This window comes from Callospermophilus lateralis, chromosome 11, assembly GCF_048772815.1.
Source record: "Callospermophilus lateralis isolate mCalLat2 chromosome 11, mCalLat2.hap1, whole genome shotgun sequence".
Classification (NCBI taxonomy): domain Eukaryota; kingdom Metazoa; phylum Chordata; class Mammalia; order Rodentia; family Sciuridae; genus Callospermophilus; species Callospermophilus lateralis.
The window spans coordinates 17,391,262-17,513,157 of NC_135315.1; the positions used below are offsets into that span (position 1 = coordinate 17,391,262).

Sequence of the window (121,896 nt, forward strand, 5' to 3'; positions counted from 1 at the left end):
CTGTGGGGCCCAAAGGAAATAAGAAATGGGCATAAAAGTACTTTGAGAGCTTGGCATAGTGGTACATGCCTGTAATTTCAGCTACTTGGGAGGCTAAGGCATGAGGATGGCAAATTCAAGGCAAGCCCTGGCAATTAGCATGACCCTGTCTCAAAAAAAAAAAAAAAAAAAAAATTAGGTGTGAGGGGCAGGGGATGTAGTTCAATGGTAGAGTGCTTGCCTGGCATGCCAGGAGCCCTGTGTTCAATCCCCAGCACTACAAAAATAAATAAAACAAGTCTTTGAGAAATTTAAAAACTTCTATCTAACCTCTGATAGCTTCCAGCTATCTATAGTACCAAAATCTACAAATGAAAATCTAAGCCTTACATTTGTGTTCCCTGTGATCTAGCTCTGAACTTCCTTCTAATACTATTGTTGCTCCAAGCCCCATGAGCCCAGCCACAGGAGGCCCAAATTCTTTCCTCATATGCCTTTACTCAAGTTATTCCTTCACTCTTAAATGCCCTCCCTTTCATCTCTACCAAGGCAATACAAGAAACAGTGGTTAGTATATGCAAGACACTGTTGATTCTTGAAGGCCTATTCATATGGCAATTAGTCTATGATCCATGAACTTTTCTTGCTCTTCCCCATGGAAATGGTACTCCAATCAATAGTAGCATATATTCTACTTGATAATTGATCTGGAGTGTATGTCTAGCCCTCTAAATGGACTTATGAGAGGTATGAGGCAGTTGAGGACTGCTGCTTTGTGTTCTTATCCCCAATATCTGTGCATGGTACATAGTAGATGCTCAGTGAATACAAGTGGAGACGCTAATGTTAAGCAAATAAACTACAAGGGTGGACAGTCTCTTGGGACACCAAACTGGGAGGGATCCAGGATAAGGGAGAACAGAAACATCAACTTGTCAAAGGAAGAGGAACATCTCCTCCTTTGGGAGGATCTGCAGATAAAGCCTGGGAGGATGAAAACGCTATGGGTCTACGTGGAAAGACAGAAATGTACAAGCCCATCCAAGTCTCAACTCCAATGCCAACCTCTTCAAGTCTCCTGAATCTCCCACCGAACACAACCCTAGCTCATCCAATTTTCTTGGGCTTTCTCCGGATTTGCTACCTTTTTGAATGTTTATTCGTATACATATCTTATCTCCTTTGCTAGACGGCGACCTCTCTGAGGGCCGGAGGAACTCGGGTTTTCCCCGTTACCACCCATGACACCAGATAATGCGGGTTCCATTCAATGCGGGTTTATTGGTTGGATAAATGGGAAGGGGAGGAGGGAGATGGGCTTGCGACTGAGCGGACAAATTCAATACAGGGGAAGAATGAGCCAGAGAACCCGGTGAAGATCCGCAATCGCAGGGTCAGAGAAGACAAGCCGAAAACCGCAGTCAAGAGCCGCGTCTGCAGCCTTGCTTTGAGGACCTCACTCCAGGACCTCACTCCGCGGCTGTCCTTTCCAAAACCTGACTCAATCCTGCAGCTGGACCTCGGCAAAAACCTTCACCCCCTCGGCCCCGACGTGAGGCCGAGCCTCTAGCTACATGTGTTCTTTCCTCCCTTGCGGTTGTTTCTCGTTCTCCTCCATCCCCCATCTCAGTCAGTAAGGCGCGATCAAGGGCGCCCTAACCAGAGGGGAGAGGCGGGGTGGGTCCTGCGACCGGAAACAGGAAGCCGGAAGCCGGAAGGGAAGTTTTGAGGACGTGTTCTGAGGAAGCCAGAGCCCGGACCGGCAGGGCCGGCGACATGGAGCCACTGTACCAACAAACGCACAAGTGAGGGCAGCGTCGGGGAGCGGGCGGAGTCTAGGCCAGGCGAGGCCGGCCCCTGGGGCTGGGGTCTCGGGCGGACACCCGTGTACAGGCCGAGCCCTTCCGCCGGGAACGCTCGGAAGTTCTCAACCCCTGGCGGGATGCCAGCTCAGTCTGGGGCTCCGGAGACATTGGGCCGAAGGGCCTCTGGGGTCTGCAAGCTGTGACTGCCTGTCGAGTGGACTGGGCGAAGGGGTAGTAGCACTTGCAGGTCGTAGTACTTCCTCCAGCACCTGGCAACTCTGTGCTTCGGGTTGGTAGAGTTCGGGGGAGAACGGAGCAGACGCGGCTCCTCGCCCCTAGGAGTTCACTAAACCGTGGTGAAGGCGAAGAGTCAGGGGAATAATGAAAAGTTACTTTTATTCTGATTTTGATATCTGCCAAAGATTGTTTTTTAATTCAAAGAAATTACCATACAAGTAGCATTCACAGTGTTTGTCAGTCATATCTGATTACAGCTTACCTTTAAGAAATATAATTGACTTAGTTTCTCATAACTAAAATTCCTCGGTGTGTCCTTGAGTCATATTGCCCTGCGTTGTTGGAAGTAGTTGAGTATGGTGATGTGGAACCATACCTATCCTATTTTTAAAAAAATATTTTTAGTTTTCTTTTGTAAATATACATAACAAAATTTCCCATGTTAACTCTTTTTAAGCGTAAGATTCTGTGGTATTAAGTACAGAATTACACCACTACTATACATTTCCAGAACTTTTTCACCAACCTAAACAGAAACTCAGTACCTACTAAGTAGTAACTCCCTATTCCTCCTATCCAGAGCCTCAAGTAAATTTGATCCTATTTTCTGAAGTGAAATCATACAATTTCTCTCTCTCTCTCTCTCTCTCTCTCTCTCTCTGGAGGGCCTGGCTTACTTCTGGTGGCATGTTTTTCAAGGTTCAATATTGTAGCATGTATCAGAATTTCATTCCTTTTTGTGACTGAATAATATTTCATTATATGTTAGGGATGGCATTTTGTTGTCTGTTTATCCATTGATGGACACTCCACCTTTGGCTATTGAGAATGATGCTATTATTTGTGTTAAAGTATCTATTTTCGTCCATTTTCAATTTTTTGAGATGTATACCTATATCTATCCTATTTTAAGAACTTTCAGATTTATGCTATCATTTTGATGTAGTGGAAACACTTAAAATCACACTTGCTAGGCCTGGAAATGAAGTAAAATTCATTAAGGAGAATTCACAACAAGCTTTAAGCATTAGGAATAAGAGGATGATGATTCTCTTACTCTTCATGCTTTGTGTGTGCTCGCTCACTCGCTCTCTCTTTCTCTCTTTTAGTGTACTGGGAATTAAACTCAGGGGTATTCTTTTTTAATATATATTTTTATTTGTTATACATGACAGTGCATTTTGACACATCATATATGAATGTAATATGACTTCTCATTTGTCTGGTTGTACATTACGTAGAGTTACACAGTTTATGTAATCATGTATGCACATAGGGTAATAATGTCTGATTCATTCTACTATCTTTCTGACGCCCATGCCCCCTTCCCTCCCCTCACTCTTCTCTGTCTAGTCCAAAATATCTCTATCTTTACCCTCCCCCCATTATGAATTAGCATCTGCATATCAGAGAAAACATCCAGCCTTTGGTTTTTTGAGATTGGCTTATTTCACTTAGCATAATATTCTTCAGTTCCAACCATTTACCAGCAAGTGCCATAATTTCATTCTTCTTTAAGAGAATTCTTATCACTGAGCCATCAATCCTTTTTATTTTTTATTTTGTGACAAGTGCTAAGTTGCCCAGGCTCCTCAGCTTCCAAGTAGCTGAGATTACAGGAGTGCACCACTGCGCCTGGCTAGCCCTTTATTTTCCAAGCTTATGGGTTTCTTGCACTTTACTTTGGCAATGAAATGTTTGATTTGGGTGGAGGAAAATACAGAAACTACTTTGTAATGACAGAATTTGCATTTGCCCTGGGGAACCTTATTCTTAAATAAAAATTGTAGGAAGGAACTTTAAAAAATTACCCTGTGAGTCATTTAGAAAAGGAATAAAACAGCTGGGCTGAGTGGCAGCACATGCCTATGATCCCAGCAACTGTCGGGGCTGAGGCAGGAGGATTGCAAATTCTAGGCCAGGCAGTGGCAAAGTTCCCCTTGGCTGAATCTCCAGCACCAAAAAAAAAAAAAAAAAACAAGAATGAAACAAAATTATGTTTGTGTTACTAAGAAAGGGCAGATCTTTTACAGTAGCAAGTTTCAGTGGGTTTTACAGTGCTTTAAAGTTAATAATATGCTAGTTGCTGAATTGACACAATAGTAACAACATTAATTTTTCTGGAACTTTGAACCCCATTTGTGATTTATCTCTTGTCATGTGCATAAAAGTACATTTGAATTAAATCAGCACTTTATCTTGAAAACTGAACTACCTGAACAATGAATGAATGAAAAAAAGAGATTAAAAAACAATAAATATTGTACACTTAAATAATATTTTATAAAGGCTAACTTTATATAGGGCTAGTGGCCGGGTTTTTGAGATTCCAGTGGTTGTAATAGTGCCCATGTTTGGCCCCTGTGTAGTTCAGATCATCCTCCTGTAGGTCTGAGGCACGAGAATCTCTGATCAAATAAGTTTTCAAAGTGATTTTTTAAAAAAATCTTTATTTTAGACATTGATGGACCTTTATTTTATTCATTTATTTTAATACAGTGCTGAGAATGGAACCCAGTGCCTCACGCATATAGGCAAGTGCTCTACCACTGAGTCACAATCCCAGCCCCTTCAAAGTGATTTTGAGGAGCACCTGGGTTTAAGAATTTTTACATATCTCAAAAGCATTTTTTTTTTCTTTTCAATTTTGCATTCTCATGATGTAAAGACAGTAGAAGGAGTTGTGGAATTAAAAATGACTAGGTGGTTTCCATTACTTTAAGTAAAATAAAATAAAAACTTACGCAAGGCTCTGTATGTTGTATAGCATTTTCATATTGCATTGGGTTCTATAATCCTTTGGATAATCATTACTATTAGTATTCCTACTTTATAGTTGAGACTGAGACACCTAGAAATTAAATGACTTGTGTCCCTGAGCTTGTACATAGTGAAACTAGACCTTTAACCCAGATCTTTTAACTCCCGAACCCTGTTTCCTACTGGTATTGGTGGGAGGCAGCATGCTTGCAAAGTGGCTCTGTGTGGTGGATCGTTTTGTGGAAGACTGGTTTCATTTAAAACCCTTCCTACATCCTTTGAAACCTTTTTATGTTTTATGTTTTTAAGCAGCAACAGTGCCCCTTGCTTACTTTCTTCTAGGTCTTTGCTTGGTTATTATTATCACCCAAGCCTATTGTGGACCCCATGTTAAACAGGGCTAAAACTTCTTTTTTCTCATATCTACCCTCTCAGGTCATATTTATGTGTCATCTATTCTTTATCAGCTATGCATGTATTATCTGAATTCCAAGTTTAGTTTAAAACAGATTTTCCACTTATCATATTTTAGTTCCCACCATGCCTGTCGGACTTGTGTTATTATTTTGTTGTTGTTGTTTTGCATTTATTTCTTAGCATGGAATGAATCTAGAGATTGAAATCATGTAGGCTGTATCTTCTCTAATTCATTCAAAGCAATTAGAAACTAAATGGGAGAAGTAGTTTTTTTTTGCAAATTTTTAAAGTTTATCCTTTTAGCTTACAAAACCAAAGTTAGTAAAAGTATGTCCTGCTGTCTTATACAATCTAAGACATGAAAGGGATTGGCACAATTTTCCACTCCAACTCTGACTTTGGTCTAAAAGACCTTTGTAAGACAGTCCATATAATCTATGTTTAAATATGAAATGACCCACCATGTAATCCCGGTGACTCAGGATGCTAAGGCAGGAGAATTGCAAGTTCAAAGCTAGCAACTCATGAGACCTGTCTCAAGATAAAAATAAAAGGGGCTGGGGGATATGGTTCATTGGTTCATTGCCTCCATGAAGTGATCTCTCCTTGCCTTTTTTTTTTTTGGTACCAGGAATTGAACTCAGGGGGACTTGACCATTGAGGCAAATCCCCAGCCCTATTTTGTATTTTTTATTTAGAGACATAGACAGTGTCTCACTGAGTTGCTTAGCACCTCACTGTTGCTGAGGCTGGCTTTGTGATCCTCCTGCCTCAGCCTCCTAAGCCACTGGGGTTACAGGGGTGCATCACCACGCTCGGCTCTCTTTTCTTGAAGAGAGTTCATAAGTGTTCTGTGTCTTGTTTTTTTTCCTATCAAACTGAAATGTGTTGTCTTGAAAACATGGGCCTTTTGGTTCTGGGTCTCCCTGAAGAAGCAGCAACAGGGAGCAAGCCCATTTCTCCCCTCTTGTGTCAATATTTGAAGAACACCATCTACCCCATTTTAGTGAGTTTTTCTTTCTTTTCCCAGAGACTTGGTATCATGAGCTCTTTGGACCATCCTTTGACTTCTGAACTCTGGTCATCCTCCTCATTGTCTATTGGGGAAAACCTTTAACAGATGACTCCCAGAATTGAATGCTAGTCTATATTTGTTCACTTAAAAAAAAAAATTAAAGGCAAAGTATTTTTTTTCTTTGACACATTTTCATTATACTGTTTAAGCCTAAATGAAAATGTTAGTATTTTTCTTGTCATAGAACATTCTATATGTGAACTTCATGATCATAAGTTGATTTAAAAAAAAAAAATGAACAAAAAACCGAAGGCAGGGGCTGGGTTTGTGGCTCAGTGGTAGAGTGCTCACCTAGCATGCCCGAGGCACTGAGTTCAATCCTCAGCACCACATAAAAATGAAATAAAGATATTGTGTCCACCTAAAACAAACAAACAAACAAACAAAAAAACTCTAAGGCAGCCCATGATGAACACTAGAAATCTTCCCTTGTATCCCTTGTTCCCTTGTGTGTCATTGTTTGGCCTGTTGTGAATCCCTCAATCTGTAGTATCATCAAGAAATATGTATCATAAGATATTAGAAACTACCATTTCCTCTTAAAATCAACACAAATTTGCTGTAGCCTTCTCAATGTATCATTCCTTTCTCACTGTAGACATATCTGTGGTTTCATTTCCTAATTGCCCATGGACCGTTGTGCATGGTCTGTTTAATGTGTGAATGAATGAATGATCCTCATTAACCATTGACTTGACATTTGAAAAAAAACTTCTATTTATGAAATATTTCAAACAAAGATAGAGAATAACAAAACTCATATGTCAGGACTCATTAATACCTGTGTTTTGCTGACAATATATGTCTAGCCTCATTCCACCTAGGGATTCTACAGGGAAATGTCAATTGTGTTGCCTTTTGTCTTACCTATATGGGTTTGAGTTTTTTCATGTGTCAGGTTTTTCTTGCAAATTCAATTCTGATGTATATTTTTATAGAATAATTATTGCTTGATTCTAAAATATGTTTTCAAATGCTGTTATTTGTACTTGAGTTTGTCTTAAATCCATTTTCCTTTTTTTAATGGAGTTTAGAAAAAATAAGCCTAATCATTTTGTTTGGGGAAAAAAAAAAGGTGCTTTACATTATTGATTTAGAGACAAAAGTTAAAATTAAAAGCTCCACACCTGTTCTTGTTCCTCAGCCCTAAAGATAGCCACCCTCTTATCCATTGTTTTATTCTTCTTCCTATATTTGTATCCACAAGCAATATAGATTACTGTTTGATGTGTTTTTTAGTTTAATTTTAATTTTTTTAAAAAGATACTGATGTATTAGAGTTTAATATTGTCTTTTCTTAAAGACTTATTGTCTGTGTTAATATGCATAGGTCTCTTTTATTTAAACTGCTTGTATAATTTAATTAAACTGCCGAATTACTAATTTCCTTTTTGATGAACACTTGGATTGTAATTTTTTTTGCTATAAAAGTTTACAGTCTTTTATCTGAAATCCTTAGGAACAAACCACTTTGGAATTCAAGTGTGTTGCAGCTTTTAGGAAAGAAATGTGGTACATGTACCCTATATCATGTAACATCCTAAACATCAGGGCACCACAGGATACATGAAAAACTGTTGTAAAATTTCACACTTTGTGGAATAAACAAAGACCATAGATTCATGTCTGATCATTTTTCACCACTGAATTAATTTGCTACAGACTTAAAATTATGAATTTGAGAACATTTTGAATTTTAGAATTATTCATGTTGCAAATGCCTCCTCATTGTATGCCAGATCTCTCTGGCATCAGACATATTGCTAGAGGTAGAATGTGAAGTCATAGAGTAGATGTCTACTGATTCTACTAGATGTTGTCAGAAAGCCATGAAAGTGTTCTACCAGTTCATAATCCTACCAGCCATGTATGAGAGTTCTAGTTCCCCACATCCATGTCAGTAGTATGTTCTCACACTTTAAACTACTTGTCAGTCTGAGGGGAGCATTGTTTTTGACATGTTTTCCTGAGTTACTAGTAATGTCTAGCATCTCTTCATAGAGTTATTGGCCATATGGCTTTCCTTTTCTTTCATTTACCCTTTGTCTATTAAAAAATTTCTTTGTTTGGCTTTTCCTGTTGATTTGGAGCAATTCTTTATATATTCTGGACATTGATCCTTTGTTATCTACTGCAGCTACCTTCCAGTCTGCTATATTTTAATTTTTTGGGGGGGGTACTAAAGAGTGACTGGGGTGCCACTGAGCCACATCCCTAGTCCTTTTTGTCCTTCTTATTTTTTTAAATTTTGAAACAGGGTCTCACTAAGTTGTTAGGGTCTCGTTAAATTGCTGAAGCTGGCCTTGAACATATTATCTTCCTCTTGCCTTAGCCTCCTGAGCCACTGGGATTATAGGTGTGCACCCTCATGCCTGGCCTTTAAATTGTTCTTTGTGGTGCTTTTGGTATAAAGAAGTTGTTTCATTTTAATGTCAAAATTTCCAGTCTTCTCCTTTGAGGTGATTTTTGGGTTTTGTCAAAAATAATAAAAATCCTTCTTTAACCTGAGGCATTTATGTATGCCTGTATTTTCTTCAGAAAGTTTGAAAGCCTTGCTTTTTATATTTAGGTGTTAAGCCACCTTGAGTTTTTGTGTGTTTCATAAAGTGTCTTTTTTTCTGTATAGATAATAAATTGAGTTTTCAGCATGTATTGTAGTCCATTATTTTTCAACTGATTTATGTCACCAACTTCCCAAATACGTGGGACCATTTCCTCTTAGGGCAAGGTTAGGGTTTGTCTATCTTTGTCCATATGACCCTGCACTGCTACCATATTTTAATTATTATGGCTCTGTAATAAGTCTCTTTGGGTGAGTACCAGGGATTGAACTCAGGGGCACTTGACCACTGAGCCACATCTCCAGCCCTAGTTTGTATTTTATTTAGAGACAGGGTCTCACTGAGTTGCGTAACGCCTTGCCTTTGAACTCATGATCCTCTTGCCTCAGAGCCCCGAGGATTACAGGTGTGCACCATGGCGCCCGGCTATAATAGGTCTTAATAACAGGAGTGATAGGTTGTCCCTCCACATGTCTTCAGAGTCATCTTGGCTGGTTTTTGCTCCCGTCCCAGTTTTTTGTATTTTTATGTTGCTGTTCCTGCTGATAATGCTGTCAACTTTCTGATTTGCTTTATTAAGGCACCCTTGAAAATTTACCTGCCTACATCCAGGCCTTCAGTAAAGTCCTAATTCTCCTCTCTTCCTTAGCCGTTCTCTTAGTTACCCTGATCCAGATGTTCCACATGGTGATTCCTGAGTTACTAGTAGTGTCTAGCATCTCTATTCATAGAGTTATTGGCCATATGGCTTTCCTTTTCTTTCATTTACCCTTTGTCTATTAAAAAAATTTCTTTGGCTTTTCCTGTTGATTTGGAGCAATTCTTTATATATTCTGGACATTGGTCCTTTGTTATCTACTGCAGCTATCTTCTAGTCTGCTGTCTTTTAATATTTTTTTGGGGGGGTACTAAAGAGTGACTGGGGTGCCACTGAGCCACATCCCTAGTCCTTTTTGTCCTTTTTATTTTTTTAAATTTTGATCCAGATGTTCCACATGGCAATTCCACATGGTCAAACTGCATTTCTGTATCAGCCTCCATACCTCCACATCCCTCATTCCAAAATATCCTGGACTTACCTTACTGAAGCAGCTGTCTGGTTGCAGACTCTAGTAATGATTTCTAGTTGCAGTCTTGCCTAGGAACACTCTGGAAGTTCTTAGACAGGTGGCCTAGCTTCTGGTGTCCTGAGTTATATTTAGAAGCCACAAGGAGGCCCCAGAAAAACTGGAGGCAGGCTTAAACCAAAGTTGAGCTCCTGGCTGACTGTCATTGGTAAATTTCGGGTAACAGTCAATTGTTCTCACCATGAAGGAAGATTAATGACCTTTTCCTTCAGGCCTGGGGATGAGGTCCTTTTCACTTGGGCTTCAATATGAAGAGACTGTAAGCTCCAGGAGGTGGCTATGGGGGCTAGCATAAGTAATATTTCAGGGACTGATGATGGGGGACTACTAAGAAGTGTTCTGAGGGTGACCTTGGCCAAGTTCTGAAAAGCCTCCAGAATGCTCTGGTGCCTGGTATTTGGGATCCTGTTGCATTTCCAAATCAGATGGCAGTCTCTTCCTATTGCCAGGGAAGGATGTTTACCAAACAGGAGATCCTGTCTTTCAGGCCTTCCTCTGCATAGTTTCCTCATCCTCCTCTCCGACCAACTCCTTCAAGTAGGCCACCCTGCTAGTGACCCACACAGCATGCCTTGTGTGCATTTTGGCATATCATTTTCTTAATATCTTCCTTCACTAAATCATGTCTTTCTTTAAAGTGCTACTCTGAACTCTTTCATTCACAAAAGTTCCCATCTTACACTTTCTCAGCCTCAGCCCTTCTATTTGCTTTTGCTTTACACCACTGTGCAAAGCTCCTCAACTTTCTGTTTGTTTACATTTATGTGTGTTGGTTTTCTTGTAAATCTTCTCAGAGCTTTTTCATGTCTATCTGGCCTGTCATTCCTAATTACAGTGTTTCTCAAGGACAGGGATTCTATCTCTCTTGCCCTTTGACTCTTGTTAGTACACACCAGCGCTCAGCACATTAGGTCATAGAGCAGATAGTGGGATTGGTTGGATCTCTGAGTTTATCACTTGCTGTGTGACCTCGAACAAGTTACATAACCTTTCTGGTTTCAGTCATCTTATTTATAAAATGAGGACAATGATAGTACTTTCTTCACAGGGTTATTGACTTAGCAGTGTGTCTTGGATACAGTATGCACTTACTAAATGCTGCCTATCAGTATTATTAATATTAGTGTTTGGCTATTAGAAACATGTGGCCCAAAACATCACATATAAATTTTTCAGTTCAACAGTGCTGTCAGTTTAAATCAGTTACGTGTTGGCATCAGAAAAATTGTCTTTCCTCACTGAAGTGCTGTTGATTATTCTTGTCTCACTCATTTCCTCCCTCTTCCTTTGATAGGCAGGTCCACGAGATCCAGTCTCACATGGGACGCCTGGAGACGGCAGACAAGCAGTCTCTGCACTGTGAGTAATTAACTACGGAGACCAGAGTCCTTTCTCTGATGACACGGTGCTAATGGGCTGGGTTTCCTGACTGCGTTCTGCCTCAGGGCTTAATGATTCAGTGTGGAATGAATTTTGTTGTTAGGGTAGACAAAAAAACCCTATGGCAAAGTCACTGATTTCCTTGATTGTGCCCTTTGGAATCCCACAAGTCTTATCCCCCATTACCCCTCCACTCAACCTGACATGGCCCTATGGGAATGGAAGTTCTTTCCCCCCATCTGTCTTAATCTAATTACCTAGTCCTTAGAGGAATGCACTCCTTAAAAATTCAGAGATGTTTAACTGGGATTGGCCATTTCTTCTAAGCTGAGAACTCTGGCTTTTTAGGAGGATTATTCAGAAACGAATAGCAATATTAATTAGTTTAGTTCCCACACTGTGGTTTCCTTTGAGAAACTTACTGGGTTTTGTTATTTGGCTTTATTCTGTTCCAAGAAAGGGCCCCTTTTCTGGGTCAACATGCAAACACTTCTGCAGAAGCTCCTGTCACCTCACTGCCTGGCTCTTGCCATGCCATTTCTAGGTCTCTGTCCACAGCTCGGAGCACCTTTTCTCTTGGCTCTGTGCCCCACAGCATCGTAATTTCAACCGTTCGTGTTTGCTGCATTCGCAAAGACCTAGGAAGGGGCAGTCAGTGCCCCTGCTGACGCTTCTTGGTGGGGCAAGGAGCCTGTATTTTTTGTGTGTGTGTGCATAGTTTGGTTTCTGTCCACTAGACTTTGTTTGCCTTCCCAGCAATCTCATTGTTACATGATTAGAAATGGAAAAGAGGTCATTTTGACTGTCTTTATCAAAAGGGATAAGGAAAATAACTCTATTTTTCATATCTTTTTACCTCTGGATTCTTTCCTAGGCCTTTCCTGTTGATATTTGATCTATTTTGGGGGCTTTGGTATAGCTCAGCCCACCCATTCTTACAGAAAACCTTAAGGGAACTCTTCTCCTTATGTTTCCATACTAATCTTCTCTTTCCTTTGTGCCTTTTTTTAACTTTATTACTGTAAAATTGGCATTCTTTTTATAGGTATTTTTTATATCTGAGACCTAACTCAAAGGAAAAGAAACCTACATAAGAAAACTTAGCTTAAAATATTTATTTGAACAACCTTTTAATGTTTTATTTTCTAAAAGTATATCTCTATAGATGTACCTTTAGCTTTTAAAAAATTGTCGTTGTTATGGCATTAATAGGTGTGTGTGTGTGTGTGTGTGTGTTTGAAACAATGCTTTTAGCATATCTTGGATTTTCTTCTATTATTCATTTGTGTAAACATTCTTCTCCTTTTGAAATACATAATTAGTTTATTGGATATGGGGAAAATATGTTTGGTTTATCATTGTAATTTAAGTTCACTATCTTTTCCAGCATTTTTCTTTTTTTCTCTTTTGTGCAGTAGTAGAAAATGAAATCCAAGCAAGCATAGACCAGATATTCAGCCATCTAGAACGTCTGGAGATTTTGTCCAGCAAGGAACCCCCTAACAAAAGACAGAATGCCAAACTGTAAGTGCTGACCTCTGACACTGCCCTTATCCCCAGGCTACCAGGGAAGGCCTTCCTTCCAGGGAGGTGGTAGAATATTCTGAAAATACATGAACATGTTGAAAACTAAGTGCAAAGATAAATTCCCCTAATAGGCACAGTTCTTGAGTGTTATCCCTTCATAATCAAAGCCTGTGAGGTCTCTTGTAAGGTCTCTTGAAATATAGTACCTCCTTGGTGGTGTTTTGGAATTTTGCCTCCAGTTCTGTTTTCTGACCAGACCTCTAACCACTTGAAGCCTGATATTGTCAGGGAGTTTGGCTCTGCTCTTTGATTCCCACTGGGTTCTTGTTTGAAATGAAATCATGCTCTTACTTCAATCAGTCTTGTTTATAATAAAATACTGATCTAAGGTTTGATACTCCACCATAAAATTAAAATGAAACCACCCTCAACGCCTTCACCCAGCCCCTGCTTGCTCCTAAAACTTTTATGAAACTTCATTGATGCTTTGCCTCAAGGATGCCCTTGGGCTTCTTCCAGGAGAGCGATATAAGGTCAGGAAGGGGTCATCAAACCTGCTTCCTGTCACCTGTTCCCTATCATGCATCCAGAATCAGAAACCAGCAGGTGAATCTTGTGTATGAGCACCCACTTTAACCTCAAGCCTCTTCTTTACTTTCAACATCATTGATTCACATCACATTTCAGGGGGTGGTGTAGGGAAAAGTAAGGAAATGTCCTCTGTCCTGAATACAAGGCCTGACTGCCTCAAATTGTGCTGCACTGGGTTCCTAGAATTTAATCTCTCTCTTCATTGATTCCAGTCGAGTTGACCAGTTAAAGTATGATGTCCAGCACCTGCAGACTGCTCTCAGAAACTTCCAGCACCGACGCTATGCCAGGGAGCAGCAGGAGAGACAGCGAGAGGAGCTTCTGTCTCGTACCTTCACCACTAATGTAAGCCAGGCTCTGAGGGGGTCGGCAGGTGCTCAACAGATTGTTGGGACTGAGCTCAGGTCGCTGAGCTTTATCTTTGTAGGAGGACATCTAAAACAGACTGACATGGAGGAGACCAACTGGAAATGACAGGGGACTTTGTGTATTGCCACTGATACTAAATCTAGACTGGAATTTCTTTTTTTCCAATCAGAAACCTGAAGAGGAAGCAGTTAAATTGAGGGATGGGCAGAGGTGAAAATTACCTGGTTCAGCTGTCCAGTGCACAGAGGTGAAAGTTCACATGGTCGAAATGTTTTTGTCATCAGATAGAGACAGATGATTAGAACTTAGGCCACTGGTAGAAAAGGCAGCATTTCAAAGCTGCCTCCAGGCAGTTGCTGTTATGCTGTGTATGTGTGTGGTTCCAGTGTCAGATGCATTAAAATGTTTTTGCCTGTAGTTGGAACAGCAATTTAGAGGAATTTGTTAACAGATGTTTAGTGTTGGATGGACTGCTTGGCTTGAGTCTGAAAATGGCCTGATGGTTTGCATATTTCATTTCTTAGACACCGTTGTCCCTGTCCTTTAGTCTTGATTGGATCAGTCCCTGCACATGTTTGCAGAACATACTGGCCTTTTCTGTGACCTGCATAACATGTTTCAACAAATGAGTTGGGTCTGGGGTTTTTATATTTTGTTCCTTATTAGAGGGGTTTATTTTCTAGAGAGGTGTCAGCTTCCTAAGCCTGTTACTGGAATCCACATCATTTCCCGCTTTGCAGATGTTAAAACTCTTACTGCTCCATCCATGCATTGCAGGAAATTTCCTTCAGTGCGTCAGAATGTGCCTCCACAGGTGTTATTTCTCCAGGATAAGCAGTCAGGTCAGGTCAGAATGACCAACAGTTCAAAAACGTAATGCTCTACAAAGGCACACTAAATGTTGTTGTGTGGGCTTTTGATAGTTATGGTATTGCATCAGGCATATTTTAGGCTAGGGATATCTCTCAGGATTATTTTGTTACTTACCAGCCTGATGTGACTGTGCATACAGTAGGCCCTTAGTAAACATTGACTTGCCAAAGGAAACTTCTTCTTGGTCACATTGCCACCTGGAGCTATAATACATGTGCCTGGGAGATAATGACCTATCAGTGATACTTTTCTGGTAGGAAGGTAAGAAAGATTTGCACATAAAAGGCATTCAATAAATTCTTATCAAATAAATGAAGAGAAGTCTGTCATTGATTTTTTTTTTTTTTGGTGGGGGCAGTACTGGGGATTGAACCCAAGTGCACTTTACCACTGAACTATGTCCGCAGCCCTTTGTTTCTTTCTTATTTATTTGTTTATTTTGAGATAGTCTCAGTAAGTTGCTGAGGCTGACCTCAAACTTGCAATCCTCCTGCCTCAGCGTCTTGACCTGCTGGGATTATAGGTATGTGCCACTGCACCCAGCTTATTGAAATTTTTTTCCAAACACTGGAGTCCTTTGACCCAGAGCATTAGCTCTGTGTAGAACATTAAGGTGCTGAGAGCTAACTGTGAGAAAACTAATAAAATGATTCCTTTCAGCTCCTCCTCCTGGAGGAGTTACTGAAAATTTGCATGTGAGAGATGGTTCTGAACTTGTGGAGCAGAGGAAAGAAGGCTTAATCTCTGTACCATCAGGAACTGAGGTGTAGATGGTCAAAACAGCATTGCTTGGCAGGAGTTTGGGCAAGTCAGAAGTTGGGAAGGAGAAGAGAACATTGTCACATGGTGATGACTTGCTTCTGTACACAGTCCACTTTTAGGGTGAAATGAAAGCCGTGAGGATTGATCATGGTCTCTCTTCTGTGTATGTGGTTGAGAGAGAGCAGGCCTTGCATTTAGTACCAGGATTCCTGTCATACTGGCTTCTTACCAGCTGTATGATCTTGGATGAGTTATTCTTCTTTCTACAGTTTGTTTCTTCATCTGTGAAATGAGGATAATAATGCACAGAATGAGGATAGAGTGAGTTTACAGTAATGAGTCTGTATAGTAAGAAAGCTCTTGATCAGTACAGGTTGAGCATCCTTAATCTGAAAATCCAAAATCTGAAATGCTGCAAAACCTAAAGAAGCATTTTGGATTAGGACCACTCACCTGGTACAATACTCAACCTGTATTCTCCCCCCGCCCCCTCTCCACTTTTTAGCATTTTCCTTGCCTACTTTTGAGTGTATTCCCATCCTGAACACCATTAGCCTTCAATAAAAAGCATAGGCTCTTTGATTCTTAGTCTCAATCTAATTGGAGGGATAAGCTATAGATAAAATAGCTGAAGAATAAAAGCAAACATTTAATGCTGCATTAAGGGGAAGCCAAGTCAGGGACTTTTGGAACACCTTTCTTAATAGTCAGAGAAAGCTTTTATAAGAAATGTAATGAGATCTTGAAGGAATAGGTTTTCCTAAGAAATGATACAGAGGCAGAAATCAGCAATAATTGGGTAACAGAAGAGTGACAGTTCTGAGGAAACGAGCTTGTTCTTCTTTGTAAACGGAGGCCTCCCACACTTTGCTTTTTCTACCCCATTGGGTTCTCTGATTCTTGCATCATTCCCTCTGGCTGTTCTGGCTTGGTCTTGGCTGCAAGGCAGAACACTCAGAAGCAGTGGGACCCCTGGAGCTGACTAGCAAGCATAGTTAATCAAGTGCCTGCGTTTCTTTCACAGGACTCTGCCACCACCATACCAATGGATGAATCACTGCAGTTTAACTCCTCCCTCCACAACATTCACCACGGCATGGATGACCTCATTGGAGGCGGGCACAGTATTCTGGAGGGACTGAGGGCCCAGAGACTGACCTTGAAGGTGGGGTCCCTCCTGGAGAACAGGGAGAAGGCCTTTTGTTTTGGCCTCATTCAACAGTTTGAAACTGTTTACATTTTGATTATGTGTCCCCAAATTGTGATATCTTAACAGCAAGGGTTTTCCTTGAGTTTTCGATTCTTCCTGTTGGAGTTTGATTTCTATAAGCATCAGAGTAACCAAATTTCTGAACCATAAAGTGGCCTCTCTTGGTATCCAGGTCTTTCCCCATCTATTGAACCTACATGGAATTGACTGCTACAACAGGGGGACCAGTAATAGGCTGAGAAGATATGATATAGAATCTGCTCTGCTCAAATGAAGACGAAGCTGCACCCTAGCTGGCTTTCCCTTAGGATCTCAACTGTGCACTGTCTTACTGCAGTCCTGAATTCCCATGGGTGGGTCTTTGGGTTGCCTAAAACTGCAGTAGATAGCTTCACAGTAGATCACTTCTAAGCTTCTAGAGCACATAGTGAGGATTCTCAGTGACTCTTCATTCTCATTAGCTGTAGGGATTCCTAGAAGCCCTGTCCTGTTGGCATTAAGATTCTGACCCCCTGGGAGTGTTTACATGACACAGACTCTCTGTCATGCCCTTTTCCTGTGTCAGCCCTGATGGCTGATGGGGTGTGGGCTTTGCCTGTTATCAGGGTGTGGCCCCTGTAATAAAGAACTCCCATCCACTGAGCTGTGAGAAACTGTCGCTCAAAAGTGTGAGCTTTATCTTAGTTTTTGTTGGACCCCATGGAGCCTGTCAGCTCTGCAGGACTCTACATTTCTGAACAGCCCCCTCCATCCTTACCAGGGAGAGGGTCAGGTGAGCCAGAGACATTCCTCCCCACCCCTGTAGCTGACAGTTGCAGCAATTTCAGTACTAATTTAACCAGGTACTTGTTGGTGAGCCTATTCTTTCTATAAAGAACTGCTGCTCTCTTTTCCATACCTCAGCTGAAGAGTAGAGCCCTTTTAGGACAAGACTCCATGTCACACTAATGGAAGAGCCAGTGGGGGGTAGAGCTTTATTATTAAAGCAAAGGTTAGCTTCCTTGAAGTCTTGTGGCACTGAGGAGCCCACCCACCTTCTGCCACCTGCAGTGATGAAGTGCTGGGGAGCCTGTCTAGGCGTTGGGGGTTGCACCTCAAAGTTTCTAGCTCACTTTGCTCTGCACACCTAGTCTGTACCTGTCTTTTGCCTCTTGATTCCTTCCACCTGCCTCTGTCAGGGACTTTTCTGCCTAAATCATTTGAAAGCAACGCTGGAAAGGACATGAAGGAACTGGGCTGAAGCACCCTAATGATTAAGGCCAGTTCATGTTTGAAAATACTTATTTTTTTTGAAAGGTACAGTTACTTTTAGGTAATTTTAGAAATTTGATTCTTGAACCTCACACAAGAAATTTGATTCTTGAACCTCACACAAGTCTGCACTTCAGCACTCAGCAGGCTCTTCAGCAAGAAGCTCGTTTTCACTGTCACCTTTCATGTCTTCTCTAGTAGCAAACAAGTTTAACCTGAGTCTGTGCGCATTCTCCATCTGTATTTTTTTTGTTTTTTAAATATTTTGCAGTGCTGGGGATGGAATCCTGGGCCTTAAACACTAGGTAGGTGCTCTGCCCTGAGCCTCACCCCAGCCCTGGAGATCTCTTCACAAGGCTGGTTAATCCTTGTGTGGGCAGAATGTCGGCTCTGAATTTCTGTCAATGATGCCTCCTGTTCCTCTTTCTTCCTTGGCCTTTTCTCTTAGTCTCTTATGAATGTGTGTTCATTTAAGAAAGTAGATGGCGCAAGCCTGTAATTCCAACAGCTCAAGAGGCTGAGGCAGGAGGATCACAAGTTCAAAGCCAGCCTCAGCAACTTAGTGAGGCCCTAAGCAACTTAGCGAGATCCTGTCTCAGTATAAAAAAGGGTTGGTGACGTGGCTTAGTGATTGAGCACCCCAGGGTTTAATCCCTGGTACTAAAAAAAAAAAGTGGGAGCCACAATGGCACATATCTGTAATCTCATCTGCTAGTACTAGAGTCTGAGACAGGAGAATTGTTAGTTCAAGGCAACCCTCTGCAACTTAGACCTTCCTTGTCTTGAAAAATAAAAAGGACTAGGGATGTAGCACAGTGGTAGAGCACTCCTAGGTTTGATCCCTAGTACCAGGAAGGGAAAAAAGAAAGAATGGATGTGGGTAAGTCGTATTCATCTGTCCGAGTATAATGAGTGACTTGTGAATATAAGTAACCTAGGAGAAATATTTTTAAAAAATATTTTTAAAACAAATTCATAAATGTTCTTAAAAATTAGAAAGCAGAAAGAAAGGTAGGCTGGATGGTTTGGGCTGTTGATTTAGGAATAAAATATCCTTTTGTTTTGGTGGTAACATTTATATAAGGGGCTTTTGGTCTTTGTGTTGGTGTCTGCTGCATTTCCATCTTTTCCCACTTCATACCCCTCATAAATGTGGACTTTGACCCACACATTATACTCAGTAGAATCCCTGAAGATTCTGCTCTACACAGTGGGCAGATTAGTATCAAGGATTATTGGAGGTAGGGAGCCAAGGGAGAGTTTTTCTCTAAAATATATATTGGTCTCTAAAATATATATTGAGTTTTAAATTTAAAAATACTTATATTTAAATTTGAAAATACTTATATTTTTTGAAAGGTATAATAGTTATTGAAGTGTAGTTTATATTGTGAGGCATACAGAGCTTATTTGTATAGTTCAGTGCATTTTGACAAAAGCATCATGCTTGTACTCCTATCAGGTTACAGACTGTTTTTATCACCCCTGAAAGATCCCTTTGCCCCTCCTAGTCAAACTATCCCAGGCAACCACCATTCTGATTTATTTCACCTGTAATTAGTTTTGCCTGTTACTGAATTCATGTAACCATTCATACTACTATTTTATGTGTGCTACCCTCCTCTGATATTTTTGAGGTTGGTTCATGTAGTTACATGTTTGGTTATGGGTGGCAACTAGATACCTTTTATTGCTGAACAGTATTCCACTGTGCAGATAAGATGTGATTTGTGTATCCATCCTGTGGGTGATGGGTACTTGAATTGTTTCCAGTTTTGAGATATATATATACATACACATACATACATACATACATATATGTGTGTGTGTGTATGTGTGTTAGGGAGAGATACATATAAATGACAATTTGTTATGTAGTCAGTTGTCTCATCACCATTTGTGATATAGACGTTTCTTTCCCTTTATGTTGCTTTGGTACCTGGATTAAAAATCATTTGACCTGGGCAACCCCTATAGGGCCCCCTCTTGCCCCTGTGCAAATTCAGTTTTTATTCATACTTAATGAATTCTACTCCTTTCACTCTGGTAAAAACAAAAACAATTGACTATAGGAGAGTGAGTCTATTTTGGTGGACTTTTTTTATAGAGCATGACCAAGAAAACCCATTGGTAAAGCCCCAGCACGTGATAACCATCACCCACCATTGGCACAGTGAGTCAGTCTTTGTTTTTTTTCTCTTCTTGTCTGCTGCAGGGGACTCAGAAAAAGATCCTTGATATTGCCAACATGCTGGGCTTATCTAACACAGTGATGCGACTCATTGAGAAGAGGGCTTTCCAGGACAAGTACTTCATGATCGGCGGGATGCTGCTCACCTGTGTAGTCATGTTCCTCGTGGTGCAGTACCTGACTTGAGCCAGCCACACCCAGTGGCTGGACATTGTTCCCACTGCGAGACTGTGTGAATGTGAGTGTGTGCACGTAAGAGAGAGAAGGGCCTAGAGGCCACCTTTTGAAATGTATGCCTGACTTAACTGTGAAGACCACTTAGGAGTAATTGTGATCAAACTGCTCTTTTTTCTGTGACATCTTGCGGAGCTAGTGCCACCAAGATGCGTGGTATGTAGAAAGTGAAAGAAGTTCTGATTCTCTCACCCTCACTCTCACTGGGGAAGGGAAGGGATGGCTTTGTCCACATGACTGTGTGCACCTGGAGAAGGCTTCTGCAGTGAGCCTCATGCACAGGACTGTTCACACTGTTCACACCTTGTCATCAGCAGCCTTTGAGGCTCCTGATGAATAGGCTGGAGCATGAGCAGAAAGGAGAGGGAAGAGGCCTTTTCCTGCACCGGTTGCAGTGGATCAGTTTACACACTCTTGCTCCTGCCACCCTCCCCCAGCAATTGACATGTAGATGACTAACTGCTAACACTCATCATCCTTTCCTGGAAGCAGCTACCTAGGAGAAGCAGAGACATTAAAGGTATTGCTGATAAGGGTAAGCTTTTCCACACTATGGTTGCTGGGCGTTTGTCCTTCCTGAAGGAAGGCCAGTGTTCCTGGGAGTGTTCAGTCTGGAGACTGAAGACTCGAGTCACCAATTTTTTTTTTCAAGTATTAGAATGGGTAGCTCTCTTAAAACTCAGAGACTGCAGCTTGGCACGTATGCCCAGGCTTTGATGGGCCTTTGCGTCTTAAGAAGGTGGCAATGAGCAAAGGTTAGTTATTTGTCAGTTACAGTCTCATCTCTAGTTCTAACATCTCTTAATTCTTTGGCTCTCTTCTCTTCCTTGAAATACATTAGTACCTGCCTAGCCAGGGTAGGTCACCCTGGAGATGTCTCTGATTATATGTTCTTGTGAGACTTTCCAGGAACCAGAAACTTTCCCTTCTTCCCAGCTCTGGATTAAGGCTATAACAATACCTGGAGTATTGTGGAATTCATTATAAAGCCAGTCTGTCTTGAAATCTATCTAATGTGATAAATTTCTGAAAGTACCAGAAAGACCTGGTGAGTGTAGTTGTTCATCTGTCAGAGAACAACTGTCCTACCAACCCTAGGCTTAGCCTCATGGCGAGGCAACATAACACTCAGAATTCCCGGAACTAGAAACCTGGTCAGTATTAACTCCACCCTTGATCATTCTACTTACACTTTGTCTTTGTTCCTTGTAGCTTGAACTGTCTTGTGCCTCTTTTCCCTCCTACGGTCTCTTCCCTCCCTTACTCACCTGTTTCAGTAGCAATACTGGTCTCTTCAGGCATATGTATTTGTGGCGTAACTCCCCCTTTGGTGAATTTTCTTAATTGTCACAGATTTTTAACATGAATTTTCTGGGTACTAATTTCAGACTTCTGATCAGAAGAGACATCCATTACCCCTCCCTACCCCTCTGGGCTAAACAGGGACCCTAGATTTCCAGGAAGGAGGAATCTGTGACCCCTTCTGAAAAGGATTAACAGCCCTGCAGAGCAAAAACAGTGACCTGAAGCAGGGGCAGTGGGGCTGCAGCATCTTCAACCTGCCTTTGGGAGGCATTTTGAAATCTTCACCATGCTCAGCACAGAGCTCTTGAGGGTCCATAAAATGGATTATTAGGCTGAAGAGACCTGTCTTGTCTCCTGAGCACCTGAGGATTCTGCCAGACAGTACACTTTTGGAGGAAGGTGTGCAAGTCGCAACTGAGCCATTTGGACTTGAACTCTGGGAGACAGACACCTCCAAACCCCAGCCCTGTTGGCTGGTAGGGCATCTTTTTGTAGTGAATACCAGTTCCACACCTGCCTTTATAGTGATTCCTGGCCTTGATAAACCTTCATGCCTCACCTTTGCAGCAGGTTCTCCCTACTTGGGAATAAAAGTTGTGGAGGTGGTGTGTGAGTCTTTACTGCCTGGGACTGGGAATGGTGTTCTGTGTCTGGTGATTCGGGGGCACTGAGAGGGCTATTGTCACAGAACTACCATCCTTCCCATTTCGTGTCCAGTGCCCTACTGGGCAAGAAGTGCTTGGCCTGAGTGCAGGAAAGGGTCCCAGTCTACGGGACCCTAGACTCCTCCCTAGTTTAGGGGAGGAGCGCCCTCTAGTGGGGTCAGGGTGAATTCTTAGGTGGAGCTAGCTAGAAACTCCAAAAGGCGGCCTTAGCCACCTGGTGCAGCAGTTGGGCTGCCTGCTGGGGTTTGCAGCAGGTGAATTGCCAGGAGGAACTTTGAATACCCTTATTACATGGATGTTTATTCCAGGTCTGGCCACTTTAAGAAAAGCCAGATTCAAGATCAAATTAATACAGTAGTCCTGGTTTTATAGAAAATTTCATGCTGGGTTTTTCACTAAACCACTTTCCCTGTTGAATGTAAGTGGATTTGATTTGCAAGTTTGAATTTCCACTCTGTTTTGAAACATCAGCTGAATAAAGTTGAGATTTATTTTATTTAGAAAATCATACTTTGTAAAATAATTTGACATTGTTATCATAACCTTTTTTATGGTTCCAGGACAGTTTCTTAAACACTGTTCCATGGCCTAGGACTGGGCTGGCTGGCTTAGAAGCAGTTGGGGAACTTTTTTTAAAAAAGTACAGATTCCTGGGGCCTATTCCAGACCTGAATTAGAACATTTTTTAAGTCTCTGAGGTCATTCTTACATGTGTATTTTGGAACCACTGTCTCGCAGGAGGCTTTTGTCTTAATCAAAGGTGATAGCATTTGAAAGTGTAAACTCAGAATACATGTGTGAAGGAGCTGTGGGGTGGAGCTCGGTGGTAGTGCACCTGACTAGCATGAGTGAGGCCCTGGGTTTGATTCCCAGCACCGAAGAATACATGTGTGAAGAGCAAGACCCATCAGGTCCAAGAATAAAGTTATTTATAGCCTTCTTTATTCCAGAAGAGAGTTGAAACAGGAAATAACTCAGGCTGGGGATGTAGCTTAGTGGAGTAATCCCCAGGACTGCTGGGGCAAATGTTGAACAAGAATACGGAAAAAAACAGTGAAAAAAAAATGAGGATCACAAGTCAAATCAGTGGAATGTCAGTACAGAGAAAACCTCAAATGCATGTTGAAAATCCTTCAGATGCACTGGGGAATCCTTCTTGGGACTCAGCTTTGGCAGAACAGCACAATCCTTTACTGACTGGTGGGATGGGGGTGTCACCTGTTCTCAGAGAAAACCCGGAGCCTTACTGCTATTGGCTTCCACTGAATTCCACATAGTCCCTAGTGGAAGTCAGGCAAAGTTTTTCCCCCTGCCTCCCCATTAATTTTCACAAACTCTAAGGTACGTCCTGCTACCCCTATGTGCAAGCAAGAGGGCTAAATTTTAGTGACTTTCTGAGGGCCATGCAGAGTGGTGACTCCTTGTCTGGTTGTCCCACATCTCCCAAGATCATCAGCTTGCCTGCCACACTTCTTGGAGACGCTCAGCTGGGGTGTAGGAATCAACCACAAATGTGTGGGAACTGAGGTGGCCTGCTGACACTACGTGCAGGTCAAGCATTTGTTGCAGACCATTGAGACTTCACATAGCAAATTCTTTGTTCTAGAACATTTTCCCAGTGGAAGGGGAAAGCGATTTGGGGGAACTTCTGAAGTGGGGGGTGAAAGCTGTACCTGCACTTTGCCACCAGAAGGTGGCATAGCCCTTCTAATGGCTGGTCTCTCGGAGTCCTTGGGTACTTTTGACACCGACAGATTTGGATCCAACTTTTCTTGCTGAGCAGTGGCTTTGGGCTACTCTTGGAGCTCTCAAGAGTACAGCCAAAAATGGCCTCCAAAACCCCAGTGAGGTTTCATTTCCAGAACTACTTTTTCAGTCCTTCCTTGGTTTGTGGACACTGCAAATGTGGGAAACGTTTCTCAGGGTGTGGTGGTCATTCCTTCCTACCTTTCTGTGTCCTTTCATTTTGTGTGGTGCATGGGAAAAGAAGGAAATGGACCTCTGCAACACTTGCTCCCCACCTCATCCCTGTGTCCCTCTACCATGTGGCTGTACATTGGGTTCCCCTCAGGAACTTTTAGAAATATCCATGTGAGGGCATTTTACCTTGACCCCTTCTGATTAACTGACCTAGAGTGGAGCCTGGGCATTGTGTGCTGCCCAAGTGATTGTAATGTGCAGGTATGACCTAGAGCAGAAAAGAACTTCAACCCAACACCAGGCCATCCCTGTGAGTTTCCCTCTGTCGACACTGGTGTGGTAGCTTTTTGTCATTGTGACCAAAATACTGACAGGAAAAACTTGGAGGAGGAAAGATTAATTTTGGCTCATGGTTTCAGGGGATTCAGTCTGTGATCTGCCAGCTCCGGTGTTTTCAGCCTGAGGTGAAGCAGAACATCATGGCAGAGGGCATGGTGGAGGAAAGCTACTCAGTTTCCGGTACCCAGGAAGCAGAAGATAAGCTTTTCCAGGGCACGGATCCTACTTCCCAGTGGTCCATCCAGCTATCAATGGGATAATTCACTGAGGAAGTCAGAGCCCTCAAGATCCAGTTATTGTGTGAAGGTCCCACCTCTGAACCTTGCTTCGTGGGGCACTAAGGTTTCAACACATGAGCTTTGTGTGTGTGGTGTGTGTGTGTGTGGGGGGGGGTCAGATCCAAAAGATAATGATGGGGAATCACTGTCTAAGGCTAGCTGGAGGGGAGAATGGAGACCTAATTCTCTCAGCTGGTTTGGGGAGAAGCCAAATCTATCTTGGCCTATGGGTGCCCCTCATTTTCTAAGGCCGCTCTGTCTAAAGCAAAGCACCACAGTGTGACAGGCCAGCCCTTCTCTGCCCTCCAGGGAACCTCCCAGCCTTCCCCACCATATCCTGCCTTGCTCCATGCTCCCCGATTGCTTGATCTTGGAACATGTCATGCTTTTCTGCATAGCTGCATCTTTGCACAAGATGTTTCCTTTGTCACATGTCAAGGACACTCCACAACCCCATGTCACCTCCACGAAATCCCTCCCCCAACCTCTAGCCTTGCCATCTCCTGGAGAATGATAGTTGTTTCTCCCGCAGGGACCCTTGTGTATCCCCTACTTTGTGCACATAGTAGGTGGTCAGGAACAAGGGGTAAATGGCCTTTGGGAGGGTGCTTGAGTCCAGCCTTTGTGGGTAACAGAAATGGATGCGAAGGTCCAGTGAAGTTGTTGTAATCGGACTCAGAGGAAGCCAGATAATTCAATGCCCCTCGTGTTCAAAGACTCAACAACAGCAATGGCTAAAGTAAAAGGGGGAGACCCCAGGAGGGAAAGTCAACCAGGATTGGAGAGAGGCAGGAGAGAGACCATCTTGTCTGAGATCTAAAGTGGAAAGGCCTGAATCCTGGGAACCCCTCAGTCTGGAGTAAACAGGATGGCTGGATCATGCTAGGTAAGTATCATAACTAATAAGTCATGATTAATGCAGGGTGTCCAGAGGGAGGGGACTGGCCTCAGAAGCTAACTCCTAACTCAGTCATTCCTTTGGTGTGATCTCACAGCCCCTCCTTACAGGCACCTGTGACATGAGGCTCCTCCTGGAGAGCTGGTGGAGGCTGAGCAGGCCCTAGAGGGAAGTCCTCCAACCTTGAAAGAGGGCCATAGCACTAGGCAGGGTGTTTGCCTTTGTGTGTTCAGTGCTTCCGTGCCCTGCTCCCAGAGCTCTGCATGCCCAGCACTGTGTGACTGCTCCCTGCAAACCTACCCTCTGCAGTCTGCAGTGAGCACAGAGTGAGGCAGCACTGCAAGCCCCAAACCCAGAAGACAGAGCCTGACTCTGAGTCCCAGCCCTACCAGCTGCAGCCATGTGGCACACATCCCTCTCAGTCTCAGCTTCCTCCTCTTAGAATGGAGCAACCTGTCCCACATCCCTTTCCAGGGAGGGCCTGGATCAAATGACCTAGTGTTTGCAGCAGACTCCAGAGGTCTGAAGAGGTGATTCTCAGCTATGGCTGCTTCCTGGCATTACCTAGAGTTAAAAAAATTGACTTGTGGTCTCACCCCAAGAGACGCTGGGCTACTTGGTCTGGGACCTGGGCTTCAAGACTTTTTTTTTTTTTTTTTTTAACTTTCCAAGGAATCTCTTGCTCTAAATGCCTTCTAGGTGTGAGGGACTATTTTTCCTGTCCAGCTGGAGAGTTGATCCCTGTTCATAGGAAACAAAGTAATGTGCTCCATCTCCACAGTTGAGGGACAATGGCTCAGAGCAACTGTCATGGTAGGGACATTGACTAGGAAGGGCTTTTCCAGTGACAGGCGCTGGCTGTGTTCAAAGGAAAGGAAGAGTGGGAGAAGCTGAGAAGAAGGGGTGAGGTGGAGAAGAAGGTCTTGTCAGCCTCTAGCTGCTGAAGGCGGTGAGAGAGGGCTTATGCCATCTGCCCATCATCTCCATGGCTCGCAGCTTCCTGGAACTAGCTCAGAGCCCATGGAAGAAATTGTTGCTGCTCAGAGGCCCAAGAAACCTGAAATGGAGCTAAATTTTTGGAGTGTGATAACTCATCAGAGTTATAAGCCTGAGTTATGCAGAAGGAAATAAATTTCTCTCCTTGTTCTCTTTTCTGATCAGGGCAATGGGTGCCACTTGGACAAAGCCCACCCACTGGCTCTGCTTATCTCCTGGCACCTTTCTGCACCCTCTGCTAAGAATTTCCTGTGCTCAGGCTATGTTCAGGGACTCAGGCAAGGGGTCAGGGAAGGGAGACTTCTGTGGGAGGGCAGAGTAATCACCACTCACCAGGGACCTCTGCAGATTATTGGGAATATCAAGATAAAATGCTGGAAATGAAGCCCTGGTTGTTCCCAGGTGCTGTCCAAATTCCTGTTGCTATATGCATGGAGTGAGTGTCAATTCAGTGTCCATGGTGATTCCTTCCAGGAAACCATTTCTTTCTTCCCGCTTGTAGCAGAAGGCAGCCTCTTTTACCTCAGCCTGGGGATCCTGGGAGGTCCTTCACGGGCAGCCCCAGGAGCTGAATTCCAGAATGGGAGCTGTAGCCATCTCCTTGGATGAAAAGATACTTTGGAATAAATATGTTAAGTTTACCCATTTGGAGGGAACTCCACTTGATTAATGATGGGGGAGGCCTGGAATATTCACTTAAGGAAAAAGTTTCTGGTTCACAGCTTTTTTTTTTTTTTTTAATTGTAGGTGGACACAATACCTTTATTTTATCCATTTATTTTTATGTGGTTCTGAGGATTGAACTCTACCTCATACATGCTAGGCAAGCGCTATACCATTGAGCTACAACCCCAATTACAAGCAATTGGGGCAGCAATTAGGTGCCAGGCAAGTGGGATAGATACTGGAGGTTTTTGTTCAGAGGGAAGAAACTCATCCAGGGTGGCAAGAGTGAGGCTTCCTGGAGGGGAGGCTGGAGCAGGCTAGAGGGCAGAATGGACCCATGTTCCTGGGGATTTTGGGGAAGGGAACTGGATTGAGGAGAGGAGTGGGAGCTCAGTTCTTGGTAGGCTGGGTTTGGGATGAACTGTGCAGAGTAGGGAGTATTAGAGGGGAGTTGTAGAAGTGGGAGAAGGAAGGCTGGGAAGCCCTGGGGTGAATGCAGTGGAGGAATCCTTAGGTACCATCCTAGAACCAGAAGGGAAGAATCCTGACTCATGCCCTGCATTCCTTGGCCCCAGGAGAGCAGCCTCTTCTTTAGTGTAAACTTGCAAGAAAGAGGATGGACTGGGGTTCTACCAGTCTCCCCCAGGAGCACTCATTGACCTAGACTCTCCCCTTCCAGACTGGTGAAGTCCCGCTGGTCAGAGGCATGAGGGGGCAGAGGCTGGCACTGCAGGGTAAGCTGAGAACTCCCCGCAGTTCACTTTCATGATGTTGACATGCTGGTGAGACCTAGTGAAGAAGCTGTCAATCTTCTTCAAGCTCTGCTCTCCTGGGAAGACCTGACTACCAAGGACCTTGGACATCATCTTTTGCAATACAGCATAATATTGAGTGGTGGGATGGTGTTTGAAATGGGGAGGGCTGATAATGGCTTAGAATCCTGGAGTTACCACTTGTTAGCAGCTCAACCTTGGGCTTCATCACCCAAACCTCAGTGTCCTGCCTATATAACGGGGGATAATAATAACTATTTAATAATGCTGTTTCACGTGTCTGTATTTGAGTCAATGGGAGTGATTTTTGTAAGAGGGAAGAAGAGCTTAAATGATCTTAGTGTGACAATCAGCTCTGCTCCTTCTGTTCATGGAAACTTGAGCAAGTTACATCATATCTTACCTTCTGGGGATCCACAATGACCAGGTCACAAGGTGGCTAGGCCAAGCACTATAAAGTGATTGCAGCACAGCTTGGGACATGAAAGGTATGGTAACTGAAGTTTGATGGTTGTTGTTAATTAGCATTGCATAAGACCTGGGTCTGATCCTTCTTATTCAGCTGGTATGATTTTTAGTCAAGGATCTGATATCCCCAAAGATTCTTTGTACTCAAAGAAAGTATTGCAAGTGTCTGTCAGTTAGGTTTTATTTGTTAAGAGCTTTAAGAATGTTGTTGACATGATATTGACTTGCATTGCAAGCTCACTTTACTACTTACTAGTATTCACCTGCTCTCTTTTTCTCTCAGCCTCAGTGTCCTTGTGTATGAAATGGGCATGCTCATAATGGCCTACTTGGCTGAACTGTTGTGAAGGCAAAAACAATCAAATCTATAAACCAATGAGGATGCTCTGGGCTGCAAGTATCAGAAATCCCAATTCCAACACTTTGGCATTAAGAATTTGTGGAACTGGAGCAGCTTGTAGGGTTGCTTGATTCAAGACTGAGTGATGTCATTAAAGGAGGCCTGGGGCCCACCTAGCTTCCCTGCAAGCAGTGGAATTATGGAGAGAAGGCATGAGAAAGATGACAATGGTGATTTAGGGGCTGGACTGGAATTGTCATCTCACAAATTTCATTTGTCCTTTCATTTTAGGAATGCCATTGAGCATGCACTAGGTAACAATCAAAGGGTTGGACCTTGAGGTACAAATATGATTCAACAAGACCCCATCCACATTAGTGACCTATTGTTGTGTGACAAATCACCCTCTCACACTGACACTTCAAACAACAATAGAGGAGCAGGATTTGGGCTATGATAATGCATCTCTGTTCTTTGACTTCTGGGTCCTCAGCTAGAAGATTCTGAGGCTGTTAGAGGAGAATCATCTTAAGGTTATGTCCAGTACTTGATATCTCTGAGCCCTGGAATACCTGCACATGCGTGGCTTCTCCACGTGGCCAGGGCTTCCTTACAGCACAGTGGTTGTATCCCAAGGGAAGAACCAGATGGGATTTATATCCTTTTTTTTTTTTTTTTTTTTTAATGATCAAGCCTTAGAAGTTACAGGGTGCATTCTGCCATATCCCTTGGCAGTTACAAGCTTCCAGCCACCTTTTTCTCAGTGGGAAGTAGAAGAGCAGGTACGATGGGCTGAACACATAGGTACAGCTGTCTTTGGGCAGCTTAATCTGGCACACTCCCCCAAAGAATCAACACTTCTGCCTGGGAACATGTACATAATCAGCCCAGAATAATAACATACACAAACTCCATCATCATAGGTACAAGGTGCTTTCGGGAGTGGGACTCAGGCTGAAGCTTGGGGCTGAATCTCAGATGAATCGGACTTGACCAGAGTTGCTAAGGGCTAAGCAGGGGGACTATCTGAGCAGAGGGAAATCACTGGAAAGTGCTGGAGGATTCTGTGGTAGGAGCTCCAGCCAGGGCCAGACGTGAGGTGCCTGAGAGTGAGCTCATTACTTTCTGTCCTCCTTTATTTCCAATCCTTCTGCACACAGAAGGCACTTAATAAATATTGATTGAAACTGGAGTGAGCAGCAAGTGTTGAAGCCACATCCCAGAGGGATGCAGGGTGGCCTCCTGAAGGGGGCATGGGATAAAGACAAGCCAGAAATCACTTTCTTATTGTGGGGACTTGAGTCTTTTTTTCTTAGTTTTCTAATATTTTTCAATGCTTCTGAGAGTCCACAGGCGCTGGTGGCAGCCCCTGAGTCATGTCTCTTTCTTTTCCCTGGCCCCCAGCAGGATTCTTGAGTCCTCACCCCTCCCTCTTGGCCCTCAGCCCATGCTCTCTTCTGCCTCTTGTAGGGTGGGGAGGAGGCTGCTGGCTGAGGAGAGCAACAGGGCCGGAACAGCAAGGAGGGGAAAGAAAAGAGGAGGAGCTGAGAGGGCAGAGTGAATGGAATCATTGAGTGCGTGCTGGGCGCCAGAGTCAAGCCCATACTGAAAATTACTTTTCCCCTCATGCTTGTCCCAGGGAAAGAGCCAATTCAAATAGTACCTATTGGAAATGGAAGAGTAATGGCAACAGGCAGCTTCTTGCACCCATCTCTGGGAGCAACTGGGGACCTCTGTGTGTTTCAGGAACCTCCATGTATGAGCATAGACATCCTGAGCTTGGGGGGCCAGATGTCCCCAAGCAGGATGGGGGCTGCCCCAGCATCTTGCATACTAAGTGGTACAGCCTGAGATGGGCCTGGACTGGTCTCTGAAGGACTCTGTGCTCTGATGGGTTCAGTGGGCTGAGCCATGGTGCTAACGAGATCAAATGGTCCAGTTCCAAATCCAAAAACAGAAAAGCAACAGGACTTGAAGCAATCTTAGGGACCACTAAGCCTGACTTTTCAGGGAAGGTGACTTGCCAAGGGCCATACAGCTAGTTGAGGATGACAGATCTGGAATCAGAGTGGAGGTCTCCTATGCCCAACCTGGTGCTCCTGCTGCTTTACTCTGCTGCCAGGGATATTCTTGCCTTAGGACGTTACACCATCCCAGCCCAAGTCTGTGTCCCCAGCCCAGCGGTAGTCCTACAACCTGATACTGTATCATATTCCTGCCCACACACAGCTAACTCAGGGTGATAGGAGCCACCTGAAAACCAAGGTTTTCCTGGTTTGAGTGCATCACCCCAGATCCCTCAGATATTGACATAAACTGACAGTCACACTGCCAGGTTGTGATGTCCCTAGGAGGAGGCAGACAGAGGTGGACAGAGCCCACACACTGGCTGGAACAAAGGGTTCCTGAGGTGCCTGCTGGCGGCTCACAGTGAAGCCAGGTGGTGGGTGGCATTCTCCCCACAGTTATCCATTAGGCCGTGTCTCATCCACCCATAGTCAGTTTCCATGACAACAGCAAGCTCCTTACCCATCGAGTTCATCCTTATAGATTCCCACCCCAGCTGCCTGAGCCCAGGCTCCTCTCCCAGCTGCTGCATCAGCCCATCGGCTCTGGATTGTAGGTTTAGCAGTGAACTGTCAAGCTGCCAGATAGAGCCTCCCGGGAAGTGCCTGGTAACTGACTAGCCCTTGAAAACAACCACATAATCACTTCTTAATTGGATTAGAAGTGACTCTCTGCTCCCCTTTTGGAGCTCCCTCCCTCCTCTCCTCAGAGCTCAGCATTGGAGAGCCCCTTTCCTTTCTGCCCAACCTCCCAGGCCAAGAAAATGCTACAGGGCTGCTGCTCCAAAGCCAATTACTGATCCCAGGGAAGTCTCTAGTCTGGGGGGACCTGGGGACCCACGGGGAGGAAAAATAGCCCCGTGTGGGAACACTGTCTCTCAGCCATCCCTGCTCCTGGATCTGCCTGCTACTTTTCCCTCTGGGCTTTGGCCTCCCTGTCCCTCCTCTCTAGACACCACCTCCTTCACAGCCCAGCTCCAAATTCACTCCCACCAGGAAGTCTTCCTTTCTGAACATTCTTCTCTGCATCTTCTCGGAGTGGCTATATTTGGTTCCTGCAACACAACTTGGTATATGTTGCGTCAGAGAAGGGGGAGATCCCTAAAGCTATTTATTTTCTGAAGCTAATTTTTTTGGGGTATGTTTTCTTTCTTTGCAGGAAAATTCTTGTAGTGAACATATGTTGTTTATCTGCCCAACATCCCCTCTTTGGACTACAAACCCTTCTGCTGGTGACATTATATAATGTCTCTTTCTCATGGAAAACTTATTCCATGGGATTTAGGTGGGGCTGCCTCCTCCAACAGGGGTAAGTACCTAAAGCAGGCCCGGCCAGAGGACTGGCCAATTTGTAGGCCATGGTGGTTGGTTCCTGGATGACCCCATGACCATGCAGAGCCAATCAGAATCTTCCCTGATATTCCTGTACACTCTGCTAGTTCCCTGACCAATATCCATCCTGCCTCCCCACCCCCAGTCCTGATTCTCATGAACAAAGACAGTTGGAGATATTTGCCTTTCCACACTGTCTTACAGCTAGGGGTTGTCATGGCACTTGGTTCTGGTCAATAAGACATGGGAGGAAGTTGCTGGGAGAGATGATGGGAAACGGTTTCAAAAGGAACAGACGCAGCTGGCAGGGCTGCTTTTGACCGAATTCTGACTAATCACTACCTCTAAAATCAAGACATCTTAACGTGGAGGCTGTTATTCCAGCCATATGGAGAGGAAAGCCCACCAAGAGACAGAGCCAGTGAAGCAGAGAAGAGAGATGACAGTATCAGTAAAGTACCTGCAACTTTAGAACATCCCAGTTTGGGGAGTTGATAAATCCTTTTCCAACTAAGTAGGTTTGTATTGGATTTCTGTCTCTTATTGTGAAATATTCTTGAAACTGCTCTGTTTCTATTCTCTGCTAAGCTGTCCTAAGCTGTCCCACATGAGACGCTGCATGCAAAGGTGATACACCATAAATATTAATGCAAATGATTTGGAACTCCCCAAATTCTTATTTCAATAAGACTCAGATAAAAGCTTGAAAAGACTTGATATCCAAATTAGAATCAATTAGAAATAAACTTATTAATTCTCAATGTAGGTCTCAGGCTAAGAACACCTCTGAAGCAAATGCCTGGCCTGGAATCCCTTCTTTTCACCCTCTCAAGGAAGCCTTCCAAACCAGGCATCAATACCATCATCCTGGCTACCTTTGTGATCACTCTTTTTTTTTTTTTTTTTAACAGTAGATCAAATTATACTTGGCTTTATGCGTCATTTGAGCATACCAGTGTGTGTTTCATCTCTCCTACCCTGCCTCCAATTCCCATCAGATGACTAATGACCTCTCTAGAACAGGGGCTGTGTCTCTACCACCAGACTAGGAATTCCCTGAAGGTGGAGGTTCTAACTCCCCAATAGGACTTCGGATTCAGATGCTACCTTTCCCCACATCAGACTACGAACTGAACAATCTAGAATCATCTCCCCATGCCTCATGGAGCCTCATTGGCAATATAAGAAAATATGGAGTCTGAACTACTACTCTGGAGAGATGGAGAATGGGAAGGAGGGTTCATTTTAACCTTCAGGGGAAAACTGATCAAGGGCCCATAAGCTTAGTCCAGGATCACAATCTGTTATTTTAGAAGCTCTTGAAATAGTCTAACTTGGAACCTGCCTCCTCCAGAGTAGCAACATAAACAGAAACCCTCTCATATGGCCAGAATTCTGCCCTACAAACTCGTTTTTCTTGTTCTTGGTTACTGTCCTTTGACTAATGAATCCCTTTATTGGGAAGCTTGTTAAATTTGAATAGACACACATGGAGGGGGCGGCCAGCCATGTGTTCACTGTAGCACGGCTCCCTTGGCTGGGAGAAGCCTGCATAGCTGACAGGCCAGTGGGAGAGGATGCCACCATTCTGCCCTCCTCAACACTCTGCCCTGGCTGTGGGTCTCCTGCCCCTGTTCAAAAATTAAAACCTTTTTAACAACAGCTACACCTTGAGCACTCATAGAGAAATGATGCTAATGTAGGGTTTTGAAGAAGGGGACGTATCCCCAAAACAGTCAAGGAAAGCCCCATAAGAAGGATGAAATAGACTGTGTGGAGGCAGCAGGTGTGAGGAGGCCAGGCTGCCCACCCAGAGCAGAGTTGGGGTCACAGAGTGCACAGAACAAAGGTGAGGCTGGTTTGCTTGTGGGAGAAGAGGGAACTGATGGAAGGCTTTGAAAGCAGGTTTAATCTGTATTTGGTGGAAAAATCAATGGGGAGACGGGCCAGATCTTGGTCAGGAGGGAGACAAGATAAAAATAGTGCTAATGATCCAGACATCTGCACGTGGGAGGATGAGCACCCAGGGAGAAGGAGGCGAGGCACTCACCCAGGATGCTGCGACAGGGATCAGCGTGCACGGTATGATTTTGCAAGTGGGAGGAATTGGTATTGATTGAGCAACTCCTCAACTCTAGACAAGGCTCTGTCTCTTAAAGAAAGGCGGCTGGAGCTCTGGCTTAGAAATCCCACCCCAAGAAGCTGAGGCTCCAGGAGTTCAGCTGCTGCTTTGGGATCCGTTGCTGCCAAATGTCATCACATATAACCCTTGGTGAGCAGGGTCCTCAGCTGTCCAGGACTTTCTTTCCATTGGCAGTGACCAACCAGGGGGCCTTGGAGCAGAAGAGAGTGGGGAGCAGGCTGCCGAGAGGCTTTGTCTCAGGTTAGCCAAGTTGAAAGACAAGGAAGAGAAGTGGAGAATCTTTAGTCTCCACATTTTCTGGGCATACAGATCCCAGACCAAATAAGGAGAAAGATGGGATGCAATTGCACAATAACTCAAGACAGGGTCTCCATAGCAACAATTACCCAAAAATCCACTCCCGACAGTCGCAACAGCAGGAGCTAGCAAAGAAGACTGGGGGTGGGAGACATGCGTGGGGGCTCAGAGAATGGCTTCCTTTTATTCTTGAACTGAAGGAAGTGCTGATGGCAGGAACCAAGGCGTCCCAGAGCCTTCTAAGCCAAGAGCCTTCAGCAGCAGAATCTGAAGAGAGCCTTAAAGATGAGCGACTCAAGGCCTGGGCACGGGACACTGGCATTGTGCTCTCAGGCATGTGATCAGGGATCATCAGGGAATCATCCCTCCCACAACCCACCTTGTGGAAAAGACTTCTCCATGGTCTCCAGAGGGTTTGGGGCAGGCTGGGCATGGACCTAGCTTCCAGAGAAGTCAAAGATTTGGGGGCAGTTTGAGTCAGCCTGAAGTCAGGGCACAGCCAAGAAATGGCTCAAACACGACATGGGATAGGAGACTTGAGTTCCAGCATACTCTTCCCCACCCCCCAAACTTGCTGTAGAACTCCTGTTTCCCCACCACACAATGTATAATCTAAGTCCAAGAACTGTCACCCGGTGGAGTGAACAGTATGAGATGGGAAATGCTGTTGGCAAAGTCAAGTCCAACACAAGGACAAGAGTTGTCCCTGTGGCCTTGCAGAGAAGCCTGAGAAAGTAAGCCACACCCAAGACTCTCCTCAACAGGTAGGGACATTCCCTAGGTTGACGGAGAGCCATCGGAAGGAATGCATTGGGGACCTAGAGTGCCAGAGAGGTATCAGAGAGGGGTGTGGGTGGGTGAGGGTAACTTAGCAGCGTAAGTGTCTTCTGTTCCTCCCAGCAGACAGATGGAGGGCTGGCAGAGTAAGCTTGAAGCAGGCAGGGAAATGTGTAACTTCCAGTTTTTATTTTATTTTTTTTAAAGAAGTTTGACTTAAAAAGGAAAAAGCATTTTGGAGAAACCTAAATCCAACCTGCCCCACCCCCTACACACACTTTTCCATTTTTTTCCTTGTCTGGTACTTAGGAGTCTCTGGCTATTTTTCAGCTTCTGGAGTTCAGGTTAATGTCTCTAGGGAAAAAAGCAAATTTTTTTTTCATCTTAATTTTAGGGATGAAGAAAGAAAAGGCAGTTTGACTTTATCTTTAGAACAGAAAAAAAGGCTCTGCTAGGTCTCACCTACACTTGAGAAGCCCAGGTTTTTGGAAGAAAGCAACTCTCAAGAGCTTATGAATATTATGAGTGTTCTAGTCATGTGATTGTCCCCCACTGCATGAGGCAGAGGACACCCAAGACTACCTACCAACTCCCCTAGAGAGCGACACCCTTATTCTGAGTTATGGTGGAAGGCATTAAGCTAGAGCATATCTTGAGTTATTTTTGCTGTTCCAGGGTCTCTCCTTTGCTCTCCCTTCCTCCACCCCAAAATGTATCCCCCCTTTGGATTTTTTTCTCCCTTACCATAGAGAGTCCTCTCATTCCTAAAGGTCCTCAGTGGTCATTCTTTCCACCATTAGAGCTGAATTTCTTTCCCTTCCTACTGGACTGAGCAGGAAAAAACAGATCAAGAAAAAGGCTACCTGAGGAAGGCTGCCTGAACCATCGGGCAGGACCTTCCAGGATGCTCCAGGTCTGGTCCTCAACACTAGAGTCAGCTGGACTAGGACACTTGAACGTGACTCTCAGGACTGACTCCTGCTGACCAAACTAAGTGATGAGCATCCAGAATGCCACTTCCTAAACCATGCACATACCAAAAGATTTGTACCCAAAAAACATACCCAAAGAACTCTCGAGGCTCAATAGCAAGAAAACAAGCAACCCAACTGTGTGTGTGTGTATGTGTGTGTGTGTGTGTGTGTGTGTGTGTGTGTATACCGGGAATTGAACTCAGGGGCACTCAACCGCTAAGCCACATCCCCAGCCCTGTTTTGTATTTTATTTAGAGACAGGGTATCACTGAGTTGCTTAGCGCCTCACTTTTGCTGAAGCTGAATTTGAACTCGATCCTCCTACCTCAGCCTCCTGAACCACTGGGATTACAGGCATGTGCCACCATACCTGGCGCAACCCGACTTTAAAAATGAGCAAAAGGCACTTCACCAAAGAAAATATAAAGATAGAAAATAAAAGCACAAGAAGATGTTCAACATCATCATTCATTAGGGAAAAAGCATCTTCAGCCCACAACGAGACACCACTACACATATACTAGAAAGTCACACATATAAGACAAACAAACATAATACAAAACACTGACAATAGCTGGGCCCAGTGGCACATGCCTGTAATCCCAGCGGCTCAGGAGACTGAGACAGGAGGATTGCAAATTCAAAGCCAGCTTCAGCAACTCAGTGAGGTCCTAAACAACCTAGCGAAACCCTGTCTCAATATAAAAAATAAAAAGGACTGGGGATGTGACTCAGTGGTTAAGTGCCTCTGGGTTTAATCCCCAGTACAAAAACAAAAACAAAACACCAACAATACCAAGTGCTGATGAGGATGCAAAGCAAGCAGAACATTCAGACCTTGCTGGTGGGAGTGCGAAATGGAACAGCCACTAGAGAAAACAGTTTAGCAATTTCTTACACAGTAGGCACATACTTCCTGTATGACCCAGCAATCTCATTTCTAGGTATTTACCCAAGAGAAATGGAAACTTCTGTTCACGCATATATTAAGAGAAACATGCATGAATATTTATGTGGCTTTATTCATAGTCACGAAACACTGAATACACCCAAATATCCTCGAACTAGAGATAGATAAAAATGAAAATTTAAATTTAAAAACCTGCGATACAGCTGGGTGAGGTGGCATACACCTGTAATACCAGAACTTGGGAGGCTGAGGCATGAGGATCACTTAAGTCCAGGAGTTTTGAGACTAGCCTGGGAAATATAACAAGATCCCCCAAACAAAACAAAACATCCATTCAATGGAATACTATTCCTCAGCAATACAAAGGAACTACTGATAAATGAAATGACATTGGATGTGTTAAGCTAAGTCAAGGTGACATTGTATGATTCCATTTATTTGACATTTAGGAAAAGAAATATCATAGAGACAGAGAACAGATCAGTGGTCATCAGGGGTCAAGGGAAAGAGGGAAGGTGTGATCCCAAAGTGGCAGCAGGAGGGTGTCTTTGAAGGTAGAACTGTTCTGTGTCTTGATTGTGTTAGTGATCTCCCAACCCTAAGCATTTGTCAAAACTCATAGTATTGTACACCCAAAAAGAGAATTTTCCTATAAATTTAAAATAAAAATGAAAAAACACAACAAACATATGCCACTTTAGAGGCAGTTTAAAAAAAACAAAGTGGAAATGAAAACATTAGACAGTGTTAGACTGGTAGATTGGGGAGGTCATCAGAATTTAAACATTTACAATCCTGATTTTGTCCAGGATGAAGGAAGAGATATTGATAAATTTTATACTTTTTTTTTTTGTATCAAGGATGCTCTTTAAAATGGAAGGTTAACTGCTAGAAAAAAACAGATATAAAATGCTTAGCTTCTAAACCAATAGAAGCCATAAGATGAAGAAGAAAATAAGCAAATAAGCCTAGCAAGGTGGCACAAGCCTGTAATCTCAGCAATTTGGGAGGCTGACGCAGTAGGATCGAAAGTTTGGGACCAGCCTCGGTAACTTAGTAAGGCCCTGTTTCAAAATAGAAATAAAAAATAAAAAAGGGGGTTTGGGATGTTAGCACAGTGGTAGAGTACCCCTAGGTTTAATCCCCAGTCTCTCTGTCTCTCTCTGTCTCTCTCTTTCTCACACACACATACATACACACACACACACACACACGTGGTTAAAAAGACACTAAACAAGATAGTGGAAATGAATCCAAATATACTTTTGATCACAATAATGAAATAGATGAAACACACCAATAAAAAGACTATTTTTTAAAAAAATTCAGCTATTTGCTATATGCCAAAATAGAATGACCTGAGAAACTTACAAGGAGAATTGATTGAAGACAACAGACACAAAGAAAATATTAACACAAATAAAATTAGCATAGAAATATTACTATCCAAAAATATGCAGTCTTTATTTAATACCTCTTTTTTGCAGAGCCCTGTTATGGGCCTGTGAGGGTGATATGGAACAATCATGACTCTTATCCTAAGGGACTACAGTTAGAGTGGTAACTACATGATGCTAAAATATTTAGTCAACAAATATTTGTTTGATAACTGTGCAAGCCAGCAAAAGATGGTTTCTAAAAGAGCAAAAAGGAGTGGCTCCTACCTGGAATTCCAACAATAGAAATATTTATTAACCCTTGTAGTAGTTGGTTTTTTTATGAAGCATGCCTTCCTGTATTCATGCCCCCATATAGTTTCCTGCTTTGAATCTGGGCTGGACTGGTGACTCATTTAATAAATAGGATTTGGCAGAAGAGAAATTCCAATTCTGGGCCAATTATGAAGGCCAAGAAACTTCTGCTTTTGCAAATTGGTGAATAAATCTGCCATGTATTAAGTACAATTATATACTCCTGGGGATGTCATGGGACTACAAAGAGAGGAAAGGTATCTGATCTAGCCATCCCAACTGAGTTCAGCCTTCCAGCAATCCTTGCCAAAGTGCCAGCCTTGGACATTGTACCAGTTGACCCCCAGGCAGTGGCAACTCCAGTGACATCACATGCAGCAGAACTGCCTGCCAAGCCCAGTCAAACCTGCAGAATCATGAGAGATAATAAAACGGTTTTCATTTTAAATGGGAAAGTTTGGAAGGTGTTTGTTATGCAGCTATACAGAATAAAAACAATCATTTTTAATGTCTGTTAGACACTGTGCTTGCTATTTTTTTCCATTAATGCTTGGTTATTTCATGCTTTCAACTTAGAGATATGTGTAACTAACTCCCACCTTACCAATGGGGGAACTGAGACTTGGAAAGATGGTCACACAACTACTAAGGAATAGAAGCAGGGTTTGAATCAAGAGCTTCTTGACCGTGTTCTACACACATACAACCACTGCATTATGTGGCCAGGTGAGGGTGTCAAGGGGTGAAAGAATATTTCAGAGCAAATCACATTGCCTGTGTCCCTCCTACCATGACTTCCCTTTACAGTTTCCCCTGTTTCTTTTTTTTTAATACTTTTATTTTATTTATTTAATTTTTCATGTGGTGTTGATGATGGAACCCAGTGCCTCATACATGCCAGGCAAGTGCTCTGCCACTGAGCTATAGCCCCAGCCCCTCCCTTCTTTCTTTTTTTCATCCTATGCTACTAAGGAGGGAAGTGAATTCTGGAAACATGATCAGATTAGTAGGTGGATGACATAGTTGGGGATTTTATTATAGTTTTAACACATTTAACAACAAGCACTAATTACTCTCAGTGTTTGGTAGTCGTTTGAGAACATGTAAATGCTACATCTGCTCACTGCCTCTTTTTCCTTCCAGACAAAAGAACACATGTTCCTGACAAGGTGTTCTTGTTTCCACCTGAAGTCACCTGAGCTTCGAGATAGATGGGGGAAGAGCTGAATTTTTAGGGCACTCTTCTCCCCCATGGCCCAGGAAAGTCTTCAGGACTTTTCTGGATGCATCAGGTGTTAGAGATCATCTATTCCCCACCTAATTTTCACAGATGAGAAAACAAAGAACCACAGAGAGGTATGGTTTCATCAAAAAACCCAGACAGTTTTGATCAGTCATGTTAGGACATATCTTTAGAAGTCTCCTCTAGTCCTCTCTGAACTCCAAGGCCTGTGGATTCTCCTCTCCAGTCTAAAATAGGTTCCTGGGATTTGGCTTAGAGTGCTGAGAACAACCTGGATTTGTCAAGAGCAGAACGTGGCAGAGGGGCTCAACCTTTGGACATTCAGCACCATGGACAGCCCAACAATCATACTACAGAGGCAGTGGGAGGTAGGAGGCTGGTTGCCCAGTAAATCAGAGTATTGGAATAATCCCAGAGACCATCTAGTCCTGCCTCCTCAGTTTTCATGAGAGGAAGCCCAGGGAAAGAGACACATCTTGGGCAAGGTCACACAGCAAGTAGTGGAGAGCCAAAGATGGGAACTGGGAACCTACACCTTAGTGGCACAGAGCTTGAGTCAAGTTCTCCAGAATCAAAATCTCCTCTTCTTGGAAATGACAAGGAAGAAAATAGAAGACAAGAAAACAAGAGAAATAAAAGAAACTGAAAGAGCACCCGGCCCTGATGGGAAGGTCTGTGATTTGACCTCTAATTGCCAATTCTTGACAGGATCTTCCTACTTCTCCAAGGTGATGTGGCCTTTCAGCTACAATTTAGTTACCGTGGCAACCTTATTCCAGGTTTCATCTCCATGGCAATTCATTAGAGTTTTTCACCCTCTGGTATGTGCACACGTGGCTGTCCATATGTACATCCCCAAAATTTAATATAAAATCATGTTTTTGAAGTGAAGTATCTCATTATCTAGGTCTGTACCCAGGAGCATAACAAGGCGCATTCTAGAATGGACAGGGCCCAGGGCATGGAAAAAGGTTCTGCATTGTTATTGCAAACCTCTCCTAATTATTACAGCTCAGCGCATTGTAAGCTTACCATGGGCACAAATAATTTCTCCCTTCCCATGATCTCCCTAGCTCCCTGTTCCATGGCAAAGGCTCTGTGTTGACTGTGCCAGTGAGAGGTGCCAGGGCAAAGAGACAGAAAGCTGGTCCTTCAGACTACAACCTCAGCCCCACCCCAGGGGTGCCCCTCCTGCTTCTCTTATCCACTACATCCCAGTTTGGGGCACCCTTGGAGCTGGCAGGCTAGGTAGCAAGGATGTCGATAAAGAAGGTAGCCACTGTTCGAATATTGGTTCCACCACCTCCCGTCACGGGCTTCAATTTCCTCTATTTCAAGTAAGCAAGCTACTTGGGGACTCCCCTGACCCCAACAAGCCCCATCCCGCAGGAGGGCCACAGCTGCTTTCCTGTGCCAGAGATGCTGTCAGAAGTGTCAGCTTCCCCTGCTTTGGGCTATTACCAGGCTCTGTCCTGATGAAGAGAAGCTTAGTTTGGCAGTTGTTGATGGCAAACAATTCCATTCTATGAAAAGGAGAGTAAATAATGCCTTAAAATGGAATTGTTTATGGGACAAAAAATAGTTAAAGAGACTTGGTGGCAAATGATTGCAAAAGAGAAAGGTGGGCCCTATTCTATGAGGTCTTCCAGGTTTGACCTAAGAAATTGAGCTTGTGGGCATGAGGCCTGGCCTCCTTTCCCAATATAAGAAAGATATTTGTTACCTTTCCTAACCCTTTCACATGCTCACTTGGCCAGCTCTTTCTCTAACCCCACCCTGCCCCAAGCACCCTAGTGATTGCACATGGCAGAAGCAGACACATGGGGAACAGATTCTAGGCTGCCATTGTCTGGCTGTAACTGACCTCTCTGAGCTTCCATGGTCTCATCTAAGAACCCCAATATACAGGGTTGCTGTGAGAATTAAATAACGAGCAGCTGTAAAGTGCTGGTCTCAAGGTGAAAGTCAGTAAATACTGGTTGCTCCCCACCTTGCCCCCTCTTCATCTCCCATCACTTCTGTTAAATGGTTACAGCTTCCATCCTGGAGCATGAAGATGCTTTCTGCAAAAATGATCCCAAGACCACAGGGGGAGAGAAGCTGGGACACGAGGACTCCTGTTACCATCAGTCATAAGCTAAGCTTTTTCATCAGAGTTCATCTGTAAGGCAGGAGCACGTGCTGGAGCCGTTCCACTCACCTGGAGAGAGGCTCAGAGACCTGGAGACAATATAATGCCCAATAATAGGGGATCAGTTAGTTAAAGTATGATATGTGCACAAAAGAAAAGTGTACATCCCTTAAAATGATGGTGTATGTGGCTCTTAGTTTCTGACATGAAACTTCATCACCATTTATTATCAAGTGAAAAAATAATCTCACAATATATGTTCAAAACAGAACATATACTATAACATTTTTTGGAGAAAAATAATCTCAATTTTAACTCTTATCAATCCCTAAACATATGAAAAGATAAATGCCAAAGGATTCATGGCGATTCTTCCTCAATTGAAAGATGGTGGCTTTTTGCCTGTTTTTCTTTCTTTGTTACTATAAGGATTAATAATTTTAAAAGCAAAACTACTCTGAGGATGACCTCTGTGGTTTTTGCAGTCTCTTCTAAGCTGGCATTCAATGACCTGGCACATCATGGCTCTCTTTCATGATGGATTAGGGACTCTGTGATGGAGCATCTCACATTTCTCTGGCCTAACGAACTACATCCTTTTCTGACCTTGAAACTCACATGGATAGAGACAGAAATGCATCTATCCTTTAAAACATTTTTTCCACTTAATTCATTGCATTATCAAAAGCTTTTATCAAGCTTTTATAAAAACTGTTCTTTTTCTGCTGCCCGGTTAGGTTTCAGGGGTGGGGGACTCTCAGCAGCCACAGCCATGCACCCTCTGTGTGAACTTGGCTTGGACAAGCCAGTGGGAAAGTAAGCAGCATAGTGATGTAAGCCCTCTATCGTTCCCATTCCAGAGCACATCTTGCTGGTGGGGTACATCAGACCCTAGAAGTACACCCCTGACTCAGACGATGTGACATGGAAGGCTTAAACTGGTCTCTGAGATGGATGGAACCAGCTACCCTCAACCCAGCGCTAGTGCCTGGGGCTTTAGCAGCTGCAGGCTGGGATTAGTTTCTTGCTCACCCCACACAATACCCAGCCCACAACAGAACCGAAGTTGACACTGGATAAACTTGGGCAATTCCATTAAACTGTAACTGCTTCCTCTTCTATAAACAGGAAACTAGGAGAATATCTGCTCCTCTTATTAACTCCCTAACCTCAGGCAAACTTTTTGGGCCTCAGTTTCCTTATCTATAAAATGGAAGTAGTAATACAACTCTCCTCATGGGATGGGAGCTCTGTTTGGCATATTGGGTATTCAACACATTATTTCCACTCTGCTTATTAAAGTGCTTTAAAACTACAAAATGCCTTGCAAATGTGAATTACTCTTTTTCTATCCAGGGATCTCATTTCAGGGAACCAACTCTATTTTATTGGCTGAGAGTTTGTGTAATACACAAAACTAACAATAATCATAATTATCTTTAGTGGGTATCTATGAAATGCCAGGCCCTATGCCTATTTTACACATCTATCATGGGAGCTATAGACCTTATTGCTCCCATTTCATAGATGAGGAAACTGAGGCACAGAGAGGTTGAGCTTTTTCCAAACCATGGAGCTAGGAGGTAGAACAGCCAGGATTTCACAGACAAAAGTCCAAGGCTTCTCTCCTGAATCCAGGACCCTCTGAAATTTGGCCCCTGCATCCTGGGCAGGCCTCTTAGGAAGGGCTTTGTTACCTAAAGATTGAGAGTGGGAGGGGGGATTCTTGAGATGAGGCCCCCTCCTCCATTCTTCACAGCACCCAAGTCTCAGGATTCTGATCCAGTGTGGCCCTTCTCTGAAGCTGTGTGCCTTTTGTTTTCCTCTCTTTCATAACTCAGTGTTCCCACCCCTGCCTGAGGTTCAGGTAGGCAGCTCAGCACATGCCGCAGGCCTTTAGGGCTCCGGGAAAACAAAAAAAGACTACATGTGTGATCCCTCACTCTCCACCCCTCTCTAGGACCTTGCTCCTTCTTGAGGTATGAGCACTGCCCTTGTGTGCCTGCACGCATGAGCACACACCCATGCACATGTCCTCTAGTGGACATCACATGATGGGGGGCGTCAAACACACATGGTACTGTCCAGATGTCTTCACTGTGTTTTTAAATTTTTCCTGTATAGGAAATTTAACTCTTGAATCACCCCGACTCCTGCCTCCGTCCCCAACCACATTTACTAGAAGACCATTTTATGAGAGGAAAGATCTGGTAGTGTTCATTCTAACATGTCAGGCAGAAAAGAGAAGCCCTTATTCCTCATGAAATCATTTTCCAGTCTTTGGGGCTATACATGACTGCCTGAAGCTGTCTGAGTGGCGTTCTGCAGGTCAGGTCACTGGGTGGCCAGGCTCCAGGCACCTGTACTACTTGGAGCCAGGTGTTCCAGTTGCCTAAATCATCAAGGGTTGCACCCTCCATCAGGTTGGCTACCTGCGAGTCACACCAAATCATCATAGAACATTCTTTTAGCTGGAGGATTTGTCTCAGATACTTAACAAGGAGTGTTTGGCCCTGGCCTCACTGGCCTGCCCTGGCCCACTGAAAAAACCTAGTAAGCCCGAGATTGGGGCAACAGGACAAAGGGGAAAGAAATGCTCCACAATATTGATAATTCTGATGGCAGGAGCCAGAAAAATTCCAGGTCCTTTAGTCAATGACTGTCTATGCTTTTGTTGAGATACTTCCCCTACCACCTCCTCCCTTAAGAGGAGACAGGAGAAGGTTCCCTATGCTTCTTGTCCCAAAGCCAGTGAAGGCGTCAGCCATCTTCTTTCTCATTCTTCATTTCCATTCCTGGCAAAAGAGGAGTGCGGAAGAAATCCATCAGAGCCTTCCCTGCCCAAATCTCCCCAAGTACAGGGGTTCTGAGTGGGGCCAGCACTGGGCCAAGGGGATATGCAGAGGCCCCAAAGTCCCTCTAGTCTCCCCAATTTCAGCTGCCGCACCCCAGACCAAACACTTGCAGATCACAGAACTATCTGTCCCCTCCTCTTGACCAGTGAACACCAAGGTTCTTGCTGCTTAATACAGATCTTAGAGAAGCTAGCATCTCCAGGAGGCACTGGGTTTTGGGGTCAGCTAGGGCATCTCATAATGGGTGGTTCTAATTCCTCCAAAGAGGACTGCAGTTGGAGGCCATTTTCTCATTTTAAATATGATGGGTCCCCTTCCCCCTCCCGGAAGCAACAAGGAGTCTTCTTCGAGGGCAACTCATCAACCCTCCATAAGGGTGTAGGCAAAACAAGACCTTAGATGGGGATTTGGGTCTTACTAAAATCTTAAGTAGCTCTAGTTTCCCCACTCTCTCACCCGCGCAAGTGAATTCTACTTTTTCATTCTCCTAATATCCTGTTTTCCTCTTTTTGGACTCAGTTCACTGATCCCCTCCCCACATCCAGTCTCACGGAAGAGACTCAGATTTCCAAAGATTCAATTAATCGCACCAACTGTCAGGCCGCCCAAAAGGACCCGCCTCCGCTGTCATTGTAGAAAACAGTTCCTTTATCCTTTCGTGGCTTGGTCTCCGGTGTGGAGCCCTGTATCTGCTCGCACCGCACCCCAGGAAGCCCTCAAAGGAGCTATATTTTTTTCTGGAAGGGCTTAAAGGGCTCCCCACTAGGGTACATGCCTCCCTCCACCCCGCACATTCCAACCCCCAACACACACACCCACAGGCGCCGGTGGGAAGTCGCAGGATGTACGACGGCTGGGGTTTTATTACAAAAATTTCTTTTCAAATGCAAAATCAGACCAACAAGCTCGGAGTCTCCCATTCTTCAACCTCTCTCCTGCGCCGCCCGTGTCCTGTCCCCCATTAACACGCACAAAACTCCCACGCAAGCGACCTCAGCCCCACAATGCATCCCACACTCAAGTCCACCCAGCCCCGAACTTCTTTAAAAAAAAAAAAAAAAAAAAAGTCTGTTAAGAAACCTTGTCCCCCCGCTGAAGCGCACAGGACCGTGCAGGGCGTGGAAGTCCCTTTCCGCGCCGCCGCCGCGAGTCCCGCGGTGTCCAGGCACTGGTGCCCGGGGGCATGTCGCTGTCCCGGCGCTGCCGCGGCGGCCGAGCGGAGAGGGGGACGGGGGTCCGGGTCTCCCTTTTCGCAGCAGCTCTGTCGAAGGCGGCAGGCGTGGTGCTCAATACAGCCCCAGGATGGCGGCGCCCACGTCCTTGGAGGGCCGGCGCTCTTGCACCAGAAAGTTGATCATGCTCTCGGACTTGATGAGCAGGTTGCAGCCCAGGAAGAAAACGCCGAAGACCACGGTGAGCGACAGCACGCATACCACGGCGATCTGCGCCACGCGCGACACCCACAGGCTGCGTTCGTCTGGAGCCAGTCCCGCCGGGACCCCGTCGCTGGCGGCCAGCGGCGCGCCCCCGGAGCAGCAGTCTAGCCACGTGCCCAGCCCGTGACTGCGGTTCCCCAGGGCCGCCCCGGCGCCGCTGCCCACTCCGCCCACCTCATCCAAGCTGGTGTGGTTCAGGAAAGTCGCGTTCATCGCGGCGCTGCGCCCGGGGTCTTGGCGCGCGGTCCGGGGTGCACCGGGAGGCTGGCTCTGTTCGCGCTCTCCGGGACGCTCTGGCGCGGGGTGGGGGAGGAAGAGGGCTGCCCACGCGATGGCACCCTCTCGGGCCGCCTACCGCTGGGCACCGGGCAGGAAGCGGCACAGGGAGGGAGCAACAGGCGGCGCGGGAGCGGGAGCCGGAGAACCGAGAGCGTAGCGGTGGTCGGTGGAGCTCCCAGCGGCCCGGCCGCCCCTCCCCTCCAACGGCCCCGCCCCGCCCCGCCCCGCCGGGCGTCTAGAGGGCGGGAATCCAGGCGAGGGCTCAGCCTCCGGAGTCCCGCCGCTGCCGGGGGCTGGGGTCCCGCGGCAGTCCCCAGTCCTAGGGCCAGCGAAGGTTGACCGCCTCTGGGCTAGAATATCTCCCCAAGGTGCTTATTCCAGGATTTGGTGCTCTTAGCGGTCAAGTTCTTCTGGAGTCTGCCCTAAATCTCGTCTTATCTTTTTCTTTAAACCGGGGTAGGCCTCCGGCAGTTCCGCATCGCCTCTGCGGGAACCTCCCAGCTTTTCCCGGACTGAAGGCTGAAGGAGAGTTGCATCGAGGAGTGTACCCTGCCTCCTTTCCTACATCTCCCCTACCCTGCCCCATTTAATTTTTTTAATTAAAAATAAGCTACTGGAGTTTTTCCTTTTACAAAAACGTAGTCATTGTAGACCGGTCATAAAGCATGGATGAGCAAAATGAAAAAAAAATCTAAAACCTTATAATCTTACCATCCAACGAGGGTCGACGTCACCTTGGTACAAACTCTTCAGGCCTTTTCTATTGTGCGGGTCAGTATACATATATTCGAAGGGTGGCGGGGTACAGTATTGGTGCACACTGTTTGGTGCAGCAGGTATCTGGCCTTTTGGCCAGTTGGATTTTTTTCTTAGAGAAATGCTGGGCTATATCCTTTGCCCATCTCACTGCTGAGAACAGATCCTGACCTTTATGTACCCTGAAGTCTGGCTCCCTGTTGCAAAGAAATGGAGCAGGGAAGGGTGACTAGGATATGGTAAGGGGACAACCTACTCCAGTGATGAGGAGCTGAACGTGATGGCTGGTCTTTGTTTTATTAAGTACCTACTATATGGTCAGTACACTAAATACATTACCTCGCTGGATATTTGAACCAGTGTTTGAGTTTCAGCTGGACTGTTCCCTTGACATGAGGAATCAGGGGCTAAGGTTGTTTAGTTGACTTACCCAGGACTACGTAGCCAGGTAAACCTCAGCTCTCTCCTGTTCCAAAGCTACACTCTTAATTATTGCTGTTCCCCTTTCTTCCATTGTCCCTGAACTGATTTCTCTAGATGCCTGGTGATCGGGGGAAGGGAGAGGTGTTGTCTTTGACCTGGAGCAGGAAGGGAGAGAGAACTTGGGTTTATGAGAGTAAATGAAGACTAGCCACAGAGAACAAGCCGAGGCAATTTAATCAGAGCTTGCTGAGAGTCTCTTGTAAGAGTCAGCCACTGTCACTTGTGTTTTGCAGAGACTCAAAGGCTGGTGGGTAAGTGGGAAGCTTTATAATAGAAAAAAAGAGACAGCTTCAGGCATGCCCTGGTTGGGGCCTGTTGGCATGGGGAAGCTGTAGGGGGGCTCCCTAGAAGAGGGGCATCCATGACATTGGTTAGGGGAACATCCTTGCTTTCTCCAATTTATGCTAATTTTGGAATTAGGGACAAAATTAGGCAAGCTGTCCACGATTGACCAAGTTCCAGCCATTTGGGACTAGTTGCTAGGGTAGCTGTTTAGCTTCCCGGGCTTTTATTGCAGGTTCCTGGTCCATGCTCTGTTTTCACATGTGGTCCGGTCACTGTTTGTAGATTTGGTGTCTCAGGCTTCTCCACATCAGGAGTGGGCACCCTGCCTGAATTGAACCCAGCCACCTGTTCCCTGTCCAGTGCTCCCTCTTTCTACTGCTCCCTTCTGCCGTTTCTGGAACCACCGGTCCCAACAGGTGTGGTTGCAGTTTGATGTATATTAACTCTTCACTCTTACAATTTCCCTGAAAGGCAAGTGTGTGTTAGTTGTTGATTGCTTCGGCTCAGATTTCCCCAAACCAAGCAAACGTTTACCCTCGCTCATAGTTTCTGGGGCCAGGAAGCTGAAAACAGTTTAGTTGGGGGCTCTGGCTCAGGATCCCTCATGGGGCTGTGGTCAAGGTGTTGACCAGGTCCATAGTCATCTGAAGGCTTGGCTGGTGATGAGGATGGGTTTTTGAGATCACTCCCTTGCTGGGTGTTGGCAGTAGGCCTCTGTGACTAGTTGGCCATTGGCAGAGGGAAACCTAGGTCCTTGTCATTGTACTTCTTCATGGTGTTACTTCAGTGTCCCCATCACATGGCAGCTGCCTTGCCTCAGAAACACTCTTTTCACTTTCCTTCTCTTCCTTCTCCTCCTCCTCTTCCTTCTTCTCCTTCCTCCCCTCCCCCTCCTTCTTTCTCCTTCTCCTTCTTCTTCTTCTCTAGTACTGGGGATTGAATTCAGGCGTACTCTATCACTGACCCACATCCTAAGCCCTTCCTTTACTTTGTATTTTAATATAGGGTCTCACTAATTTGCCAAGACTGGCCTTGAACTTGCTATCCTTTTTCCTCAGCAACATCCCCCACCTCCGTATCACTTTTTTAAAACTTTATTTTATTTATTTATTTTAATGTGGTGCTGAGAATAGAACCCAGGGCCTCACACGTGCTAGGCAAGGGCTCTACTGCTCAGCTACAACCCCTGCCCTCCCCGACCCCAGGTCACTCTTGAAGAATGTGCTCGAATGTGAGGAAAGGAGAGGGACGGAACAGTAAGGCTGCAGAATGAAATATGTTAGCTGTAGTTGTTATTTAATCTTTATAGAAAGCCTTGTAAAAAGAAATCCTCAGTCCCATTGGACAGTCAAGAAAAATGGAGACTCAGAAAGGAAAAAAATCTTGCCCGAAGTCACAGAGAACCAGTAAAGGGCCCAGCCAGGATTTAAACCATCAGATATCTTACAAGCAAGCCCAAACTCTTCAGTGCTTGGTGTGTGGGGGTGGGTATGTGGGGGGAGTACTTCATGGTTAGGGAAATACTAGAAGCCCCTGAGGCCAGGGGTGGGGGGTCTCAGGAACCCAATGAAACGTCTGATAACTGGGTTGCCTCTCCTTCTCTAGAGACAAGAAAGCAGGTGCCTCTGGGCTCAGCTGCCACCCACACGGGACTATTTTTACCCTCTACCTTAGTGACAGTCTGCGTCCCCAGGCTCTGGAAGGGCCATCTGGGCAGTCTGACTCCCCAGGAGGGCCTGCCACCCAGAGGCTGTATGCCCTGCTGTCTCTGCAGCTGTTTCTAAATGAACCTTTAGCCCTGTGGCATGGCTGGGCCATCAGGGTCAACATGACATCTCCCTGTCCCAGAACCAGAGGTTGGTAAAACCTCCCTAATTAGTACCAATGGCTGGATGGACCTATGGAAACTAAAATGTCCACATCCACAGCTTTAAAAAGAAATACTCTTTGTGAGTGTGTGGTATTGGAGATTGAACTCAGGACTTCACACATGCTAGGTAAATTCTCTACCTCTGAACTACATACATCCCCAACCCACCTTACTTTTTAAAAAATTTGAAACAGAGTCTTGCAAAGTTACCAAGGCTGACCTTGAACTTGTCATCCTCCTGCCTCGGCCCCTGAATAGCTGGGGTTACCGGTGTGTGCCACTGCACCTGGTTCATTCACAGATATTTGAAATTTTGTTCACATTTTAAACAAGGTTAATAAAGTGCTGTTTTCATGAGCTCTTTTAATGACGAGGTAAGAATGATTTTACTTGCGTATTCCACAGTAACTCCCTCCACTCATTAGAAAAATGTAAATGGACATTCATCTTATGACAGTGTGCGGCAGGGATGCCCCAGAGCCCTTGAACAGAATTTATTTTGTGAAGTGGTTTCCAACAACCCCCCTCGGTTCCTGTTTACACTGCTCATTTTTGGCAAGCTCTTCCTGGAACAGGCAAAGGTTGCCTTCTGCCCAGTTCCTGTCTAAATGGTCTCACGTTTCACATTGGCAGAGGGGGAGTTAATGACATTTTACTGCATCTGGTTACAGAATTAAAATAAACACAAGTTGCCCTGTTCAGCCTTTGCCCCCAGTGAGATTGCCACTGCAGCTTGGCCAGGCTTTGTGTATGGGGAGTGAGTGGAAGGCAGAAGGAGGCCCCCAGGCTATTTGGGCCCTTTGACCTTATCCAAATTGGCAGGAGAAATGCCTGTGAGGGGATCTCTTCAGGAGTGGAAAGGGGACAATGCAGGTTAAGTACCACAGAGTGGGGAGCAGAGACAAGTATCACAGGTATAGTGGGACTTCATACCCCAACCTCCTGCCACCTGTCTGATATGTGTTTTAGAGGATATTTGGATTTCAGTGAGCTGGGATCTATTTCTTCCTCTACCCCTAGTTGGCTGTATGATCTTGGACAGGTCAACCGTCCATTAATCAAGGGAACTTGATCAGAAAATCTTCAGTAAGACATAATTTCCCAAAACAGATCAATGGGCCAAAAGGGCCATAGTCTGCCTTCCCCAACTCCATGCACAGGAAACCATGAGGCAGAGTTCTCTCCTGGTCTGTCCCCAAAGTTCTATGTGGGTCTCATTACCCCAAATGAGGAGGTTGACCACTCTCTGCGCTCCCCAAGCTGTGCTTCTTGGATCAGAAGTTCTGTGAGGCCCACAATGGAGGAGATACTGGCCTAGATAGGTTTCTTTACTGCAGGACCCCTCAGGGTGTTTAGTATGTGGGTATGTCTCATGAAGTCCCTATGGGAGATACAGGATGATACAGGAGATGCTTGGGCTTTGATGATGGAATTTTTTCTTTCCCTAACACCAACTGATATTTAGTGCCACTATTCACCACTCAGCTCAATTTGGGAAATCCCCTATAGTCTCCCTTAAGCCTCAGTTTCCTTCCCTGTAGAATAGGTACCTGCCTCCTAGACGTGGTGGAAAGGTTAAATCAGGTAAAGTCTGGAAACAGGCCTGGAGCAGCGCCTGGCACAGAGTAAGTGCTCAATAAATGCTGGTAGCGCTTATTTATAACACGATCCTTTCCTTTCCAGCTCTGACATTCTGGGCTTCCAACTGCAGTGTGTAATTAAACTCCAGAGCATCTGGCTTCCCAAGTTGAAAGAACAAGCTTGGAGGAATGAAAAAGGAAGAGAAGGATCCTTCTGGGTTGCCCATTTGTGCATCAGCCTCATTGCCAGCCATCACACCAGGGGGATGCAGCAAGATGCAGCCCCTGACAGCAGGGCTCAGGCCAGAAGGTGCTTCCCAGCAGGGTTCAGACACTGTGGGGAGTATTTGAGACTATGGAGGGGTGAGAGGTCAAGTCAGTACTGCTTTATGGTTACTGTGATTTGGATATGGTCTGAGTGTCCCTAAAGGTCCACGTTTTAAAGGTTTGATCTCAGTGTGGTGGTGCTGGGAGGTGTTTGAACCTTTAAGAGGTGGGGCCTAGTGGGGGTCCTTGGGCTAGTGAGGGCTTACCCTCAGAAGGTATTAACAGTTCCGTGAGTTGGTGGCAGTCCACTTAATCTTGTATATTAAACCTCCAACACTAGGAGCTAAATAAATTTATTTACTTATAAGTTAACCTGCCTCACGTATTTCATTATAGTAACACAAAGCTGCCTGATACAATGGTCAAACAATAGAACCTGTCCTGGACAAGTGATCCCAGCCACTTTCAAGTACATGTGACAGATTGGGGGGCAGTGCCAGGGAGAACTAAATTGGAAAAGGTGAAATCGAACACTGTGTTATGTGAGAAGCAAGACAGTACAGCTCACATATTGTGTGATACTATTTATAAAAAATATCTAGAATAGGTAAATTATATTCAAAGAGACAGAATGCAGATTGGTAGATGCCAGGGGTTGGGGAGAGAGGTACATGCAGCATACCTCTTCATAGGACATTTCCTTTTGGAGGGATGAGGTGTTTTGGAACTAGCTGAAAGTAGTGGTTGTACAACACTGTGAATATACTAGTTGCCATTAACTTATTCACTTTAAAATAGTTAATTTTATGTTATATGAACTTTTGAGGCTGTAGCACAGTAGGTTGCAAGCTCAGCTTGCACACTGAAACTACCTGGGGAGTTTTAAAATCCCAAAACCCAACCCCACCCTTGATTAATTAAACTTGACTCTGGGAACAATATTTTTAAAGTTTCCCTGGGAGGATCTAATGTAGAGTCACTGTGGTAGATAAATATTCAATGACATAGAAAGATGTCTGCTATATACTACTATAAAGTGAAGAAAAGCAATTATCTAAGTGTGTACTATATCACTTCTTGTGGTAAATTTCTCATCCATGTCATACACAGACTCACACATACGAATAATAAATGCAGAAGCAATGACAGTGGTCAGTTTTGTCAGCTGAGACTATGAGAAATTTGGAATTTATTTCTTTTTGCTTATCTGTATATTCTATTCTTTTTTTTTTTTTTTTTTTTGGTACTGGGAGTTGAATCCAGTGGTGCTTAACCACTGAGCCACATCTCCAGCCCTTTTTTATGTTTTGAGACAGGCTCTAAGTTACTTAGGGCCTCTCTGAGTTGCTGAGGCTGGCCTCCAATTTGTGATCCTCCTGTTTTAGCCTCCGAAGCCACTGGGGTTACAGGCATATCCCTTGCAGTGCTATCCTATTATTTATATTTTTGTAATTTTGAGATGGGGTCTCATGGTATTGCTCTAGCTGGTCCAGCCTCAAGCGATCCTCCCGTTTCAGGCTCCCGAGTAGCTGAGACTCCAGGTGGGTGCCACTGTGCTCATCTTAAATTATTTTATAGCAAAGGGAAAAAGGCAGCTGTCACCAGCCACTTTACTGCCTCCTGGGAAAAGACTATCTTGTCCCTGACTCATCATCCTAGGGATGCTTTCCACAGCGTCAAGTAGCTATTGGCCTCTGAGTCTGTGCCTGTCCTTGACAATGAAGCAGACCAACCCTGCTGACACTTCTTCCTGAGCTGATGCTGTGCTTAGTTAGCTACAGAATGCGCGCTGGGGCTGCAGGAGCGGGTTCTGTGAACAGCTGTGCCCCTGGCTAGGCAGCAGCTCCTCCCTTGCTGCATTTGTTGGGAGTCCCATGGCCTCATCCTGCCCAAGTCCAAGCCCCAGGACCTAGGACAGCAGGGATGGAGAGAGCGGCAGCTTCCCCTGTTGACCTCTGCCTTGAATCATATTTGGAGTCCCTGGAGGTATGTTCTCTTGTGCTTCAGTGTCAGACTCTTGATTTGGGGGTAGGTTCATGGTTGTGTGAAATGAAAACATTTCCCATCCACCCAACTTGCAGTCAAGTGTGGCCATGTGACTCAGTTCCAGCCAATAAAATGTAAATAGAGTAGTTTGTATAATTCTGGAAATTGCCCTAGAGCAAGAAGAGTGCTCTTCTCCTTCTGCGACTCCTTCTTCGACCTGGAATATGTCACAGCAAGGCTGAGTTCCAGCAGCCACATTATACCGTGGAATAGAATCATGTCTGTGCATGGCCGAGCAACAAGATAGGGTGGCTAATGTTCTCTCTGTTGTTTCCTTTGGTAGCCTGTTGGCTCGAGATTGACTCTCTTGGGCTGAAGAAAGAAATGAGCATTAGCCTGTTTCAGTCAGTGATAACTGGGATTTTCCATTCCTTTCAACCCAGCTCAATTCTAACTGACACACAGGGCTTCTGACTTGATCCTTGGACCTGAGTTCCTGCAGTGGTCACCTGCCCAGTGTGAGGCTAAGGGACCTGGCTTCCTCCATTCCGACACTAGGGTCTGAGCCTGCCCCAGCTCAGTGTAGACCCTGCCACCTTCTGGTGTCCTTCACCCCGCCGCCCGTCACCTTGCAGGACTTTGTGTTATCGGGCTTGCCCCTTGCCAGGGTGGAGCACAGGCCTGGCTCTGGTTCCTGGAGTCCCTGCCCTTCCTACTCATCCCTATACCCTTGGCTCCTGTCCTGGCTCTGACAGGTTGGCTGATCTTTGGACATCCAGGACAGGGATCATGCCTGTGGTGTCTTCCCTAGCTCGTGGTGTGGGAGCAGCCTGTTCCTGACGTCCAGAAACATTGAGATCATCATTAATTACTCATTCCAACATGTATTCATCAAGTGTCTATTGTAGTCATTGGGGACACATGGGAAATAAGAGCGGGATGAATGGCAGGCCTAGTGCAGAACTTCCAGCACAAGCTGTAGAACAAGAGTGTCAGGCACAGCCACCAAATATGGGAACTGTTCACGGGGAATTGGGGGGAGTTTCCTTTAAGGATGTGCCCATGATCCTTTTGTGATGTCACCAAAGGAAGCCACTAGCCACGTGCCTTCTGGAGAACACACCTATCCTGAACAAGTGTTGCCAAAATTAAAATCTTTATCTGATCAGGCCTCTAGATGAACTAACAATTGCCAAGAAATGCAAAAGAGAGAAATATGTGAAGCCACACGTTTGCAATCCTCAAAATCCAGATGGCAGATAATCAACAGGATACGTGATGTGGCTACTTCAATAATACATTGTAGGTGGCACTTACCTGTAATCCCAGCATCTCCAGAGGCTAAGGCAGGAGGATCCTCATCAATGGCAAGGTACTTAGCAGCTTAGTGAGACCCTGTCTCTAAATAAAATGCAAAATAGGGCTGGGGATATGGCTCAGTGATTGAGTGCTCCTGAATTGAATCCCCAGTACCCCAAAATAACTAAATAAATAACACAATTTAAGGAAAAAGAGAAAGATGAAAGAGAAATTTGTGGATTAAAAGAGTTTTAAGGTGCATCAACCAATTGTAATGTGTGCTTCTTATTTGGATCTTCATTTAATCAATCTGTAAAAAAAAAAAAATGCTCTTTGGCAAAAAAAAAAACAAACAAACAAACCACTGACCGAATATGTGATAAAGTTGCCCACGGTGGGGGCCTTTGCCAACTCCCTTCCTTGCCCAGGCCTTGGTCTTCCCATCTATGGAAGGAAGAAAGGGTCTGTGAGGATGTCTTTTCATTCTGGTCTCCTTTTTACTTTGTCTTCCCACTTGAGCCCAGGAGCCTTAATTTGGTGGCTAGTGGGAATAAAATGTGTCCCAATCAGTGTCTAGTGGGAATAAAATGGCCCAGAGAGGGCTTGGTGGGCACCAGCCCAGGGCCCTTGGCTTTGGCAGAATCCAGACTAGGAGGGGACACTTTCCTGGGGCACTTGGCCTGGAGCATCAAACTGCATGATCTCAGGGGGACTGTTCCAAAGTTGAGGAAGGAAGGGAGAGAATCGGCTGGAGGACTCACCCACCCATGGACTATGGGCCAGTTAACAGCTCACCAGGATGCTCAAATTTGTTCTGATACCCAAGGGCTTCCAGTGCATTCCCTGGGCCTGCATCCTAGCCTGGTCTGGTCTTATTAGGTTAAGCTGCTTTTCACAAATTCCTGTGAGCACAAATGAACAATATCACTACATAGCTGCATGTCACCTGTCCCTTAACTCCTTGTTGCTGGCCTTGGCCCACCTGCCCTTCAATTATTATCACTGTTAAAGTATCAACCTTAGCATGGAACCTCACACGTTGTAAATGCTCAACACAAACAGGGGCGAGCAGGTGGAAAGGGGAACCTTCTTCCTGGACCATCACAGGTTCTTAACCTTCTCTTGAAGCATTACAGACTTTATTTTCAGAAGGCTAAACTAGAACATCCACCATCTGCGACCAACACCAACCAGTTTAACACATGAACCAAAGAACTGAGAAGGACCATTCCATTTAAGTGTGTACTATATTGTAGTAGCTAAGCTGACAAATCAGTGTTAAACCTGGATTCAAATTCTCCTGAAGCCTCCTACTAGCTCTGTTTGAGTGAGTTACTTAACCTCCGTGCAGCTTATTTGACAAGAGCACTGTGAAGGTAAAATGACTCCCTGTGTCCAGCACTGGTGTTCAGTGTTAGCAAGTGTTTTCATTGGAAGGCTTCCATTGCCGATCTGCCATCATCTCCCCTGCCCCCACTAAATTTTCTCTCCTTTCTCCTTCTCTTCTAAAAATGAATTTTAGGTTGCAGCATCTGACCCTGGAAATTGCCCTGCTTCACAATCGTGGGTTTCAGGTCAACTGAGGAGTCTTGCCAAAGGCACCTGGAGAACCACAACCCCCTGGTGCCATCTCCAACTGCTCCCTGCTGGCCCTGTGGGTAACAGACCCAGGACTATGACGGCTACCCCACTGGAGCACAGGGAGGTCTCCTGGTGCTGAGGGATCAATATGGTGGAATCAGGACCAAAGAGACGATAGTTCAAATTCCAGCTCTACTAAGAGTAAAGGGGGTGTTTAACATCCACCTCCAAAGTTAGGGAGCCCAGAGGAACGAATTTTAAAATTTGAAGCCCTGCAGCCCCCGCTTCCTGTACAAGGACCACTTCTGCCCTCTAGTAGTCTCTCAGTGAATTGCACAGCAGATAGGGCAGGGGGAGGAGCTTGTTCCCACTTGTCAATCTACCTGATGCTGGGTTCTCAACCCTGCCCAACCCTTAACTTCCTTTTCACAAGATTCATTTTGTGTAACAATACTAATTTTTAAATATTTTAAGTACCTTTTCTGAGGTGTTGATATACAGTAAACTGCATAACTTACAGAGTACAATTTGATAACTTTGGACATATAGACATGCCTGGAATTATTGTCAAAATCAAGATAGTGAACATATCCATTTCTTCCCAAGTTTCCTTTTGCTCCTTGATGACCCCCTCCTTTCCCTTCCTACTTCCCCAATTCCCAAGTACCTACAGCTCTGCTCTCTGTCATTATAGATCAGTTTACACATTCTAGTTTTGTTCCAATGGAATCATATAGATTGTGTTAGCTTTTTTTGACAAGAACAAGTACCTGAGACTTGAATGAAGTATCATTTTCTAATAGTGCTGAGATTATCATTTCTGCATGTTTTTGTGCTCCTATTCATGATTCTGGAGGTACTAAAAAAATTAGTATAGTTTTGCCTCAGTTGTAAATGTAAGCTGAGGAAAACTTTGTAACATTAAATAAAGTACACATTATTCTTCTTTTTCCCTTTCCCTTTTTGGTACTGAGGATTGAACCCAGAGGTGCTTTCCCACTGAGCTCATCACCAGCTTTTTTCATTTTTTGAGATAGGGTCTCACTAAGTTGCTGAGGCTGGTCCCGAACTCATGATCCTCTTGCCTCAGCCTCCCGAGTTGCTGGGATTATAGGCATGCCCGCTGTGCCCAGCTTATGGAATAGTTTTAATATTGGTGAATTATGTATATCTTCATTTTATTGTTTATCCCAACACAGTCAGCTCATAAAAGAGCACTCAGACATGTGCAATAAAAACTAAATCCATGCTGGGGGGTATAGCTCAGTGGCAGAGTACTTTCCTAGCACATGTGAAGCACTAGATTTGATCCTCAGCACTGCATAAAAATAAATAAAATGAAGTTATTAAAAAAACCTAAATCCAGTCATCTGACATTTTGCTAACTATGTCATTTGCAAACACGGCTTGATACACAATTACAATTTGTATCCTTTTAAAGATCCCTTCAGAATCCATCAGGGTATGAATACCAAATATATTTTATTTATTGGTCCCTTAGTTTGATGTATAACTTGTAAATATTTAGACACATGGCCTGGAGCCTGTATTTGTCCTTTCACCCCAGGCTGCACATCCAGAATTGATCTTTGTGTCCCAGCTTGGATTTTCCACTTCTCTGAATGTATAGGACTCCACCCAGGGCTCATGTATGTCATAGATGCTGGGCCTTGGGGTGGGGTGGGGCCCTCTGGTCCCTCTTCAAGTGCTGACATCATCACCCCCAAGATTTTAAGCTGCAGAGAGGCCTGAAAGCAGGTAGCCTGGGCCCTATGACTTGTCCCTCTTGATAGGGGATCTATTTTTACAAGGATAAATTTATCTGGGTCATCTGAGGCACCTACAGAATTCTGACCATAAACAGTACCTCATAAAATGATACCTATCTTCCCTAGAGTTCTGCCTCCGCCTTGCTTCCCCTGACTTCTTACCCCAGGATGAAGGGGCTGCTGCCCTGCTGAGAAGGGAAGTGAGTGTTACAGTCTAGGGGTGCTGAGTCCGTTGTCTCCACTCAGCAAAGAACTGAAGAACAGGACACAGAGATAGCAAGCGAGCATCAGGTTTATTGCAAAAGTGACCATAAGGGACTTCTCCAGAGAAGGGGTCCTGGAACTAGGAGTCTGGTGGGGAAGTTTTGGCCTATTCTTTTTATGGTCTCTGGAATTTCCTCCTTTCCATATCCCTTCCATGTTCATACTCTCCTCACTATTACTGATTGGTGCCGTCTCTGTCCATGCATTTATTTATTTATTTATTTATTTTTTGGATCCCCCCGCTTAGGGACACAAGTACAGAAATATCTGTCTGCTTGGGTCCCCAGCTTGTGTCCACAAGCAGTTAGTCGACCAGGAAGTTTTTGTTTTATTTATTTATTTTTGGTACTGGGGATTGAACCAGGGTGCTTAACCACTGAGCCACATCCCCAGCCCTTTTTTATATTTTATTTAAAGACAGTGTCTCCCCGAGATGCTAAGTGCCTCACTAATCTGCTGAGGTCCTTTTGCCTTTTGCCCCAGGCTGCACAACAGAAGTGATCTTTTTGGCTTTGAACTCGCCATCCTCCTACCTGAGCCTCCCGAGTTGCTGGGATCACAGGCATTCGGGAAGTTGACCTCATTAGAAGACCCTCTCCATGCTCTTTTGTTTTGGCCCTGACCCTGACTTCCTCACTCACCATCTTGCCCTGGCTGCCTTTGCCCTTCCCCCTATGGGGGGCACTAGGAAGATGGCCACTGAGAAGCCCATGTTACTCTACATAAATCCTAACATTCTGTCTCTGAGGCTGAGTGGTCATTAGTGACAAAACTCTCAGCTTTTCTTTTCTTTTCTTTTCTTTTTGCTACAGTTGGAGGAAAATTCTTAGACTTCCTTGGTAACTAATGACACTGAGAGATGTTGTGACCTTCATGGAGAGGTGATATATTGTTAGTTCACCATCTCATAGATGGTTAACCTGATAACCGGCTGTAATAGGCAGGTCTCCTTTGGTGGCATGTGACAGAAACCCAATTCAAACTTGTTTATGAAAAAAAAGAGAGATATTTATTGAATATTAGAGATATTTATTGAATCTCAGAGCTGCAGAAAAGGAAGGGTGTGTTTGAATTCTAGAAAGGTTGAACTCCGAGTCTGGCCCAGATGCTACTGTCTCTTCATGGAGGCTTAGCCTCCAATGTAGGCCGTATCCACAGGAATTAAAACTACCAGCCTCTATTCCTGCACCCTAAGGCTTCCTTTGAGAAGCTGAGCTGCACGTAGTTTCAATTCAAAATATGTGGATTCACAGACCATTTTTTTCACCTCAAGGAGGCAGGATCCTATGATTGGCAGCTCCCACCAAAAACACCTGTGGGGAAAGGGGTCCCCCCCCCCCCCCCCCCGTGTGATCCTATTCCCAGAAAGGATGGGAGGCAGAAGGATGGAGCCCTGTGTGGCCCAGCAGGCTCCCACACATTTGTCACCTCTCCTCCCAGGCCCATCTGCCATTTCCGCCTGAAGTTTGGTCAGTTTGCGTGTCTCGAACCAGCGTATTTCCAGGGGAATTATGATGTCACAGAACCTGAGTTCCAGAAGGCTGGAGTTGCCAGCGCTCCTGACTTCTTTAGAACAAGGAGGGGCATTAGCCAGGTGGGGCTCGAGTGTGCTTGGTGAGGAAGAGGTTCCTGCTCCAAACTGTCTTGTTCTCTAGATTTCACAGAAAGCCCTGGGCAGAGACTGGGACCTGAGGTCAGAGAGGGGCTGGAAAGAGGTAAGCTTCAGAAGGGGTGGGCCTAGAACTCGGGTTCCCGCCCACCCCCTAGGGCCACTGTCTTCCCTGAGAGAACCCAGAGGGGACTTCATGGGCAGACCTGGAGCCCCCTTCTTCCCAGGCTCAAAGAGTGGGGTCTCTGAGGGAAGCCTCTGAGTCAGGGTGGGGAGGGTTGCAAGGGACATTCTTAAACTTAGCGATGATTTGTTATTTGCCTGAAATTCTAATGTAACTGGACATTGTGAAATTTTATTGGCTAAATCTGGCAACTCTGGGGTGAGGGCTGTGAGAGAAGTAAAAGAATTGTCTCCAGGCTCGGGCTAATCCGGTTCATCATCAAGCTTCCTGCCTCTCAAACTCAGCACCTGCTGATAATTCTTGTTCAAACCAATCTACCATGGCTACAAAATGTTAACGGGTACAGGGCTTCATTTTGGGTTGATAAAGATGTCCTGAAATTGATTGTGATAATATATGTCTGGAAATATACTAAAAACTATTGAATTGTATACTTTAGATAAATTATCTATTGAATTGTACACTTTCAATAAATTATCCATTGTGCCTTATAGCACAATGAAGCTGATATAAAAACACTGTTTAAGGTTTGGCCAGCCGATGGCCCTTTGAGCTAGCCCTTAAGTCTATCTGACATGCCTGAATCCATATTTTGAGCACTTCCTTACTTGTTCAGTTCAAGACATTCCAGAATTATCTCATACCCTTTCCTGCTCTAGCTTAGGAATTGCCATACTCCTAGGAATCCTGGGCTCAATTAAGTGTATTACCAAAGTCACACAGCAACCCAGCCTTTGAAAGCAGGTGGTGTGAATCCAAAGCCCTTTCACCAGTGTGAGCCTGGTTATTTGAACAACCATATCACTCTGACTTGTTTTGGAGTGGAAACAAAAGAGTTGAACCTTCAACCAGCCCACCCCACATAAGGCAGAGTATGTGTCTAAGGGTGAGGGGTGGGGGAGGAACTCACCATCCAGTGTCCTAACTCTTTTCTTTTTATGAACCTAATATCTTTATTTATTTTTTAATGTGCTGCTGAGAATTGAACCCAGTGCCTCACACATGCTAGGCAAGCGCTCTACCACTGAGCCACCACCCCAGCCCCAGTGTTCTACCTAACTCTTATTCTGAAAGGACATGCTCAAATAGACATGCACAAATGCCAGTGAAGCATAGTTTTCATCAATCTCCCTCCTGGCCGCAGGACCCAAATGTGGTTGGTACCTGAGTGTCCAGTACAGGACGACCTACAAAGGAAATCAGATTGGCCTTGGTTTTTAACTGTCAAAGCTGAGAAATGGGTACATGGAGGATTATTAGAGTCTCTTTTTGTAAATCTTTAAATTAAAATATATTTATAAAACAATAGATGAAAAGAAAGAGACTGGGAATAGTTAGAGAGTGAGCAAGGAAATTTATTCTCTCCAGATTCTCCAGGTTCTAAAGTGAAAACCGGCAAGAAGTCTGTGAGAAAAGACCTGTAGGCCCTACTGGGCACACTTTCCCCTCTGAGGATGACCAGGGTGCTGCGCATCACTGTGGCCTGCTGCCTCCTTGTCATAAATCAGGCCACTCACATGCATCGCTGTGAGTTGGCCAGGGTGCTGTACAAGAATGAATTGGATGGATATGAGGGTTACTCCTTGAATGACTGTAAGTGCCATGCTTTTTAGCCATCTTTCTTTCTCTCCCGTTCTTCTTTTCAAAGCCAGGAAGCTTTTCCCAGCATTTCACATTCATGCAAAAATTATTAATTGAACACTTATTATATATCAAGAACTGTTTCAGAGTCTAGGGATACAAACAAATCCGCTTCCCTACACACACACACACACAGTATTACATCTGGTAGTGATAAATGCATGAAGAAGAATAAAGCAGTAGGGTGTGTGACAGGTGACAGTGACTGTTCTGGATGGAGAACTTAAGGAAAGACTCTCTGAGGAAGTGACATTGAGCAGTGCTTAATGAAATGGAAAATCTGATCAACCAAATGCCAGAGGAAGAAAATTCCAGACACAGGAAATGGCTGGTGCAAAGGTTTCATGTCCCTGTGTGGCAGGGACATCTCCCTTTTGGTCTGGAATTTGTGCAACTGTCTTGCAACACTTTATCTTTTTTACATTGCTTTGTGTTTTTTTAGGTACATATTATCATTCTTATACTAAAATTTCCTTGAAAGCAACATCTATAGTTGACCCAGTTAATTTCCCTTGTTAGGCTTTGCATATTTCCTGACACACAGTAGATACTCAAGAAATCAGAAAGCATGGGTGGATGGTAGGGAAATGAATGGCTAGTTATTTTGATGGGTGGCTGGAGGGACCAAAGAATAAGATGAGATGTCCATGATCATTTCCAGCCCTCCAGTTCCATCTAGCCTCTCAGATCTTGTTCCTTTCCTCCGAATCCTTGTCTTCCTTTCTATGCCATCTCTCTCCCACTCAGCTAGGTCCTCCCTAAATCCTGATTCTCTTCTCCCCATCCTAAGGGATTTGCCTGGCTTTTGTGGAAAGCAAGTTCAACGTCTCAAAGATAAATGAAAATGCAGATGGCAGCACTGACTATGGCATCTTCCAGATCAACAGCCACTACTGGTGCAACAATTATCAGAGTCACTCAGAAAACTATTGCCATGTGGACTGTGAAGGTTTGGCCTGGGTCCCAGGGTGGGGAGGGATGAGAGAGGAGACCAGGCTGTACTCACAGGACTTCTCTTCCCACCCACAGCCTGGGCACGTCCTTAGAGAGTTCTAAGATTCAGGGAATCCCTTTACTGAGCAGAGGTTTGGTTTACTGACCTTGTTACCCATCCAGTCAAAGGATTCTACAGATCCTGAAGCAGCCAAAGTTGGTTGTACTTTACATGCTTACTTCATTCTATCCAAATTTCCATGCCAGTTTTCCATTCAAAACTGTTTGATTCCCACTTTACAAATGAGGAAGCTGAGGACCAAAGGGACAACTGAACCTGAGGTGATGGGATGCTTATTATCCCATCGACTTGTGAAGCTGAGGCAGGAGGATGGCTTGAGCTCAGGAGTTTGAGGCCAGCCTGGGGTGACATAGTGAGACATCATCTCTGAAAGAAGAATGACATTGAATGCAACTTGTGGCTTGAAGGCTCAAGTCTAACCCTTCAGTAGTATGCAGGGATACCAGTCTGACCGAAGGCCAAGTGTAAACTCCTCACCTCAGAGGTGGTCCAGGAGACGTGACAAGGCCCAGGACTCTGCCCCTTACCTCCTCCTTGTTACTCTAATATTTCTGGAATCTTCACCTAAAGAAATATTAGGTTCTAAGAAATAAGAGTTTCCCTCATTAGGCAGGATTTTACCTTGATTCTGGGCTGCCTCTTTTGGTATTTCTTTTCCCTGGAAACCCTGAAAACTTTGGGGGAACCACCATCTACCCTGACTAGGAAGAATGGTAGTGGACAGGCCCAAATAGTGGCCCTCCTGCTTCTCCTGCCCACAGCACCAGCTACGCCCAATCTCTAGTAGTCATTATAAGAGCGTCTAAAAGAACCCTGGGAGGGAGTTCTAATCTGGATGAGTTCAAGCCCAGGTGGCAGATCCTGTACAAGGAAGGCCAGAATCTGCCTCCATCTTTGTGATTGTCTTCTGTACTCTTAACAAATGTTCTCTTTCCCCCTGACAGATCTGCTGGAACCGGACCTTATCTCGAGCATCAACTGTGCAAAAAAGATTATATCTGGACAAAGGGGGATGAGGAACTGGTGAGGAGAGAATAATGGGCAGGACCCCAAGAAGGAGGAGTGGCAGAGAAAGAGGCCATGGGAGAGGCTCCTGGGGGTACTTTCTTGTAGAAGTCTAGAAAAATGTGGGATAGTGATCTGGCTTGGAAATCTGAGAAGACTTGGGTTTGGTCCATTCTCTGATATTATACTAAACAAAACTATTTTGATTGCAGTAACAGAAAACAACTTGAGCTAGCTGAGGGAAATTTATTCTGATAGGAGAAGGTGTCTCACTGAGCCCACTGAAAAGGGTGCAAGCTAGACCTCAGAAAGAGAATGCAATTAGGACTGGAAACTGCCAGAAGCTTTCCATGGCAGGTTTCTGTGTCTGTTGGTGTGTTCACTTCACTAATCTCTATGTAGACCTGCTTCCTCTGCCCCCATCCACAAGCCTATCAAAGTTCCAAGTTTATGAGCTGAAGTCATAAGCAATTAGAAGGAGTGGCTAGGCTCAGTCCTAGTCCAAGTTCTACGACAGAGAATCTGATTGGTTCAGTTTGGACCATGGATGTTCTTCCTTGGTCCAATCAGCTATAGGCATAGGAAGATTTAAACAATACAAACATAGCTGCCAACAGGTAGGAGATGCTCAGTTGGGTAGACATCCTCAAAGCTTCCAGCTCCTCAATGGTAGACGTTCACTAACCTTTTGTGTGCTTCAAACTGGGCATGTAAATGGTTGCCCCTGAAAGGTTTCCGAGTTCCTTACAGACTCAAACACCTTAAAAAATGAGACAATGATGAGTATCCGGGCTGATCCTTTCTGAAAGAGTCAGTTGTTGCACGAGGGATTTTCTTTTCTTTTTTCCTTCCTTTTCAAGTAATTCTTAGTCTTGTAAAACAGTACTGTCCATTTTTGGAGGGAGATGAGGATTTGAAAATATAGAAGCATTCTGAATGAGGAAAGAGGGAAAGGACAAGAGAGGAGGGAAATTCAAAGGAAGAATTAAAGAAGCCTGGAAAACAAGCTAGAGAGCAAGTAATGAAGGGAATTCTTGCTGTTGCTCTGCAGGGAGACTCACCAGGAACTGGGACAGGTGAATGGAGAAGCTGCTTCTAAGTGGGAAGCAGGACCTATGTATTTTTTTTCTCCACAGGTTAGAATGGAGGTTGCACTGTGCAGGCCGGCCTCTCTCCCACTGGATGACAGGATGCCACCTGAGATGAGACAGGGTGCAGGCACTCTGTGGAGTCATTCCAGAATTCCTGACCTTATTCTGGGATTCTTCACTTCTTCCTCTTTTCTCCACTTTATTTTCTTCCCTTTCCACTCACAAATAAAATGAAGAAACCCAGGGATAAATGATTTTCTTAGACTTCCTCCGTGCATCCACCCAGGCCCAGTATCCTTGCTCCTGACTTTGATTTGCAAACCAAAAGGACGACTTCTAGGGTTTTTAAAATGTACTAAGGTTTTCCCTGGGCAAGAAATATGTTAGTTTATTTATATTCACACACACACACACACACACACACACACACACACACACACACATTTGGGTTCTTACTACAGTAGGAGTGTACCAGATTCTGGAAGAAGGAAGACATAACTATTGTCCTTCGGGTGTTCATAATTGAGGCAGAGAAGAAGAAATATCCACAAACTTACAATGGACAATGGAGTGGGTAATACAATCTACAATTATTGGTTTAAAAGAGTACCAAGATTTGTGTAATTCCCCCAAGACAACTATTTTTGAAGTAAAAGAGGAAGCTTAGAGGTAGGTAATGGGTGGGCTAAGGCTGTGGTATTTGAGGTGGAAAAAGTAGTGGTGGACCACAGAAATAGTGCCAGCTACTAATGATTTTTGGTTGCTTTGGCAGAATGAGTTAGAATCTAGATGATTAAAGAAAAAAGTTTTTCTGGATAGGATCCAATTTTCTTGGAGAGGGGGTTGACATGGAGTAGAGCCTATTTAGGGACAAGGCAAAGACACAGAAGAATGTCCTGCACATAGGCACCATCAGTAGTGTCGGACCAAACTGGAGTGTTATAGGGTCCTAAAGCCTCTACCTCTGATCCCTAACTGCATCAGATATAAGACAAAAGAGTTGATTATTCAATGGTTTCCAGACCAGAAAAATGTTAAAAAAAAAAACTAAAATAAAGTTTTCAATTTTTAATGTTAATGCTTAAGTATTAAAATAACTGTCTTCTCTATTTCAGCATCTCTTAAATATTTTTAACATCAAAATTGTAGGGAGGTCATACATGTAGGAAAATGAAATATACTTTATTACAAAATTTCAGAATGACATGTTTTCCTTTTCTGATTTTACTGATGATAGGTGAAAACATCATAGACCAGCACAGATCTGAGAAGTGTTATTTAGAAACCACAGGAGACCTGTTCTATAGAGTCTTATCTGGTAGCATAACTGCAGCCAAGATATCTTCCCTTTCCCTATCTCCACTTTATGAATACTGTTCTTATTCCCAAGAAATAGAAACTTTGCCCAAGATAAAACCTACCAGCCTGGAGACATGCTGGTCTCTCCCTGTTCTCTCATTGAGAGGAGACAACTTACTGGCCCTTGAGATGGGGACATACTGGTTTCCCTGTTCTCTCCTTGAGAAGATAAAGGGACATGCTGGTTTTCCTGTCACCCCTCTGATAGGAAAACTGCCTGTCTCTGTTCCCAAGAAATAAATTTGCCTTCCATAAGATAAGGGGATGCTTAGTATGTCAGTCAAAATTAAACCCTCCCCTAATGTGCAGCCATGATTCTAGCCTATAAAAGGTGAGATTCAAAGGGTGCTTGCTGCTCTCCCTTGCTTGCTGCTGCTGTCCCTCTCTCTAGGCTCCTGACAATAAACTCCCTTCTTATCCCAGGTGTGTGTGAGATTAATCCCGTGCCACTTTTCTTTTACTATCCAGCTCTGACACTGTAGGATTAAAAAGTGCTTTAGGAGCCAAGCATGGTGGCACACGCTTGTAATCCCAGTGGCTCAGGAGGCTGAGGCAGGAGAATTGTAAGTTCAAAGCCAGCCTCAGCAAAAGCAAGGCTCTAAGCAACTCAGTAAGACCCTGTCTCTAAATAAAATACAAAATAGGACTGGGGATGTAGCTCAGTGGTTGAGTGCCCCTGAATTAAATCCCTGGTACCCAAAAATGAAAAAAATTGCCTTAGGACCAAATTTCTATTACTACAACATGTAGCCAATTTTGACACCTAGAACACCACTTGTCAGGCACAATATGTTCCAGTGTTGGTGCCCTATTTAGACCCACTCTGATTCCAAATTTATTTTTCCTTCTTACTCTGTTACCCAGTTTCTCACATCATTTTAATATCTACAAGTGTACATATGCCTCCAGAATCACCAGGGCAACCTGGGAATTTAAGAATTTCACACTAGACTATTAACAGGTTAGTCAGCTTTACTTTGACTTGCGTATTTAAAACTCCCCAAAATATTCCTAAAGGATCACATTTCTAGAGGTCATTTCTCACAAGCTCAGTTGGTAGTGCTAACTATCTAGTGAGGTAAGACCACAACCCAGATTAAAACCCTAGGATACAACTTGTTTTTTGATTTTGGCCACCTGACTAGAAGGCATTACTCATCCTTGAGCGCCCTACATTTTTGTTTCCCCAGGTTTCCTTGACTAAGGTAACATTAGTCAACCCTGAAGAGTTGTTTTGAACCCAAGTTCTTTTGTTTTAAAGAACAAGTACAGGACAAACTCAGGTTAACAAACACATTAAACGATCCCACTATGGGAATAAGAAATTAAAATCGTGAACCTTCAACCGAATCAGAATAAGAGAACAATAAAGACTTTCCAATGAAAGTTTAGTTCCTCATCAAAATAGTACAAAAAATCCCTAGACAGAGCCCCTCATCACGTTAGCCAGACCCTGTCTCAAAAAGGGCTGAGGATGTGGCTCAGTTGTTAAGCCGATCTGGGTTCGATCCCTGGTACAAAAAAAAAAAAAAAAAAAATCCATCAGTACCCTCTTTAGGACCCTTCCCATGCTGTGGGAGAGCTTTCCTTGCTTGCTTCTAGTAAATTTACTACTGAATTCCCACCCTCTGTCCTCTGCGTACTTTAGGTGCATGAGACAAGAACCTTTCAGCATTCACACAACTCTGTGTTCCAATAAGTACCTTAGTCTGCTCCACAAGTAACGATGAAACTAGCTGCTATAAAGATGTCCTATAACTGATCTTGTAAGCCCATTCTTAGAGATCTACCCCAAAAATACACTCGAATAGGCTGGGGATGTAGCTCATGATAAAGAGTCTGCTTACTCTGCGAAAGGCTACTTGGTTTCGAACACCAGCATCTCAAAAACAAACAAAAAAAATTTATATATATACTTGAAGAGAAGCACTAAAGTCTTCGAAGGGCATCGGGAACGTGTGGCTGGAATCAAGTATTGATCACTGAGACCGCCCGCGCTGGAAGAGGCTGGGGAGCGGACGACTAGGGTCCCGCCCACATCCGGCCACGCCCCCTGCACGCGCCCCCTTTTTAAAATATCGCGGGCATGCCTTGCGCAGGCGCAGAACTGTTTGAGCCTAAGCTGCGCAGGCGCGGTGACAGTAGGATGGCGGAGTTGGTTGCTTTCACGGTTCCCACTGAGAGTGACAAAACCCTGTTGGTGTGGGAGCTGAGCTCTGGACCCACGGCCGAGGCCTTGCATGTGAGATGGGGCAGGGTAGAGGGAGGAATGGAGCAAGCCGTTCACCCGCTGACTGGGAGCTTCAGCCCCTCACCCGCCTCGGAGCCCTGCTGAGGTGCTGTTAGCTCTAGACGGGACTCCAGCCGCCCATTAACCCCAGCAGATTTTACCGCGACCCAGAGAAGTACCTCTTAACAACCATTACCTGTTGCCTTGTATTGCTTCTCAAATAAATGTTGCCTCGTTGGTGAAGGGTGAAGTGTTTTGAGTTGCACAGGTCGTGTAGAAGGGCTTGGAGCACCGGGAGGGGGGCGGGGGAACACGCAGTTTTGTTTTCGGGGCGTGAGAGTTGATGCACTTAACTTGGCGTGGGGGCCACCCCACAGTATTCTCTGTTCACAGTATTCTCCCGATTTGGCCTTCTATATTCTGTCCGGGTCTTCCCAAACGCTGCAGTGGCCCGCCCTGGTTTCTATGCCGTCATTAAGTTTTATTCAGCAAGGGATGCTAAAAAAGCCCAGGTAGCATGCGACAGGAAACTGCTTTTTCAGAAATCTCCATTGAGGGTGAGTTCAAATGTGGAATTCCTAGCTCCAGCAGAATGAAGTGTAGAATTCAATAATAGGGTAGCATTTTTGCAGCATTCTGATCTTTTAGTTCCAGGTTTTGGTTTTGTTTCTGTTTTTTGTTTGTTTTTAGATGAAGAAACTCAAATTCAGGACGGTTAAGTGACTTGCTTAAGATTCATGACAATAACCATGCAAGCTGGAGGTCAAACGCAAACTTACTGTTATAAAATCTCATGTCATTTTATGTGGCCCAGTATGAAACTTTTCCATCAGAGAAGTTCTGCTTATATTTACTTTTGGGTGGATTTAAAATGTGTGAGCTTGACAAACTATTGTCAGTTGTAACATAAAGGGGATGCGTTTTCATCATAACTTTCAAACTACTCATCAGAACTCACTTCATTTCCCAGAAGATGGACAAAACTTTCTTTAGTGCATTGTAGAAACCTTATTCCATGTTAGTGTGTCAACCAATTTTGCTTTTCTAGAGTCTCAGGTCAATATCTCATTATACATCAATCCAACCACCTTTCCTTTTTCTGGGACTATTTCAGTTCCTGATTGGCTACATGATCTGGCTGCTTGCTACTAACCTTACTGCCTATTCTTGTTCATATTGCTTGTTGATTTAAACTTGATTGAGTCTGAGAAACTCCACTCAGTAGGAACTTTTGGTATCCTTCCTTCACTTCTGTACCCTATTCAACACCCTCTTCAATCCTGAAATTACTTCCTGTGATTGAAATGATCACCTGTCAGACTTTTAAATTTGACGGCTGTGATCTTGTCCTTAAATACCTGCTTCTAACTTGTGACCATGTTTCATAACTACTCAGTACAGATGGTACTGGAAAGATTATGAAACAGTTACTTGGTATAATTTTGTGAATAATGAGTTTTACTGTTCTTTGGACATTGAGACCATCTCATAAGCTTTGGAGAATTTCACAATGTAAAGCCCATCACTGATGGAATGGTGAAAGAAGTGTTCAATAAGTCAATGTATAGTTGGCAGAAGGCATTCATATTAGATTTATTTATTTACTTAACACAAAGCCTTAGCTCCACCCCCACCCCATTGTTATCTAGTTTAATAACAAATGTTCATTAGTGTTTTGGCAAGTAAACATAGGTCCTATTTTTTTTTTTTTGCCTTTTATAAATACAGAAAAGAGAATAATGTTTTAAAATAAAATCAAGGAAAGGCTTAACGCCATCAAGAGTGGTTTTTCTCAAGTGGCATGAAGGAAAATGATTGCCAGCAAGAACCGTGGCAAGGTTATCCAAGATGTCAGTAGTGTGTTCTATCCAGGAGCTTAGAGCCCTTCAAAGCTTCCTGGTTCAAAAAAAAAGCTCCCTTCAGAGCTTTTCCTGTTCAGAAAAGTACCACTCTGACTCTAAATAGAGGCCAGCCTCCCCTGCAGCACTGAAATATAAAAATTAGCCTTCATTTGTCCTTCCCAAAAGGCAGCTTCAGTTGAAGAAAGAAATTTTATTTTCTTAACTTACTAATTCTTTCATTCAGTCAGTCAGCAGACCAACACTTTTCTATTAAATGCCAATAACTGTTTGGTTTTGGGAATGAGAAAAGAATCAGATCTTGGTCCCTTTGGTACTTAAGGAACTTGTAAACTAGTGATACAATATGCATAAACAAATCAATAAAGAATGATACTTTCAGGCTAGGGTTGTAGTGGCAGAGTGGGAGAATGCTTGCCTAGCATGTGTGAGGCACTGGGTTCTATCCTTAGCACCACATAAAAAATAATAAATGAATAAATAAAAAATAAAATAATTTAAAAAGAATAATACTTTCACTTTAATTGTATTGTTAAAATTCTATGAATATATTCATATTCTGTACTCTTTTCAAAAATGAAATAGACATTCAAGAAATGTGAGAATCTAAGAAATGCAATGTAAGAAATCCACAGTTACATATAAAAAATTTAGAGAGCTAACACTTAGGAGGTATTTACATTCTCGGAGAAGATTGTTAATGCAGCTGAACCATTAATCATTTTAGTGGCCTGTAACATTCATAGAGATATGTGTAGTCTCACCTCTAATATGGGTTTGTAACTTGGTGAGTGCAGTTCATCTAAACTGCTTTTTAAGTCATATTCTCAAGCAGGAGCTACATGATGGGTAGACAAATAATTTATTTTTCCATATTTTTATTGGTGCAAAATAAAATTGCTTTGCTCTCTCACAATTCTATAATTTTTCTGCAGGACTCCCTTAGTTGATTTCATTATCATTTATCACCACCAGAGGTCAGAGGAACCTTCCAATTAATCAGGGGTCCTGAAAATGATGAAGCAAAGTACTGTGGCTTAGAAATAATAAAATAACATTTGTTTAGGGCTTATTAGGAATGCAATACTTAAAATGTTTCTTCTACCCCATTTAATCTTTTTTTAACTCTTTTTTTTAATATTTATTTTTTGAGGTATAGATGGACACAACACAATGCCTTTATTTTTATGTGGTGCTGAGAATCAAACCTGGGTCCTGCCCATGCTAGGCGAGCACTCTGTTGCTGAGCCACAATCCCAGCCCTTTTTTTAAACTCTTTTTTCAGTTGTAGACGGACATTTTATTTATTTGTTTGTTTGTTTTTGTTTGTTTATTTGTATGTGGTGCTGAGGATCAAACCCAGTGCCTCACACATGCTATGCAAGTGCTCTATCACTGAGTCACAGTTCCAACCCCTCTTTCTATCCCATTTAATTTTAACAATCACTCTATGAATTCAGTATCAATGAATGTCAGGTGTATCCAAGATAAAATCTCTGGCAGGTTATGATATTTGTGCATCTCTTTTATGACTTTAGGTTCGTCTTGGCACCAGACATAAGGTAGTTCAACATCAAGCCTTTGCCCTACACAGTTCACAATGCCAAAAACTGGCAAATTACTACTTTGGTTTCAATGGATGGTCAAAAAGGATCATTAAGGTAAACTCTATAGACTTTCTTTGAGTACACTCTTCTTTCAACATTATAATCCTAGACTCTAAAAGAAGGATTGAACTGTAATGTAGAGGGAGATGTGAGAGGCTACCTACCACTGAAGGTGAGTGGATATATTTGAATCGGCCCACAACCTAGAATTAATAATAATTTCCAGGCATGGTGGTGCACACCTGTAATCCCAGCAGCTCAGGAAGCTGAGGCAGAAGGATTGCAAGTTCAAAGCTAGTCTCAGACACTAAGCAATTCGGCAAGACCCTGTCTCAAAATAAAAAATCAAATGCATTGGGGATGTAGCTTAGTAACTAAGTGCCCCGGTTCAATCCCTAGTACCAGATAAATAAATAATAATGATAATCACCTTAATCATCTGAATGGTGTTGTCTGTAGTTTTCTCCAGTGTCTGTGTATTGTGTAATAAAAAATGCTTTCCTATATCTAGTAATTTAGATCCAAATCTTAACCTGATTTTGAAGCTGTGGGATATCTCAGTCTGTCATTATTGGAGTTTAGTTTTATTTCTGTATGTTAAAATGGGGAGGGAGCGGGGCTTAGCATGTACCTCAGTGGTAGAGCACTTGCCTAGCATGTGTGAGGCCCAGCGTTGGAAAAAAAGAAAAGTAAAAAATCCTAGAAAGGCATTTTAATTCAAATCCTAATAGCTTCAGGAGCTTTCTGACCTGGAAGAAAGGGAAAATGATGCTCTGGAGTCACCACTGGAGAAGCGAAGCCTGAAGTTCTTCTGTGCTTTAGAGGTGGTGTTGCCATCCTGTGCATGCAGGAGTCCGGGAGTAGGCATTGTGGAGGAACCTTTGGATCGGCTGGAGGAAGGTCTGTTCTCAGTTGGGGAAGGGAAAGAGAAGGGTCTCTCTTCTTTCTAAAGCTCACTTTTTAGCTACCCATCAAGTCCTTCACTTGCTAAGCTACTAAAAATCCTAGGAAGAATTTTTGTGCCTTACAATACAGTTTTTCACCTTGGGCAATACCTAACAGAACCTTAAAATTAAAAATTTGAGACCGACCTCCTGCCAAGAAGCTTAGGAAGAGGAAGGAGATAATGTTTCTCCAGTTTTGAGTTGAGAACTTGCTTTATGCTAAAATAGTTCTTCAACTGTAGATTTCTTGTAGTCTTCACTTAGCTAAATCTAGGTAAGATTTTCATACACTTATATAAATATTCAGTCCTTTGACTACTCATGAAGGGTCTTGAGCAGAAAAAGAATCAAAGATACCTAGAAAGGATACTGCAGTTTATAACTGAGTTTTTCTAGAATCTATGACACTCAGGCTTAGGATTTTAACTCAGAGGCAAGGCTGTTAGTGGAGCTGAGTAGGCTGCTGTGGCTGAGCACAGGTAGGAACCAGGCCCTGCATTTCCACCAAATCTTTCTCAGGGTGTAATTCCAGTCCTGATGCATTGGAGGCTAGGGTCTTTAGGAGTGTAACTTCCAGTTGTCCATTTAAAATCTGAGTGATGTGAGACTTATGTCAACTTCCTGGCGTGGATATCCCCTCTAGCACATCAAGAACTTCCATATTAGATTGGGGCAGTGAAAATGGACCCTATCAGGATGCACCTACAACAGCCATTCAACAAAACCCATGTGGTATGCTGTTTTTAATTGCAAGGATAATGATCTCAGAATTGTGGATGTATTTTTTTTTTATATTTTTTTAGTTGTAGATGGACACAATATCTTTATTGTATTGTTTATTTTTATGTGGTACCAGGGATTGAACTCAGTGCCTCACAACTCTCTACCACCGTGCCTAGCTTGTATCTTAGATTTTTAAAGTAATTTAGGTTTTATAGTCAGAAATATTATAAATATAATATATAATATATAATATTTATATAATATAAATATTAGGTATTTAATATCTCTAAATTGCAATCTCATTGTAAAATAAGGCTAGTAATTCTGCCTACTTAATGGGGGATATTGTAAGAATAAATGAGATTATAAATATCATTCATACACATATTTTAAATCCATTTGTTTTGGTTGGATTTAGGACCATTATCATTCCTTATGAAAAGAAAGAAGGCCCAGAAGCTTGCTGTTCAGAAGGCTTTATCAGATGCATTCCAGAAACTGTTCATTGTAGTTTTAGGTAAGACTTCTTTGTCTGTGAAGTACTTCAGTTTCAATGAGCAAATAAACTCATTTTGAAAGTTAATTGGATGAAAATGTGGATATCTAAAACCTTCCATATAATGCTTTCATTCACTAAATTCTTTCATAGCAATGGTCTCAAATTTGTCCTGTGATATTTGTGAGAAAAATGACTGCAAATATTATTGTCCCCAGTTTATGAATGTAGAACAACTTGCCTAAGCTCATGCAGAAAGTATTTGATCCAAGTCTTCCTTCTCAATTGCTTGCCTGTCATACAGAATAGTGATTATAAGTTTTGGACACCTGGGTTTGAGTCCTAACTTAGGTTTTTTGTTTTGTTTTTGTTTTATTTGGTGGGGGGATACCAGGAATTGAACCCAGGGGCACTCGGCCACTGAGCCACATCCCCAATTCTTTTTGTATTTTATTTAGAGACAGTATCTCACTGAGTTGCTTAGGGCCTTACAAAGTTGCTGAGGCTGGCTTTGGACTTGAGATCCTCCTGCCTCAGCCTCCCTAGCTGCTGGGATTACAGGTGTATACCACCGTGTCTAGCTTGTATCTTAGATTTTTAAAGTAATTTAGGTTTTATAGTCAGACAGATTTTAGGTATTTAATATCTCTAATCTCATTATTGTAAAATAGGGCTAGTAATTCTGCCTACCTAATGGGGGATATTGTAAGAATAAATGAGATTATAAATGTAAAAAGTTCAGAACTATGCTTACATGATAAGCAAACATAATATGTTCACTATCATTGTTATCATTTTCTTTCTGAGTAAACAGATAAATAAACTCTGCTAAATTAAGAATTCAGTTCAGTTTTTACTTATGGCATTGACATATTGGGTAAATATGACTCTTAATAATTAGCTGCTTTCATGTGAGCCTTCAAAGAAGCAGGTTTTGAATGACATCACACTCCCACTTGAGTTCTCCTGTGATGTGAATGTTACAGGCCACATTCAAAAAAATTGTGATGATTAGCAGAATTTCCAAACACAACTGCTCTCCTAGTTCATGGGCTTACAAGCTTAGAAACTGAGAAATCCTAATTAAGTTATCAGATACCCTTATTTGCTTGTAAGAGGTAGCCCTGATTGATCTCAGCCTTCCAATCTGGGCAGCCCTTCCAGGTTCATGAGCTAGAATTTCCAACGGTCAACTCTTGAGTAATAATCTTGAAGAACTAAGGAACTAAGCTTATATGAACTCAAAACTCTTTAGATCAAAAGCTTTATGCTTTGAAGGAAAACTGTATTGTCTATAAGGTAAGTAGACCAGTTTCTGCCAATAAAAGGTGCTAGTACTTTCTCCAAAAATTTGCTCATTGTTTCTGGTGGAATTTTGGTTCTCAGGGAGTAGGAAATTGCTCCTTCTTCTAATATGAAGTGTCTTCTAGGCCAGGGATCTACACTTGGGTTTGAACTTACTTTGACCTCTTCCTTATGCTTACTGAACCATTTGTACATTTTTGTTTACAAATATTTCCTATGTCATTATTTCTTAGTTCCTATCTCTAAGATCACAGCATTCTTTTAACCAAACATTGTTGATACTTCATTATGTATTTTTAAACAAATAGTTATGTTAAGATTGATGCGTAGGTGAGGACATTTCTAAGAAATGCTCTTATTTTCTTTCAGAAATCAAAGGCATGTCTCATTAGGGTGCTACCATGATGTGCAATAAGTTTTAGAATAAGAAAAAGTCTGAATTAATTCTTGTTAACTTTATTTCAGAGAGTGGTAAAATAGCTGTGGTATACAGACCCAGTGAAGAGATCAGAGTTGCCAGAAGTGAAGAACTACATGATATAATTCAAGTATGTGAAGATGAAAGCTCAGGGGTTCCATAGTCAGTGTAGCCATGATTGAAAACAACCAGTGGGCTGGGTGCCTGTAATCCCAGCAGCTTGGGAGGCTGAGGCAGGAGGATCACGATTTCAAAACCAGCCTCAGCAACTTAGCAAGGCCTTAAGCAACTCAGCAAGACCCTGTCTCAAAAGAAAAGAATTAAAAAAAAAAAAAAAAAGGGCTAGCTCAGTGGTAGACCACTTTCCTAGCATGTGTGAGGCACTGGGTTTGTTTCTCAGCACCACATATAAGTAAATAAAATAAAGATTCATTGACAGCTAAAAATATTTTTTTTAAAAAAAGGGCTGGGAATATGGCTCAGTGGTTGAGCGTCCTGGTACCATAAAGAAAAGAAAAGAAACCAGTGTTATTGAAAGACTTCAGCATTTCATCATGTATCATTCTTAGAAAAATGAAACTCTAAAACTGCTTTTGATTGTAGGGGATTTATGGACTTCCTGACCCATTGTTTGAAGTTTAGAGAGTAGAATTGAGACCTCTCAAGGGACTACTGTAGTTATAGACTCAAAAGAAGAGCTAGGCTCCCTTTCCAGAGTTAGAGAAAGTGGCCTGCTTGTCTTTTTAGATTTTCCCTCAAGTAGGATCACAGAGATTTGGCAACAGAGTAACTACAGCCTTAGGTTTGATTGTGTTGTAGCTTTGAGAACTATTATGCCTCTAAAATGTGGTGTGTTACCTAAATCTCAACATCTCCCTATACTCAAGTAGAATATTTTGCTGAAGAACTTTTCTGTAAATCAATTATATGAAAGCCCTTAACTAGGGAGTAAGTTGCCAAAGTAATTTCTAGATTAGGCATTATTTACTAGGTATAAGATATTTGGGGGAGGCACAAAAATATGTTTTATGCAGGGGGCGGGGGGATTAATTTGGAGATTTTCAATCATATGACTCTCTTCAAAAATGTGGGGTGTTTTATCTTGAAAAGGCAGAGGAAGTGGGTTGCATTCTGAAACAGTATTTTAAGTTATTTCCATGTAAAAATTTTAGTTCAATTTAAATAAAACCAGTTAAGGAAACTTTAAGAAATCTCACTTCCTGTGAAATGTGAAAGGAAGTAAGTCCACACTGACTGTAGAAATCCCATTATAAGAGCAGATTCACCCCTTAAGGAGGTGACTTTGAAAAGCATTACTATGTGCTCAGCCATATGCAAGACACTGGGAATAAGAAGATGACACATCTTTATGCACTAGGGTTGTGTCAGGTAATAAGTAATAAAATAGATTACTATAAGGGCTCTGAAAAAAAAGTCATTTGGGTTCTAGTCTTAGTATTGTTTGAAGAAAACTATTTAAGTTGCAGGCTTTAACATCCTGCCTTCTCTAGATATGTGCACAAGAGTCACCTCTAAAAAAGTGGTGTTGTCACGCCTACGTGAGCCAAGGTGGGAAGGAGATGTTTTCCCATGCCAGTGTAAAGGGCTGTCCACACTGATTCACATCCCCTTTCTCAGACTGAATTGCCCACTGCCTAAAACCCCTCCTACAGAAATTTCGGAATCATCACTGATTTCAATGGTAGCCCCAGCCTATCAGAATGAATTAATTATCAAACATGAAATAGGATATAGAGAGTTTAGAGCAAATGGCAACATTTTGGAATAAATAACCTTAATGTGCCTGTTAACCTAACTGGCCCTCGTTTTACAGGTCACTTGCTTCTCTTGGAAGCAGTATAGCCAAGGGGAGGAAGAATATCTCTCGGATTTCAGCCTGGAAGAGGAAGAATTCAGGCCGCCAGAACTGGACTAGCACTACTGAATATCCCCCAGAGGCTCAGCCCTGTGACTTCCTTGGGAATCTCTGCTGCCCCCCACCCAATAGACTGCTAGAGTCCCGGGGCCACCCACATCTAGGGCCCAGATCCTGCTTCGATGTAGGGGAGGGGGCCTGTGGGAGTCGATTGTGGCCCCTGCTGGGGGAAGGGAAGCTTGGGTTGGTTGATTGTGGGAAAAGGCTCCCCGTCTGAGCGAGCCTAATAAAGATTGAGTCTAATAAAGGTTGCGTAAACAAAGGTGTCGTAAATAAAGGGCGGGGCGGGGCCACGCGGTTGCCCAGGCGCGCGAGTCAAGGGGCTGCCATAACGGTTAGGCTCCCACAGGCGCGGCCCGGCGCCCCATTGGCCTGGGTCGCTGCGCCCCGGAGCCTCCGCATGTCATGTCCCTGCTGCGCCTCTGGGCACCACGGCTTCTCCTCACGTGGCAACCATTGTGGCTGCTGGTCCAGGCAGCTCAGCCTCTGGAGTCGACCCAGGACCCTCTCCAGCTGACCTCTGAGCACCCAGGGCCTATCAAGCCCTGGTCTCTGCACTCCTCTGAACTCCCACCCTTATCGCCCCATGCGCTTACACCCCCGGCAGACCCGGGAGGCTTTGATGACCTGGGGTCCTCTGCTCGCTCCCAGATGTTGGACTCACCACAGAAGTTAACTGACAGTTTGCTTCCATTCTTGGGCAGGGATTCACCTGGAGAGCCGCCCCCAGAGGTAGATCAGTTTGCTGTTCCACGTCAGGATCTGCATCAAGACAAACTAATTCGGCAAGAGAGGCTCCCAGAATTGGTTCCAATGCTAGATGGGGATCAGAATCAGGTCCTAGCTCTACCTTCTCGACTCAAAAGTAAGATTCATACTGTCAATCTAGATCAGTCTACAGATCACCAGTCATTTGAAGTACTTGTTCCACCTCTAGATAGTCAGAGTTCAAAAGCAGCAAAGTTTATTGTTTCACCACTGAATCTGAAGAAGGATGTAGCTCAGCATCCGAGATTTGCTAAAGTTGTTGGTGGAACTCCAAAGCAATTTGCAAAACTTCAGCTTCAAAAAAACTTGCAGGATGATTATGTATATCCAAGTACAGATGTAGCTTATTCTGGCAACCTATCTCCGGAATCCCAGGAGAACTCAGATGAGTCTCCAGAAACTCCTGACCAGGTTGAACCTTCTCTGGAGGCCCAAGAGACTCCTGAGGAGCTCCAGTCCTCTTCGTCCCAGCAAGAAGTTCCTGAGGACCAGGAGGCTCTAGGAGGTGAAGCATCAATGCATCATAAACTTTCATCTCTAAGAAGTGACACTCAGCCAGTTGTCACAAGTAAACCTGCAGATCTGGTTACCGTAACTCCGCAGGCAGATAAAGAGATTCACCTTCCTTCAGGCCAGGAGCAGGCCCCAACCCAGCCTTCAGAGGGTCTTGAAGTAGTAGAACCTTCATCAACCCAACAAGAGGCTCCAGCTCAGACTTCAGAGCTCTCTGAACCCTCTTTAGCTGAGCAAGAGACTCCAGTTCAAGCTCCCAAGACCCCTATGGAGAATATAGCTGAAACTCTACCAACTCTACCTGTAGTTCCATCTCTAGGTCAGGATCAAGTTCATTATTATAACTTGCCCGGTGTTACAGGTAGGCCTGCAGACGTGGAAATTACCATAACTTCGGAACCTACCAAGGAGGCCGAATCTTCTCTAGCCCAGCAGGAGGCCCCAGTTCAGTCAGAGGCCTCTGTTCAGGAGGCCCCAGTTCAGCCAGAGGCCCCAGTTCAGGAAGCCCCAGTTCAGGAAGCCCCAGTTCAGGAAGCCCCAGTTCAGGAGGCCCCAGTTCAGGAGGCCCCAGTTCAGGAGGCCCCAGTTCAGGAGGCCCCAGTTCAGCCTCCAGAGTATGCTGAGGAGGTAGAACCTTCTCTAACCCAGCAAGAGACCCCAGCTCAGCCTCCGGGCCCTCCTGTGGAGACTGAACCTTCTCTCAGTGAGCAAGAGACCCCAACTCAGCCTTCTGAGTCTCCTGGGGAGGACCAGTCTTCTGAAAGCCAGCTGGAAGTACCAGTGCAACCTCTAGACTTGCCCAGTGTGACCGGTAAACCCGCAGATGTACTAATTACTATAACACCTGAACCCACTACAGAGGTGGGAACTTCTGTAATCAATGGTGAGGCTATAGTTCCTCCCTCAATGCCAACTAATGAGTTAGGACCTTCTGCATCCCAGCCTGAAGCCCCAACTGTGCCTCCAGAGCTCCCTAACGATGTAGGTCAACCTCCAGAAGGTGAGGATGTGACAGGTTCTTCTCTAGGTTCTGATCAAGCTGAGTCTCCTACTCCAGAATTGAATAATGAGGTTGAAACTTCAGCGCAACAGGAGACCCTAGATGAGTCCTCAGTGTCCCCTGAGCAGTTGGAACCTCAGCCAAGCCCCCCTCTAGAGGAGGAACAACCTCCAATTGATCAAGAGGTCCCCAATCAGCTTGAAGAGCTGCCTGAGGAATCTTTATCAAGTCAGCAGGAGAGCTCATCTCTGCCCTCAACACCCCCCGTGAGTGTTGAACTTCCACCAGTCCAGGAAACACTCCCAACTAAACCTCCAGAATCCACATTTGTCCCAACTATTGCTTCATTCAGTGATTCCATGTCATTTTCACCTCAAGATCTAGAAGTAATGTTCAAAAGTGGGTCTTCATATTTGCCTAAAACCACAGTTCAACATGTGGCTCTGATAGTTACTGTACCTTCAGAAGCCACTAAAGAAGTTGAGCCAGTTTCCACCCAGCAAGTTACATTTTATCCAACCCAGTCTAATGCCCCTTCCCAGTCTCCAGGATTCCCTGAAAACTTTGGATTTTCTTCAGCCCAACAAGCAACCACATCTCAGATGGAAACTTCAACTCAGGTCCTAAGTCAGAATCAAGCTCCAGATTTAACATCACCCAGTGTTACATTTCAACCTTTGGACCTGGAACTCACCTCAACTCCAAAACCCACTAAACATTCTACAGCTAAAAAGAAGCCTGTAGCTCTTTCATCGTTCCCTATGGCTATTGGAACGTTCCATATATCTCTTCCAACGGTCCCTGTAATTGTTTTTCCAACCATGAAGGAAACTTCAACTTTGCTTCCAATGTATCAAGAAGGAATAATTCCAACACAAGAAACTTCAACTCAGCCACAGGTCCTAACTGAGAATCAAGTTCATTTTTCAGCAGTACCCAGCTTTACATTTAAACCTGTGGAAGTGGAACTCCCCATAACTCCAGAGCCCAATGTGGTGGTTGAACATCCTACAGCTTTTCCTCTACAGCCCCACCACGTGGAAATCCCCATAACTCCAGAGCATAATGTGGTGGTTGAACATCCTACAGCTTTTCCTCTACAGCCCCACCACGTGGAAATCCCCATAACTCCAGAGCCCAATGTGGTGGTTGAACATCCTACAGCTTTTCCTCTACAGCCCCACCACGTGGAAATCCCCATAACTCCAGAGCCCAATGTGGTGATTGAACATCCTACAGCTTTTCCTCTACAGCCCCACCACGTGGAAATCCCCATAACTCCAGAGTCTAATGTGGTGGTTGAACATCCTACAGCTTTTCCTCTACAGCCCCACTACGTGGAAATCCCCATAACTCCAGAGCCCAATGCGGGGGTTGAACCACCTACAGCTCCTCCAAAGCCCCACTATGTGGAACTCCCCATAACTCCAGAGCCCAGTGTGGTGGTTGAACATCCTACAGCTCCTCCAAAGCCCCAGGACGTGGAACTCACCATAACTCCAGAGCCCAATGTGGGGGTTGAACAACCTACAGCTTTTCCTCCAAAGCCCCAGGATGTGGAACTCACCATAACTCCAGAGCCCAATGTGGGGGTTGAACAACCTACAGCTTTTCCTCCAAAGCTCCACGACGTGGAACTCACCATAACTCCAGAGCCCAATGTGGGGGTTGAACATCCTACAGCTCTTCCTCCAAAGCCCCACGACGTGGAACTCACTATAACTCCAGAGCCCAGTGTGGGGGTTGAACAACCTACAGCTTTACCTCCAAAGCCCCAGGATGTGGAACTCACTATAACTCCAGAGCCCAATGTGGGGGTTGAACAACCTACAGCTTTTCCTCCAAAGCTCCAGGACGTGGAACTCACCATAACTCCAGAGCCCAATGTGGGGGTTGAACAACCTACAGCTTTTCCTCCAAAGCTCCAGGACGTGGAACTCACCATAACTCCAGAGCCCAATGTCAAGGTTGAACATCCTACAACTCCTCCAAAGCCCCACTACGTGGAAATCACCATAACTCCAGAGCCCAATGTGGGAGTTGAACAACCTACAGCTTTTCCTCCAAAGCCCCATCACGTGGAACTCCCTATAACTCCAGAGCCCAATGTAGGGGTTGAAAATCCTACAGCTCCTCCAAAGCCCCACGATGTGGAAATCACCATAACTCCAGAGCCCAATGTGGGGGTTGAAAATCCTACAGCTTTTCCTCCAAAGCCCCACTACGTGGAACTCCCCATAACTCCAGAGCCCAATGTGGGGGTCGAACATCCTACAGCTCCTCCAAAGCCCCACGATGTGGAAATCACCATAACTCCAGAGCCCAATGTGGGGGTTGAAAATCCTACAGCTTTTCCTCCAAAGCCCCACTACGTGGAACTCCCCATAACTCCAGAGCCCAATGTGGGGGTCGAACATCCTACAGCTCCTCCAAAGCCCCACGATGTGGAAATCACCATAACGCCAGAGCCCAATGTGGGGGTTGAACATCCTACAGCTTTTCCTCCAAAGCCCCACTACGTGGAATTCACCGTAACTCCAAAGCCCAATGTGGGCGTTGTACATCCTACAACTTTTCCTCCAAAGCCCCACGATGTGGAAATCACCATAACTCCAGAGCCCAATGTCAAGGTTGAACATCCTACAGCTTTTCCTCCAAAGCCCCACGACGTGGAAATCACCATAACTCCAGAGCCCAATGTGGGAGTTAAACATTCAACAGCTTTTCCTCTAAATCCCCATGAGGTAACACTTCTACGTCCTCACCAGGGGACTACAAATCCTCCTCCAAAACCCCCGGAGACAACATTTCCACAGCTAGATCTGGAAACTACAAATCTTCCTCCAGAGCCCCCTGATGTGACATTTCCACATCCATACCAAGAGACTACAAATCCTCAAATCAACCACGAGGAAACTTCGGTCATGCCTCAATCTTTTGAAGTGGAAATTACCATAACTTCAAAACCCAACATTGATGTTGCCTCTTCTCAAACCTTGCCGGGGAAACCAATTCAGCTTCCAGAGCCGTATAAAGAGATTATAGCGAAACCTCCTGTATATTATGAGATTACACTTCCAACAATAAGTACAACTCCAGTGTCGGAGTCATCTAGTGTTGGAGTTCAAACTCCAGACGTGACAATTACCCTGACTGCACTACCCAGTGTGGCAACTGAAAGTTCTACAACTCCTACAACTCTTTCAACAACCGAAACAACTTCACAGCAAACAAATATGACTGAATTCACAATTCCACAAGTGGAGCCAGACCAAACCACAACTCATTTCCCCGAAATTTATGCCACAGAAAAGGAAGAAAATGTCACCAAGAACACTAATATATGTGAGCTCTGTACCTGCCAAGATGAGACACTGTTGTGTGTTGGTCTCGCCCCAATGCAGAAACTCCACCGAGTGCCTGTGCTAGAGCCCTACAGCTACAATGGCACCTTCACAGTCTTGTAAGAATCACCTTTCCTCATTTGTGCTCTGCATTCTGCCTACCCTTTTCCTCAAGGGTCTCCTGGGCCTTTCTCATCTCCCCAGCCCACATTGATTGACTTTTTGCTTTTAGTTTTTGCTTGACAACTTCTCCATATCCTCTTTTTCCTTCTTACTATTGTGCCCTTTCTCCAGTCTTTCACTTGTGATCATCCTTTATTTTCTTACCCATTTTTATTTAGCCCTATCATATCATTGCTTAAGCTTTACCATTTTGCTCCATCTGCTTTACAACTCATCTCATTAATGATGATACAACCAAGTGGTTAAGAGTAGATTCTAGAATAAGACTTTGAACCCAGATCTTTCATTTATTAGCGTTGTGACCTTGGGCAAAAAAGCTCTATGTCTCAGTTTCCTTATTTGGAAAAATGGGGATTATGATAGTTACCAATTCATAGGATTGTTGTGAAATTTAGATGAGAGAGTACATGTAATACTCATGTCAGTGCCTATCATATATGAATACTAGCTGTTAATATTATTATTCAGTCCCTCAGTTATGTCCAGAATTCATCTTAGCCTTGGCTTTCATATAACATTTGTGCCCAACTGAGGGCTAAGTACTATGGGAGCCACAGAAATATGACATTGTTTACAGAACACAAAAATGATAAGTGGGAAGAAGACTAAAAATGGAGATGATATATAATTAAGTACTAAAAGAGGATGCAGACCACCACAGGTGCTGTAATTCTTCAGAATCTTTCATTACTGAAGTATGGATGTTGGGAAAGCTGTACAGATAGGCTCAAATGTTACCTGGTGCTTGAAAGTGGCTATAATTGTTAAAGAAAAAAACGGGAAGTATATCTACACAAAGGAATGGCTGCAAGAATGACCAGGATTTGGTAGACTAGTAGGCCTACAAAGTATTGGGTTAGAATCAATGAAAGGTAATATGAAAAATCCTAAATATCAACTATAGATGTTTGAAAGTTACACACTGAGTAATGAAGAGCCACTGAAAGTTTTCAAGCAAGAGATAAAAATAACTAAAACAGGAAGATAATTTTATAATCCATTTTTAGAGTGATCTAGAAGAGAAAGCTTAATTCAATGGGGCCACCTAGAAAACTTTAGCAAAATCTATGAGTAAAGCAAGAAGGAGCTTAATAAGAGTGGTTGTGATGGAGTAGAAAGAAAATCCTGGGAGCGCAAGGGGGAGTGGGGGAAGGAGGAGGGAATGGGAATTGGAAAAACAATAGAATGAATCAGATATAACATTCCTATGTTCATATATGAATACACAACTAGTGTAACTCCACGTCATGTACAACCACAAGAATGGGAAGTTATACTCCATGTGTGTATGATATGTCAAATACATTCTACTGCCATAACTAAAAAGGACAAATAAAAGAACAAAAAAATCAAATTCCATCAATTTATTCTGTTTGACAACAAATAAAAATGCCAGGTTTTAAAAGTAAGATATTAAAAATATTTTAGGGTATGACTTTAGTCTGTTAAAAGGAAAAAAAATCCTGGGAGCTTTAGAAGAAGAACAAATGCTTTAATGATTGACTAAAAGAGTTAGGGGATGAGGTGTACAGAAAAGAGAAAAATAAAATATAGCTCCACGAGTTTTGTCCTGGATAAAAAATGAGAATGCTGGTGATGTAGCAGGTGGAAAACACCACCAGGAAGGAAAGCCAGTTGGAGAGAAATGAGTTCACTCTTAGCCATTTCTTAGTGGGGAACATAAAGCCCTCAGAAGGCTTCTGGTTGAGTGGAAATGTCCACTAGGCCTTTGTCCACTAGATGAGCAGGCTTATCCTCCAACCTCAAACGCCAAGAAAAAGTCTATGTAAAGATGTATAAACAGAAAAGTTATTGCTAAGGGATAAGGACAGAGTTTAAAAAAAAAAAAGTTGAAGGTATCTGCAGAGTTGAAACTGAACATAATTTAACAGCTTCTTTAAATTATTAAAGATTGTACATAATTATTAAATGTATTTATGTCATTCATAGATACATTCTCACATTTTTTTAAAAAGTCAACAGAAGTATATTGGATCAAAGTGAAAATTATATTATTATACATAATTATACATAATTATTAAATGTATCTATGTCATTCATAGATACATTGTCACATTTTTTTTAAAAAAGTCAACAGAAGTATATTGGATCAAAGTGAAAATCTATACCTCTATCCTTTTTCACCCCTTGTCCATGCCCTACCATCCATAAGATGACCCCCTGTTTTACATATTGGTGTGTGTGTGTCTTTCTGCTTTCTCTTCTATGCATAATTTTCCCTGATGAAGTTTAAAAAAGAAAAAAACACTGTGATTCATGCTTGTTTTCTATGCAACATGTTCAAGAGATCTTTCCACATCAGCACATTAGTTCCCGTGATTTCTAATTGTCCTTATCCTCCTAATACCTGGAGATATTTCAACAGAGGGCACTTAGGCAAAGCTTTGGTGTCACTTGCAATGTGTTTCTTAATATTTGTTAATATGGTAAATTCTTGCCCATTTTTCTGTTGAAATTTGACAGATAGGAAGTTAAACTTCTGCTTTATCATTTGTGCCAGTGGCTCGCATTATTATCTTATTGTGAAACCGGGAAGCTGATAATTCTGAAAATTAGAAAGCTGGGTTTTTGTTTCGTTTGTTTTTTCTATATTTGAATGTTCTCCATGAGTTTTCCATGATTGTTTTACTTTTTCTGTTCATTTTTTTCCCTACTTATTCAAAAGTATAAACTGTTTCTTCACAGGAATTTCCAAGGAAACGTTATTTCTTACATTGAAGAAAACATATGGAAATCTTACCGTTGGGCTGAGAAACTGTGAGTATATTCTCTCCAAACATGAATACAAAAAAAAAAAAATGCATTGTAAGATCCTCCTTAGTCTAGAATGTTGAGGTCAATACTGTTAGAAAAAGGTTTTCCCCTCCATATATCAATTCAGCCTGTATTGAGTGAAATTTGGTGGTTATTTTAAAAATTAAATTTCATGGGGACAGGGTTTGTAGCTTAGTAGTAAGTAGAGTAATTGCCTAGCATGAAGGAGGACCTGGATTCCATCCCCAGGACCACAGCAAAAAAATAAATAAAAATTCAATTTCGTGGACCCTCTTTGAAGTAAGTAAAAAACAATTTAAATTTATTTTCTATTTTGTAAGTAATACATAATTACATTCTTAATGAGTAAATATGAAATAACAGGTATAGTGAGACCATCCCTGTGCTCTAACCCTCCACCCCTGAGGAAACCACTACTCTGAGTTTGGTATATATACCCTTCTGGATCTTTCCCCATGCATTTGCCTACACACATATTTACATATAGCAAAATAGGTTTGTTGCATGGTTTTATTATCTTTTTTTTACATAAATGGTAACATTCATGCAACTTGACTCTTTCACTTCATCATATGTCAGGTTTCTTTTTAGTACACAGAACCTACCCTATTCATTTGAACTCATGCATAATATTCCATAGTATGAACGTATCATGATTTATTTAAAAATAATTCCCTTACTGATGGATGTTTAGAGTGTATATGGTTTTCCTATTTACATGCATAATGTCAATAAACATACTTCTTTGTGAACATGGGCATATAATTCTATAGAATAGAAATGAGATTTTGGGGGGTGAAGACTATTGTAGATATGAAATTTTAGTTACCCGCAAAAAGGCTATGCCACCTTATACTCCTGGCAAGAGAATATGACAACATTTATTTTCTCATACTTTTTTACCACTGGATATTCTCCATCTTTGTGCTGAATTTTGGTCCAGAAATAACCTTTTCATCTTTCAGAATTCTCAGTGAAAATTCCCTGACTGAATTACACAAAGATTCCTTTGAAGGCCTGCTATCCCTCCAGTATTTGTAAGTTAGTTAATCATATTTATCTGTGAGTTATGGGTTATCTAATGAATAAGGGGTTCATATTAGATAATCTATAAAATCTCTTCCAGCAATTAAATTCTGTGATTGTGTAAGTTTGTATAGATTTTAACCCATCTCCAGCATTAAATACCTCCTAAGCATTTTTAGTTTTAAAAATTATATAGACAAGATACGGATGGGAAAAAAAACTCCACTTACAGTGGGAAAGTGGTAATAAGATCAGAGCAATTACTAACACTCATATGAACCTTGTTTTATAAGTGTTTACATGTATTTATATCTAGTTTACAGCCCATGGATCAAAACCAATCCACAGTCAATTTTCATACAGCTCATTAACTAAGAATTATTTTTACATTTTTAAAATGCTGTAAAATAAATAGGAAAGAATATGTAGCAGAGACTGTATGTGGCCTGCAAAATCTAAAATATTTACTATCTGGCCTTTGCAAATAAGGTTTTAAAAAGTTGGATTAGTAGAACAGCGGGAATTAAAGTTAACCTCAGTTTGGTGCCTACAGGAGAGAGAAAAAATAGGCCACCTATATTCATTTGAATGCCATTAATTAGAATGTTTTAACAATTAAACTGAATTAAATTAATGCTTAAAGACTAAATAACTAGCCAGCATGATGGCCAGCATGATGGCGCACACCTGTAATCCCAGTGGCTCAGGAGAATGAGACAGGAGGATTGCAAGTTCAAAGCCAATGTCATCAAGGGCAAGGTGTTAAGCAACTCAGTGAGACCTTGTCTCTAAATAAAATACAAAATAGGGCTGGGAGTGTGGCTTAGTGGTTGAGTGCCCCTGAGTTCAATCCCTGGAACAACAAAAAAAGACTAAATAACTAAGTAAGTAAATTACATAATAATATTTTCAAGACTACTAAGCTACTGAAGAACATACCAGTATTAAGGATTTCAATGCAGGAATTGACATACCTTCATTAAAAATAGATATTTGCCAAACACAGAAGTATAAAGAAGGTCAAGTATCATATTTTTTCTCTCATGTGGACACTAGAGAGGAAAAAAGAAAAGAAAGATGGGGGTGAGGCTCATGAAAATCAAAAGGAGATCAATAGAAAAAAGGAAAGGAACCAAGGGGTGAGAAGAAGGGAGAGAAGGGGGAAGTGCTGGGGAATGATATTGGCCAAATATTGTTACATTGTGTGCATGTATGAATATGTAGCAACAAATCCCAGCATTATGTACAACTATAACACACCAATAAAAAATGTGAAAAAGCTGGGCATGGTGGTACATGCCTGTAATTCCAGCAGTTCAGGAGCCCAAGGCAGGAGGATTGCAAGTTCAAGGCCAGCCTCAACAATTTAGCAAGGCTCTAATCAACTTAGTGAGACCCAATCTCAAAATAAAAAATTAAAAGGGCTGGGGATATGGCTCAGTTTTAAATTGTCCCTGGGTTCAATCTCAGTATTCCCCTCCAGAAAATAGATATTTGAAATGATGGTTAAATGGTGTAGCTTGAAACGTTTACACTAAGTAAGCAGATCAGAAATGCCTATAACTTTTCATTAATCACAAAATTAAAATCTCTCTATTACTATTGTCAAGGAGGGAACACTTACATAGTATTTTTATCTGGTTAAAGATAATTTAGGTTCTTTGCTGTGATAGCTTGATTTTTATCCTTTGTCTGTGGTATCTAGATATGTGTGGGTCATTAACCCTATTAAGCTAACTAATGATGTTTTTAGTAAATATATTCTTTTTTCAGATGTAGAAGGCTTAAACGAAGTGAGTATAAAGAGCTTCACATGATATTAAAAGTAGTCCTTTGAATTATCAAACCTCCTAGGCCCTCAGGGACAACTGCTTTTGTATTGGTGGTTTTAGTCACTTCTGCCTTAAACGTTTGGTTACAAACGTGGTTTGGAGAAAACAAATGAGATAACTGCTTAATGGAGTAGACTTTTCATTATTTCTATATGTAAGACTTTGTTAGCTAATTATTTCATATTAACATATATATTTGCATTTATTTAAAAAAAAACACTAACCAATAAAAAAGAGCTCAAAAGAATATGCCAAACACTATTCCCTAGTATTGGAAGGACAAAGATGAGTAAGACAGGTTCCTCTTCTTTAGGAACTTAGGGGCTCACAGAGGAGACAAGGCTAAGCTCAAACCATAATGCAGCAAGTACCCAGTGGATGACAAAGTGCTAAAGAGGTGCAGCAGAAGGGCCAGCTGTGAAGTCACAAATTGCATTCCTTTTTAACTAGTCATTTTTGTCCCCCTCCTCACTCCCTAGATATTCATTTATTTTACAAATATTTTAGTTTCTCAAATACTTGTGTCAGTTTTAAACCTGGAGGGCAACACAGATGAGCAAGACCCAGTCCAGGCTTTCAAAGAGTTTGTATCAGAAGAAATGGGATACAAAAACAATTGAATTGAAAACAAATGGATATGGGCACTAAGAGGTATAAATTGTGTCTACAGCACAAAAGAGGAGAAAAGATTTCCAATTGGTTTAAGGAAAATGTTCCTACAGCAGTGCTGTTTCAACAGGACCTCAAAGGGCCTCACTGGGAATCATCAGATAGGGAAAATATGCAAAGCTTACAAAGGGAGAGTGGGAGAAAGGCAAAACACAGAAAGGTGTTTGAGGAGTGCCATGGGCACCTGTAGGGCACAAGAGGGAGAATGGAACCCAACCTTCTAGGACTTTGAGTACCAAGCAAAGGAGCCGTGGTGGGGAACCATCTGCAGTGCTCTAAAACAACCTTGAGTCTCAGATTTCACCTGGAGGACTTTGTAGAACTTGGTTCTGGATACCACCCTCATAGTTACTGATTCAGTCATTCCGGAGTAGGGCTGAGAATTTTGCATTCTTCAAAAGTTCCCAGGTAATACTGGTCTTTAAGAACCAATTCTAGACAGCCTAACTGGTGACTGAGTTCGGGATTGACTAGAAAGGGAGAGCCTAGAGTTGGAGACACCAGTCAAGACAGTTCTACCCATCCAGGTGAAAAGTGAGGAACAAGCTGAAATCTGTGGAAGTAAGAGAGTCAACCCTAATCAGAATGGGTGTTTTCAGGTAAAAATCCAGTTCCATGTTGTTTTTCATTGTCCCAGCACTATACAACCGAAGCAGTTACTTCATGGAGTATTAAGGTAATATGAAACCAAAATGAGTTTCCATTAGTATGATAGAAAGTACAACACTGAATTAGTTCAAAGTCATGTATTAATTAGAGGAGTAACTGTCTTTCAAATGATTTGAAAGGTATCTTTTTCTTCTAGTATTAAACTGGGTTAGAAAAATAGAATAAAGGACTAGGGGTATAGCTCAGTGTTAAAGTGCTTGCTTAGCATGCACAAGGCCCTGGGTTCAATCCCCTGTACCACACACACACACACACACACACATGCATGTGTGAAAGAAAAACCAAATTAAGCCAGGAACATGAGAATATTCCCTTTAATTTTAAAAATTACATGCAGAAATTAATACTTGTAGCTCATAATCTTGAACTTGATAAAACTGTAAAAGGTCACATAATAATTATCCTACTGTCAGGAAAGACTATCTCAAAACCTGTCAAGATATGAAGTTCTATATTTTACTTATGAAAGTGAGACTCAAGAGAAGAGTGGGCAGGGTTAAAAACTCTAAAAAATTCAAATATAAGTCCAAAGGTTTAGATTTTAAACAAAAACTAGGTATTCAATATTATCAATTCTGGATTCTATTTACTCATACTAATTAGATAGCTAATATCTAATCAAGGCAATATTTTCCTTTTACTTTTCCTAGAGATTTATCCTGCAATAAAATACAATCTATCGAAAGACGTACATTTGAACCACTACCTTTTTTGCAATTTATGTAAGTTACAAGTATAACTTGATGATATTTGAAATTTTATAAACCCCCTTGCTATTCATTTGAAATTATGATTAAAAATTTATTAGTAAAAAGTTACTAAAGTTATATAGCAAATCTTTTTAGTATCTAGCAAAGATAAGTATGAGAATTATTATACATGGATTGAAATGAGTCATTACAGAACAGTGGTTCAATTAGTGTGATTTTACACCCAGGTGACATTTTGGCATCTAGTGGCCAGACACCAGGGATGCTGCTAAACATCTACAATATACAGGACAAAACTCCACAACAAGAATTTTCCAGCCCAAAATGTCAATAGCATTGAAGTTGTGAAGCCCTGTTTTAGAGAAGTAAATATCACAAGTATTTTTTGAGCATTCACTGTTTTATAGCTAAGGCTCTGCATGTATAAACGCAGAAATATAAGTCATAAGTCAGGATCTTCCACAGCAAGATTGCTTTAGTGTGTGGAAAAAGTATTGAGGTTACATTTCATCATATATAAATTAGAATCACTGCCAAATGATAAATGTTCTGAATATCTTTTTTCTTCTCCTTCTTCTTTGGCTTTCTTTTTTGTAGAAACCTTGGTTGCAATTTACTCACAGAACTGGGCTTTGGAACATTTCAGGCATGGCATGGACTGCAGTTTTTACACAAGTTGTAAGTGAAATAGAAGATACACGCATGTACAAAAAAAAAAAAAACCCAAAACTATGTGTTAAAAACGTTATACAGTTATTGGTTAGCTTGATGTAAGCCCTGTCTTATTCTGAGAAGTATGTCTTAAGATCCATTCATTCTTTTCAAATGAGGAAACTAAGGTACAGAGAAGCCAAGAGACTTGTAATTTATATAGGACATGCTCTGCTTTCCCTAGCACTGATCTCTGGCATAGATAATAGAAAGCATCATGCAAGCAACACCCAAATTAGCATTGCCATGGTAGTCTCAGTGATGATGCTCTGACATGTGAATTGTCCTTGAATTTCATTTTTGAGTTTAACTCTGATTCCATCTCACATTTGGAGTCCCTAACTGCTTAAATATATGCAACAGGGCTACAAAGAATGAAGTTTAGCATAAAGCCCTCCAGGGAGCACAGATATAGGTGCTTTCTCAATGGAAAGCAGAAACAAATTCGTTCAGGTCTCCCCAATCACCCAGAGCATTATTTTTCTAAAAATACCTGCCTCTGAAGTCATGAATTGTATGTAGGCAGTAAGAATCTTTGAGGTGTGAGAAAGATGATGTTTATGATATAGTGTAAAAAACATTTGTAAAGAAAATACATTGCTCTGACCTAATTACATATACTTTCTTTCCTGACTACCCTCAACGAGAAGTATGGGTTTTATTTCCTTTCAGCTCAAAAGGGAATTTTGTTTTTACTTATTTATTTGATTTGTTTTGTTTTTCGGTGCTGGGGATGGAACCCAGGGCCTTGGGCATTCTAGCCAAGCACTCTGGCACTGAGCAACATATACCCCTAACCCCTGAATGGGATTTAAGACTCAAGGTGAAAGTTCTCCCCTCAACTCAATTTTAGAAAAAATTGTTCACCTGTCTCGTGGATCAGAAATCCAGGTTCACATGGTTCATTTTGGGTTCCATGAATGGATGGTTATGGTATGCCTGGAGCTGGATTAACTTTTCCTTCAGATGCTCATTTATTGCAGCCACCTCCTCCCCCTCATCAATTTGCTGAAGCCTAACTTGGGGAAAGAATATGGAGAGTCTACTTTTCAAACAAAGCAGGGATGGGTGGTGGGTCAGAAAAGACTCATAATGGAGGAGGCACCAACTTATCTCTAGTTTCTGTGTTCATCTGAACAGAAAAAGGCATTTGCTTCATGATGAGAACTCAGAGCCAACTGGCAATGGACATTAACACTCATATCATGCAATGCGAATGGAGCTCTGCCTCTCAGACCAATTCATAGTTGCTTTCACAGATTGGCACATTGAGCCAGACAAGGTGCACAGCTGTGGTCCCAGCCGTTTGGGAGGCTAAGACAGGAGTTCAAGGCCAATCTGGGCAACATAGTAAGACCTGTCTCTTAAAGAAGAAAAGAGCTGGGCACAGTGACACACACCTATAATCCCAGCAGCTAGGAGGCTGAGGCAGGTGGATTATGCATTTAAAGCCAGCCTCAGCAAGTTAGCAAAGTCCCTAAGTAACTCAGTGAGACCTTGTCTCTAAATAAAATACAAAAAAGAGCTGGGGGGTATGGCTCAGTGGTTAAGTGCCCCTGAGTTCAATCCCCAGTACCAAAAAGAGAGAGAGGGAAAAAAAAAAAGATTGGCGCAATGGTCACGATCCACCAAGTGTGTATTGGGAGCTGAGCACTTTTGTTTTGGGCAAAATTTTTCTAATAGATAAAGCCATTTTGCTTCAGGAAACACTTGCCATAGTGAGAGATAAGCTCTTAAATTTCTTTCCAAAGGCAACTTGCCAAGCGAAGATGCCGGTAATTTTATGATCAATATGAATGTACTGGGGTGTTTATAAATTAAAATACCAATTTTCCCTGAACTATAAAAGTTTGTACAGAGGTCTCAGCTGATGTAGATATATCATGAATTGAATGGAACCTAAGCTCTGGGTCTCCTCCCTTGTACAGGTCTCTTCTAAGGTTCTGATTGGGGCCCTCGCAATTTCTTTTTCTTTTTCTTTTTCCTTTCTTTTTTTTTTTTTGTTGGCACTGGGGATTGAACTCAGGGGCCCTCAACTACTGAGCCACATCCCCACCCCTATTTTGTATTTTATTTAGAGACAGGGTCTCACTGAGTTGTGTAGTGCCTCTCCATTGCCAAGGCTGGCTTTGAACTCGCGATCTTCCTCCTTCAGCCTCTCAAGCCTCTGAGATTACAGGCGTGTGACACCACACCCGGCCCTCCCAATTTCTATATACATAAATTTTGCATGTTTTTATCAGAGGTCATTTCCCAAATTAGATAAGTTTCAGGCCCCACAAAGTCTGGATTCACCTCTGGGTTCCATGTAATACAACCTGGTAAATCTCTCGAATAAGGCCTTTCTATTATTGACAAACATTGATGCAACAACTTAGCAGTATGTTAGACTATTTTGAACCTGAAAAAAGATGTGCCAAGAGCTTATTAGTAAAGTACCACTGTTTAAATGGTAGTAATAATCATATCTCTTCCAGATGAAATCAGAAATGAAACATATTATATGGAAAACTAGTACTGGTTGATAATCCTAAATGTTAAGTATACTTTTTTCCCCCTGACTTTAAAGTGCTTCTCCTTCATTCACCTACACAGGTCCAGACTGATGGCTTATTTTTTAAAAATTCTTTTAGTTACTTCATTGGTTCTAACAATACAAGCTCCATGAGTTTAGAAACTGAAGGACTCTACAAGGTAGAAAGGCAGGCTCTATTCAGATAGAGCACATTCACATGCTGACTTGTCTATGACACATCAATATTGTGCCAAGAACATAAGCACAAAGAACGAATAAGAGGGAAATCCAAGATTTATCCCTGTTTTTTTTATTCCACAACTGAGAATATCCATGAGGTAGGTGTGTCCACACTATAAAGGCAAATTGAGCTACAGTCCCAGAAACGCCCTATTGCTCCCCCATAGTCCACTAGCACCAGTTTCCTATGGACAGCTGTAGAGACACAAAAGTTTGCATGCTTCAGGGTACGGTCATCACTTTTTGGTTTGTACTGGAATCCTGGCAGCTTCTTTCAGATTCAGAAAGGCATAAACATTAAAGATGAAAAAAGAGCTCAGTTCTGTCCTTTGGGGTGAGTTAGATTGGTTTAATTTGTAATGGTTCAAAAGTTTTGAGAGTCTCATATCCAGTAACTATTATACCTTTCTTCTCCCAGTTGCATCTTATTCTTCCCACCTGAGGACACAGGCATCTTCTCTTCTCTCCTCTTGGAACCTTAGTAATTCTTCCTCTGCCCATTACATTTATTTAATGCCCAATTTACTATTTGTTTATTATGTTCCAGGCACTATATTAAGTATTTATGCAAATGAGATGACATACCGAAAAGCCTTAGAATAGTGCTTGGCACATGATAAATATTCAAAACATGTTATCTTATTTTCCCAAGAACTCTTGCAATGTTGATATTATTATTCCATATTTTTCAGATGAAAAAGTTGAAATTCAGAAATCTTGCCTAGGTTCACACTGTTAGTGGCAAAATCACAAACTTTACAAATAATTTTCCATGCAGCATTTGTTTCCTTGTAATAGGAGCTGGCTGATATTGTGCATTGTATCTTGAAATTGGCTTCTAACTTGCATAGGACTTTTGGAGCAGAGAGCTCTGTTTCCCTTTGAGAATTCTGCACTTCTAGAGCTATGGCCATACCATCTCTGGGCATCCCCAGGGTTCCTGTTCATTGGCCAGTGCATATTTGACATCATCACAGCCTTCTCTGGGCCCAGCCCATCCTAGATGCCTTAACATGTTCTTTCATTTAATCCTCAGACTGCCTGGTATGAGGAAAATGCTACTAATAAGGCTTACAGATGTTTGTGACTCAAGTCACTTCAGTAGAAAGTGACAGAGTCAGAATTCAAACCCAGGTCTGCCTGATTCCAGGGTCCTTGCTGCTTCTTCTGTTCCTCACTGCCAGGGAGTCTTCTTCAAGGCTCTTCTCAGCACTTTCAGATACAGGCTTGCCATTTCAGATTCCTTTAGACTTTGCCTTTAGAAAGGACTGACATGGTGCAGTCGGAGGTCTTGTATTGAGGAGCTTCATGTGGGGAGTCATTTTCTTATGGCTCATGGACCTATGTAGATGAATAAAGGAAAGGGGTTACTCCATCCCCAAGTACTTCAAACATGCTGGAACAGGGTGAGGGCTACTCTGCTTATTTCTTTGACTACCTTCCTCAAAGGAACCATTTTCCCTGCCTGCCTTGTGATTCTAGCATAGATAGATAGTGTTGGAGTTTGTCCTATTTTAAGTTTGTTTTGACTGCCTGCTTTGGACATATTTTCAGCTAAAGCTGTTAGGATTTCAGTACATTCAGGACAGTGATGACGCTTCAGTCCTCAATTCTTCTCTGTCTCCTCAGTTAATAGAAAGGAAACGTAGCCCATCTGTCTGGACCTGTATAGAAGAATTTGGAGAAAAAAAAAATAACAGGTAAGAAATGTTCCCTTATTTTGTGAGCTTACCTTTATTCTGTCCCATTGTTCCTACAGCAAAAGGCTTGAGCAAACATATTTGAGTTTTCCTTTTCCAATAAGGTATATTTTTAAAATCACTTAAAACTGTACTTCTCAAGCTGGGCATAGTGATGCACATCTGTAATCCCAGTTACTTGAGAGGAGCCTACAGCAGGAGAGTCGAAAGTTCAAGGTCAGCCTTAGCAGCTTAGTGAGACCTTATCTCAAAATAAAATAAAAAGGGCTAGAAGCCGAGTGCACAGGGGTTCATGCCTGTAATCCCAATAGCCCAGGAGGCTGAGGCAGGAGGATTGCAAATTCAAAGCCAGCCTCAACAATTTAGTGAGGCTGTAAGCAACTGAGCAAGATCCTGTCTCAAAAATTAAAAGAGCTGGATGTGTAGTTTAATGATTAAGCACCCCTGGGTTCAATTCCTGGTTCAAAAAAAAAAAAAAAAAAGTGGTGGCAGGGACAGGCTGGAGATGTGGCTTTAGTGGTAGAACACTCCTGGGTTGAATCCCAGTAACACAAAACAAACATACAAACAGGCAATGCATCTCAAACTTTGCCTCTGAGACAGTCTTTAAGGCAAAAAAAAAAAAAAAAAAAAAAAAAAAAAAATTAGCCACTGGTACTCCCACAAAGGTATCAAAAAGGCAATGGATGAGGAGTCAGTGCACCTTAGTTTATCTATAAAATCAGGGAATTGAGGGAGAAATGGAAATGATCTCTAGTGAAGTGTCCACTCTGAATCTACAAATGTTCATATGTTTGGTTCATGAAAAAGAGTCACTGCAGCATGTTCCAGCTTCCCCCTCACTCTCTCCATTGCACAGGCACAACCTTAATGAAGAAAATGATGCTCTAATACAGGAGGGAAAAATAGGATAATCTAGATTGTGGCTTCATGTTTTAATTTCACTAGGGACAAATGCAAAGACCCCAGTGTCAGTTGTAGAAGGGCTGCCTGTTGAGAGAAAATGCTGAGATGAAGGGCACAAAGCCATGTGTGAACTGCTAAAAAAGAGAGAAGCACTGAAGAACTGAGATCATTTTAAAGGAAAGATAATAACAAACTTTGCTACATTCTTCTGGCTACATATTGCTTTACAGTCATTCTTAAAGGCTAGTGGAAAGGGAGCAGGAGGAGATAGAGGTGTAGGAGCTTACTTTTACAGAACACACCAGCCACCTTACAGGTTTTAATGCCCCCACTCATGGCAGAGAATGTTTAAAGCCCAAGTTTGGGAACAAACCTGTGTCATTCAAATTTTTTTGTCTTCATAACATCACAACTAGTGTTATAAATTGGGCAAGTTAATGAGGCTGAAAAATATCTGGAAAAATGCACTAGGCAAGAACAAGCTATGTGGCTGCTGGCTTCACCAATTAGTCACTTTGACCTTAGTCATGGAAGAGTATGAAATGTCACTCCTCTTTATTCCATCTACTGACATGATTAGGCTTATAGCAGTTGGTGTTCTATACATTAAAATATGGTTCTTTTCCCTCCTCTTGCTTACTACAGTCTGTGTTCTTACATTTAACTGTACAGAAAGAGGGAGCAGAATAAGCCGACCCCATGTACATTTCAACCCAGGCCCTGTGCCTGCTCTGTCTTGTGAATGGGGAAACATGGAAATAAGAAATTGATATAACATACATACCACAAAAAAGCAATATTACAAAGCACAATTCAGGATATTCAGTGCATTCATAAGGTTGTGCAACAATCACCATTATCTACCTGAACGTTTCCATCACTCCAAAAGGAAACATGGTTCCAGTTAGCTATCACTTTCTCTTTCTTTCTCCCCACAGTCCCTGGCATTCACTACTTTCTGTCCTTCTGGATTTGCCTGTACTGGACATTTCACATAGACAAGTTATATTGTAATGGCCTTTTATATCTGGCTTTCACATGGTTTATTGTTTCCTAGGTTCACCCTTGTAACAGTTATCAGTACTTTCTACAGCTTAATAATATCCCATTGTATAGATGTACCATTATATCAATTCATCTAAACATTAATTAATGGATATTTGGGATGTTTCTACTTTGAGGCTATTATGAATAATGCCAGTTTTTGTGTAGACACATGTTTTTAATTCTAGGGTGCATACCTAGGAAGGGAAGTGGTGGGTCATGTGGTAATTATAATTTACTTTTTTGAGGAATTCCCAGACCGTTTTCCACAGTGGCTTCACCATTTTACATTCCCAGCTAAAAAGTATGAGGGTTCAAGTTTCTCTGTATTTTTGTCAACACTTGTTATTATCTGTCTTATTTTTATTTAAAGCCTTAGATTAAGGAACAATGCTTAACCAGTCTTTCTCTTCATAACATTATGAGTATAAAGTAGTATCTTGTGGTTTTAATTTGCATTTTCCTAATGACTTGAGAAACTGAACATTCTCTTCATGAGCATGTTGGCCTTTACATATCTTATTTGAAGAAATGTTTATTCATGACTTTCCCCATTTTAAAATTGAGATGTCTTTTTTTTTCTGAGTTATAGGAGTTATTTATAATTTTGGGTATTCTGTGTATTATCAGCTGTATGATCTATAAATATTTTATCCCCTTCTATAAATTGTCATTTCACCTTCTTAATAGTGTCCTTCAAAGCATAAAAGTTTTAAATTTTGATACAATCTAATTTACCTAATTTTTCCATTGGTTATTTATACTTTTGGTGTCATATCTGAGAAACTTTTACCTAAAACAAGGTCGTGAGCATTTACTCCTATATTTTATCCTAAGAGTTTTTTTTTTGTTGTTGTTGTTTTGGGGTACTGGGGATTGAGCTCAGGGGCACTCAACCACTAAACCACCCCCCAGCCCTATTTTGAATTTTTTTTTAGAGACAGGGTCTCACTGAATTGCTTAGCACCTTGCTATTACCGAGGCTGGCTTAGAACTCATGATCCTCCTGCTTCAGCCTCCTGAGCCATTGGGATTACAGGGTGCACCACCGCACCCAGCTGGGCTATTTTTCAAAGCTATTACTGAGCTAGAGAGTGAGGAATGGAAGAACAACACCAATCTCACTGTTCTTATAGAAATTCAGCTGTTTTTCTGGAATAAATGCTTCTTAGTTTGCTGTAAGCCTTTGATTAAATTTCCAGAACACTGGAAAAAGTGATTTTGACCATTTTGCCATTTTGTTGTTGTTGTTGCCTTTGTGGAGGGATGTATTTTCAGATATCCTTACTCCACCAATTTTCACTGATGTCACCTATAAAAAGGTTTTAAATCTCTACAGTCTCAGTTCTGTGGGCTAATTATTTAATCATGGAAAATAATTAGGGAAAAGAAGTAAAAGTATAATTCTCATAGACTTTTCTAGATGAGTAGATGAAGTTTGGCATTTCTGAATTTAATTCTCTCAAAGCTAAGGTTAAAGTAACATCTGTCTTCTGTCTTAAACCCCCCCCCCCTTTTTTTTTTCTTTATATGGGCTTTGGGGTCAGAAATGAGTTCAAATTCCAGCTTTGCTTCTTACTAGTTTGGTGGCCCTAGGACAAGTTATATAACCTCTCTGTGCCTCAGTTTCTTCATTTGTAAAATGGGGTCATGATAACATTTACCACATAAGCTTATTATGAGGATTAAATATGAAATGCTGATCATAGATGCCTGGCAGCCTAATAGATGTTAGCCACAATAATTATTCTTAAAAACTATAAGTAAATAGCAGAAAGATCAGTAGAGTAGAAGGGAGAGAACAGGGGGAAGGAGAAGAGGGGGAACAGGGAGTACTAGGGATCGAATTAGAGCAAATTATATTACATGCTTTTATAATTATGTTAAAATGAATCCTAAAATGTTATGAATAATTATAAAGAAACAACTAAAGAAATGTTCTAGCCAGGTTCAGTAAGACATTCCTATAAACTCCAGTAGCTCAGGAGTCTGAGGCAGGAGGATCACAAGTTCAAAGCCAGTCTTAGCAACTTAGTGAGGCTGTATCTCAAAACATAAAAAGGGCTAGAGATATGGCTCAGTGGTTAAGTTCCCCTGGGTACTATTTCTGGTGACCCCCCAAAAAAGTGTTCTGTAGGAATACACTAATGATTCTTGAGTAGAATTAAGCTAAAGTCAGATTTTCTTTTTCTTTTTTCCTATTTCTTTTGTCTTTTTGTTTTCTGTTTGCTTGCTTTAATGAATTGAAGAAATATCTTTTAGTATTTTAAAGTAAACTTTTGCATAAAAAATAAATTTACACTGGGAGGCTAAGGCAAGAGGACTGCAAGTTTGAGGCAAGCTTCAGCAGTTTCAAGGCCAGCCTGGGCAACTTATCAAGACCCTGTCTCAAAATAAAAAATAAGAGCTGGGTATATAGCTCACTAGTAGAGTACCCCTAGTACAATCCTGCATACAAAAAAAAAAAAAAAAAGTTTATTTCTGGTGTTGTGGCACATTCCTATAGTCCCAGCTACTCCAGAGGCTATGGCAGGAGAATCACTTGAGCCCAGGAGTTCAAGGCCACCCTGAGCAACATAGTGAGATCCCATCTCAAAAAGAGAATTTATTCATTTTATTTACATGTAAACATAATGTTATTTATTTATTCAACAAACATTTATTAACACCTAGAAAATTTGAGGCACTATACCCCGCACAGGAATGACAATGATAGTAACATGAGATCCCTGCCCTCTCCCTGCCAGGAGACTGACAAGTTAGCAGGTGATTACATGCTATGGGCAAAGGCTCTGAAGTGATAGAAAAATACCAGTGACAGTAGGTTCTGGGAGCATGACTCCTACCAGTTCCATTGCTTAGCTTTAATCCCCTTTCCATTGACTTCCAAGCCAAGGAATTGGTTCTATATTTTTTCTTAACTAAGTGAATTAGGCCATGAAATGTTTTAAATTTCTAAAAATGAAAGACAAACACCTTGAGCTATGGAAGGCACTAAAAATACTGTTTCCTATAGGGCAAGGGCTTCCCTACTAGTATAGTTACTTCTAGGGTTTTTGACCTGAAATTTCTTTGCCATATTTTTTTCTTTGTGTTCACTTTTTTCCCCTCCTTTTTTCTTTTTCTTTCTCTTTTCCACTTTATCTTCTAGAGAGCTGGATAATTCCCAAATAAAAAAGTGCCTTATGAAATTCTAAGGGTGATTTATATATAAAGACAAAATATTTTTTAAACATATAAGTTTTTTATAAAAAGTAGTCTCATGCATGTTGAAAATATAATTTTAATTCCATTGCATGTTTCAGAATTCTCAGTCGTAATCCTCTGACAACTGTTGAAGATTCATATCTTTTTAAATTGCCAGCATTAAAATATCTGTAAGTATTACAACAATTTTAAACTCAAGATATGATTTCTGCTCTTCTTGTTTACTTCATCAAAGGGTTAAGTATTTTGTATTAATACTAAAAAGTCATAATTTTAATTTTAATTAGTTACTGGAGAAAAATGTTATGGTAAAGAAGAGTTAAGGAAGGATATATCATGGGGCAAGACAGCCATCAGAAGAAGGCAGCCATATTAAAGAACACTTACAGATATGGAACATGTAAACACATGTAAGAATATATTATTTATCCCAGAAAGCAAAGAGGAATACGTGTATATTATTTTTAAAAAAGAAAAAAAGAGGGGCTTGGGTTGTAGCTCAGTGGTAGAGCGCTTGCCTTGCGTGTGTGAGGCACTGGGTTCGATCCTTGACACAACATAAAAATATATAAATTAAGATATTGTGTCCATCTACATCTAAAAAAAGAAAGAAATGATGCAATATGAAAATAAGAAGTAAGATGATGGTTTAAAAAAGATGTAAGTTCTATTTTTCAATGCCAAGATCATTATTTGATGGTGCAAATAGTAAACTTACGTATCTTCAATAAGAGCTTTATAGAATTATCTTCTATGCGAAATAAACTCTTAAGGCAGCTTGTTTTATGAGAAGCCAAAATAGAAGTTATCACATGTCCTTGAAATATTTTTTCAAGTATAGAATATTTACTGGGGTTCATCATGAATATCTTGGCTTTCTCTTTCAGAGACATGGGAACAACTCAAGTATCACTTTCGACAATTGAGAATATCCTCCTGATGACTCTTGAATTGGAAAAACTGTAAGTTATTTTTTTTCTTAGATTTATTTTACTTGATTTTTTTTTAGGTCTCTTTTCATATCTTGAATTTAAAATTATTTTAATACATTATTTTCTTAACTTTATTGAGGTATAATTTTCATGTAATAAAATTCACACTATAAGCGTACAGTTTGATGTATAATAATGTAGTTACCACCACCTGATGATATAGAACATTTGTCATCCCCAAAATAGCCCCTTACATTGCTTTGCATTCATCCACTCCTCCCACCACCAGCCCCTACAAACCACCAAATCTTTTATCTTTCCCTATAGTTTAAAATTTTCCAGAATGTCTTATAAATAAAATCATCTAGTAGTAGATTTTTAGCTTCTTTCACTTAGCATAATTCTTAGCATATCTACTATCAGAATAGAAGAGTTGCGGTTTCTTCATGTCTTCATGTAATCCTTGTTTCAAGTTATTCCTTGTTTCAAGGAATAATATTTTTTTAGCCTTTCTACTAGTAGAAATGTAGTGATATCTCATTGTGGTTTTAATTTGCATTTCTTTAATAGCTGATGATATTTAATATCTATTTTATGCACATTTCTTCTCTTTATGCTTTTATATGTTCAAAGTGTCCAGATTTGGCCAATGTGATGTCTATTGTTGTTTAACCACACAATGTGAGTTAAACTAAGCTATTTTTTATGCCCAGAATAATGTCTACCATTTACCACTCTCAAACGGAATTGAGATATGGACTCCAGTAGTTGGAGACTTATTCACATCCTTCTTAGAATTCTATCTTTCTGTGCACTCCTAACCCAGAGCAAGATTTTAAGTTGAAAGGAGATGCTTTTTACTGTCACCCAATTCTAATTTCTTTTTTATTTAGGCCTTCCATACCCACTGCCATGCTTTCCTTTCTGGTGGGCATCTCCCTCCTCCTTCCTATATATTTACAGTATTCAAGAGCCACATGCCAGGCACCATGGTACATGCCTATAATCCTGTCTGCTCAGGAGGCTGAGGCAGGAGGATCATGAGTTCAAAGCCAGCCTCAGCAACTTAGCAAGGCCCTAAGCAATTTAGTAAGACCCTGTCTCAAAAAATAAAAAGGGCTGGGAACACGGCTCAGTGGTTAAGCACTTTTGGATCCAATCCCTTGGTACAAAAATAATAATTAAAAAAGCAGTTTACCATTGCTTTCTATCCAACTTGTCCAGGCTATATGTATCAAGAACTCCTTTCTACACTGTCCTGTGGTAGCCTTGGACTGTTCTTCTACTACTCAAGTAACTCCTTTTCCATTAACTTAATCCTCTGTGTTTCTATTTATAGGATCTTACCTAGCCATTTGGCCTGTTGCCTCTGCCAGTTTAAAAATAATATTGAAGTTGTCTGCAAGACAGTGAAGCTTCGATGTGACAGTGCATGTCGGACAAACAATACACGTTGCCGTGAGTCTGAATTGCCTGATGAGAAATGTTTTAATTTTTATTTGTTTTGTTATTCAACTTTTAACTGGTGAACATAGATTTTTCAAACTAATGATGAAACTGCCTTATTTTTATTTGTCTAGAATTCAACTCCCTAAATTTCTGGATTGCTCTCTTGCTCAAAGTGAGGTTTTCAGCTATAATTTAATAATATAGCTATTCCATATGCCTAAGGATGAAGAGAAAGGAATAGAAGGGAGAAGTGATAATATTAATGGCCACACATGGTGTCCTGTGCTTTCTGCTTGGTACTTTGTCTTCCAGTGATAACTTATTCATATAGTACAATGCAGTTAGTAAGCTGTTTTTTTTTTATACACTAGGTCTCAAGTGTCCTCTGCCTTATAGGGCAGGCATCAATCTATTTTGTTCTGTTTTTGCAACTTTATAAAAAAGAATAAATATTTTATTTGAAGTCTAGGGGTTTCTGATTCTATAATAAGAAATTGCACCTAGACCATCCAACTCTGAACTTCTCTTAATCTCAAACTTTTCTATCCTCAGGTAATTCATGTGCTTTCAAATGTTTTTCTGTGTATTAGGTTTATTAGCACTAATTTCATGACTTTCAAAATGTGGTTGCTTTCATATCCAAATAGCTCAAATATAGGTCTCTACCAGTGATCTTGGGCAAATTATAACTAATAGCACTTTGCTACTTACATGCATATAACTTATTTTTCAAAATGATTTTTCACCAGTTACATTATTTCCTTTTTCCCCAGAGGTGAGCAGAACAAGTATTTTTCATCTCCATTTACAGATAAGGAAAACAAGATGGGAGGTGTCAAGTGCTATAGCCTTGAAACCAGGTCTTCTGTACCCAATTCTAACCCACATTCCTCTTTTGTCTCCAACCTTACCTCCCCCTTGACTCTCACCACACAAAAAATACTTTTAGTTCTCCTGGGAAAGAAACCAGCTATTGCTGGGTATGGTGGACTGCAATCCCAGTGGCTTGGGAGGCTGAGGCAGGAGGATTGTAAATTCAAAGCCAGCCTCAGTAACTTAGTGAGGCCCTAAGCACTTTTGTGAGACCATGTCTCAAAAAAAAAAAAAAAAAAAAAAAAAAAAGACCTGGGGGTGTGGCTCAATGGTTAAGTACCCCTGGGTTCAAATCCCAGGTACCAAAAAAAAAAAAAGAAAGAAAAATCCAGCTACACAATGGTACACTTGACCTCATGTAGCTAGAAGCTTTGGATGATTCCCAGAGCTAGAATTGCTAGTTTTCACATCTAATATGAAAACAGGGAAGGCTTCTGACAAAAATAGCTTTTCCATTACTGTACTTTAGAACCTCAAGTATTGTTTATCCAGAAAATGCTGTTATTCTGTAGATTTATTGCACATTCAGCATAGGCATAGAACCAGGCAAATTAAAAAATCTTTTAACGCACATCCCAGATCTCTGCCTTAATTTAGGGAAAGAACCAGTATGGATATAGTGGGGTGTTTTTATTTTGTTTTGTTTTGTTTTTTCTGTGTAGAGGCATCTGTAATGGAGCCTAAGATGTATGGGGAACAGGGGCCAGGTGAAGGAACTGGGTGAGTAGGTGGAAAGGACATGTTCAGATGAGGGAGGATGTGTTAACAGAAAGAGCAGAGCCTGTGCTTTAGCATCTTGGTTCTTATTCTCCTTGGAAGAATGTCCTTTGTCATGATCATCTGTGATGGTGGCAGGAACATGACACACTGAAGAGGTGGATAGAGGAAGCCTTGTGCCCCCTCTGTATCTGAGCAGGGACAGCATGGGGTATGTAAATGTAAGGAGACACAGCTGATCTGTAGAGAATCTCTCAGAGCCCATGAATATTTCTCTTCTAGTCTTGGGCCTTTATTGAGTATTGGGCAATTGCTGTCCTAAACAGAGTTCTTATACACAGTATGGAATATTCTGAGTTAAGTAGCACTTTGTCAAAAAAGATGTCTTCTTTTTCTTTGTGTTGTTGCCATTTCATAGGTTTAATTATGAAATTATTTTTCTTTCTTCTAAATGACACTTAAATGTTTGGCTGGAATGTATGGCTGTGGACTGACAAAAAGCTGTCCATCAGTCTTCTGTTATCAAAAGTAGTCTCTTCTTTTTTGACAGTTCAAGACGCATCTGTAGGGAATGCAGAAGGATCATTCATGAAGGTGTTACAGGCCCGGAAGAAGAACACTAGCACTGAGCTTTCTATTGAGCCTGAAAAGCCAGCTTCAGATAAAAATGGTGTCACCTTTTCGGGATTCTTAAATGAACAGCTAGACTTCAATGATGAAAGTGATGTTATAGGTGCATTAAATTACATATTGCCATATTTCTCAGAGGGAAATCTAGAAGACGTAGAGTCAACATTATTACCATTCATTAAACTGCTTTTTTCAAACGTACAAGATGGAGGTAATGCCATGGAATATTTGAAGAACAATACAAAGAACTCCTCTCTTTCAAATGCATCCAACAATTCAACTTATAAAAACAAACTAAAGAAGCTTTATTTTCTGGAAAATTTGTTAGATGCAGAAATTCAGGAAAAAATTGATGAGGTGAAAAAAAAAGAAAAAACTGCCATGCTTATGCAATCTAGGCTTTTAGGTCCCAAATTTAAACGCCAAATCTTTCAAAAGAAATTGGAAACTGCCCAACCACAGGAAAACAGCCTAGCAGAGATTGAGAGTATAGAGAAAAGGCTGCAGAGAGTGAACAGAGTCCTCAAGGGGCCGAAGGGCATACGGAAAAGACACTTCAATGAAATGAGAAAACAGAGTATGGGAAGGAAACAGAGTGCCCGGGCACTTTCGGAGAATGTTGCCCAAGAAGGCAGGCTCAGGAGACCAATCCCAAGGGAACTAGAGCAGCTTCACAAAGTGCGGAGGCCCAGGAAGTTAGTGGGAAACTCCCTCCTGGACGCTTCATTTACAAATGAACATAAGGCAGCAGTCTCTTCTTTTTTGAAACAATACTCCTTGGGCAAATCTCCCACCTCCGCCATTTCAAAATTACAGCCTGAGATTAGAAACAAAACAAAAGACTTAACCTACACCCTTTTTGTTTTAGAAGATGCAAATGCTCGAGTTAAAAGCATGAAGGCTGATAAACCAGTCATACGTTCCAAAAAAACTCACAGCTTTCATAAAACTTACCCTCTTGCAGCCCACAGAATACCCAAGGCCAAAGTGAGTCAAAAGTTCAGAAAGGATAATTTGCACAATAGACTGATGCTTGCAAAGAAGCCCCCATTCTCTGCAATAAGAAGCCTCATAAATTCCCCCCCACGAGGGGCCTTTTCATCTTTAGGAGACCTGAATTCTCAGGAGAATCCTTTCTCAAGATTATATGCTCTTTCAGAACCTATAGAAAGTGTTCCTGCAGAAAACAATACTGCAAAAATTCCTTCTGAAGGAACTATTTTTGAAGCAAACATTACTGTGTTGGATGAACCCACCTCTGAAAATGCAACCTATGAAAACGCTGCTGCAGAGGCTGTAGATTCTGCTGTGACTCCTTTCAACATAATGCCAACTGTTCAACAAACCAATGAGACACAATGGGAATACCTCAACGCGAACACTGACTCACAACCCAAGCCTGAAGACTTATCCTACCCATTGACGGCATCCCCAGGTGATCAGTTTGAAATTCAGCTAAACCAGCAACTTCGGTCCCTCATCCCCAACAATGACGTGAGAAGGCTCATTTCTCATGTTATTCGGACTTTGAAATTGGACTGCTCTGAGCCCTATGTGCAACTGGCCTGTGCCAAGCTCATCTCCAGAACAGGCCTCCTGATGAAGCTTCTCAGTGAGCAGCAAGAAATCAAGGTGTCCAAGGCCGAATGGGATACGGACCAGTGGAAAACTGAGAACTATATCAATGAGAGCACAGAAGCCCAGGGTGATAACAAAGAGCATGAGGAGACAAGTGAGGTGAGGGCAACTATTGAACAAGAAGCCCAGACTTTTTCATCATTTAGGGTATACAATTGAAGCATTCAAGCGGGAAGACCAGGGGCTTCTAGTCCACATCTTGTCTTGGCCACATAACTTTGCCCAAGACAGTGATCCCCATTTTGTTCCATTAGAGAATAAAGTGGACTTAACACACAAGATAAACAAATAATAGGAAAAAAAAATGTGTGATAATAAGATGTAACATATTAAATTTGGTGTGTTCTTTAAGAAACTGCAAGCTATTCACCTGGAAGAATAGAAATTTTGAATAGTTAACTTTCATCCTTTCCAGTCTCTTTTTTACTTAATAAAAATTATTCTTTTTCTTTCTTTTAGCTCACAAAAGGAGTCCCAGGATATGGTTATAACAACAAACTCATCTTGGCAATATCTGTGACTGTAGTGGTGATGATTTTGATTATAATTTTCTGTCTGATTGAGGTAAGGACAACAGTCAATTCAGGTTTCCAGAATACATCTTATCATTGTAATAGATTTAGAACGTATACCCTGAAAATCAAAGCTCCTTCCCCACCTACTACTTGACATTTCTCTTCAGTCACTAATACTGAGTTATGTTTTGTTCTTTTATTGAAAAATATATTCTAGGGATTTTTATTTATTTTTTTTTATTTTACTTTTTGGTACCAGGGATTGAACCCAGGGGTGTTTGAACATTGAGCCACATCTCCAGCCCTTTTTTGTATTTTACTTAAGAGACAGGGTTTCCTGAGTTGCTTAGTACCTCGATAAATTGATGAGGCTGGCTTTGAACTCGCAATCCTTTTGCCTCAGCCTCCCAAGCAGCTGGGATTATAAGTGTGCTTCACAGTGCCCAGCCCCAGAGACTTTTAAAGGAACTTCATTTCCAGGGAATCTTTGAGAAATTGAAACCAAGAGAACAAGCTATAATTTCTTAAGAAATTAAGACTAATATGACCAGAGATGTCATCGTAGCAAAATTTGTCCAACCCAAAACCATGTCCACAATTTGTTACTCTCATTTTTGTAAAGTTTTGATGTACTCTCATTCTACCACTGATTTCTTTCCTTGTTACTGAAATGATAAGAGATGATTTCACTTTCAAGCAGCAGTCATTACCCTGGGGTAAAAGGAGAGGGCTAAAAGATAAAAGTGCTATATGTAGACTCAGTGGATCCACACAGCTTCCTCCTCCTCCAGTGTGTGAGGTACTGTCTAAGTAGGTATTCAGTTAAAGCACTGCAGCTAAATTCTCATCAGGCTACTCCAGAGCAGGTCCTATTGATAATAGTATATTCCTGGCTGTGGCTTCTGTTTACCTTCTGTTTGCTTACATGATGGTTTATTACTTTTCTCAATAGGCAGGTTTAGAATATTAAGAGTCATTTAATAAGCTGACAATCTTGATTCTACCCTCCCAATTCAACCACCCAACTTAGCTAGTTTGCCTTTTCTACTGTAATAGCAGTCCTCCATTCCAGCCAGAGCAGCCTCTCCATATACCCGTCACACCACGCTCATTCCTTGCCTATCTAAAATTCCCTTGCTTTGCCATGTCTGTGGAAGTTTTATGAATCTGTCAAAAACCAACTCAAGTTCATCTTTCTTCACAAACCTTCTCTGAATACCCCTGTTCTCCTGGACCTATGCCAACTATGAGATTTGTCTCCATTTCTTGAGGTGATTGTGAAGCTTTGTCCCTCCCCTCAGAATTTAAATTTTTGGCAAACAATTTTTTAAAAGATGGCTATAGGAGAGAGAAACACCAACATCTCTGTTCCATTAATGGAGTGGAACAGAGATATGTAAGGATCAGATGGCTCAGACTTGAATAGAAACCTGACTGAGTATATTACATATCTATAGAAAAATAGGTCCAGGCCAGGAGTGATGGCACACACCTATACTGCCAGTGACTTAGGAGTCTGAAGCAGGGAGATAGCAAATTTGAGGCCAGTCTGGGCAACTTAGCAAGACCCTTTCTCAAAATAAAAAAATGAAAGGGCTGAGTAGCTAGAGTAGTCTGGGTTCAATCCCCAGTACCAAAAAAGAAAAGAAAAATATGTCTACAGGAGAGCTGGTCAGTAAAAGCACAGAAAAGACAAGAAAGAAACTGGTTTGAGGGCTGGGGTTGTGGCTCAGTGGTAGCGTCCTCGCCTAACATGCATGAGGCACTGGGTTCGAACCTCAGCACCACATAAAAATAAAGACAATAAAGTCCATCAACAATAAAAAATATTAAAAAAAAAAAGAAAGAAACTGGTTTGAGTAGTGCCCATCCTAACATTTTGCGAGAGTAGCAATGGATCCCTGGGCAGGTGTGGAGTCAGTTTCACTGGCCGGACAACCCCTGGCCAGGAGAGGAGATGAATGAATGTATCTACCTTAGCCCTTTTGTTCTAATTCTATTCTCACCAAGTAGCTTTCCAGTTGGACTTAAGTATGCCTCAGAGGCCTCTCTACAGAGAAGCAATTCCCTTGTGGTGTAGACAGATGTTCTGTTTGTGGAGCAGAAGTATTTCTTACTATCAGGTCATTTTCTGGCAATCTGTGTTGGGGTCAGTCCTGTAGCATCTATAAGGTGAGACTTCTTGGAAGAAAAGAAGTAAGTTCTCTCTTAGTGAAGACAGAGTCAAATTTCTGAGCCTAAGGGGTGCTTACACATGGAGTTAGTTTGCAAAAAGCCTTTGGGAAGATTATCACTGGCCATTGCACAGATGGTATGATCTGCATCTCTGGGTGGCATGTGGCCTTTCTTGAAATTTCTGTAAAATTTTATACTGATTTAAATTTGTTTATACAGCTGGGTATCGTGGTGCATGGCTATAATCCAGTGACTCAGGAGGCCAAGGCAGGAGGATCACAAGTTCAAAGCTTGCCTCAGTTAATTTAGTGAGGCCCTAAGCAACTTAGTGAGACTGTGTCTCAAAATAAAACATAAAAAGGGCTTGGAGTATGGCCAGTGATTAAATGCACCTGAGTTCTATCCCTGGCCCAAAACAAATTTGTATGTACAATTCAATCTTATATTCGTGTTTATTTATATTTTTATTATTTCCTCTCCCCACTTAGATGATGAGCTCTAGGAAGACAAGGGAGGATGTAGTAGTAGATACTACTATAGTGGACAATATGGTGTTCAAAAGAAAAGATATGAGATATTATGTCAGTTCCACAATGAGGAATCATGTAATCCAGTATCTGAAGTAGCATACAGAGTCTAGCAATAGAGAGACTCAAGTGATCCTATATATTTATATGCATGCATGTTATGTGTTAAGAATCAAACCCCGGGCCTTGGATATGCTTTGCCATTAAGCTACACTCTCAGCCCCTGAGACTTTTTAAATGTCATCTTTTAATATTCAAATCACTGGGGGGCTGGGATTGTGGCTCAGCGGTAGAGCACTAGCACGGGCTAGCACAGGCAGGACCGGTTGGATCCTCAGCACCACATAAAAATAAAGGCATTGTGTTTTGTTCATCTACACCTTAAAAATAAATATAAAAAAAATATTCAAATCACTGGGGAAAATGAATTAATAGTAATAGAAGCCTAATGAAGGAGCAAGTAATAAAAGATGCCTACTTTTCACCTTAAACATATTTCAGTAAATGTTTAAAAAAAAAAAAAGAAAGAATGATAGTAGTAGAAGAAAACAGAAGCAATATTTTTTTTTTATAAACTTATGGAAAAGAGCTTTCTAAGTCTGATAGCACAGGCAGAAACCTTTAGCAGTCTTTAGCAGATGTGACCATCCTATCTCTGATGCCCATTAGCAAACAGTATGTATGGATGTGAAGCACATAGAACAGTTTCCACATGTTATTTTAGTTAATCCTCACAAAAATCCTGTAGGAGAATATTATAAACCCTCTTTTACAAATGAAGGAGATCAACTGACCTCGGTGGCTAACCAAGAGCAAAATTCCAGTTCCTATTACAAAGCCTGTTCACCTCCTTAAGAGACAAAAATACTGGGAAATATTTGAAATGTTGAAATACAAAGAAAACCATTGCAAACCATTGTAAGGACTAACATGGATTTATAACATTTTTTTTTTTTTACTAAATATGTTAGTCCTTAAGAAAATAAATCCATAAGAAAAAAGACAAGCGGGGGAGGGCTGTGAAGAGTAGGTGTGTTTCTAGTCAAGCTACCCACCTCTGTCACCAGCACTGCCTTGTGGCCATGGATGAGCTATTGTTATAACGAGAGGTCTCTGTTACCTCATGGAATAAAGGTGATTTCAGATACTTTCTTCTAGTGCTTTTCTAACATTGCATTTTTATTTATATTTTTAATCCTTCTGGAATTTGTTTGTGTTGTGTTTTAGTATGGTTGGAGTAGGGAATCTGTTCCCCCCTACATGAATACCGTCAAAACTATTTTATTTTATTCTTAATATTTTTTTAGTTGTCAATGGACCTTTATTTATTTATTTATTTATTTGTTTATATGTGTTGCTGAGAATCTAACACAGTGCCTCACACATGCCAGGCAAGTGCTCTACCACTGAGCCACCACCCCAGCCCTTAAAACTATTTTAATTAATGGTTGATTCTTTCTTCACTGATGTAAAATACCATCTTGATCTGAACTCTTTTTTCCCATTGATCCAGGTGTCTTTTTCTATACCAGTACTAGCATCACACCACTTAATTCCAGTTGCTTTATAACATATTTCAAGCTATATATTTGGTAGGGCAAGCTCCTGCTCTCCTGATCATTTCATACATTTCATTACTATTCTTATATATTTTCTCTGCCAAAAGAAAAACAAAACAAAAACAAAAACAAAAAACAAACAAAAAAACTGTCTTTGAATTTGAATAGGACTACATTGAATTTGAAAAATGAATTTGTGAATTAACATCTTCACAACATTCTAGGAACATGTAATCTCATGCCCATATATTCATTTCTTCTTAATGTGCCTCAGAAGAATTCTAGGGCATTTATTTATTTATTTATTTATTTATTTATTGTGGTGCTAGGGATTGAACTCAGGGGCACTCCACCACCGAGCTGCACTCCCAGTCTTTTTTATTTTTATTTTTTAAAAGGAAGCATTTCCTTCCATATTTTATTTTTATGCGGTAAACCAAGTACCTCACGCATGGTAGGCAAGTGCTCTACCACTGAGCTACAATAAAAAAAATTTTTAAAATATTTTTTATTTTAAGACAGGGTATTTCAAAGTTACCCAGGCTTGCCTTAAACTTGATCTTCTTGCCTTAATATCTCGGAATGCTGGGAATATAAGTGTGTGCCACCACACCCAGCTGAACTTTAGTATTTTCACTACATAGATTTTTTTAATTGGATCTTTTTTTTAGTTATACATGACAGTAGAATCCATTTTGATATATAGTTTCAGTTCCTTTCCCCATTTATGCCCCCATTTATTTTTCATACTGCATTGATTAAGACCCCCTCAATGAGGTTGAACAGCAGCAATAACAAGCATCCTAATCTTATCTTGATTTTAAAACGACACTGTTGTTTAAAGTTCTGGCAGACATGTTTATCAAGTTAAGTAGTTCTTTCTTTTTCTATTATTAAGTGTTTTTATTAGGAATTATCTGTTGAATTTTATCTAAAACAGTCAATAAAATATATTAAGTGCCAGCTGCATGCAAGACCCTAAGCTAGGTACTATGGAAGAGTCAGAGAATCATTAATAGGGTAGAATTCCTGCCCTCAGAAAAGTTATTATCTCACTGGGTAGATAAGACTTAAAATAAATAAAAGGAATGAATAGAGACTTGGAGATTAGTGGTCATTGTGATACTTATGTCTGTATTTTCTTCCCAAACAGATTTATTCCCATAAAACAGCATCACAAGATGATAAAGAAAAGTCCTCAAGGTAAATATGAGCCTGGCAATATTTAAATGAGAATTTTATTTTATTTTTAATATTTATTTTTTAGTTGGACACAATATCTTTATTTATTTTTATGTGGTGCTGAGGATCGAACCCAGGGCCTCACACATGGTAGGCGAGCACTCTACCGCTGAGCCACAACCCCAGCCCCTAAATGAGAATTTTAGAACTCATCTATTTCAATCGTAACAGTGAGGAAACTGCTAAAGGCAGAAAGAATACTTCCTCTCATGTCTTCCCTGCTCCAGGAAAACTAGTTCCCCAGCCTGCTGAGGTCAAAGGCACTAGCAGGGATGCATCTGCTGTCTCCATTCCTTAAGGAAAGAGAGTGGAGGGCAAGAGGTTTGGGCTGTGCCTGCTCCCACTGTTCACGTGCATCAGACTCAGCTGGAGCCCTTCTTTGAGGCTTTCAGGGACAGGGAAGGCCTTGGGTCATTAGCGTGCTGTGCTATTCCCCTTCCAGGCTGGCGGAAGTAGAAGTAGAATGTATGAGTCCTTCCTCCAGGTGGTAGGAAAACTTTACCTTCTTGCCTTACTGACCCCCACTCTCTATTCCTTTTACCTAGATTTCATAGAATTTTAACAGGGAGCTTAGAAATAGTAGTTTGTCTCTTCCTTTTATAATAAGAAACGGAGAATAAGAAGGGAAAATATCTTACCCTGTGGTCACAGTTAGTGTCAGAAAATGGTTCCTTTCCAGCTAGGTACTTCTCCATTAATTATACCCACACTTGGGCTGTGAGCAACATTTGATAATGTGAATTAGTAGACATATTTCAATGTAAACATCATCAGTGTTTGAAACAATGCACAGATTTTTTTCCTATTGTTTTTTGTTATGTATATGTCTAAACTGATTTTACAACTCAATCATAAGTGACAGCCTGAAATATGGAAATCAGTGAGCTAGACAACTTTACTAACTGGACTTTGGTATTTACTTGATGTAATTCAACTTGTAGGACAAAGCAGCTAGGAAATAGAAACACCTTCTCCCTCAAAAGCCACCCTGCTCCCCACCCCAAAATGATGATACATGTGAGATTTAAGTCCAAAGAGGACTGATGTGAAAGGCTCTGGAGAGAGTAAAACACTTCAGCCCAGTATGGTTGTGTACTGTACAAGGTACTTAGCCAAGAGGGTAAGCAGAGTTGCTAATCCTGCCTATGCTCATGTGGCTCTTTGGGAACATACATAGAGTTCTGGTAGCCCAGCATGCAGGGAATTGTTTTTAGGACCCCAGGTCTAGCATGATTTTGCTCATTGTGCTTATGAACTAAGGTATAGGCTTTGTCCTAAAAAGACCAAAGGTGCACGTTGCAAAAAGACATGAAAAATGGCATCCATCACTAATTGTCTTGTGCATGTGTTTCCCCCAGGAGCTTTTTCGGGTTTCTGTGTAGGAGAAGCTCAACGGAAAGTGAAAATCAGGTAAATCTGAAGAGGACCCAGTGCTGTGGCCAGGAAAGGCAGCGGGAAGCAGAATTAATGTTCCCCTTTCTGTTTTCTAGGAGGGCTTTTTCTGGTTAAGGCGGCCACTTTGGCTTAGGGATATGTACAGACCTCTCAATGCCACACGTAAGAAAAACATGGCACAGAAGCTACATGACAAGGACTCCTCTGATGAGGATGAGATTTTCAATAAGGATGCTGGGTAAGTGACTGGGGGTGATATAAAATTCTCAAGTGAAGAGGTAAGGAAAAGCTTAATTGCTCCTTTCAAGAGTAACAACCTTGGCTTTGTTCTTCTCCCAGGGATGAAGCCCCATCACAGACCTCTGCTCCTACTGAGGGCGGTGAAGAGGGCGGAGAGTAAATCTGTCTTGCCTCAAGCGACTGGCAAATTTTATTTTCTAATATTGGCTTCTCATCAGTGCTTGTAAAATACTTATTTTTCTCATATTAAAAGGTACAAAATTCACAACCAATCCTAGCCATGTGGTAAAAAGTAACATGTAAATAGTTAAATATGTGTGTATAAACAACAAGGGCATAGGCAAGAAGAGCTGGTCTAGAGCTAGAATCCTCTATGGCAGCCATGCTTCTGTAAGAGGCAGTGTGCGCAGAGTTGGAAAGAGCTTCTAGGCCTCATGCCCCAGTGTAAATAATCATCTTCAGAGGGCCAGAAAACACATCATCTTCAAGGAGTGTGGATTTCTAAATAAAATACCAGTTTTTCTGGTGTACTCTTTCTGGTTCAAGAACCAATCGTTTGAAACATAGTTGACCTCATGCCCATGAAGATCTTCCACCTTCTGGCCCCTCTCACCAGGTATTGGGGTTGCCAGAATATTTGAATCATTGAACTTGCTGCACTGTGGGGCCAAGTTGTGCTTTTCTTCCCAAGCCTTCAAATCATGTGCAAACATATACCCTGTCTTTGTAGGGGATTCTCCACCCTTTAAAAGCTGGCAGAAATTTAATATTGGTTTATTGGTTTTTCATTTTTAAAATGTTGACCCTTGGACATCTAGCAGGATAGGGTAAAGAACATTCGAGAGCAGTAATTTCCCTAGATTTTCCTCCTTGAGTTTTTATTTTGGAAAACATGTATAGAGCTACTTCTCCATTCATATGGACTGCATCAGCCTCTCCTGACCCCACTTAGGGTCACATGTGTACTCAGCTCCCTTCAACTCCATCCAACCCCAAACCTACCCACTTCCTGCCTCATCCAGCGCCATCCACAACTACAGGATTACAAGTGATAATTTGCAAAAGATGCAAGCATTCCTCCACTCCCATCTTTAGCAACAAAGTTGGTAATAAATCACATTTAGTGATACCTGTGTTGAGAATCAAGTTTGAATCCTGTTCCCCCAGTGTTAAAGATTGAACACCCAAGAAACTCCAAGGCAAGCACAAAAAGTTTTATTTAAAGGATAGAACAGAGAGAGAGGGACAGAGGCTTCTCTGCGGAGGTGGGGGTCCAAGTTGGTGCCTGTTAGCACAAAAAGACCAGGCCGGAAGCAAACTTAAGGGATCATCTCAGCCTTTTATTCAAGAACAAAGTTCATGCAGGAATAGGCTATGCAGGAATGGGCAACAGGGTCTCTGAGGGACCCACTTTCCTGGTGGAAAAATGAGCCACTGACCAAAGGAGGAGTTTGGGCTTATATAGGCTTATAGAGGTGATTTAATGAGTGTGTCAGTTTGGGCACTCAAGAATTTCGGTTTTTGCAATGGGAACTGGGTCAGTGGCCAGCACCTGGAGAGGATTTATCTTGGAAGAGATTCATGCTATCAATGTATGGCTTTTTTTTCACTCCCCTTTCCCAGGCCACACCATCTTCAGGTTTTGATTTTCCATATCTAACAGTGTCCAAGAGAGTGGCAGTGTCCTGCCCTTTTACACATTTCAGGTTTCCTTCTCATACCTCCCCTTCCTCCCCTTATCTTGCCTATATGACCAGAATGTTGGAAAGGAGCCTTCCAGGGGTACAGGCAGGAAGCGGGATGTTGCAGGGTGGGGAGTATTAATTGACAGCTCTTTGCAGGGAGGATCCTTGGCAATAGGTTGGAGGAAAGGTAGGTATTAGTATTTTATTTCCTCTTGAATCAGCCCCCATTTTCCCAACCCAATCATTTATCACCTGCACTGCCTGTTCTTTTGCTTCCCCCCTTCAACCAATCCCCCCTCTGAGAATGGAGCCCTTTCTGAAATAAGGGGAAATGGTCGATGACTGCTCTGGCTGCTGCGGGCTGAGAGGGGTGACGGGGGTAAGCCATTTGGGTTTCCCTTTTAGAAATGTTTTGAGTTCCAATTGAGGGTCGACGTTAAAAGTTTGGTTTCGGAAGCAACAGATTTTAAAGTCATGGAGAGGTAGATGCTTCTGTGAGAAAAATATGAGTACTGGAATAAGATTAATATGAAAAAAATGTCACAGCATCTGGAACATGTCAATGAATATCATAATGCTAATAGAAATCAGTAATCTCTCACCAGGAGGTGTAAGATCTAAGAAGTTGATCTTATAACAAGGCCAGTGAGGGACATGACCTCTATTTGGGAAATGTAAATCTTTAAGGATATTAGTTACATTGCCAGAGTTAAAGAATGGAAACTCAACACTTAGTTTTTATAATGTCATGGATGCCCCATAAGATGTAGTTTTCTAATTATGTAGTCTTCTGATTTTTATGTTTAGTAGAGATCCAGTTATTTCTGTCTCTTAAGGCTAGATAATCATACTAGCAAACAGATCAGGCCTACTTGTGTAGAAAGAAAGATTTGTAGCCTTAAATTGACTAATTTTTTAAAAAGTATTTTTAGTTGTAGATGGACACAATGCCTTTATTTATTTATTTATTTTTAAAGAGAGAGAGAGAGAGAGAGAGAGAGAGGGAATTTTATTATTTATTTTTTAGTTTTCGGCAGACACAACATCTTTGTTTGTATGTGGTGCTGAGGATCGAACCCGGGCCGCACGCATGCCAGGCGAGCGCGCTACCACTTGAGCCACATCCCCAGCCCCTGTTTGTTTTTTTAATGTGGTGCTGAGAATCAAACCAAGTGCTTCACACATGCTAGGCAAGTGCCCTACCATTGACTCACAACCCCTGCCCTTAAATTGACTATTGACTAAAAAAACTTCCAACTCTGATAATCTCTTTTGATAATTATTAGGTACTCCTGTCTAAGAATCCCTCTTTTGTAGCCTCCAGTCTTACTTACTCTTGGTGGGGCTAACACAAATGTACATCTTAGGTTAAAATAACTATTGTCTTTCCTTTTAAATGCCTGGATATGGCTGTGCTTTTGTTATAACTGTTTTAGCTGGTCAAATTGACTTTGTTCTTATCTATTGTTATGAGTCAGCTGAGGGCTGGGGTTGTAGCTCAGTGATAGAACGCTTGCCTAGCTGGGTTTGATCCTAAGCACCACATAAAAATAATTGAATAAAGTTTTTTTTCTTTAAAAAAAAAAAAAAGAGTTAGCTGAGTTCCCTCGGGGGGGGGGGGTCACTCTTGGGGACTTGACAACAGCCTCTTAGTTTCTTTAGTGCTATCTGCCACAATGGGTGAGGGTCTTGTTGACCATAGGGCTTCCCTTGGAAGCATCATGGATATCTCCCTCTACAATGACCCTCCTCTTTGCAGCATGTGCATTGGTTGGCTTTCTGTTCTCCAGGGTCTCATTAATCCCTCTGATCAGAATGTCATGTGACCCAAAGTCTCAAAAGCCCTTAGAGAAGTCCCCTTATTCCCTGTGTTCAAGCTGACCTCAAGGGTAAGAGCCAAATATCAGCTCTTTTTTTTCCTGGCCCTTTTACTTCCTTTAGTCTCTAAGCTTTGATCTTAAACATCCCAGCAAGCTAGTTTCACTAGTCTTAAAGTAAAAGTACTGGGTTTTAACTGGAATATCTATACCTTTACAATTATTTACCCCTTATATTTAATTGGGATCAGTTTTAGTACTGGAAGTTAGCCTTATATCCTGTCTGTCCTGTAGGTGATGGCCTATTCTCTCAAATTAACTCAGGTTATTATATTAGAAATTATACTTTTGTAAGGCACTAGCAGATAACAATTATAAAGTTTGTATTTTCCTTAAAATACAAAATGAAATTAGCAAGAGTAAAAACATATTTAGTTTGTATAATAGCTATGAACTAAGAAACATAGTTTTTGTAAAACATAATTTTTATAATCCAAGACCTTTTCTTTAAACTTTAGTTTGAAGAATAATAGTTTGGTAAAATGTTCTTCTAAACCTTATATCTAAAAGATTTGTATACTTGGAAGATATGAATACATTTAGTATACAAAGAGGCCAGTAACAGCACCACAATTACATTGATGTTCTTATATTAACTAAGTTTAGCTTTTAAAGAAAAATTCAGAATCTGTAATGTAGTATAATACTCTAAAATAACAGTTGTTGTTTAACCAGAGTTGTATAAACCCTAATTCCTTTAAGACTAATTCCTCTAAATAATAAAACTTAACAGACATAAGAAATTATCTTGATAAGAACAGATTAATGTTTCAATATTTGACCTTAGGGGAAAACCTTGAATAACTTTAACTGATTGTGCTGCTTATATATATAACTAAGTTTTACACTAACTTTCTGAAATTTGCCCTCTATAAACCTTTTGCAACTTACTAAGACATTTTACAACTTTTTACTTTACCATCCATAAACATTTCTTTTTCCTTCAACTTTCATATTAAAATATATATCTATTTCCTAGTTGTTGACCCCTTTTTAAAATTCATTCTGAAACAACCCTTATAAATTTTTTAAATTTAGATAAATTATTTTAATAAGATGAAATACTTTTATGTTCTTATAGTACTTTAATTGAAACCCAACTTAAACCTCTTATACTGTTTGTGTACAAATTAACACTTGCTAGAACCTTAACTCTTAGTAACCTTGTTTTTAGTGAAGACACAGAAACAAAGCAATCCATTTTCCATTTACCAATTTATGAAAACACATTTAATATTTAAATATATTACCTTATAGAATTTAAGAAGTCAAGAGTACTTGATTTTGATTTTTTTTTTTTAAACTCAGGGGTATTTGACCACTGAGCCACATCCCCAGCCCTATTTTGTATTGTATTTAGAAACAGGGTCTCAACTGAGTTGCTTAGTGCCTCAATTTTGCTGAGACTGGCTTTGAACTCACGATTTTCCTGCCTCAGCCTCCTGAGTTGCTGGAATTACAGGCATGTGCCAATGTACCTAGCTTAATTTTATATTTAGCCATTGATGTTTTAGCACTTTAACTTTGTAAATTTATCAGATGTCTCTAATAAACACATTTATAAAGATTAATCCCATTGATGTTAAATCTAATTTACTCATTTCTAACTGTAAAAACCAATATTAGACAAGTATAGTGAATGTACTATCCATCTCTTCCTTGTTGAAGAAAAATCCTAAAAGCAATGGATGTTACATTGTAGACATTTCATAGAAACACTCTGTTAATTGTCTGACCTCCTAGAAAAACTTGTGAGTTAGCAATTTTACTGGTAGTGCTGGGAACTGAACCCACAGCCTTATATATGCAATGCAGATGCTCTACCAACTAAGCTATATCCCCAGCCCCATGAGTTACCAATTTTAAAGACATCTTTATTCTCATCCATTTTTAAATTGAGCCCTTTTTTTTTAAGT

At 42.1% G+C, this 121,896-nt stretch overlaps 5 protein-coding genes and 1 non-coding gene across 7 annotated transcripts; 5 read left to right on the plus strand and 1 right to left on the minus strand.

Moving 5' to 3' along the window:
- Window positions 1-1,697: 1,697 nt before the first annotated feature.
- Window positions 1,698-20,434, plus strand: Gosr2 (golgi SNAP receptor complex member 2). 2 transcript variants are annotated; one of them, XM_076869330.1, is made up of 6 exons: window positions 1,698-1,784; window positions 11,256-11,320; window positions 12,757-12,865; window positions 13,672-13,804; window positions 16,488-16,628; window positions 20,140-20,434. In XM_076869330.1, exons 1-6 carry the CDS (start codon window positions 1,756-1,758, stop codon window positions 20,299-20,301), a joined length of 639 nt encoding a protein of 212 aa, XP_076725445.1. In that variant the 5' UTR covers window positions 1,698-1,755; the 3' UTR covers window positions 20,302-20,434. The 2 variants fall into 2 exon arrangements, with proteins under 2 accessions (XP_076725445.1, XP_076725446.1); XM_076869331.2 differs by lacking the exon at window positions 16,488-16,628 and having other exon boundaries at window positions 20,140-20,400.
- A 25,873-nt stretch (window positions 20,435-46,307) lies between these two features.
- Window positions 46,308-47,282, minus strand: Rprml (reprimo like). The gene has a single exon (XM_076871118.2). The coding sequence runs from the start codon at window positions 47,063-47,065 to the stop codon at window positions 46,703-46,705; it is 363 nt and encodes a 120-aa protein (XP_076727233.1). The 5' UTR covers window positions 47,066-47,282; the 3' UTR covers window positions 46,308-46,702.
- Window positions 47,283-62,518: 15,236 nt separating this feature from the next.
- Lyzl6 (lysozyme like 6) lies at window positions 62,519-65,931 on the plus strand. The gene is made up of 4 exons (XM_076871586.1): window positions 62,519-62,657; window positions 63,496-63,654; window positions 64,665-64,743; window positions 65,862-65,931. The coding sequence occupies exons 1-4, from the start codon at window positions 62,519-62,521 to the stop codon at window positions 65,929-65,931; spliced, it is 447 nt and encodes a 148-aa protein (XP_076727701.1).
- A 3,390-nt stretch (window positions 65,932-69,321) lies between these two features.
- Window positions 69,322-78,817, plus strand: Rdm1 (RAD52 motif containing 1). Its single transcript, XM_076870760.2, has 7 exons — window positions 69,322-69,417; window positions 69,783-69,962; window positions 72,803-72,925; window positions 73,603-73,771; window positions 74,957-75,055; window positions 76,805-76,887; window positions 78,592-78,817. The coding sequence occupies exons 1-7, from the start codon at window positions 69,322-69,324 to the stop codon at window positions 78,691-78,693; spliced, it is 852 nt and encodes a 283-aa protein (XP_076726875.2). The 3' UTR covers window positions 78,694-78,817.
- Window positions 78,818-84,210: 5,393 nt separating this feature from the next.
- Lrrc37a (leucine rich repeat containing 37A) lies at window positions 84,211-116,690 on the plus strand. Its single transcript, XM_076870686.2, has 15 exons — window positions 84,211-84,437; window positions 87,208-87,279; window positions 88,263-88,334; window positions 92,144-92,215; window positions 92,801-92,881; window positions 102,625-102,696; window positions 103,414-103,488; window positions 104,798-104,916; window positions 107,048-107,218; window positions 108,563-108,864; window positions 109,225-109,329; window positions 114,695-114,744; window positions 116,142-116,193; window positions 116,274-116,416; window positions 116,518-116,690. The coding sequence occupies exons 1-15, from the start codon at window positions 84,211-84,213 to the stop codon at window positions 116,576-116,578; spliced, it is 1,674 nt and encodes a 557-aa protein (XP_076726801.1). The 3' UTR covers window positions 116,579-116,690.
- LOC143411095 (small nucleolar RNA SNORA51) lies at window positions 98,899-99,031 on the plus strand. The gene has a single exon (XR_013092811.1). It is a non-coding gene; the product is annotated as a small nucleolar RNA SNORA51 (small nucleolar RNA).
- Window positions 116,691-121,896: the final 5,206 nt, after the last annotated feature.

Bases quoted from the DNA above. Each gene is read 5' to 3' on its own strand.
- Gosr2 (XM_076869330.1), top strand. From the start codon at position 1,756: ATGGAGCCACTGTACCAACAAACGCACAA. The intron at 1,785-11,255 runs GTGAGGGCAGCG...TTCCTTTGATAG, and splicing joins CTGTACCAACAAACGCACAA to GCAGGTCCACGAGATCCAGT. The intron at 11,321-12,756 runs GTGAGTAATTAA...TCTTTTGTGCAG, and splicing joins AGACAAGCAGTCTCTGCACT to TAGTAGAAAATGAAATCCAA.
- Rprml (XM_076871118.2), bottom strand. From the start codon at position 47,065: ATGAACGCGACTTTCCTGAACCACACCAGCTTGGATGAGGTGGGCGGA.
- Lyzl6 (XM_076871586.1), top strand. From the start codon at position 62,519: ATGACCAGGGTGCTGCGCATCACTGTGGCCTGCTGCCTCCTTGTCATA. The intron at 63,655-64,664 runs GTTTGGCCTGGG...TCCCCCTGACAG, and splicing joins TTGCCATGTGGACTGTGAAG to ATCTGCTGGAACCGGACCTT. The intron at 64,744-65,861 runs GTGAGGAGAGAA...TTTTCTCCACAG, and splicing joins CAAAGGGGGATGAGGAACTG to GTTAGAATGGAGGTTGCACT.
- Rdm1 (XM_076870760.2), top strand. From the start codon at position 69,322: ATGGCGGAGTTGGTTGCTTTCACGGTTCCCACTGAGAGTGACAAAACC. The intron at 69,418-69,782 runs GTGAGATGGGGC...GCCACCCCACAG, and splicing joins CCACGGCCGAGGCCTTGCAT to TATTCTCTGTTCACAGTATT. The intron at 72,926-73,602 runs GTAAACTCTATA...AAATCCTAATAG, and splicing joins GGTCAAAAAGGATCATTAAG to CTTCAGGAGCTTTCTGACCT.
- Lrrc37a (XM_076870686.2), top strand. From the start codon at position 84,211: ATGACTGAATTCACAATTCCACAAGTGGAGCCAGACCAAACCACAACT. The intron at 103,489-104,797 runs GTAAGTTATTTT...TTCTATTTATAG, and splicing joins ACTCTTGAATTGGAAAAACT to GATCTTACCTAGCCATTTGG. The intron at 116,417-116,517 runs GTAAGTGACTGG...TTCTTCTCCCAG, and splicing joins ATTTTCAATAAGGATGCTGG to GGATGAAGCCCCATCACAGA.